This window comes from Piliocolobus tephrosceles, chromosome 8 (assembly GCF_002776525.5).
Source record: "Piliocolobus tephrosceles isolate RC106 chromosome 8, ASM277652v3, whole genome shotgun sequence".
Taxonomy (NCBI): domain Eukaryota; kingdom Metazoa; phylum Chordata; class Mammalia; order Primates; family Cercopithecidae; genus Piliocolobus; species Piliocolobus tephrosceles.
In genome coordinates, this window is record NC_045441.1 from 68621479 (window position 1) to 68752432 (window position 130954).

General features: G+C 34.7%; 1 protein-coding gene across 1 annotated transcript; it reads left to right on the plus strand.

Moving 5' to 3' along the window:
• Positions 1–41638: 41638 nt before the first annotated feature.
• On the plus strand, positions 41639–119195 carry VWDE (von Willebrand factor D and EGF domains). Its single transcript, XM_026448897.1, has 29 exons — positions 41639–41705; positions 51057–51241; positions 55512–55743; positions 67652–67717; positions 70514–70761; positions 71636–71725; positions 73270–73414; positions 75938–76155; positions 76398–76471; positions 77897–78167; positions 80324–80532; positions 80677–81641; positions 83714–83850; positions 90416–90571; positions 90693–90797; positions 92284–92398; positions 94553–94803; positions 95740–95959; positions 100324–100464; positions 105988–106083; positions 106167–106262; positions 107276–107371; positions 107959–108054; positions 109677–109772; positions 112820–112915; positions 113009–113104; positions 113857–113952; positions 116534–116637; positions 118882–119195. Exons 1-29 carry the CDS (start codon positions 41639–41641, stop codon positions 118894–118896), a joined length of 4782 nt encoding a protein of 1593 aa, XP_026304682.1. The 3' UTR covers positions 118897–119195.
• The last annotated feature ends 11759 nt before the right edge of the window (positions 119196–130954 follow it).

The window sequence follows — 130954 nt, forward strand, 5'->3', positions numbered from 1 at the left end:
TCCAGCCTGGTGACAGAGGGAGACACCGTCTCAAAGAAAAAAAAAAAAAAAAAAAAAGAAATATTATCTTTGAGATGTGATATTGGCAAACATCTTATAGTGAATGCAGCTAATAATGGAGTCAATGACTGCGATAGTCACTTCCTAGAGTATTGCACGTGTTTTCTCATGACTCGAAATGAGTTCAGTTTCAAACTGCACTTGTTCTGTTGGAATTGTTAATTGGACATTTTAATCCCTGTAAGTCAATAGTGTTGTAGGTGGGATACTATTCATGCATCTTTTTGCTACTGTAAAAGAGATCCCTCTCTAGAAACTAGCCCTCCAACTTATAAAATCTATGGCAATCAATTTATCATTATTAATCAATAACAAAGTCTGAAATACAGTGTAATTTTTTTTTTAAATGAAAACCAAACAACATTCATTAGCCCATCCTTCCAGCTCTTGTGTTCTTACAGATAGGGATATTAGACAAATGTGGCTTGTTCTTATCTTCCGAGCATCCTCACTTTTGAGATCTGAGTCTCTCCTATGTACAACTATCTACAGCATGAAAAGAAAACCACTATTTAAAAACTGTTTGGATACAATTTTGTCTATCATCTTGTTGTCCTTAATCTGTTTTGAGTTTTGAACTGGTTACTTTTTGTAAATAACAAGATTTTGTGTCCTTTTTGCTGGTTTGTAGTGCTTGATGGTGCTCTTCATGTTTTGCATACCCACTTAGGTATTTAGATTTATGTCTTTTGTCTTTCTGCCATCTCAAATAATGAATAAAAATCCATTTCTTCATTCAACAATATTTACTAAATATGTTGTGCGCTAGGTTTATATTTCCAGAAGGATGTATAATATATATAAAATGAATTTGAAAAAGAAAAAGAAATTTAAGTTCTCCAAGTGTTTAGTATTTGTTTTCAAGAAAGGGCCCATCTTCATGAAGGACAAATGTAAAAGAACATATATGATTTTAATAATTGCTTATGTTAATAAGTAGTTTGAAGATTATTAATGTGCATTGTTTAATCTATTCAATTTAGATAAATTTTAAATGTATTTGATTGTTATTACAGAACAGAGTTTGGCAAAGTAAGGTCCTTGGGCCAATTCTACACTGTCTTTGTTTGTACATCCTGTAGCAACATTGAAAAGGTCCTGAACTATGAGCCATGAATACCAAGTCATAAGTCTCTAGCACCTCAGTTTTCTGTTCAGCCCCCAGCATCTGAAGCCCAGTGCTGGCCCTGCCTCTTCTTCACCATAAATATCCCTCATGAGTACAGATGCAAAAATTCTTAAAATAATTCTATCAAATTAAAACCAGGAATATAACAAAATGATAGAATATTATGACCAAGTGTGGTTTATGCCATGATAGCAAAAATTTTTAATTACAAAATAAATCAATATGACTCAAATGTTTACTAATTAAAAAAGAAACAAAAGTAAATGATCATCTCAATAGACTGAGTAAAAGCTTTTGCAAAATTCAAAATCTGTTTCTGCTAAAACTCATAGCAAACTATGAATAGAATAAAATGTCCTCAACTTGATTATGAACCTCTATGAAAACCCTACAGATAACATGATGGCGAAATATTGAAAGTGTCCCCCTAAGATCAGGATCAAGACAAGGATGGTAACCTTTACCTCTAGTCTTAAGTTAGTGTTCAGAGAGGGAAAAGGATAGGGTAGCAGTTCATTTGTTGTTGCTTCTGCGCCTCCTGTTGCTGTTATTTTTAATATTGGTGTAATGTTATTGCAGAGCCTAGTTACTCATTCAAGTGTGAGAAGAGTTGGGGGGAGTTTATGAAGTAATTGTAAGCAAACACAATTTCTCAAATTCATGTAGTGTATTGTGTTGATGTTAGTGTGGCTAGAATCTTACAACACCAGTAAACTCAATTATTTGTTGTCTGAGTACACACTTAACTTGATAATTTGTGAAACATACTAAGTATCCAGTATATAGTTATAATTTAGATATTATGGCAAGTACAAAAAACTTGACTTGAGCACACAAATAACGTATATGAAATTTTAGCAGACAAATTGATTTTTGCCATGATGATCACCATTTAGTTATTATCATCAAACTTCATTATTATCTTTTGGTATTTACTTTAAGTAAACTCTTTGTTTTCTACTTGACTGCCTATTCTGTAAATTTTGTAGATTTCTTATACTTTTATACTTTTAATCACTTTGCTTTGGGGGCTTAGAACAAAAAGCATTTACATTCTTTATGGAATACAGCTGTGATGGAAAGAAAAGAAAAGCAACAATGTGACTGCTTGTCATTGGTTATACAAAGGTCTATTTCTAGAACTACAAAGATGATTAAGTATATTTGCCAATGGAAATTAGGTCCCTACTACCAATGACTGAGGTGGTTTTGAATCAATGGGAAGCAGAGATTAAGTTTTGGGATAACTACTCTGGGGTAGATACGCCCCTGTAGGGTACCTTCCCTCTCACCTTCTGATGGTGAGAACAGACCTTGGGTACATGAGAGATGACTGATCCTCAGGCATGGACTGGGGCAATTCTACTGCATATCACATTTTTTAGATTGTATATAAATACCTGATTTAAAACATTGCTTTTTTATTATTTTTTGAGATGGAGTCTTGCTATATCTCACAGGTGATCATGAACTCTTAGGCTGAAACTATCCTCCCACCTCAGCCTCCTGAGTAGCTGGGATTATGGACATGAATCACAACACCTGGCAAAACATTGCATTTCTCTTTGAACAAATGAATTGCTATGGGTTCCCAGTACAAACAAAAGCATGGCTCAGCAGGGCATAGTAATACTGCGTTTTCAACAATCAACATCCAAAAGAGCACCTGGATCATAATCATGCTGTGCCTTCATTAAAAGGAATAGGAGATTAGATAATGGGCTGCTGATGCTAGGTCACTTCTTTCTTCATTCCTGCAAAAATAAATGTATGTATCTATCTATACCTATACCTATATCGATGGCTATTTATTTAGCTAGATATATAAATCTCTATCTTTCTATCTATTTTGGAAGTCTGTTATTAAGAATGCTCTTGACTTTTCTCTTTGGCTATATGAAATAGCTTATATTAAACTACAATTTCTTCTCAGAACAACAATAAAAACCAAAATCAATAGCTGTTTGAGGCATCATAGTACAACTAGGCAAACCGGATTTGAAGGACAAAGATTCCAGAGAGAAGAAAAGTGCATTGAAATGAGGCCTGCATTCACAGCAGTAGTTATTTTTCAAGACTTTCTGTATTATGACACTTTAGAGGAGATAATTTATATCTTATCAGAAACTAATTGATGAATACTTTAGGAAAAACCCTTTGGAATGGATGATAAATCCTTCAGGGCTAGCCAGAGAGGGAGGCTTTGTTGTCAAGGGAAGAAGATAAGTTACCAAAAATAATATTTAACCAAACTTTACAATTTTGCTCAGGGGTCACCATATGTAGAGTCCAGTACAAGAATCAGTACATACAGCTTTTTATAAGGAGAAATGCTCTGCCTGTGACACAGTAATTCATAAAGCTTATATGTTATCAGGGTGACAACAAATTTTGTTTGGTAAATAATAATTTTGAAAAAATTACTTTTAAACCGTGTAAGAAGATTTTGGCAAAAAATAGGTACTTTCAGTAAACCTTCAAAATTAGGAAACCCAGATAAAATTTGGATATCATGTTATCATATGATACCTTTAGTGAAAAACAACTTTGGTCTTTGATAATTTAGCTTAATTCTATTGAAAGCTTAAAGCTTAATTCTATTGAAAGCCATTAAAATCCTGCTTAACATGAGATCATTTGTAAAAAGTCCTTGTTTCTTTAATGTGTACATTGTTTTGTTTGTTCCTGTAGTATATTACATTCATTTGTTTTCTCATTTTGAACTGCAGTTTCTTCCTCTTCTACATGAGGCAAACATCAAACATTTTGGGTAAACTGAGATGTGTAATGTTTCACTTGTCAACTGACAAAGACACTCTCCTGTATGACTTTGTGCACTTGGATGCTCAGTGTTAACAATGTGGTGAGCTACAGTCTTATCCTACCGCTCTTTTGAAAGATCTGTATAAATCCATGGGCTTGTTTGTTTATTTGTGTTTATTGCAAAATAATGCCGAAGCACATATTTCTGATTCATGCCATAAAACTGGAGAGGTTTCTTCTTTAGGCCCGTGGAGAAAAGAAAAGCATGTAGTGCCTAGTCATGCTTATCCAATGAAGCTGATTAGGCCTGTACTTTCTTTTCCCACTAGCTCACATTTAAATTTTCATTCCTGTCTAAAATTTAGTAATAGCTCAGTTTATCAAGTGATTACTAAATGCAGGAATGGGGATAGTGGTTTTCTTTCACAATCCCATGTCACCCTCACCATAACCCTAGGACATACATATTTATACCCTTATGTTAGAAATAAGGGAGCAGAGACACAATGGGACCCACAACTAGGACTCTGGAAAGGTCCTCCCAGCCATACAGTCTAAGCTCTGAATTTTCATACAATCAGATCAGACATCTCAAATCAGAAATCATTGTATTATTGAACTATCATTTGGACAGTGAAGTCACAGAACCTATGCCAGACTTGCCGAAGTCATGAAGATTTCTGATCCACCATTCCCTCATCTAGAACCTCTTCAGCAGAAGTTGCTGACTGGCAGTTGTCTTATAGTGCTGTTTCCTTGGCCTTGGAGTGTTTCCTTCCTTGGAGTGTTTTTGTTTTTTAATTTTTAAAAATAGTTATGGCTTTAAAATATAAAACCTATTACAAAAAAAGGAAAAACAAAAGGGGAAAAACAAAAGAAGAAAAACAAAAGAAGAGCCTGTTTTTTGTTTGTTTGTTTATTTTTGTTTTTCAAGAAAAAAAGCAGAATGGAGTTGTTCATGGCAAAAAAATGAATGGAGTTATTTATAGCAAAGTCTCAAGTGATGGCCAAAGGGAATTGGGGACTGCGAGTGAAAGAAAGAAAATAAAATTGCTCCCTCCCCAAAGGCAGCCCCAAATCTGAAGATGGCTAGGTGATTTGGAAACTATCCCCAGGTCACTCTGAGATTTACACAGCCATTGCTGAAGATGATAGATTCAAATGATGGAAGGAGCTTGAGTCACTGGGTCAAACATAAGAGTCTCCTGCACTCTGAACTGCTGGATTATACTGAGACACGCTGCAACACTGGAAATCCATGAAATGTGAAGACATTTCAGGGCTGGCTGATTTCCCCCAAATTCTTACAGTTGAAACCCAAGCAAAGTAACACTTTTGCTGAAGGCTTTAATTCCTCAGTGTCTGACAAAACACGAAGGAAGGAAGGTGATTTCTCCCAGAGGAGGGAAATTGCTATGATCTTAGTAAACAAGATGGATAAGCCATCTACATCTTGTAGAAGGAACTTTCAAATCCAGAGAAGAAAGAGCTTTACCCAGGGACATGGGCACATGAATCTACTACTGTAGGCTGCCCTACAATTATACCTTGAAAAGCTCATGTATGGAGCATGGGCTGTGACATTGTTGATTGGATTCCTTGGGTTCTGTAGGATCAGGTGTAGCCTCTGGTCACAGCTCATGAGCTAATCTGTTCAATCTGTTCTAGCTGTATTCAGCTCTTTCCATCCACACAATGTACTATACAAATAATAACCCTTTCTATTTTGGCAGTAACTGGACCAAAATTCATGAGCACTAGTTTATACCACAAGCTTCTTTTTAATTTCAACTCCACTGATGGTCAGCACTGGTGCCAGGTACTTGGCTTGGGTTGAGGTAGAATGCTCACAATATTCCAGACAGGCAGTTATAGTTCACCAGTTGTTGGTCAGAGGCAGAACTGCAGTGCCCACACAGAGCCATGGAGGACCTACCGTCACCATAACAATGTCCTTCTGGCTAGTCCTGGAGCATCTGCAGTGTTCTGATGATGTTGTCTGGATTAATCTTCCCTTGGAAATCTTGGTATGTGCAACTTTGGATGTTTTCATAGTATATTGCTGATGTACACTGAGGGAATACAAGCTAGCTAAAAGATTTTCTGCCCATGTTGCAGAATACAGTCATGTTAGCTTAAAGATTAGACTGAATATACATGCCTTTGAAGCCCTCAAGTCACCTGCAATGGAGACCAGTCCTCTGAACTTTTGAAATTTTGTGTTTGTCAGCAACTTATTAAGTGCTTTATTAAAGATGTGAACAGGTCCACCTTTTTACTGGAAGATACAGTAGACCTTGACAAAGAACAGGCAGGAAAGGTCTCTAAAATGTCATTTAATAGAGTGATGATGGCTCATTTTCAAGGACAGATATAGTCACTCAAGGAGACATCAAAATTCCACCAGTCCCATGATTGAGGCCAACAATATATGCATCTCCGAAGCTTGTATGTAGAACAACATCAGAGGGGTGTAACTAATAACTTTGATGAAAATGAACAGTTTAAGGAAAGCCTATAAAGGTGCTTATTCCCTGCGTTTGAATAACAAGAAAGAGCGTAAGAACTGAAGGAGCAGAAAGAAATGCTTGCAAACTTTAGCACATAAGAGAACAGGTTGTAAATGATAAATAGAGCTACTTAAAACCTCTGTCTAAACTGTGCCAAAGTGTGAAGAGAAGATTATATGAATGAGACAAAAGGAACCAGACTAAAACAGTAAGTCATAAAATGAAGAACAAGAGTATCAGTCTCAAGTTAATATGAAGAAACTCATCAAAACGAAACAATAAATGTTTCGTTTAAAAGAAACTTGAGAGAAAAAAAAGAATATTTAAAAGGTTATGTGAATAAAATCAAATGTAGGAAGCACTTGTAGTTCAAGTCAAAATTCTCTAAGCAGAGTAAACACAGTGTGACAATGCACAGTTTGAAAACTAGATTCAAAAGCTTTAGCTATAACACCAGACACTGCTTGAACCACATCAAGAACACGAAATGCAACTTTGCAGAAAATCAATAGAGAAGGGAATTAACTGCTTAGAAATAGAAACGCCCCGAGGTATATGTAAATATCTAAACATTGACTTCTGCAGAATGACGGACAAAGACTTGGAGAAACAATTGGAAAACACCATTTCCTTCATCAAAGTTGAAAAAATAGCTCAAGAGTTGATTGGAAACTCTGTCAACTGAGAGAAAGCTCAATGATCTAAGAAAATCAAATGATCACAATAAGTAAAAATGGCTGAGTTAGAGTCTGAAATCCAGCTTTTTGTAGGTGACCTCTTAGAGCCTACTATTCTGTATGCAGCCCAGGGCAGTGGCCCTAGAGGGTCTGGGCATCCCCTGGATCCTCAAAACCCCAAGGCAGTAGGAGGGGTGAGTTGTGAGGGCTCAGGGATACAGAGAGATGTGCAGGTTTGATTTATGTTTAAAGCAGCAAACTTCTGAACATCCACAGGTAGAACAGGACATCTGATGTGTTTCTCTTTAAAATAATTCTGATTCATGTCTTTTAGTTAAATGTGTTACTTGATGGTGCATTTGAAATTTTATATTATTTTAATTCCTAAAATACTTTCCAAAATATAGATAGTTTTAATCTAATTTTTAAATATATAATATTAATTCCTGGAACTTATTAGAATTAAATCATGTAAGTATTGTATTTTAATTTAATTAATAAATTTAATTATTAAATTTATTTAATTTAATAAACCCACTACTGTTTAAACCATAATTGAAGTTTTACATGACCAGGTGGAGACAACTAAAACATTAGAAACAGTTTCTATATGCCATGAATTGCAATAAGCAATCTATTAAAGTAACTTCATATTTACCTCAATATTGATTGGCTTCAAAACAATACACAACACACACAAAAATAACAAACAAACAAAAAAACTATAAATACATCCTCAGTTGAACTTACTAGTATTTTTATTAGATTAGCTCTAAATTCATGGGTAAATTTTGGGGAATAGACATTTTGAAAGCATTTGTTTCTTTGTTTTTTGTTTGTGACCTTTGTAATACTATTTATGATATTGGTTGATATTTAAATGTTTCTAAATTTTGCAGTGACAATATTCTCTTTTGAACTTTGGACTTTATTTTATTTCTTTATTTTTTGGACAGGATCTCACTCTGACGTGCAGGTTGAAGTGCAGTGGCACAATCTCAGCTCACTGCAGCCTTAACTTCCCAGGCTCAAGCCATCCTCCTACCTCACCCTCCTAAATAGCTGGAACTACAGGTGTGCACCGTCACACCTGGCTAATTTTTTGTTTTGTTTTGCTTTTTGAAGAGATGAAGTTTCACTGTGTTGCCTAGGCTGGTCTTGGAACTCCTGGCCTCAAGCAAGCCTCCCATCTCTGCCTCCCAAAGTTTTGGGATTATATGTGTGACCAACCGTGCCTGGCTCAGGCTTAATTTTTGACTTGGAAACATCTTCTGAATTTAAGAATTAAAAAAAATTTCTTTGTGTTATTTTTGTTATTTTACTTTTTTATATTTGAGGTTTTGATCTTGCTCTATTTTGTGTAAGAAATAAATTAGAAATTCAGCATTATTTTCTTCTCAAATGTTTAGCCATTTATCCTAATATAGTTTATGAGATAATTCATATTTCCAATTATTTGAGAAGTTTTATTTCTTGCTTTCCAAATTCCCCTATGTATTTAAGGTTATTTACACCTAATTTTAAAGTAATTATTGCTTTATAACATAATTTGTAAGCTCATGGGAATAGCTGCCCTCCATTATTTTGAAATATTTCTTTCATATTTTTGATATATTTAACCATCTAGCATGTTCAGTACACCCCACCCACACCATAGCAAACTTATTAAGATTTAATTAGCACAAATTTTATAGATTATAGGAAAGTGACTTTAAAATGTTGCTTTATTCCCACAAAACATCATACCTTCATATTTACTTCAACTCTTCTTCATATATTCATGTATACTTAAGCTCTAACTGAACCCTTCAGAATTAGATCATCTAAGTATTTTAATATAATTAATTTTTCCACTGCTACTGAAACCATAATTGAAGTTTTACATGACCAGGTGGTATTACTGAAATAGTGCAATGCTGAGAAAATGTAGTCTGGAATAGACTACACCGTGACTTGAAATAACCAGACTCTTGAAAATGCATTTAACTATAGAAAATTTTCTATGCCTAACAGTGCCTAGAGGCAATTAGAGCCAATTTGGAAAGATCATATGTATTAACTAGATTTTCTCTTTGTTTAGTAAGTATTTGAAAGGAACAATTTAACTGAGAGGACAAAGCAGTTCCGCTTTTTAGCAGGCAGTTTGGCGCCCTCATGCATCTGAAGCCAGGTCTCGCAGCTGGTGCCCCACAGGCAGCTCTGACTGCTGGAGCTCTGGCCTGGACTTTATTCCTAGCTCTCTTTTGAATCTGCTGAATAATTTCGTCCACTGAGGACACGGACCTATCATTCCACATCAGTAAAATTCATAGTTTTGCTAGATTCAATTAAATCAGGCAAGTTTGTGTCGAGTATCAGTGGTGTCTCAGGCACTCAGCCAACCCTGGGGATAACGTTGACTCAGAAACAGTCATCTTCACAGACCTCACAGCTTGGGGATTACACAGGGAAAGGGAGATTTTTAATGCAGTGGGTAAAAGAGCTGTGAGAATGTTAAGGACAGATGCTGTGAGAATCCTTCTTAGTGGGTCAAGAAAATTCTGAGGTAGGAGAAAGCCAGGTAAAGGTGAAGAAGAGAAATACTTGAGACCAGAGATCCAATACTGTGAGGAAATGCAAGAGGGATTGGTCAGTGTCCATAATCTCAAGTTGTTTATTGTGACTGGAGGGCTGTACTGGAGTAGGAGACTTAAAGAGAAATAAGGTTAAAGAGTACCAGTGCTGTAGACTCCTGTAGGTCATCTGTGGAGCCACTGAAAGAGCTTAAAGAGGTGTGAGAGCACAAATGAAGAGAAGAAGGCGAATTAGTGTCCTCATCAACCTGGTGAGATGCAATAGTGATATACGATAATGTATTATCAGAGAAGGCAAACAAGTGAATAGAATGGAGTGATATTAGGGAAAAGGACACATTTCAAAAGCTGAATGGCTACAGGGGTGAAGTAGAGAGGGCAGAAGATGTCTTCCAGGCTCCTGTTTCAGTGGAAATAAAGGAATTATCTCTCAAGTAGGAAATCATGAAGAGAAATGTTGAAGTGGGTGTGTGAATGGTGTAGAGTCCTGATGGAACACATTGGTTTCCTGAGGTTTATGGGGCAGCTGCCCAGTGAGCATTTGGATCTATAGGTCTTGACTCAGGGTAGTGGTTAGCACTGAACAAGCTTTTGCAATCACCCATATATAGACGATTATTAACCACATGTGTTTTTATAAAGTGTCCTTCTCTGTCTTCCATTTCTGAAACCTGTCATAGAGGCAGAGGAAAAGAGATCCTATTGTTGCAACATAAATATTTACTTCCTTCTCCTATCTTTCTTCCCTGAGGCCTAAGGTGACAGGAGAGTGTTTTGGGAAGTGTGATCACCTTCCTTGGCAAATCAGCATCTGAGAATAGAAGGTAAATTATATCATGCGGCAATAATTGGTTACCTGGTGATATGGTTTGGCTCTGTGTCCCCACCCAAATCTCATCTTGAATTGTAATCTCCCCATGTCAAGGGAGGGACCTGGTGGGAGGTTATTGGCTCGTGGAGGCAGTTTTCCCCTTGCTGTTCTCATGATAGTGAGTGCCAAAAGTGTTTGGCAGTTCCCCCCTTCACTCTCTCTCTCTCCTGCCACCATGTAAGACATGCCTTGCTTTCCTTTCACCTTCCACCACGATTGTTAGTTTCCTGAGGCCTCCCCAGCCATGTGGTTCTTTGAGTCATTTAAACTTTTTTTTTTTTTTTTTTTTGAGATGGAGTTTCACCCCTGTTGCTCAGGCTGCAGTGCAATGGTGCGATCTCAGCTTACTGCAACCTCCACCTCCCTGGTCCAAGCAATTCTCCTGCCTCAGCCTCCCAAGTAGCTGAGATTACAGGTGCCTGCCACCGTGTCCCGCTAATTTTTTGTATTTTTGGTAGAGATGGGGTTTATGTTGGCCAGGCTGGTCTTGAACTCCTAACCCCAGGTGATCCACCTGCCTCAGCCTCTCAAAGTGTTGGGATTACAGGCATGAGCCACTGTACCAGCCCCTTTTTTTCTTTATAAAGTACCAGTACCCAGTTTCAGGTAGTTTTTTATAGCAGTGTGAAAACAGACTAATACACATGGGAAATGAGAGGTAGAAATCTTGTGTTCATTTTTGTTATAATTTTAAATTATTCTTGATTATGATATGATACATTAGTGGTATAATAAATAACTTCTTAGAAATTAATTAAGGCATACTTAAGGAAAAGTAGTATAACACATAAGGGGTAGGCAGAGTTTCCCTTGTCAACATAAAGAGCTAAGATACCAAAAATATATTAAACCAACCTCACAGATTTGCTCATGAACTACTAAATATATAGAAACCACATCCAGAACCTATACATAAAATCTTTTATGAGAAAAATCATCTTCAACAGATACACTAATCTCAGAGTGTATCTGTGAGTGGATAACAAAGCCCACTCTATGGAAAATAATTTTGAGATCCAAAGAATATTAGTTTTAAAGTCTATAGGAAGATTTTTTTCAGAAATAGAAATTTTCAGTAGGCCTTGATAAATTAGTAAACCCAGATGGAATATGGATGCCATATTGTTATTTGATAATTTAAGTGGAAAAATACAGTCTCAGATTTGGTGATATGACATTTCATTTTATAAACTAGTTGTTACTTACAGGGTATATCTATATAGGCATACTTGTAATATTGTGGCAAAATGGATTCCTGAGGAAACTACTGTGTTTACATTAAAATAACTTGTTCATTATCAAAACAAGGTCATCTTTAAAAATCCCATATTGCTTTGTACACTTCTTATAGAATATACAAAGAATTGGGAAAAATAGAAGTTCAAATTATTTAAACTGAACTTGTATTTTGCTTTAAATGTTGGTTGAAAACTCTTTATATCAGTTTCTTCTAGATAAAATTGGCACTGAGTTTATACTAAAATGAGAAGGCTGAAAAGTGTGAGGAAGTGTTGTAGGTGAGTCTGAAAACTGAGAAATTAAGGTAGAAAAACATTTCAAAGAGCTCCTAGTTTAATGGATTGTATTCTCTTCTCCTTGCTTAATATTTCTGAAAAGTGAAACCTTATGCAGTTACTATGCATGAAAAGACCAAAATATAAATTAGAACAGGTCATTTTAACATTTTAACTTCTGTGATTAATTATGTCTAGACACAGACCACTTTTCTCATAATTTTAGGAACTTACTGCCACCTATGGATATGATTGGAGTATTACAATTTTCAGTAGTTAATACAGTTCATCAATTTATTATCAATATTGAATATTCAGTTAGGTACTGGGTAATCACATATGAATAGCTTATAGTATATTGGATGAGATAAACAGATAAAATTTCAGCATGATGAAATAAAAACAAATGTATTAAGACAAGAGTAAAGTTTAGATTTCATGACGCAGATGTGTAAAGCAGGAAGTATTAGGAGTGGAGGCTAAAGCTTAGACATAGCCCAGATAATGGCCAGGTGTGTAAATTACAGGTGGTATGCTATGAGTTGAATCTTGGTCATTTTGGGTTCATTTGTTGATGGTATGAATATGAAGCTCAGGAAAAAGGTCAGGACTGGAGGAGACACATATGTATGAGCCGGCAGTTATGAATAATAGATACATTTGAGAGTGAATGGAACATACGATAATATAAAGACAAAGTTTAGGTAAAGGAAAATTAGGAGAAACTAAGGAAACTGAGTTGCACTTCTTAATTATTATAACTATGTCACAGAACTCTTTAAAAAAAGTATTAAAACATATGGTTTCTTGTTTTACAGCAATAGCAAATGCTGATTCTAGAAAAAGCCAACTTAAAAAAAGCACAAAAGCTTTGCATTATTTTTACTTGCCCTTGCCTCCCACCTACCCCGACTCAATAGCAGTTTTGAAGCCAGCAGCCTGCACTCTCAATAAAAGGCCCTGGTTCCTGGTTCTGAAAAGGGCAGAATAATACAACTTATTCTTAAACATAAATATTATTACTTTGTTTGGTAGTTTTGACCTGTCATGTAGCTTTCTGGAGAACAGACTCAAGGTACTCACCTTTGTTTTGTGCAACTCAGAACTCTCTTATTAGGGCAGAAAAATGGCTGAGCAGAGTACATTTCTCAGAAACATTATAAATCAAATGAAAAAACTTCATGCCATCTGGGGTGAGAGAGTTCAGTTGACACAAATAATAGAGACTCTAAAAGCTTGGGGGAAAAATGTGGAAAGAGTTATTTGGAGAAAATTAGGGCATTGAAAAGTGGCAGTATACTGTGGAGTTTATAAAGCCACATACATTCCCAGGGAAAAAGGATACTCAGAAGAGACCTGAGAAGACCTTCACCTCTGGCTGAAATTTAGTCTCAGAGCAAGCAAGAAGTAAAAGATAAGGAAGCATTGTGAAGGCCTGGCCAACCACTGAAGCATTGACCCAACACAGAGCCAATCTATAAAGCCTGAAAGAATTTTTTTCCTTCATTTTCTTTCTTTCTTTTATCTTGTTTTGTCCTTCTTCTTCTTCTTCTTCTTTTTTAATTCTAGGATTTCAGGAAAATGTCTTAAAAACACTAGCTAACCACAGGCAAAAGGAACAGAGATTCCTGAAACCATACATAACAAAGAATATAAACTGTACAAAAACAGTACAGAAAAGTCACTAGATGAATAATCACAACTCTCAGAAAACTACATATCCAACATGAGGAATAGAAAGAAACTGATTTCTATAATTAACACATTGTAATATTCAAAATGTCTAGTTTTCCACAAAACTTTATAAAGAAGACAAAGAAATAAGAATATATGGCCCACTAATTGGAGAAATTAGAAAGAATCTAATTTCTATCCCTGATGAAGCACAGACATTGGACTTACTTGACAAAAACTTTAAATAAACTGTCTTAAGTATGCTAAAATTGCTAAAGAAAACCATATATAAAGAAATCAGGGTTCTGTTCCAAGGTGGCCAAATAGGAACTGCTCCAGTCTGCAGCTCCCAGCATGTTCAACATAGAAGACAGGTGATTTCTGCATTTCCAACTGCATTACCTGGTTCATCTCACTGGGACTGGTTGGACAGTGGGTGCAGCCCACAGAAGGTGAGCCAAAGCAGGGCAGGGTGTCACCTCACCTGGGAATCACAAATGGTAGAGGGATATCCCTTTCCTAGCCAAGAGAGGCCATGGTAGACTGTACCTGGAAAAATGGGACACTTCTGCCCAAATGTTGCACTTTTACCGTGGTCTTAGCAAGCAGCAGACCAGGATTTTCTCTCCCGTGCCTGTCTTACCAAGTCCCACACCCACAGAGCCTTGCTCATTGTTAGCGCAGCAGTCTGAGATCAAACTGCCAGGCTGCAGCCTGGCTGGGGGAGGGCCGTCCGCCATTGCTGAGGCCTGAGTAAGTAAACAAAGGGGCCGGGAAGCTTAAAATGGGCGGAGCCCACCACAATGCAGCAAGGCCTACTGCCTTTTATAGACTCCACAACTATGGGCAGGGCACAACTGAACAAAAGGCAGCAGAAACTTCTGCAGATTTAAATGTCCCTGTTTGACAGCTCTGAAGAGAGTAATTACCTACTCAAGTGGGTCCCTGACCTCTGTGTAGCCTAAGTGGGAGACATCTCCCATTAGGAGCCAACAGACACCTCATACAGGTGGGGGCCCCTCTGGGATGAAGCTTCCAGAGGAAGAATCAGGCAGCAATATTTGCTGTTCTGCAATATTTGCTGTTCTGCAGCCTCCACTGGTGGTACCCAGGCAAACAGGGTCTGGTGTGGACCTCCAGTAAACTCCAACAGACCTGCAGCTAAGGGAATGTGTTAGAAGGAAAACTAACAAACAGAAACGAGTAGCACCAACATCAACAAAAAGGACGTCCACACCAAAACCCCATCTGTAGGTCACCAACATCAAAGACCAAAGGTAGATAAAACTACAAAGATGGGGAGAAACATGAGGAGAAAAGCTGAAAAGTCTAAAAACCAGAGTGCCTCTTCTCCTCCAAAGGATTGCAACTCCTCGCCAGCAACAGAGCAAAGCTGGACGGAGAATGACTTTGACCAGTTGACAGAAGCAGGCTTCAGAAGGTTGGTAATAACAAACTTCTCTGAGCTAAAGGAGCATGTTCTAACCCATCACAATAAAGCTAGAAGCCTTGAGAAAAGGTTAGATGAATGGCTAACTAGAATAAACAGTGTAGAGAAGACCTTAAATGACCTGATGGAGCTGAAAACCATGGCATGAGAATTTCATGATGCATGCACAAGCTTCAATAGCTGATTTGATCAAGTGGAAGAAAGGGTATCTGTGATGGAAGATCAAATTAATGAAATAAAGCGAGAAGACAAGATTAGAGAAAAAAGAGTGAAAAGAAATGAACAAAGCCTCCAAGAAATATGGGACTATGTGAAAAGACTAAATCTATGTTTGATTGGTGTACCTGAAAGTGACTGGGAGAATGGAACCAAGTTGGAAAACACTCTTCAGGATATTATCCAGGAGAACTTCCCCAACCTAGTAAGACAGGATAACATTCAAATTCAGGAAATACAGAGAACACCACAAAGGTACTCCTCGAAAAGAGCAACCCCAAGACACATAATTGTCAGATTCACCAAGCTTGAAATGAAGGAAAAAATGTTAAGGGCAGCCAGAGAGAAAGATCAGGTTACCCACAAAGGGAAGCTCATCAGACTAACAGCGGATCTCTCTGCAAAAACCCTACAAGCCAGAAGACAGTGGGGGCCAATATTCAATCTTCTTAAAGAAAAGAATTTTCAACCCAGAATTTCCTATCCAGCCAAAGTAAGCTTCATAAGTGAAGGAGAAATAAAATCATTTACAGACAAGCAAATGCTAAGAGATTTTGTCACCACCAGGCCTGCCTTACATGAACTCCTGAAGGAAGTACTAAACATGGAAAGAAACAATCAGTACCAGCCACTGCAAAAACATGCCAAATTGTGAAGACCATCGATGCTATGAAGAAACTGCATCAGTCAATGGGCAAAATACCTGGTGAACATCATCATGACAGAATCAGATTCACACATAGCTATATTAACCTTAAATGTAAATGGGCTAAATGGCCTAATTAAAAGACACAGACTGGCAAATTGGATAAAGAATCAAGACCCATCAATGTGCTGTATTCAGGAGACCCAGCTTACATGCAGACACATATAGGCTCAAAATAAAGGGATGGAGGAAGATCTACCAAGTGAATGGAAAGCAAAAAAAAAAAAAAAAAAAAAAGCAGGGGTTGCAATCCTAGTCTCTGATAAAACAGACTTTAAACCAACAAAGATCAAAAGAGACAAAGCAGACCATTATGTAATGGTAAAGGGATCAATTCAACAAGAAGAGCTAACTATCCTAAATACGTATGCACCCAATACTGGAGCACTCAGATTCATAAAGCAAGTCCTTAGAGACCCACAAAGACACTTAGATTCCCACACAATAGTAATGGGAGACTTTAACACCCCACTGTCATTATTAGACGGATCAGTGAGACAGAAGGTTAACGAGGATATCCAGGACTTGAACTCAGCTCTGCACCAAACTGACCCAACAGACATCTACAGAACTCTTCACCCCAAATCAACAAAATGTGCATTCCTCTCAGCACCTCATTGCTCTTATTCTGAAACTGACCACATAATTGGAAGTAAAGTACTCCTCAGCAAATGTAAAAGAACAGAAATCACAACAAACTGTCTCTCAGACTATAGTGCAATCAAAGTAGAACTCAGGATTAAAAAACTCCCTCAAAACTGCATAACTACATGGAAACTGAACAACGTGCTCCTAAATGACTACTGGGTGCATAATGAAATGAAGGCAGAAATAAAGATGTTCTTTGAAACCAATGAGAATAAAGATACAACATACCAGAATCTCTAGGACACTTTTACAGCAGTGTGTAGAGGGAAATTTATAGCACTAAATGCCCACAAAAGAAAGCAGTAAAAAATCTAAAATCGACACCCTAACATCACAATTAAAAGAACCAGAAAAGCAAGAACAAACAAATTCAAAAGCTAGCAGAAGGCAAGAAATAACTAAGATCGGAGTAAAACTGAAGGAGATAGAGACACAAAAAAACCCTTCAAAAATCAATGAATCCAGGAGCTAGTTTTTTGAAAAGATCAACAAAATAGATAGACCACTAGCCAGACTAATAAAGAAGCAGAAGACATAAGAATCAAGTAGACATAATAAAAAATGATAAAGGGGATATCACCACTGATCCCATAGAAATACAAACTACCATCAGAGAATACTATAAACACCTCTACACAAACAAACTAGAAAATCTAGAAGAAATGGATCAATTCCTGGACACATACACCCTCCTAAGACTAAACCAGGAAGAAGTTGAATCTCTGAATAGACCAATAACAGGCTGTGAAATTGAGGCAATAATTAATAGCCTACCAACCACAAAAAGTCCAAGACCAGATAGATTCACAGCTGAATTCTATCAGAGATACAAAGAGGAGCTGGTACCATTCCTTCTGAAACTATTCCAATCAATAGAAAAAGAGGGAATCCTTCCTAACTCATTTTATGAGGCCAGCATCATCCTGATACCAAGCCTGGCAGAGATACAACAACAAAAAAGAGAATTTTAGACCAATATCTCTGATGAACATCGATGCAAAAATCCTCAATAAAATACTGGCAAAGCGAATCCAGCAGCACATCAAAAAGTTTATCTATTATGATCAAGTCGGCTTCATCCCTGGGATGCAAGGCTGGTTCAACATATGCAAATCAGTAAACGTAATCCATCTCATAAACAGAACCAATGACAAAAACCACATGATTATCTCAATAGATGCAGAAAAGGCCTTTGACAAAATTCAACAGTGCTTCATGCTAAAAACTCTCAATGAATTCGGTAATGATGGAACGTATCTCAAAATAATAAGAGCTATTTATGACAAACCCACAGCCAATATCATACTGAATGGGGCAAAAATTGCATGCATTCCCTTTGAAAACCAGCACAAGACAAGGATGCCCTCTGTCACCACTGCTATTCAACATAGTGTTTGAAGTTCTGGCCAGGGCAATCAGGCAGGAGAAAGACTTTCTTCACAGAATTGGAAAAAACTAAAGTTCATATGGAACCAAAAAGGAACCCACATTGCTAAGACAATCCTAAGCCAAAAGAACAAAGCTGGAGGCATCACACTACCTGACTTCAAACTATACTACCAGGTGGTTGGGCTTGGTGGCTCACACCTGTAATCCCAGCACTTTGGGAGGCCGAGGTGGGCAGATCACAAGGTCAGGAGATTGAGACCATCCTGGCTAACATGGTGAAACTCCATCTCTACTAAAAATACAAAAAATTAGCTGGGCATGGTGGCAAGCGCCTGTGGTCCCAGCTACTGGGGAGGCTGAGGCAGGGGAATGGCGTCAACCTGGGAGGCGGAGCTTGCAGTGAGCCACGACCACACCACTGCACTCCAGCCAGGGTGACAGAGCAAGACTCCATCTCAAAAAACAAAAACCAAAAACCAAATAAAAAAACTATACTACAAGGCTACAGTAACCAAAATAGCATGGTACTGGTACCAAAACAGATAAATAGACCAATGGAACAAAACAGAAGCCTCAGAAATAACACCACACATGTACAACCATCTGATCTTTGACAAACCTGACAAAAACAAGAAGTGGGGAAAGGACTCCCTGTTTAATAAATGGTACTGGGTAAACTGGCTAGCCATATGTAGAAAGCTGAAACTAGATTCCTTCCTAACACTTTATACAAAAATTAATTCAAGATAGATGAAAGACTTAAATGTTAGACCTAAAACCACAAAAACCCTAGAAGAAAACCTAGGCAATACCATTCAGGACATAGGCATGGGCAAGGACTTCATGACTAAAATACCAAAAGCAATGGGAACAAAAGCCAGAATAGGCACACAGGATCTAATTAAACCAAAGAGCTTCTGCACGGCAAAAGAAACTACCAGCAGCGTGAATAGGTGAACTACTGAATGGGAGAAAATCTTTGCAATCTATCCATCTCACAAAGGGCTACTCTCCAGAATCTACAAAGAACTCAAACAAATTTACAAGAAACAAACAACTCCATTAAAAAGTGGGTAAATGATATGAACAGACACTTCTCAAAAGAAGACATTTATGCAGGCAACAGACATATGAAAAAATGTTCATCATCACTGGTCATCAGAGAAATGCAAATCAAAACCACAATGAGATACCATCTCACACCAATTAGAATGGCAGTCATTAAAAAGTTAGGAAACAACAGATGCTGGTGAAGTTGTGGAAAAATAGGAACACTTTTACATTGTTGGTGGGAGTGTAAATTAGTTCAACCATTGTGGAAGACAGTGTGGTGATTCCTCAAGGATCTAGAACTAGAAATACCATTTGACTCAGCGATCCCATTACTGGGTGTGTATCCAAAGGATTATAAATCATGCTACTATAAAGACACATGCACACATATGTTTATTGCAGCACTATTCACAATAGCAAAGACTTGGAACCAACCCACGTGTCCATCAATGATAGACCGGATTAAGAAAATGTGGCACATATACACCATGGAATACTATGCAGTCATAAAAAAGAATGAGTTCATGTCCTTTGCAGGGACGTGGATGAAGCTGGAAACCATCATGCTGAGCAAACTATCGCAAGGACAGAAGACCAAACACTGCATGTTCTCACTCATAGGTGGGAATTGAACGATGAGGACGCTTGGACACAGGGCGGGGAATATCACACACCAGGACCTGTTGGGGGCTGGGGGGCTGGGGAAGGGATAGCATTAGGAGAAATACCTAATGTAAATGACTAGTTGATGGGTGCAGCAATCCAACACAGCATATGTATCAAATCTGCATGTTGTGCACATGTACCCTAGAACTTAAATTATAATAAAAAAATTGGAAAAATAATTTATAAGGAAAATGAGAATATTAATAAGGAGACCAAAATTTCTGAAGAAGGACCAAGGAGACATTCTGGGATTAAAATAAAATAACTGAAATAAAAAAATTCAGTACAGAGTTTGAATTACAGATGTCAGTAGGCAGAACAAATAATCAGTAGACTTGAAGATAGGCAAATTAAAATTATATAGTATCAGAAATAGATGTAAAATGAAGAAAAACTGTTGAGCCTAAGATACTTTTGGGATACCATTGAATGCACCAACATAAAAATGATGGGAGTATCAGAAAGAGAGGGGAGAGAAAGAGGCAAAAATAATATTTGAAAAAATATTGGCCAAACTTTCCAAATTTGATGACAGATACAAATCTATACATCCAAGAGGCTCAATCAACTCCAAGAAGATGAACACAGAGATCTAAACTATAGCATATTGTAGTTAAATTGCCCAAAGACACAGGTAAACAATCTTGAAAGCAGCAAGACAGAAGCAATTCATCATGTACAAGGGATCCTCAATAAGGTTAATAGCCAATCTGTCAGCAGAAATTATGGAGGCCATAGGCAATGGCAATGGAATACTTATTCAAAGTGCTGAAAGAAAAAAAAAATTAACCAATGATCCTACATCTGGCAAAATACCTTTCAAAACTGATGGAAAATTCAGTCATTGCCAAATAAACAAAAGTTGGAGTATGTCAGTAGTAGACTTACCCTATAAAAAACACTAAAGGGAGTCCTTTCAGTGGAAATGGAAGAATACCAGACAGTAAAAAAGCAACACAAAGAAATGTAAAACACTAGTAAAAGCAACTATGTAGATAAATACCAAAGATAATGTTTTGTAATTTTGGTTTGTAACTCCCTTCTTTTTGTATGTTTTAAAACGCATAAAATAATAATTATACATTTGCAAATTGGCAGACAATCTATAAAAGTGTAATTGTAACAACTACACAAAAGAGGAGAAATGGACTGTATAAAGGCAGAATTTTGTGTACTATTGAAACTTAGTTGGTATTAATTAAGAATAGATTTTTATAAGTTTAGGAATTTAATTGTAATTTCCAGGGTAGTCACTAAGAAAATAATTTCAAATATATAAAAAATTAGCAAGAAAGTCACAACAGTATGCTAAAAAAAAAAAAAAAAGCAGTTAAATACAAGCAGGTGGTAATGGGGGAATTTAGCATATTAAATAAATGGAAAACAAATAGCAAAATATCAGAATTAAGTTTCTCCTTATCAGTAATTACTTTAAATGTAAAAAGATTAAACTCTGTTATTAAAAGCAGAGATTGATGGAGTGAATTTTAAAATGCAACTAATTTTATGCTATCTACACGTGACTCATTTTTACATTCAAAGAAACAAATAGGCTGAAAGTGAAAGTATGTTAAAAAGATGTTTCATGCAATTAGTAACCAAAAGAGATCTGGAGTGGGTATCCTATTATTACAGGAATACTAAGAAATTATTTTAGGCAGCTAGAAAGGGTAAAAAGACTCCCTGGTAAGATTTTTTCTTTTAATAAAAATATCAGTCCCCAAAACCATTCTTTTCTAACAGAAAGCAGCCTGGAAAAACAGGTAAGTGCAAGTGGCTAAGAGCCAGGTCCATCCAACGTGGTGGTTCCGCTACTTTTTCTTTGTTGTCAAGGGTGCGGACATCATGGTGGCCAGCCAAGTAGAGGCCACGTGTATGGGTATCATGGCGACCAGCCAGGTAGCCATATTTACATATTAAAAGGTTAGAGTGGGAGGGTCAGTTTTTTTGCTGGCTATGTGAATGACACACCTGGTCAAATCAATCCCCTGGGCCCTGTGCAAATCAGACACCACCTTCTCGGGCCTCCCAATAAAACCACCAGCTTTCTGCTGGCAGGCAGGGTTATTCCATTCGGAGCCCTCCTCCCTCTGTACAGGGGAGCTGTTCACTTCTTACTTGCCTATTAAACTTTCTACTCCTTAATCCACTCCACGTGTGTTCATATTGCTAATTTTCTTGGTGTGAAACCAAGGACCCTGAGTGTTTCCCCAGACAATGGAGCCGTATCACTATCAGACAAAATGGTTATAAAACAAAAATATGTTACAAGCTACAAAGAAAGATATTATGTATTGATTAAAATGTCAACTCATCAAGAAGAAATTTGATATTGGAATGTGTTGAAATAGAGTAGTGGTGAGTCACTAAAGTTGGGGAATGAAAAGATGATGAATTCAGCAATATAAGAAACGTCATTCACAATCTATGTAAATAATTCAGAGATATTTCACATTCAAGGATAGGAACCTATGGTCCAGATGCTGAAGTCCTCAACAAATGTAAGTAGGCAGGTCAGTAATGAGAGGGGGTAAAAAGTGTGTTTAGATCTCATTATCATCAGAGTTGGGAATCAGGATATTTTAAAGGAAAAATGGAATAAGAGAGACATTGAAAATTCAAGAGAATGCTGACACTGTAACTTTTCAAACTTGGACTAATGAATGCTTTCCTTAGAACTGCAACACGGAGCGCTTTCCTCATAAGCAGTGTGGCCATACAGAGACAAGACAAGAAGGTAGAGTAAGGATTCAATGAAGAATTTGAGGATAAATGACCTCTATTATAATATAGGGTTACTGAGGACACAGAAAACATTGCTGAGGAAAAAAAAAAGTATTAATTATCAGAAGCAACAAAGAGAAAAATGAAATAAGGTGGGGGCAACTGAAGGATTATTGGTTATGGCTAATATTTTGTTCTTGGGATTAGCTGGCTCCTTAACTTTGTCTTGGATATTGTCAGATGGTATTCAACTTTCATTCCCACTTCCTGTTATTCTCCTTTCTTGTACCACAGCAGCTGAAACAATGAAATGCTTTGCATCTACTACCTGGTCTAGGTAGTATTCCAGGTGCAAATTGGATTCCTACCATTTGACTTACTCATGTGGAATTTGAGAGGCACATGTGAAGCCATGTTCATCTTGTTGCTGCATTTATGTCTCCACACAGAAAATACTATAGAAAAGTAGGTTTTCTGTAGCAGTGCTCCATTCCAGTGCCCCTTCTTCAGTCTCATGTATGTCTAGGGGCATTTTAGTAAGGGTGGTGGCCAGATTCTGTTCCATTTTCCATTCACCAACGTTGCAGCCACTGAGAACTGTGTGAGCCACATTCCTGACAAGGGCAGAGGTAGTAGCTCTCATATCAGGTCAGATCTTTGTGCTCTGAAATGCCTGGGACCCAGACTACATTATGTTTCTTAGCCTTTGCAATAACTTCATGATCATCCGATCATTCTATTAAATCCCTTTCTACTTATAATATCACAGTGTTTGTTTCCTGCAAGAACTTTGACTCACACAGCTTTCTCACTATTTTTGAGTGACTCATACATTATCATCTCTGTCTCAGTTACAGTACTGAACAAATCATGGCCTGCATAAGTATTTAAATAAAATATAAAAAAATTTCAATTTATTTGAAATTTTAATGCAATTAAGAGCGGTAAAAATTTGTGTGTCCAATTTGGCACCTACTCTATTGCTTTTAGAGATTATCATTAGAAATAGGTCATACTGATTTATAAGAACTGATCACTGTTTGAAATTGAGGTTTAAAGAGAACTAGTAAACAGATTTTTTTTTTTTTTTTGCTGCTAGTACTGCCAGGAATCTTCTTGTTCATATCCTGCCTCTATATAGTGTGCTATACATTTGATTTTAAGAAATGAAACCTGAACACAATAATTTATATTCTTTTGAAACCTTTCTTCATTTAATTCAGATAATATCCTCTATCATCTACAAAATCTTTTTATTATAGTGTGTTAGCGACATATGCTTTTTCATGGCAGCCTGGAGTTGAAACTATTATTCAATAGAAACAATTTCTGGTTCTGAAAATATAATGAACAGGAAACTCGGTTCCCTAGTGCAAGACTAGGAATTTTCTTTGGTAGTCAAAGGAGAAGAAAGAGGTCTTTTCAAAGGCTTCATTTTATTTGAAGTCTATCATTAAAGCTGTTGTTCAACATGACAATTTATAAGAACCTGCATGTTTCCTCAACATGACAATTTTGTTTGGTTTCATTTTCTAGTAAATTATGTTTGTCTCTTTGCTTATTTTGAGTTATAATTTCTTCCTCATCCAGGTTGTGTCAGAATATTAAAGGTGAAACTGAGATACACAATGTTTCATGCTTACCTGGCAGAGAGGCACTCCTGTATGATTTGATTTCACATGGAGAGCTACAATCTTGTCCTTGGACACTTCTACAGAAACTCATATTGTTATTTTTTCTTGATTGCAAGCTAAAAAATTTTAGAAACAGTTTTGATTTATGTAAAAATTTTTGGAGATATTTATTCTATAGACTTAGAAAGACAAAATACATATATGTGCATAGTCACACTTACCCATTGAAGCTAATTAGACCTGCGTTTTTCTCCCTACCTCATATCAACATTTAATTCCAAACTAAAATTTAACAGTAGCTCTATTTATCAGGTGATTACCTTATGCCAGGAACTGGGCTAAATGCTTTTCCTTCACTATTCCATTTAATCCTTACCACTGCCCTATGAGGTTTGCATTCATTTCTCTTATGTTACAAGTGAGGAAGCTGAGACATAACAGGGTCCGGAGTTGACATTTCCAGATGAGGTCTGCCCAACGCAAAGTCAGCACCCATAATTGCTACATAATTAGCCCAGTTTTCTTCCAAAATCAAAGACGATGTGCTAGTGACAGTGCATTTGGACAGTGGGGTCAGAGATCAAATCGCAGCCTTACTCAAGAAATGACAGTTTATTTGGAGACCATTATTCTAAGTGAAGTAACTCAGGAATGGAAAACCAAACATTGCATGTTCTCACTCATAAGTGGGAGCTAAGCTATGAGGACACAATGGTATAAGAATGATACAATGTATTTTGGGGACTTGAGGGAAAGGGTGGGAGGGAATGAGAGAAAAAACACTACATACTACACACTGGGTACAGTGTACACTCCTCAGGTGATGGGTGCACCAACATCTCAGAAATCACCACTAGATAATTTATTCATATAACTAAACCCCATCTGTTACTCAAAAACCTATTGAAATAGAAAACAACAATAACAACAGCAGAAATAAATGACAATTTGTATTCCTTCATCTCTTACCAATAACATGAGGACTTTGATCTTGAGCAGAGGTTGCTAATTGGCAGCTGCTCCCTAGAATTGCTTCTTAGGTCTGAACATTTCTTTTTTCTTTGTTTTGAACTAATTCACAATTGGAGTTTTTCACAAATGTGAAACATTAAAATTCAAAAAGAAAAAAATGTTTTGGCATTTATTTAAAAAAGATTATCTGGCAAAATAAACCCAAATTTTGTCAGTACAACAATCGGCAGGTGGTAGCAGCTGTTCCCTTTACATGGCCAATGCATTCTTCATGCCATAGTCCCCACCTCTCCCAGCTGCCTTGCACCAAACCATTGCCACACATTTGTCTCCCAACTTGCCTCTGAGGGCATCTAAATATCCATCCTACCTTCCAGCCATTTTTCAAACTTGTTTCTGCAGAGCTGGCAAAGCCTTGGATACATACGCTTTTCTTTACGTAGGTTATTACTAATCTTAAAATTAATCTAGATGACTTTTCTAGCTGTAAGATAGGTAACTTGGATTCAGATACAGATTTTTTTCTATTTTTATTAGGCAGATTAGAAAATGCAATATTAGTGGCCGGGCATGGTGGCTCAAGCCTGTAATCCTAGCACTTTGGGAGGCCGAGATGGGCGGATCACGAGGTCAGGAGATCGAGACCATCCTGGCTAACACGGTGAAACCCTGTCTCTACTAAAAATGCAAAAACTAGCAGGGCGCCTGTAGTCCCAGCTACTTGGGAGGCTGAGGCAGGAGAATGGTATAAACCGGGAGGCGGAGCTTGCAGTGAGCTGAGATCCGGCCACTGCACTCCAGCCTGGGCGACAGAGCAAGACTCTGCCTCAAAAAAAAAAAAAAAAAAAAAAAAAACGAAAAGAAAATGCAATATTAGGTAGGTTGGAAATGAGTTTCAATTAAAAAAAATCATATATTTGGAAATTAAGGAAGAAAATTTGCTATGGAAGGCAAGTAGATAACAATACATGTAATGTTTTAGGGATCCATGCAGGATCTGCAAACTATGGTCAAATTGACTGCTGTCTGTTTTTGAGAATAGTTTTGTTGTAACAGCCATACCCAGTCATGTATGTATTGGCTATGACTGTGTTTCCTGTACAATGACAGAGTAAAATAGTCCCAACCGAGACTATAGTGTCTACAGAGCTTAAAATATTTACTATCTGGTCCTTTGGAGAAAAAGTTTGCCAAACATAGAGAAAAAGTTGGGCAATACTCATAGATCAATGGTTCTGGCTCTGTTGGGCACTAAGTATTTAGACTTGCTAGGGCTAAATGACGACTAGCATGGTGATTATGATCATTTAGATCTCATATTCTAGTTGGTATATTTGCTCTGTCACAAACAACTGAACAGGATGTTTCAGTCACTGTGCTTGTAAATAATACAGAGACACACAGAAAGTATCTCTGTCAACCATTCAGTATTTGACAGGTATTATGCTAAATATTATACATAAATATATGTTGTATATATTTATAATTGTATTTAATTTTTACACCACACCAATCATAGGTACCAGTATATTTTCATTTTTCAGATATTAATAGCTTTCATATCATGCTTAATGTCACATTTACACCTGGGCATCAATGTAACAAGGTAGGGAGACATGAGAGCATATGATAGAATGGGGGCTCTTACCTAGGCTTTGTGTTCAGGATAGTTTGCTAAAGGTGATGTATTGGCTAAATTATAAGAGGTGAGTATGAGAAAACAGGAGAGAGAGAAACAGACAGAGAGAGAAAAAAACAGAGAATGACAGCGAGAGTGAGAGAGAGAAGAGAGAGTGAGAGAGAGAATTTGTAAAGGCCATATGCCACCTCTAAGTTTCCTGAAAATTTCTTATAATTTCATTTCCTTCAGGCTACAATGAAAATATATACTGAGTTAATGGGTTTTCATTGATAGGTACATGATAGATAATAACAAAAGCTTCAGCCATGTATTCGACAAGTTCCTCATGCTGTACACGCTACAACTTCATGCGTATTGTTTGGTTTAATCCACAACATACATTTATTAGACAAGTACTGTTATTAACTACTTTACACATAAATAAAGAAGTCAAATGTAAATCAAGTATCTTGTCCAGAGTTACCTGGGTGAAAAGTGACAGAGCCAGCTGCCAAAACAAAACAATCTGATTTCAGGACTCATGACTGTAACCACTGCACTGAACTTCCTCACACTGTGTCCTGGGGTCGATGGGGTCCTGGAAGGTGACTTTTCATGTTGAGATTTCAAATCCTCCAAATGTGAGGACATATTGGGTTCAGAGAATCAGTATCTGTCTTAAAGCCTTTCATTGGGTAGAATTTTAATGCCAAATCCCTTCCTGTGCATCACGCAGGGTCAACAGATTCACAATATTAGATTCAAAATATTGTTGCAGAGGTGAGTATGGCCATCAATTAGATAATCTTGAACACTTCTCTATTTTGGTATTAACTGGTTATGAGCCTTACTTTACTAATCAAGAAGTAAATTTTATGAGTTGTTAAATAACTTACCTAAAGTTATCTAGTTTTTAAAGTACTGGATCCCCATCTTGAATTCAGGTTTGCCAGTCCAGTAATTTTTTTTTCATCTCATGAGAATTCACATATATGCATTAAATATTAGGAAATCCAGGAATTTAATTAAATACACTAAAGTCTTTGGTTTTCCATTTAGTGTTATAAGCAGCATGAGAAGTCTGAAAAGAATTGCTAATAGGCAAGTCATTCGTGTAGAATAACAGAAATTTCAGCAATTTTGGCAAGATATTCAGGTGGAATATTTATGATAAGAGTTTTAGAATATTTCAGAGATTAACTTCAAAATACATCATTCAAATTTTACACAAACAGAAATCTTTAAGATATTTTACTTAACTTTATTTCATGTAATATCAAATGGAACCACAGAAGACCCCAGATAGCCAAAGCAATCCTGAACATAAAAGAACAAAGTGGGAGACATCACACTACCTGACTTCAAAAGATACTACAAAGCTATAGTAACAAAAACAATATGATACTGGCATTAAAACAGATACATAAGCCAGTGAAACAGAATGGAGAACCCAGAAAAAAATCCATACATTTACATTACATTCCACTCATTTTTGACAAAGGCGCCAAGAGCATACGTTGGGGAGAGGATAATCTCTTCGATAAATGGTGTTGGGAAAACTGAATAGCCATATGCAGAAGAATGAAACTAGACCCTTATCTCATATAATATACAAAAATGAAATAAAAATGGATTAAATACTTAAATCTAAGACTTGAAACTATAAAACTACTAGCAGAAAACATTGATAAAATACTTAAGGACAATGCTCTGGGTAAATATTTTTTAAGTAAGACCTCAAAAGTCCAGGCAAGCTAAGGAAAGAGAAAAATAGAAGTAAGACCTCAAAAGCCCAGGCAAGCTAAGGAAAAATAGAAAAATAGAAAAAATGCTTGATTGCATCAAGCTAAAAAATCTTCTGCATAGCAAAGGAAACAACAAAGTGAAGAGAAAACCTACAGAATGAGAGAAAATATTTGCAAACTATCCATCTGACAAAAGGTTAATAACCAGAAAATGTAAGTAACTCAACATCAAAAAAATACCAAAGTCTGATTAAAAAATGAGAAAAAAAAAACTGTGAGTAGACATTCTCAAGACATACAGATGGCCCACAGGAATATGAAAAAATGCTCAACAATGCTAATCATCAGAGAAATGTAAATTTTAAAAAATGAGATATCATCTCACCTTGGTAAGAATGGCTATTATCAAAGAGACAAAAAATAAGAAATACTGGCAAGAATGGAGATAAAAGGAGAACTCATATACTGTTGATGGAAATGTAAATTAGTACAATCACTATGGGAAACAGGATACAAATTCCTCAGAAAGCTAAAAGCAGAACTTCCATATGATTCAGCAAGCCCACTACTGGATATACATGCCAAAGAAAGGAAATTTATATATTGAAGAGATATTTTTACTCTCATGTTTATTGTAGCCAAAAATTCACAATAGCCAATATTTGGAATCGACCTAAAGTACACATCACTGGATGAATAAATAAAGAAAATGTGGTATATATACATGATAGAGTACTATTCAGCCAGAAAAAGAATCAAATCTTGTCAGTTGTAGCAACATGGATAGAACTGGAGGTCATTATGTCAAATGAAATAACATAAAGACAACTATCGTATTTTCTCACTAATACCTGAGAGCTAAGAAAGGGGATCTCATGAAGATAGAGGATATTTTGGTGGTTACCAGAGGCTGAGAAAGGTTAGAGGAGGGCAGTGAATAAAGAGGAGTTGATTAAGGGATACAAAAATGCAGGCAGACAGTGTAATCCCAGCTACTCAGGAGACTGAGACAGGATAATTGCTTGAACCTGGGAGGCAGAGGCTGCAGTGAGCTGAGTTTGTGCCACTTCACTTCACCCTGGGTGACAGAGGGAGATTCTGTCTGGGAAAAACAAAAACAAAAACAAAAACGAACCACGCAGGCAGAGAGAAGAGTGTATCTAGTGTTTGACAAATTAAATAGAGTGATTATAGTTAACAATAACCTACTCAAAATAGCTAGTAGAGAATAATACCAGTATATTCCCAGCAAAAAGACAGATATATATTTAAGGTAATGGATACCCTAATTACCCTGATTTATTATACATTATATGACATGTCAAAATATCGTATATGCTCCAAATATATACATTATGTATCAAACAATTAAAAAAACAAAGAAAATAAACATCAAATGGAGTGCATTGATATTTTTGAGGTAATCAGTTTTTTAAAAAAATATTAATATAGCCCAGGTGCAGTGGCTCACGCCTGTAATCCCAGCACTTTGGGAGGCCGAGGCAGGTGGATCACGAGGTCAGGAAATCGAGACCATCCTGGCTAACATGGTGAAACCCCGTCTCTACTAAACATACAAAAAAGTTAGCTGGGCGTGGTGGCGGGCGCCTGTAGTCCCAGCGACTTGGGAGGCTGAGGCAGGAGAATGGCGTGAACTCGGGAGGCGGAGCTTGCAGTGAGCCGCGATATCATGCCACTGGACTCCAGCCTGAGCGACAGAAAGAGACTCCGTCTTAAAAAAACCAAAAAACAAAAACCAAAAAAACTTAATATAACATTGTGGCTAACACAGTTTCAAAATTAAATCACGGGGGAAAAAAACTACCTAATGTTTTAATAAAACCATTTCTGAAGAATTTTATTTTGGAAAAGAATACTTATAAGCTGAGAACAAATGTATGATATGCAAAAAATTTTTCTGTATTAAAACAAGTTTGTTTGCAGTACAGTATGGAAGTTTGTTTTTGTTTTTGTTTTTGTTTTTGTTTTTTTGAGATGGTGTCTTGCTTTGTCACCCAGGCTGGAGTGCAGTGGCGTGATCTGGTCTCACTGCAACCTCCATCACTCCGGTTCAAGTGATTCTCCTGCCTCAGCCTCCCAAGTAGCTGGAACTACAGGCATGTGCCATCATGCCCGGCTAATTTTTGTACTTTTAGTAGAGACAGGGTTTCACCATGTTGGCCAGACTGGTCTCAAGCTGCTGACCTCAAGTGATCCGCCTGCCTAGACCTCCCAAAGTGATGAGATAACAGGCATGAGCCACCACACCTGGCTGGAAGTTTCTTAAACAATCAACCAAAGATTTTTCATATGACACCGCCACTTCACTTCTAGAAATCTACCCAAAATAATAAACATATAGGTTCACACAAAGACTTACATTCATGTCAGCATTATTCATAATGACCAAAAAGTAGAAAGAACCCAACATTTTCACTGACTAATGAATGAATAAACAAAATGTGATCTAACTATACAGCAAAATATTACTTACCAATAAAAAGGAATAAAGCACTAATAAATCATAGACAAACTCAAAAAGTGAACGAAGTCAGACACAAAAGAACATGTATGATTCCATCTATAAGGAATGTCCAAAAAAAGGCCAATATATAGAGAAAGATTATTTGTTGCCTGGGATTGGAGGTTGGAATGGAGAGTAATTACAAGTTGGCATGAGGTTTATTTTTAGTGCTGAAAATGTTCCTTTTTTTTTTTTTTCTTTTGAGACAGGCTCTTGCTTTGTTGCCTGGGCTGGAGTGCAGTGGCACAATTTGGGCTCGCTGTAATCTCAGCCTCCCAAGTAGCTGGGACTACAGACACATGGCACCATGCCTGGCTAATTTTTGTATTTTTTGTAGAAGCAGAGTTTTGTCACGTTGCCCAGGCTGATCTCGAACTCTTGGGCTCAAGTGATCTGCCCACCTCTGTCTCCCAAAGTGCTAGGATTATAGGCGTGAGCCACCAGGCCCAGCCAAAAATGTTCTAAAATTAAACTGCGGTCATGTGTGGTCAGCTGTGTAAGTATACTAAAATTCATTGAGTAATACACCAAAAACAGGTAAATTTTATTTTATGTAAACTACATCTCAACAGAACTTTAAAAAAATGAGATTGTATATTCTAAAATGTCTGGCTCATTTCAAATTGAATTAGGGTGGGTTTTTGGGTCAGCAGGACAAAATTAAATATGCTCATATTTATGAGATTGTTTTGGAACTATATCCATTTCTAGTTGCAAACTATCCATTATATTACAAGTTATAATTATGAGGTTCAAAACCCTTTGTGATTTAGAAAGTGATGATTACATAAATCATATAAACAAAACAGAAATGTCACATAGCTTTACCACCTGCTGCAATGTTTTATTTAAGGCTTGTAGAAGAGTAAATAATATTCAAATAAAGCCATGACACTTACTAGCCAGAAACTTTGATTTCAAAGGCATTTTCTAATATATACTTCAGATGCAAACTGTGTTACTTTCTAGTATATATAGACATGGCTGTTGAAAGCGAAATATACATCTTTTCCATCAACATTCAAAGGAACTTTAGTATTCCAATCTCATTTTAAAATCAGAATGTGGAAAATATTAAGTTGAAATAAGTTAATTTCTTTAAGATAGCCATTTAAAAATTGCTTTTATTAAATAAAAATGTCAAAAACAAAACATCTGAAAAGTAATTTTTTAGTCTTCTGCAAAACATTTGGTATCATCGGGTTTATTTTTCCACATTCAAATACTCCAATTTTATAGTAATAAGAGCCGATTGCAGTAATATAGTACAATTCTCTTATTTTGCTGATGTGAAAACATGCATTAAAGATTTCTATTAATTTTTTTCCTGATAAATAAAACTTATGTTTCTACCTTTTGGGCTAGCTAAATACTAGTACCTTAATGTGTTTGTGGTAGATAGCTGAGGTTTTGAAATCCCAGCTGTGGTAGACCAAATAACAACCTTCTAGCCCCCAATATGTCAAGGTGTAAATTCCAGGAGTTTGTGAATACATTATTTTACATGGTAAAGGAACTTTGCCGATGTGAGATGGGAAGATTATCCTGGGTTATCCAAATGAGCACTGTATAAACCCAAGTTTCCTTATAAGAGAGAGAAAGGAGGATCAGAGTCCAAGAGTGATTTAAGGAATAAAACAGAGGTCAGGGAGGAGAGAAAACACTATGTAGCTGATTTTGAAGATGAAGGAAGGGGCTATGAACTAAGGAAAGCAGGAGGCCTCTAGAAGCTGGAAAAGACAAAGAAAGGAATTTGTTCCCTGGAACCTTCAGAAGAAATGCAGGCATGTTAACACCTTGATTTTAGCCCAGTGAAACTGACTTCAATCATTTATATTCAATATTGTATTGATAGCCAAAACAATTAAGAAAAAGCAATAAACTGCATCCAAATAAAAAAGGAAGAAGTAAAATTATCTGTTTGCAGATGACACATTTTATATAAAAAACCCAAAGCCTCTACTAAACTGTTAGAACTAATAAATGAATTCCATAAAATTGCAAGATATAAAATGAACATACAAAAATCAGTTGTGCTTCTATTCACCAACAAAGTATGAAAAAAAATTTTAAAAGTCCCATTTACAATAGTATCAAAAAATAAAATACTTAGAAATAAATTTAATCAAGGATGTGAAATATTTGTATGCTAGAACTATAAAATATTGATGAAAGAAATTAAAGAAGACAGAAATAAATGTGAAGATATACCATGTTCATGAATTAGAAAAATTAATATTTAAAAAATATCCATAATACCCAAAGCAATCTACAGATTCAATGCAATCCCTATCAAAATTCCAATGGTATTTTTCACACAAATAGAAAAAAAGCAATTCTAAAATTTATATGTAACCACAAAAAACTCCCAATAGCCAAAGGAATCTTGAGCAAGAAGAACAAAACTGGAAGCATCACACTGCTTACTTTCAAAATACATTATAAAGCTATAGTATTCAAAACAGTATGCTATTAGCATAGAAACAGACATATAGACCATTGGAACAGAATAGACCGCCCAGAAATAAATCCATTTACAGTCACTTCATCTTTGACAAAGGTCTCAAGAATACACAACGGGAAGGTATAGTGCCTTAATAAATGATGTTGGGAAAACCGAGTATCAACATGAAGAAGAATGAAATTGGACCCTTATCTCACACTATACACAAAATCAACTCAAAATGAATTAAAGATTTAAGACCTTAAACTAATAGAAGAAAACATAGAGGAAAAGTTTCTTTCTTATTGTATATATTTAAGGAGTACAACACGATGTTTATATATGCACATACATAGTGACATGGTTACTACAATTAAGCAATTTAACACATTCATCATCTCAGAAGGTTACTTTTTTTTGAGACAGAGTCTCGCTCTGTCTCCCAGGCTGGAGTGCAGTGGTACAGTCTCCGCTTACTGCAACCTCTGCCTCCCAGGTTCAAGTGATTCTCCTGCCTCAGCCTCCCTAGTAGCTGGGATTACAGGTGCCTGCCACCATGTCCAGCTAATTTTTGTATTTTTAGTAAAGACGGGGTTTCACCATCTTAGCTAGGATGGTTTTGATCTCCTGACCTCATGATCCGCCCACCTCAGCCTCCCAAAGTGTGGGATTACAGACATGAGCCACCGTGCCCGGCCCAAGGTTAGCTTTTTATTTATTTTATTTTATTTTATTTTATTTTATTTGGCAAGGACATTTAAAATCTGCTCTTTTAACAAAAATCCTGAAGCCATCAGTATTATTAACAACAGTACTTATGTTGTACATTAGATCCATACACTTGTTCATCCTACATATCTGCAACTTTGTATTCTTTGATCTGTACATCTCCTTATGCTCCCCTCTCCTCTGCCTCTAATAACAACTGTTTTTATTCTCTATCTCTTTATTTTTTTAAGATATGACATATAAGTGAGATCATGCAGTATTTTTCTTTTTTGTGTCTGACTTATTTCACTTGGTCTGAGCAACAATTTTTTGCCTATGACTTCAAGAAGTAATTTGCTCATGTTTGCAAAGGCATAAAAAGCAAAAACAGACAAATGAGATTGCATTGAACTAAAAAGCTTCTGTACAGCAAAGGAAACAATTGGCAAAGAATCAACCTAATTTCTTTTTAGAAAATATTTGCAAGCACTCATCTGATAAGGGGTTAATATCTAAAATATATTAAACATAAGGAATTCAATAGCAATACAAGAAATAACCCAATTTAAAAAATGGGCAAAGGATCTGGATAGACATTTCTCAAACGATGACATCCAAATGGCCAATATATATATGAAAAAATGCCCAACATCAGTAATCATGAGGGAAAGGCAAATCCAATTCACAATAAGATTTGCCCTCACATCAGTTAGAAAGACTGTCATCAAAAAGACAAAACATAAAACGTGTTGGCAAGAATGCAGAGAAAAGAAAGCCCTTGTATACTATTGATTGGAATTTAAATCGGTGCAGTCATTATAAAAAACAGCATAGAGATTCCTCAAAAAATTAAAAATAGAAATACCACATGATCCAGCAATCTCACTACTGGGTATATAACCAAAAGAAATGAAATCAGTATCTTAAACAGATCTTTGTACTCCCCTGTTAATTGCAGCATTATTCAGAATAGTGAAGATACAGAATTAACCTGTCTCCATCAACAGAAGAATAAATTTAAAAAATATGATGTGTATATACATATATATTTACATATACATATATATATACAGTGAAATATTATTCAGCCTTAACAAAGAAGGAAATCCTATTATTCGTGACAACATGAATGAACCCAGAAGACATTATGCTAAGTGAAATAAGCCAGGCAGAGAAAAAAATACATTGCATGATCTCACTTATATGTAGAATCTAAAAACATCAGTTAAACTCAGAAGCAGAGTGTAGAATAATCATTGCTAGGGGTTGTTGGGGTGGAGGAAATGCGAATCTGTTAGTCAAAGGGTACAAAGCTTCAGTTACACAGGATAAATAAATTCTGGGGAGCATGGTGACTATAGTTAATATACTATAATATACTAACATACTATATTGTGTACTTACAATTTGCTAAGAAAGTGGATCTTAAGTGTTCCCACCCCATACAAATGTTCACTATGTGAGGTAATGGATATGTTAATTAATTTGATTCTGTAGTCATTTCACAATGTACATGTTTATAGAAATGTCACGTTGTACAAATGGGGAGATATTAGTCAAACAAACAACATAAATATAAACAATTTTTATTCATCAATTACATCTCAATGCTGAGAAAAAATAAAAGTAGGAAATAATAAAACAGAAAATAAATGACAAATAATCAATAAAATAAAGAAAGAAGAAACCCATTTCATACTTCTGACTTCCAGACATATAAGGTAATATGATAAAATAAACAAGTGAAAAATTGTGTTGTTCAAAGCTACAAAATTTGTGGTAATTAGTTAAAATGGCAATCAGAATCTAACATAGTGTTTGAAGGACTGAGAACCACCATCTAAGATAGTAAATGTAGCCTGAATACTTATTTTTTAAGCAAGTCAATTGGGGTGTTTCTGTTGAATTGATATTTAATTTAAAGTACAGTAAAATTAGAGTCAGAGTTTCATTTCTTCTTTTAATGTGGACGTTGTTAGAACTCTATCCTTAAAAATACTAATCTTAGATTCGTTCATGTCAGAGATGCTGCAAGGTGAGTAAAAGAACCATGACCACTATCTGTATGGGCCTTATATTCTAGTAAAAACAACAACAACAACAACAGCAAACAGATAATAAGCAAAGATACAGATTAAATATTTAGTTTAAGTTCTAAAATGGAAACAAATAATGTAACGCTAGAGAATGACCTGGGGTAAGCAGCCAATTTAAACAGGGTGTTTGGGAGGTGAAATTCAGTTGAGACCTGTAGGATAAACAATCAATCCTGCCAGGGGAAACAGTTGCCTTCTTTTAGGAACTTTTAGGAACGTTCACGAGGCTAGTGAGTTGAAGTATAGCACATGTGAGAGCTGAGGACGGAGAGTGGGAGTGGGAGAAAAGCAATGCATTTGAGTTTGAACAGTTAGGCAGGGGCTAGCTGTTGCACAGTCTTCTGGTATTTTTACCCATTATCTTTGGAAGGCCAGTGAAAGGTTTTAGGGCAGGGACATGGTGTGATTTACAACTTGAAAGCTTATCCCGGTATTATATGGCAGAGATGTAGATTGGATGGGGCCTGAGTGAAGTTCAGAGAAAAAATATGGTGTTTTCTGCAGTGATCCAAGTAAATTATGGGGGAGGCTTGACCAGCAGAGTAGCAGAGAAGACACAGAGCAACAGGTGAGTGTGAAATTTCTTTGGACTCCTTATTCATGGACTGAATACAAAGGAGGAGTCATGAATGAGAGAGAAGGGAGGAGCCTCATGCCTTTTTCCTAGCTGGTGATGAGGGATACTCAATAGTGTCATTTTCCCAAACAGGGAAGAATAAAAGAGGAACCAGGTTTAAAGGGGCTTTCTAGGGACAACTAAATAAGTGATTTGCTTTAATTCCTTTCCTTTAAAAATTACATTTTTTCCCCTAATTCTTGATCTGTATAAAGCAGATCATTTTTCAGGTAAAACATTTTTATAATGCAGATTTTAGGGCATCCTCTTTTCAACTATCAACTGTTTTTCTTTATTACTATGTTTAATGAAACAAAATTGGTTCTCTCTTCATACCTATTCAGCTTTTTCTTATTCATTTTCAACTTTTAAAAAGAAGGAAATTTTAAATGCAGAGAAAGGAAAGAAGCTATAAGAGAGGAAGTTCAGCCTATGAATGAGAATTAGAGATGGGGTGCATTTGGCAAATATTACTGGGCTTCAGTATCACTGAATCTTTGTCTTTTTTGTAGCTATTTTCAGTTACAATCTCTGTAACTGTCTACAGTGAAATTATTAATCATTTATAGGTGGTCATGGCTACTTGGAAAGAAAAGCCAATGGTATTCCAGACTTTCTAGCACTGAATCATCTTGTTTCTCTATTATTTTCACATGTTGTTTCTCACCTCACCTTCATTTTGGTCATCCACTTTCATCTTTTTCCTCCCTCAGCTGATCAGTTTTCATTACTTGTCCACACTTACAGTCACGTACAGTTGAGTCCTCAACGTTGTCCACAGGTTATTGAAAACTGTGATGTAAAGTGAAACAACATACAATGAAAACCAGTTTTACTACAGACGAATTAATATCAACATGAGTTAAATTACCATACCATATTTCTGGTTACAGAAACATCTCCAACTTCTAAAAACAGACCAAAATACTTCTAATAATAAACATTGAAATAAACTATACATATATTGAATCAAGATTAATGAAAATGAGATAATTATTTACCTCCTTACTCCAGTTCAGCATCACAGGTGGCCAGATCCTATCCCAGCTGCTTAGGGCATGAGGTGTAAATCAGCTCTCTACGGGAAGCCACCCCACTACAGGGCGCACTCACACACCCAACCACAATCACTCAGACAGGGCCTATGTAGACATGACATGCCAGTTCACCCAACACAGACAGCATTGCATTGAGAAGTGGAGGCAAATGGGAGTACCCAGAAAAGACCCACACAGACATGGAAAGAACGTGCCAATTCTACCTCGACATTGGCCCCTGCTAGAAATCGATTTTTTCCATCAATGTTATAACAAAGTGACGTTAAACATAATGACCAAGGACCTGCTGTATGTTTTAGTCTCTGCTTCTGAGTGTACTTGTATTCAGCTCAAGCAAACCCCAGAAGCAATCCTACCAATTTTACATTTCTGGAAACGGGCTCACTCATTTAGTAAAACATGGGATGAGGAATTCATATGTTACATAAATATGTATTTTCCAGGAAGTTTACTCCAAACTATGCAGACACTGTAATAAAGTAGTGCCGAGAAGTGATGCACCTTTACATAATAAGATATGAAAAAGTATAATTATGTAGAATTTTACCCCTGTTCTAATAACAGTAAACTGTTACATTCAATCATAATAGCTCCTCTGGACCAAACGCTATTCTGAGTGCTCTTTCTCCAGACCCTCTTCCACCCTAACACCCAGACAAAGGCATGCACACACACTTTTGATTCTTCAAATCTATGGGGTACTATTATTGTCATTTATATAAGACAGAAAAAATGAGGTTAAGAGGAGTTGAGTGTGCTGGTCAAGCCTACACTTCTGTTAAATAGGTAGCGGATCTAGAATTACAGCCCAGGTATTTTTAACTTAGGATTTCTGAACTTAATCACTGGGCTTTTCTGCCCCCTGAATTTTTTTTTTTTTTTCACTCAAGCCCATCATTTTGTAAATTAACCTGACAAGAACTGAATTATTTCCTTTTCCTAGAAAATTATCATTTGAAAATTTTTCTCCTGTTAATCTTTTCTTTTAATTTAAGCTATATTATACTTATTAGCACTTGACTTCATTTCATCTTCCCTCTGACATTCTTATTATTTGTCTCAGTTATATTTACTGCATTTTACAAGTGCTGTCACTCTCTATAATTGGGGTACCATGTATCCATTGTTTTTAATTTTAAAAAATATAAATATATAAAAAAGAATCTTATACCAATTTTTGATTAACTTCATGAGACATAGATTAAAACATCATTTTTATTACTTTTTGTTTTTGATACAGTTCTATAACAATTTTTTATTTTTTGAGATGAAGTCTTGCTCTGTCGGCCAGGCTAGAGTGCAGAGGACCTATCTTGGCTCACTGCAACCTCTGCCTCCTGGGCTCAAATGATTTTCCTGCCTCAGTCTCCCAAGTAGGTGGGACTACAGGCAAATGCCACCATGCCTGTCTAATTTTTTGTATTTTTAGTACAGATAGGGTTTCACCATGTTGGCCAGGCTGGTCTTGAACTCCTGACCTCACATGATCCACCCACCTCGGCCTCCCAAAGTGCTGGGATTACGGGCATGATATAACTAACATTTAATCAATACATTCCTGCAGATCCAGGCCAGGTTAGATACATTTTCCACTGAGACTTGAAAAAAAAAATTCTTAAGTTGCTTTTACTTTTTTCCATCTTAACTCACATGGAGGGAAGTTGTGTTTTGGTCCAAGTCTATTGTAAACTCATAAACAATCAAAAACTGAAGAAAAAAATAAGGAACACAATACCTGAAATTGTATTTTGATGGAAGTCAGATTAGTAATGTTGTCCTCCAAGAAAGTATAAAAGTTTACTACATTTATATAGATACTGCTAGAAAATAAATTCACAGAAGACCTGCTATGATTTCATTCTCATCAAATTACTTTGTTCCTGGTGATTTCACATATAGATTGAGAAAACTGACATTTAATTTCTTATCTCTGTTTTATTAGAGTTTTATAAGCAGAAAAAAAAAGACATACTGTACACTAACAAATCTCTGGGTTTTTACTGTGCCTACATTATATTGCCCTTCCATATTTAGGCCTTAAGATAAAAATCACCTGCCTACCCTCCACCAAAAAGTAATATTTTATTTTTAATCCAGAAAATTGGGTGCCCTTTCAGCATTTGAAAGAAGGCTATACACAAGTATTGTGTACCAAAAAGAAATTATTTTCCAATATGGGTTAATATTTTTACTTTGGAGATGACAAGTGTTAAAATTTTAAATGTTAATTTACCTTTCAAATTAAAAATAAAGAATTATATATAATTAAAAAATGCATTCGGACACCTCCTGTTTCCACCACCATGCCTAGGCCAACCTTGAGCCTTCAAATTTGTGGATGGAAACTTGGTGCCCACTTGGACCCCCAAACTACCCTCTTCTGACCAGTGTCCCCTTTCCTCTCAGGTAAAGGCTCTGTGAGAACCAAGTGCAAGGTGATGGATGGGAGACTCAAGGAATGAGGCAGTCAGGGAAAAACTAGGAGAGTGAGGTTTCATTTCCAGACATAAAAAGATGTAGAATCTGTTGAAAAAAGGACCCTGTTCCTCTGCAGAGGCAACAATACTTCTGAAAACCTTAGACCTGGCACGGTGGCTCACGCCTGTAATCCCAGCATTTTGGGAGACTGAGGGGGAAGATTGCTTGACGCCAGGAGTTCAAAGCTCCACCGAGCTGTGATTGTGAGACTGCACTCCAGCCTGGGTGACAGAGTGAGACCCTGTCTCGAACAAAACAAAACAAAACATAAAAACGAGGGTTGGGGGAAGACATTAGAGCTCTCTGATCTAATAACTCCCAGGTCAACCTTGGGAGCCGTGTGGCCACGTGCTAAAGGGTCCTGGGTCATCACTGGACAACTGTAAGAGCTCTGGGAATCACTGGCAAATACGGGTGACAAACCTCATGGTTTGGCTAGTGTCTAAACCCAGTCCTTTCTACTTCTGAAAACCTGTCACAGGGGCAGAAGAAAGGGCATCTACTGTTGCAACGTTAGTGTCTACTCCCTCCTAGTGTCGTTCATCACTGAGATCTAAGGTGACAGGAGCATCTTCAGCGCCTTCGCCTTCGGGTGCAAACCAGCAGCGCCAATTGCGCAGTTAGGAATCCGTCTGAAGATATAATCATGGGAAACTGCCTCTTTCAACGGAACCTTGTGAGGCTTCTTTTATGGGAGGTCCATCTGAGCAGTTTCTAGGATTTCCAAGTTTTCATACAGCCTCTGTTAGAACAGCAAGACGCAGCCCGCCGAGAGCTACATCCTAGTAGCTTGACTCCTGGCTGTGCGACTGCACGGTGACATCCAAGGCGGCGGAGCCACTGCCAGGACTCGCTGGGCTATGGGGACAGGTTGGGCGTGGCCTTCAGGTCCGCCGGCCGCCAAAATGGGAAGGGAGGAGTCCCAGAGGGACTGCGCGAAGGCTCTACCCACGGAAGGACTGGCTGCGCCCCAGAACCAGGACGCGGAGCTTCCTGTTCCAAGCAGGAACAGACTGAGAAAATCCAAGAAAGGAAGCCCGAGGGGCTGCGGTGGCCCCATCCTCCTGTCACCCGCGGCCCGGGCTCAGCGACGCCCTTCGCCCCACCCGCGGAAGCAGCGATGCCTGGCGGAGCCTGGGTGCTGGCGACCGCGCTGATGCTCCTGGCCCCGGAGGAAGGACGGCAAGGTAGGGCTCGCGGCGGTGGGCGCGCAGGGGCGCCGCCTGGGCGGTGGAAGGACTGGGCCAGACTTCTCCCCTGACAGGGGGAGCGTCCCTGTGCGTTTTAAGGCCGCATGCCATGTTTGTTCCTCACCCGCCTCCGCTCTGTCCCTCCTCTGTCCTTGAAGTGGTCAATTTCTAGCCTATTACTCTTCAGCTTTCTTTTGCGCACATGCAGTTTTTGCCTCCCCTTACTCTACGACCCTCGGTTCTGTTTTTGGTTGTTTCCTGTTGATATCCTGCTCTTTGATTTTTAATTTACTGTGAGAAACTTTGGCCGGATCTGCCAGGTATCCTAGCCGCAAGTAGACCTGAATTCTCGAAACAGAGTTGAATTCCAAGCTGCACGAATTCCACCTCTAACCCGACCCTCGGAAATAATTCATTGGTGAACATTTTATCCCTACAATAAATCACCAACTTAAGTTTGGTATATCCGTATTACACTGTATTATGGTTTTTGTATATATATGTTAGAATCAGTTTTGCCACTGCGGAAGACATCTCTGTGGAGCAAATACTCCCCTCCTACTTCTTTAATCCATGATCAAGAACACTTAGTTTAAAATACAGTGAAGTTAAACCAAAACTTTCACTAGCCCTTCCTGCTTGTTTTTTGTGTTCGTACAGATAGGAATATTAACGAAGGGTGACTTGTTCTTATATTGCAAGTTTCCTTACGTTTTTCAGAAATAAGTCTGATATGTGTTCAGCTGTCTGCAGTTTGAAAAAAAATTACCTACATTTTTAACAGTCAAGGGTATAGTTTCGTCTTATCATTTTTTAAATCTTAACCCATTTTGCCGATGTAAGTTTGCTTTGGAAAAGGGTAATACAAACACTATCCCATGCAAAACTTGAAAATAAAATGCTAAAATCAAATGTATTATTTTCTGCAATGATATTTTTTTCTGGTCCTTCTTCAGTTTGCTTACAGATTTACTAAATCTTTATGAATAACTTTTAAAAATACTTGTAAAAACATACTTCTATTCATTACAGTTAGATAAATATTTCCAGGAAAAAAATGATCGATGTTTATAAAGGAAAATGATTTCATGTTTACTATACACCACATAACACCTTTCTGCCTCTGTATAATAGCTTTGTAATCTCTCTACTGAAGGCAAATATTACCCATTACCAGGTTTTAAGTTCATAACATTGGTAACATTTATAAGTTCTTTATGTTTAATAGAGTAAAACTAGAAGATGAGGTGAATGGAAAATACATTTATTGAGACTTCTTTTTTCAAATAGCTTTATTAACATGTTCATATACCATACAAATCACTTACTTAAAGTGTGTGACTCTATGGTTTTTCATTTTCACAGATATGTGTATATTCAGAGTATATTTACAGGTATATGCAACCATGACCACAGTCAATTTTAGAACATTTTTATCAATTCAAGAAGAAATACTGTACCTTTGGTTATCATGCCCTATCATACCCTCTATCACCCTCCCTTCCTCCCCAGCTATAAGGAATTACTAATCTACTTTCTGTCTCATTGCATTTGCCTATTCTGGATATTTTATACAAACTGAATCATATGATAGGTTGTCTTTTGTGACTTGCCTACTTCACCTAGCACAACGTTTTCAATGTTCATTCATCTTGTAGCATGTACCAGTACTTCATTTCTTTTTAAGATAGAATATTGTTCCATTGTGTGGATATACTACATTTGGTATGTACATTCATTAATTGATGAATTAGAAGATGAACATTTGGGTTGTTTCCACCTTTTGGCTATTATAAATAATGCTGCCATAAACACCGAGGTACAAGTTTTGTTTGGATATGTGTTTTCATTTCTCTGAGATATATGCCTAGGAGTGGAAATACCGGGTCATAGGGTAATTCTATGATTAACTACTTAAGGAACAGCCAGGATGTTTTCCAAAGTGGTTGTGCTGTTTTGTGTTTCTGCAACAGTGTATGAAGTTTCTAATTTCTTCATGTTTCCATCAATACTTTTTATTAAGTGACATTTGGATTCTACCCATCCTCATGGTTGTGAAGTGGTATTTCATTGTAGTTTGATTGTCATTTTCCTAATGGCTAATGGTATCAAGCATTTTAATGTCCTTATTAGACATTTAGCTTATCCTCTTCAGAGAAATAATTACTCAGATCCTTTGCCATTTAAAAAAATGGATAGTTGACCTTTTTCTTATTGAGTTGTGTAAGTTATTTGCATATTCCAGATATAATTCTCTTATTGGATATGTGATTTGCAATTATTTTCTCCCATTCTATGGGTCCTGGAAATAATCTCCTGTGGATACCGAGGGAATACTATACTGTAGTTTTTTAAGTTGATTCCTTAGAGTTTTCTATATGGAGAGAGTATTACTTATTCCTTTCCAATCTGGATATCTTTCATTTATTTATCTTGGCTAACACCCCTGGGTAGAATTAGCTATTCTAAAGTACAATGTGGAATTGGTATGGTGAGAGTAGATATCCTTGTCTTGTTCCTGATTTTACAGGAAATCACCCAGTCTTTCTTCATCACATAAAACGTAAGTTGTGGACGTTTTGTATATATCCTTTATCAAGTTGAGGAAACTTCCTTCTATTCCTAGTTTGTTGAGTGTTTTTATCGTGAAGAGGTGTTGAACTTTTTTAAAATGCTTTTTCTGTGTCTATTGAGATGAACATGTGGATTTTAACTTCTATGCTATCTGTATGGTATATTATAACAATTCAATTTTAGATATTAAACCAACCTTGTGTTCCTGGAATAAATCTCACTTGGTCATAATTTTTATGTATGTATATTTTATGTTTCTGGATTCAGTTTGCTGAAGATTTTTTCATCCATATTCCAGAGATATGTTGGTTTGTAGTCATCTTTTCTTGTTATATATTTTTCTGGCTTTGGTGTCAGGGTAACCATAATAATGGGCTATGATACTGGGCTCATACAATGAGGTGGAAAGTGTTCCATCTTCTTCTATTTTTTTTGAAAGTGTTTCAGAGGAATTGGGGGTAATTCTTTTTGAAATGTTTGGTTGAATTTAGCATTATGCCATTTGGGCCAGGTCTTTTCTTTGTGGGTAGTTTTTTGACTGATTTGATCTTTTTACTTGTGATTTTTCTTTTATTTTTCTTCTTGAGTTCTTTTTGTAGTTTGTGTCTTTTTAGGAATTTGCCAATCTCATCTAAGTTATCTAATTATTTCATTCCTGCTTATAGTAATTTGAATCTTTCTCTCTTTTTTTCTCAATAAATCTAGTTAGAGGTCTGTCAGTTTTGTTGATTCTTTCAAAGAACCAGCTTTTGGTTTCACTGATTTTTCTCTATTGTTTTTCTATACTTGGTTTCATCAATTTTCCTTCCAGTCTTTAAAATTTCCTTCCTTCTCCTTCCTTTAGATTTAGTATGCTCTTATTTTTCCAGTGTCTTAAGGTGCAAGGTTAACTTGTTATGTTCATATCTTTTTGTCCTATACTACAGGCGTATTCCTGTCTATACATGTCCTATGCATTACTGTAGCAGCATTCCATACATTTTGGTATGTTGTATCTTCATTTTAACATTTCTTCAAGTATTTTTTAGTTTTCTTTTCCTTTTATTCTTTAACTCAGTGATTATTTTGGTTGTTTAATTTCCACATATTTGTAGTTTCTTAAATTTCATTGTTATTGAGTTCTAATTGAATTCCATTGTGATCAGAGAACATACTTTGTATGAATTTCATCTTTTTGAATTTTGTTTTAATTTTATGTTATTTTATTTTTAGAAGTAGGCTCTTACTATGCTGCCTAGGCTGGATTTGAACTCCTGGACTGAAGCAATTCTCCCACCTCAACCTCCCAAGTAGCTGGGTTTATAGGAATGTACCACCATGCCCAGCTTTCTGTTTAAATTTATCAAGGTTTGTTTTATGGTCTAGCAGATTGTCTATTTTGGTGAATATTCCATGTGTACTTGGGGAAAAATTATATTCTAATATTTTTAGGAATAGTGTTTATAGATGTCTGCTAGGTCAAGTTGGTTTACATTGTTGTTCTGATTTTGATTTATTTATTATGCTGCCTGTTTTTAAAATTGGTATTGAAAGTGGGATATTAAAGACTCCAATTGTTATTGTTAAAATATGGTTTTTTTCCCCTCAGTTTCTGCTGGATTTTGCTTCATATATTTCAGTGCTCTGCTATTAGGTTCAATTATGTTACAATTGCTTTATCTTCCTCATGGATTGACCCTTTTATCATTATAAAGTGTCCCTCATCTCCGGTAAGACTTTTATGTTTTAAGTTCTTCTTTGTTTGATAGTAGTACAACCATACCACCTTTCTTTTGGTTGTACTTGTAGGCTATATTATTTTCTATCCTTTTACTTTCAATCTAATTGTATTCAGAAGAGGCCCTCAGTTTGTCTTTTGATATGTAAAGAAGGCCAATGTAAAGTGATTTAGCAAACTAGCCACTCTCTATTTTCTCTTGCTTTTTAACCATCTGCGTTGTTGAAGAACCTAAAATTCCATTTTTTAAAAAAAATCTCAACTTTTATTTTAGATTCAAGGAGTACGTGTGCAGGTTTGTTACAAAGGTACATCGCACAATGCTGAGGTTTGAGGTACAAATGATATTGTCACCCAGATAGTGAGCATGGTACCCAATAGGTAGTTTTTCAATCCTTACCCTCTTCTTTCCTTCCCCCTTCAGTAGTCCCTGTCCCTAGTGTCTATTTTTCCCATCTTTATGTCTGTGGGTACCCAGTGTTCAGCTTGCCCTTGTAAGTGAGAACATGCAGTATTTGGTTTTCTGTTTCTGCATTAGTTTGTTTAGGATAATGGCCTCTATTTGCATCCATGTTGCTGCCAAGGACATGATTTTGGTCTTTTTTATGGCTGCATGGTGTTGCATGTTGTATATGTATTACTGAAATACCAGGAGTTCAAAAAAAGCCAATCATATCTTTTTCTCCTATACTATAGGCATATTCCTGCACAAAAAGCCAATCACTGAGACAATGAGTGTTGCTAGGGAAGAGGGCTTTAACAGGGTGCTCCAGCTGAGGAGATGGAAGATCAGTCTCAAGTCTATCTCTCTGACTGATTAAAAGTGGGTTTATACAGCAGAGAAGAGCTATAGCTACATGTAGGAATACAGGAATTAGGGAGGAATAAGGGAGATGAGTTGGTCAACAGGAAGCTGATGGTCAGTTAAGCAATCACGATGGGTAGGGTTCTGGAATCTCATTTTCCAGATGTGGTAATCTGGTAAGTTTCAGTTCCTTGATACCATCTGGGAGGCCTGAGGGTTGGTTTCCTGAGAAAGGAACTCAGATAAGACAGTTGTAACTGTCTGAAATTTTAAGACTGGGGGGGTCAATTTCTACGTTTATTCAAAAGAAACCATAAACATCAGTTCTGTGGGACAATTGGACCAGTTTCAGGTATACTACATTTTCTTTATTCAATTCACTGTTGACGGGCACCATGGCTGATTCCATGTCTTTGCTACTGTGAATGTGCTGGGATGAACATACCAGTACATGTGTCTTCTTTTTGGTAGAATAATTTATTTTCCGTGGGTGTATACCCATAATGGGATTGCTGGGTTGAATGATAGTTCTTTTTTCCATTCTTTGAGATTAGTTCTTTTTTCATTTCTTTGATGGCTTATCATAGTGACTGATTTGATTTACATTCCCACCAACAGTGTATAAATGTTCCCTTTCCCCACAGCCTCACTGACATCTGTTGTTTATTGACGTTTTAATAATAGTAATTCTGACTGATATAAGATAATATCTCATTGTGGTTTTGATTTGCGTTTCTTTGATGATTAGTGATATTGAGCATTTTTTCATATGTTTGTTGGCCATTTGTATGGCATCTTTGGAGAAGCATCTTTTCATGTCTTTTGCCCACTTTTCCATGGGGTTGTTTTTTGCTTGTTGAATTATTTAAAATCCTTATAGATTCTGGATATTAGACCTTTTTCAGATGCATGGTTTGTGAATATTTTTTCCCATTCTGAGGGTGTCTGTTTACTCTATTGATAGTGGAGAAACTCTTTAATGAGGTCCAACTTGTTAGTTTTAGGGGTTTTTTTGCAGTTGCTTTTGAGGACTTAGTCATAAGTTCTTTGCCAAGGCCCATGTGCAGAAAGGTATTTCCTAGGGTTTTTTTTTTCTAGGACTTTTTACAGTTTGAGGTCTTATATTTAAATCTTTAATCCATCCTAAGTTAATTTTTGCATATGGTGAAAAGTAGGGGTCCAGTTTCATTATTCTTCCTATGGCTAGCCAGTTATCCAAGGACCATTTATTGAATAGGGAGTGCTTTTTCCATTGCTTATTTTTGTTGACTTTGTCAAAGATCAGATGGCTGTCGGTGTGTGGCTTTATTTGTGGGTTCTCTTTTCTGTTCCATTGGTCTGTGTGTCTGTTTTTGAATGACTGCTGTGATGTTTGGTTACTGTAGCCTTATAATATTGTATGAAGTTGGGTAATGCAATGCCTCAGACTTTATTCTTTTTGCTGAAGATTGCTTTTGCTATTGGGACACTTTTTTTGGGCTCCATATGAATTTTAGAATAGCTTTTTTCTAATTTTGTAAAAAACAACATTGGTAGTTTCATAGAAATAGTCTTGACTCTTTAGATTGTTTAGGGTAGTATGGCCATTTTTATGACATTGATTCTTTTTTTTTTTTTGAGACGGAGTGTCACTCTTGTTGCCCAGGCTGGAGTGCAGTGGTGTGATCTTGGCTAACTGCAACCTCCACCTCCCGGATTCAAGTGATTCTCCTGCCTCAGCCTCCCAAGTAGCTGGAATTACAGGCATGCACCACTATGTCTGGCTAATTTTGTATTTTTGTATTTATATATATAGTGTGTATATATACACACTATATAGATACACTATATATTTTGTGTATATATATATACACACTATATATATATTTTTGTGTATATATATACACATACTATATATATACACAAAATATATATGTATGTATTTTTAGTAGAGATGGCTTTCTCCATGTTGGTCAGGCTGGTTTCCAATTCCTGGCCTCAGGTGATCCACCTGCCTTGGTCTCTTGACCTCCCAAAGTGCAGGAATTACAGATGTGAGCTACTGCATCCGGCAGACATTGGATTCTTCTAAACCATGGGAATGATTTTCCACCAAAATTCTATTTTGAATGTTGGAAACTAGATTATTTTTTATTTCTCATTATGTTTGGGCATCAAACGTGGCTTTTCCCTTTCTCAAATCTTTGAAGAAGTTATAAGATTTTGAAGACTTGAAATTTTCAAAATACTTGAAATTCCTGTAGGAAATCCTGTAGGATAATATACAGAAGATTTTATAACTACAAATTCAGTTATTATGAAGTACCTGTCACCAAGGGTTATGCATGTTTATCTCTTAAAAATAAAATGATTTATTTAGCTTCTTAATATATTGTGTATCAACCAGTTTTGAATTTTGTAGAATTCTAGTCTTGGTCATTACATTAAACTGGAAAATATTACACAATTCTCTAGTGTTGTTGATGTCAAGCAGTGATTTCTTTTATACATATTATATTTTCGGCTTTGTATTAGGAAACAAAGCAGCTAAATCAGAAGAAATGCAAGAACTACAAAGGTGCTGAGTAAGGATGAATACTACACAAAATAAAGATGGAGTTATTGATTTTTTCCCAAGACAAAATTCTATTGTAGAAAAAAGATCAAAGAAAACATTTTAATAGTTTATGCACACCTTACTAGGAATCTCTTTCAAAATCTCTTTTTTAAAAGATTGTAACCTGGTGCAATGTCCTTGTTTTGAAGGGTATTAGAGATATTTCAAAATTAGATGAAATGATAGCACATTCCTTGACTTCTATCTATACATATTTTATAAAATACTTATTTCGTGTTGACATTGGAGCCTTCTGGGAAATTAACAACTATGGAGGATTTATAGACAAAAGAAAGAGGAGCCTTTTGTGTTGACTTCCAATATCTTGTAGTAAAAAAAATTATGTAGAGAGATCATTTGGAATATAATATTTTTGTATAGTTTAATTGCCATAACTACAAACAAAATACAAAGCAGAAACATAATTCTAATTATAATGACTTATTTTTCATAGGCTACACTTGTGAGATCCGCTTGTAAATTAGTATCTCTGATTTTTTGTTCTCCTTATTAAAGTTGAGAAATTGATTTTGTTTTATGAACATTTCTGTAATTTAAAATTATATAATAACTATTTGATAATTTTTTTAGTTAGATAAGCTTTTTCCACAATGAGGTATTTTTAGTAGTGACTGAATTGTTTCTTTCACCTTTCTAATTTCATAGATGCCATCTTTATTACAGGGTTTTCCATCAATAAATATAATATATAGTATTTGAAGATTTTCTATCAACTGTGCCAACAAGATACTCTAGTTTTCAAATACAGACAGTTCCTTGTGGTGCTTATTATTTCAGTAATTTGGGAACACAGGAGCCTTAAACAAGAGTTGCATTTTAGGATAACTGTTTCACTGCCTGCTCTTCTCTCCACTTTTAGTGCTGGAAAGTGGAGCTTTTTGTTTGGCCTCTGTGGATTTCATGGAATAAGTATATTCCAGGCCAAAGACTACTCAGATAAAAGGTTTCCTAAAAAAAACTAAAGAATTCTCCCTTTCGCCATGGGCTTTTCTTGTTTCCCCTTAAACCTGCTCCCCTCCATCCCATTCGTTTTTCTGTGCTTAGCAGGCAAAAAGGTACTTCCAAAATTTTGGAAAACAACTTTAAAAATTTTTAATGTTTTTCTGCATTCAAGAATGCAGGAAACTTTAGTTTGAAAGCACGTTACACATATTGAGTTAGCATTAAAAGATTAGTTCAGTTTGTTGCATTCCAGCATTTGGCAGAAATAGAATTTTTGAGGCATGTGGCTACTTTGGGAGAAACTGGTTGTAGAGAAACAATAGTGATATTCAAATCCAGAGTATACCAGGCCCAAGAGAAATCCTTGTAGGTCCTGTGACTTGACATCCTAACTCAAGAGCAAGCAACTCTATTGGTTGTTTGAATTAAATGAAAATAAAGATTTTAAAGCTTACATGTTTCAAAAGTACATTCTGAAGAGTTTCGTTGATTTGTTTATTGCATTTATGAAACATGCAAATTAGTTAAGTCACTTACGACTTACTAACAGACCCTGACATTTCAGAGGGTCTTTATGTGTAATAATAAGTCAATTTGCTTTATTTTTTGTTATGGAAATCAATTTTAATTGAGGACTGAACTACGTCAACAAACAAAATGCATTACATAAGAACACCTGTCTTTTCATACTAGCTCAGGAGTGCTCTCCTGGGGGACATCAGTTTCTTCAGAGTCCTTATAGAAGTGTCCATTTTGACTCGTGGCACCTCCAGCAGTCAGCTGTTCAAGACCTAATATGTGACCATTCCCTCTCCCCCGGATGGTATAGATTTCTCATCTTTGACAGACCTGCTGAGATGCCAACCAAATGTGTTGAGGTATGTTAACTCCCTAAGTACTACATATGATTTTCCTTATGTGTTTTTCATATGAGATTTGTATATCCTTATAGCCAGCTTATTTCTCATGCTAAAAATATTGTTTTAATTTTGTATAAGATTGAGTTAATCTGAAAGACTATTCCCACATTACCTAGTCTAATAATAATAGTAATAGTTAACGTTATGTTCCGTGCAGTCCAGAAACACTTTTACCAACATTATCTTGTATGAGTTTACAACTCTAGGATACAATATATCATCATTATTTCCATCAAACAGTGCAGAAAACATATATTCTTAGGCATAGTGCTCCTACAGTCACAGCTAGCAGGTCAAAAAGCTGAGTTTTGAATACAGGCAGTTGTTCTCTAGGGCTCAGGTGTATTACCTGCAAACAGTAAAATACTGTTTATCTAAAGTGCTTCAGTTTTGTCAGTTGTTGCCTCTCACTGCCTTTCTTAACTGATGGAGTAAAACTTATAGGCTCGGCACCTCCTATTCTAAGACTAAGAAGAACTCAGTCTGGCAGTGAAATCTCCAGGTATTTCCTGATCACAGTTGGAAGACAGTGTACCTGTAGCACATTCAATACTCTGGAGGCATATGGCCTTATCTCACTTAAGCTCCCTCCTCAAACCCAAAATTTGTGCAGCCAACATCCCCTTTTCTTCTTTATAGTTGTGAACATATAAGCGTATGTCTTTCAAACACATCAGGTTTAAATGGACAAAATTAAAAAGGTTTTATACATGAACTCTCATCGGATGTGTTTTATTTGCAACTTAACTTTTCATAAACTTTACTCTTTTTACAACATGATATGATTTTGATCATAGCATTGTCCTGTATAGCATTGCGTAGTATTGACTTGTCTAGCCCAGGTGACTTCTTTCATTCTTATTTCATTTGACAAATACATTTTCTTCCAAAATGCTTCAAAAAATAAGAGAAGAAAAAACATAAAGTGTGATTTCTTGGGTAATTCCTCAGCTAACTTGTATTACTTATCCAAGCCATTCTGAAATTCTATTGACAATTGTACTTATCGTTAGCATGATTTTCAAATGCAAGTTCCCCTAATTAATTTGTAGTCCCCATTCATCTGATGATACTGTTGTGAAATAGACATTATTTCTACTTATCATACTCTGACTAGTTATCCTTTCAGTTCAACTCTTATTATTGCGACCACGTTTTTATCCACATGATCTAAGGAATGAGACTAAGTCTAAATTTGTCAAAACACTAAGGCCATTAACTCAGCATCCTAGCTTATATGATCAAAGTGGAAGAAGGGTTTTAATCTGACATTTATTTTGCAACTTATAAATTCCCTGCACTTGTGGACATTATTGCATATGTAAACTCACTAGTTCTCTCAGTGATACTTTGAGGTAGCTATTGTTACTTCATTATAAAGATGTGAACACAGACGCTAAGCATGAGTCACATGACCAAAAGTCATGTACCTGATCTTCTCGCTTATCCCAGTCTTTCTCAGCTGACTGGTTTCCCAAGTGAATTCTGCATAAATAGGTGTTCAGTTGTGATAGGTAGCTAATAAAGGCATGATATTATTGAAGACATATGTCTGTATAATGCTTCCCAAATTACATAATTACATCATCACTCACAATTTTACCCTATATAATTATACACTTATTGGGTGTGATTTCATTCTTAAAGTTGACTTTCTTTTAACTTAGAGGTCATCAGCTACTATTGGCCCCTGGAGGGAGATCACATCACATAAGATTATGTCTTAGCAAAAGGCTTGTTTTCCTTATTGTTATTCACATTTTATAAATACTGCAGAAGCAGGCATCATTTTCCTTTTTAAGCACTAATGTAAAAAGATCTCTGGAAAGACATTGAAATTTTAACAATGTTTAATCTTAAAGTGTGGCATTGTGGCTAAGTCTCATTATCCCTTTTTTGTTTATTTGCTCATTAGTTGCTTTTGTGACACTTCATTTGTAAGGAACTAAAAAACAATTAGAATTTAAAAGTAAAGTTTGAGGAAATTGGAGGAACTTCACCACATTTAAAAATATTTGTGTTTTTCTCTTAAGGCTGATTTAGCTACAATTGTTTCTAGAACCTCACACAAATGTAAAAGTGAACCAGTTTCCCTGGCTGTTTTCCTGGAGATCAGTTAAACTGAGCAGGCAGTGCTCCACCAGGAAGGGCTCTCTATCCCCACCCTCTCATTCCCTTTTTGTGCTAAGACTTTAAAGCATTCAACCGGAAACTCAATGATTTTTTTTTCTCTACAGATTAATACATGTCGACTTACATAAATTACTATTTGTAATGTTTTAAATAATGAATGTGCATTACATAAAGCTTAGGAAATAAAGAACAGGAGTGGAACAACATTTCTTCATAATCTATCCACACAGTCATAACTACCGTTATTAACATTTTGCTATTGTTTTATCTTATTTATATTGTTTTGTAATGTTTATGTTATATGTTCAATTGAAAAACATGCTATTCTTTTTCAGTTACAGTTATAGCATTATCACTTTCCTGTTATTATAAATTCATTTTTATAATTTTTGAAAATAATATTATGTCATACATGTATCACATTTATTTAAACCATCACCATATGTGTGGACGTTCAGGATTTTGCCATAATAAGTAATTCTGCAATTAGCAAATGTACATGTAATTATTTTAATTTTAGTGTCTTTAGTAAGATTGATTTTTATAAGTTAAATTAGTAATGGTTAAAGGTTTTTTGAGGCTTTTGATACATATAATTGTTCATTTAAAACATGGTGATATTTTTTAGTTCCAATAGCAGTACATAAAAATACCTTTTGCAATACTGAATATTCTCATGTATGTATTAGGCATTTGTGTTTCTTTTGTGAATTACCTATTTGTACATCTTGTCCATTTGTAGTCTTAGAGTTTTAAATGGATAATATTACAATGTTAAAATAAAATAGCAAATATAGTATGATTATAAATAAACATAACAAAATATAGTACTACTTACATATAATTTTATTATTTAACTTTAATCTTATATTTTTAAAATTATAATTCATTCATATATATCAATATTTCCTTTATGTTTTTCCTTTGCTTTTACACTTGATCTTAGAAATAATAATAAGAATTATAACCTAGCTAACGATTTTTGAGCCATTGCTATGTAGAAGTTGTATTATATACATTACTTTATCCATACCTCACTATGATACTTTGAGGTGGGTACTACTTCCACCTAATATAAAAGAGAAGGATGTTGAGTGCCTTGTCCAAGATCATGCATTTAGTAAGGGTCCTGGTTCTTCCTGAGTCATACATAGTTTCTTCTTATTTTTCCTGGGTTATTTTGCTATTTAATTCTATTTTTCATCTGAAAAATGATTTTGATGACTTCAAGTGAGGTTGAAAGGTTTTATTTATTTATTTATTTATTTATTTATTTATTTATTTATTTATTTTTGAGATGGAGTCTCGCTCTGTCACCCAGGCTGGAGTGCAGTGACGCGATCTTGGCTCACTGTAGACTCCATCTCCCTGGTTTAAGCAATTCCCCTGCCTCAGCCTCCCGAGTAGCTGGGGTTACAGGTGCACTTCACCACACTGGGCTAATTTTTTTGTATTTTTGGTAGAGACAGGGTTTCACCATGTTAGCCAGGATGGTCATGATCTCCTGACCTCAGGCAGTCTGCCCACCTGGACCTCCCAAAGTGCTGGGATTACAGGCGTGAGCCACTGCTCCCTGCCAAACTTTGTTATTTATAAATTACTAAACAATTTTCCATCACCAGATTTTGAGTAATACCTTCCTTCTCGCTGATTTTATTGCCTCCTGAACTATGCATTAACTTCTTAGACATACTATTTCAAGCAATTTTGCAAGAACTTTCCAAGATCAGTTTATCTTTGTGTTATGTGTTAAGATAACTTTAGATTGACTTGTCTTATTTTAGAATTTATCAGCTATTTTAGTAAGGTATCTGAGATTTAATTTCCCTTGTTTATAATACAAATGTAATGCATGGAATAAATTTATTAATATTTACAATGAATTTGTGAATGAGTATACTAACTATGAGATTTCTACCCTTAAATTTAGTATTCCTTAAAACTACTTTTTATTGTATAGAACAAGTGCAAGTTATACTTTTTTTAATGATTAATAATATTTTAAGGGTTGTTTAGAAGAAAATGCAAAGTTGATATATCTACAATGGATGAAAATAAATTGAATTTTCAACTTTTGTTTTCTGTGCTGCAAAAGATGAACCACTGTGGAACTCAGGCCCCCATCTGGCTGTCTCTCAGAGATTCAGAAACACTGCCATCTCCTGGGGAGATCAAGCAATTGACAGCTTGCGCAACATGGCAGTTTTTGTTTAGCACTACAAAAGACTGCTGTCTCTTTCAAATCCCAGTGTCTGTAAGAAACTGTGGGAACTTTTTTGTATACTTACTACAGCCAACTCAGGGATGTATGGGCTATTGTGCGGAAGGTAAGAAAACATCAGTAATTCACATGACTGTTACTCATGGAACCCTGCCATTTGTACCATTCTCTGGATAGGTTGCACGGAGTCAGTGCAAATCTCAGTAAGACTCGTTCTACCATTATTGTTAGATTGAAGCTGAATTTCTGTTTACGTTGGTCAGATTTCTTTAGGATTCTTTGCCAAGATTGCAAAGTACCCCCAAACATTTGATGTGAAAGCATCAAAGCAGACATCTCACATTTTTCCCCCTGGACATAATGATCGAGTGTGTTAAAAATTCTTTGGTTTCCTGAAGTCCATTCCTCTTTTACTTAAAGGATGAAGAAGGGTGAGTAAAAGTTATCATAAAAATATACATTTTATATTATTTCATCTTTCATTCACCAATATTTATTGAATGTTTATCCTGTGCCAGAAATTATTTAAGGCCTCAAGAGTTAGAGTGATGAGCAAGATAAATGAGATCTCTGCCTTTATGAAACTTGTATTCTAGCGGAATGCTTCAGATAATATCTAAAAAGAAACAGAATATTATTTAAAGATTAAAGTAAATATCCCTAAGTCCTTACTATATAAATATATGAGTAGATAATTAAATAGAAGCAAGGAAACAAAGCTTCTTTAAATAATTACAAATATTTGTTGCTACTACTTCACCTAAAAGATTTTGAATAACTTCCCTCATATTGATTGTTGGCTGCATTTGAGTTGTTTCCAAATAATTGGGTATGACAAGGAAAAAAAAATCTACTAGTTTTACAGTGGAGAAACCTGGCAGACATTACATTAATTAAGTGATTGCAGTTAATTTTACTAGTGATAACACATGTTGACGTCACAGGTCTTCTGATAACATGTAATAATAAGAGCACTTCTGTTTTGTAGTACTCTTCCCCCAAAAGCATAATCCTAGTCGAATCATGAGAAAGTTTATATAAACCCAAATTAAATAACACTAAAAAATACCTGAATAGTACTCTTCAAAAATGTCAAAATTATGAAGAACCAGGAAAGAATAGAAAACAGTCACAGATTAGAAAATGATGAATAACTCAATGGGATATCCTGATTGGGAAAATTGAAAAATTCAGATTAGTAAAATCTGACTACAGTTTTCAGTTTATTTGAGAGTGCAGTCCTAAGGTAAACTTCCTAGTTTTGACAAATATATCATGGCTTTGTAATATGTTAACATTTGTGGAAGATGGATAAGTGCAAATTCTGTATTATTTTTGCAATCTTTATGTGAATCTAAAATCATTCTAAACTAAGAGGCTAATATTTGAGAAATTAATATACCACAAATTAAAGAAAAATGGTCAGTACAATAGGAATGAACTGGCACAAGGATGCTGTCTTACAAAGGGTACCCGAGGAGTTCTCTTTGAGTAAGTGACAAATTTGAGTTGAGCACTGAATGAGGAGAATGAGGCAGTCATGAAAATATGTGGGGAAAAAGAGCTCCAGCAGAAGAATAGACAATGCAGATGTCCTTAAATACGTATGAAGAAGGCAGTTCAAGGAGCTGAAGGAGAAACAATGTGGTAGGAACAGAGAAAATGAATAAATCTTGGGGGATGAGGTTAGAGAAGTAAGAAAAGGTCAGCATCTGTAGGGTCTGAAGTTCCTGGTAAGAACTTAGCTTCAGTCTTTAAAAATCCAATAAGATTTAAGGATTTTATTTTTTTAAGATAAAAATCTTATAGGATTTTTAAAGAGATGAATAATATGATCTAAGGAGTGTATTTGAAAGGTCATTATCCCTGCAGGAAGACTCCAGAAGGCTGTTGCATTCATTCAGGAGAGAGATGGTAGTGGCTTAAAGGAGGGAGGAGTGGAAATGACTCGGACTAGTGGCAAAGAAAAGAGGATATTAAGCTAAGATGTCTTTGGAAACAGAGCTCATGCAATGGATATGAGAAAGGTGGAAAGAGAGAAATCAAGGACAATAGCTATGGTTTTTGCTTGAGCAACTAAAGAGGGAGAGACTAGGGTACAAACACATCAGGTTGGGAAGAGAGAGAAATCAAGAATTCTGTTTTGGGCTGTTATCTAAGAAGGGACATGACATAGATATACACTACATCTCAGACTCATAAGCCTGACACTAGTGGTGTTGACTAAGGATGTTGTGACATGAGAGTCCTGGCTGAGAGCTACCATAACACACCATTCTAGAGCTCACCATAGATAGTTGGACCTAATAAATTTTTTTCTTTATCTCTGTGCTCCACTATGACTATGAACTCTTTGAAAACAAAGTGCCCTTTACATCAGGGTCTCATGACCTAGTGTCCTGAACAAAACAGGGATTCAACAAATGCATATTCACTAGTAATGTTTAATGGAACTAGTGGCCCAATTCCTAAGATACAAAAAGCTCTAAACAGAAAGAAACTACAGAGTGGCGATTTTTACTTAGACTGTTTAGACAATGGTGAAGCTGATAAATGAGGGATTTATTCTATAGATAGGTGAGTGTGCTCATGCATAACCAGTTATAGGAGTAAAATGAACCCCAATTTAGTTACCTAGGTTCAGCCATATATAGAACACTGAAAGTTCTGGGAGACACTCTTGTAGAGAGTGTTATCAAAGCAGACGAACACTTGATTCAGCAACAGTGAACATTTTACTACTGAAAGGTTGTTAGACTCCCCAAGCTAGCCAACTCCAAATAACACAATTATAGCATAAAAGTAAAATCACTTAGTTGGTTATTATAGTAGTTAAAAGGAAACATAGTTTTAGGTTTAAATAACTCAATATATTTATAAATGTGTGTGTGTATATATACACATATATATATACATAAATATTTATATAAACACATATATATACATATATATAAAATATCCAATCTCAAAAATTATTTTGCTCATCATAGTTTTGGAATTGAAACCAGTATTAATAGAAAAATTGATTCCTTTAAGTTTCTAGCATTCCTATTCTCAGAAATCTGTCCCTTAATGTCAGCAAAAATAATAATACAATAAGTTTTCTCCTATGGTTAATTATTTCTTTGAGTTGAAAATATTAAAATAAAAAATTTAATATTTTGATGAGTTTGTAATGCAGTCTTTTTTCTTAAAAACAATGACACACACTCCAATTTCACATTCTGTTTTTAACTACTGTTTTATTTCCAAATGACCTCTAAAGTTGATGTAAATATATCGTTATTGGCCATAATCTCTAAGCAAATAATGCATTATTGTCTACTTTACATGATAATAGAAACTAAGAAAGATAATGTTCTCAGCATATAATTTTATTTCACTGTTCTGAAATACATACTACATTTATGGAAAATTGAATTGTTTAGATTTACTTTATCATTAATTGCAAGGCAAGTAGTTCTATCTTTAAAAAAGAAATAAGGCAAAATTATTGTTTATTATTATACTAAGATCGAAATAATAAACTTATAAAATGTATTAATTCAAATAGGTATTTATTGGCACTATTCCACAAGTATAATAATAGCACACTAATTATTTCACACATATAAACTGCTGGAGTCATGCTTATTTTCTATCCCACACAGCGTCTCCTTAGTATAGAGGGGTGACCAAAACAAATGTGGTCCCTGCCCTCCTGGCACAGAGTATTCATGCAATTATAAATTGCAACTGATGAATGAAAAGATTAAAAATTGCTGTAGAAGAGAACATTGAAGGTGAGAGAGGATAAAATATATAATGAAGCGTCAACCAGCGAAACGTCTAACAAAAGGGCACTGATGCTGAGAGCTGGAGGTTAAACTGTCCTTGGTCAGACAGAAAGCAAGGGAAAGAACAGCTCAAACAGCAGCTGCAGCAAGCGACAGGCCCTGAGGCAATAAGAGTATGTTGTACTCAGAAGAGTGAAAGCCGGACAGAAATATTAGATCTCAATGAGTGAGGGAGAACATAACAAGACAGGGGTTTGAAAGGGCAGCAAGGCCTGATCATTTAGGGAGCTCTGCATTTTGTTCTGTGTGATTGAGAAGCCTATGGAGAATTATCCTGAGGGAGTGAGCTGGTAAACCTTCACATTCCGTACACAGCTGCTGTCCAGCTAAAACTGGCAGTCTGTTTACTAAGAAAGGGCAGCATCTGCTCAGTTTAGTACAGCTAGTGCCATTCATTAGGAAGGACAAAATCCAGAGAGATGCATCAATCAATCTCATTGGGTGGCCAAGACAAGAGTTTTTGAAAAACCTTAAGAAATTTTTTTGGCACTCTTGTCATAAAAAATATTTAATTTTTATAAATCTTCCTATAGTGTTACCAAATATTTGTGGAAAATTCTGTGTTTCATGGAAAAACCATTGATTTATCTATATTAGTTTAAGAAACATTGACAACTATTAAAAAAGAAAACAAAACTTTCACACCAAGCAATGCCATAAAATACAAATAATCACTTCATCAGAAATATTTTTTACACTGAATTTAATAACGTAATATTAAAAATTTGTATTTTATGATATCCCTTCCAAATTTAAAATATTTTCTGTTTTGTTAATGTCACTACCATCCACTCAATTTCCTAACCCAGAACACTCTAAAGTACCTTATAATCTCCACATTCAAGTCCTCTAAGTATTTAGGGAGAAGGAATTCTGGGAGACAATTGTTATTTTTTACTCTTAATGTCTGTTAACCAAACATATGCATGAATTATTCTTCCTGATTTGCTGATAGAAGCTTGCCTTGGAATATCATTTAGAACTTAAATTAGACTGCATAGATAGCAAACAAAAATGACAGTCACCTAATCTACTTAAGAGTTTCTTTTTCTTGCTGAACAAATATCTGGAGCAGGTGTTCTCTGCTGATGGCGATTTGGCCACTTTACAATGTCAGGCTGAGGTCTCTGAAAAGTCACTAATCTTTTCCTTCATGGTGACAGAATGAAGCTCCAGTTTTAGCTTCTTTATCTGCATTTAGACAGGATAAAAGAGAAAGTTCAAAAGGTGAAAGAGAGCTTCTGCTAACTGAAATTTACTCCCCTTTAAGGAGCTTATTTGGAAAAAGCCTTCTTATCATAACTACTTTAGAAGAATTCCCAGGATCATCTCTATCTTCGAAGGCAGTCTATTAAATGTCATTTTTTTACTTGGACATATTGCTCTCTACGACCAACAGCCCCTATCTAGCTAGGAGTCAATATATTTAATTTTAAAATCACCAAAACAGCAAATAGTAGAGAGTAAAATTTCACTTTAATATCATAGTCTCATGAAGACGTTTTGATCCTCACAGAATTCATATGTATGTGTATACACACAATAGATCTATCCCTACAGCCTTCTAGAGGTCAAATAAGAAAAAATATTAATTACAATTAATTGTAATCAAAGCCATTCTAAAAAGGTTATATATTTGAAATATTATTTATTTAGAAGACTCTATGAAAATATACATCTTTGTTATATTTTTTTGTATTTCCACTTAGCAAAGTAGTTAGGTCCTTATACTACATGTGAAGTGGCATCGTATCAATTAAAGTTAGCCTGTGTAGACTATGAGAAGTTAAAGATGTATACGATATCCCCTAAAGCTTCCACTAAAATAAAACAAAACATTATAACTAATTAGGTAACAAGGGGTATAAAATGGAATCATAAAATATATTCCATATTTTTCAGTGGAGATAAAAATAAAAAGTGGAACAAAGCACTAATAGAATAAATAGAACACGGATAGCAGCATGGTGGATTTAAACCTCACAATATTGTTAAATAATTGTGGATATTGTAAGGTTTAAGTCCACCATGTGGCTATACATATTTATATATGATTTATATATATATATATATTAGGTTGGTACAAAAGTAATATATATAAATATATATAGTATATATGATATAAACCCCCCAACTGAAAAGCAGAAATTGCCAAATTGGGCAAAAAAGCAAGACCCAACTATAGGCTGCCTAGAAAACTCATTTAAAAAGTAAGGAAAATGTGTTCCAAAGTATAAGGATAGAAGAAGATATACGTAGGTAACATTAATCACAAGATATGTAGAGTGGGTATATTAATATTAAGCATAGTAGACTCAAAAGCAAAACATATTCCTAGGAAAAACAAGGGGTCATTTCCTAATAATAAAATGTTCGGTTCAGTAAAAGAATATGACAGTTTCAAATGATGAAACACCTAATAACAAATTCAAAATACATAAACAAAACTGAGAGACCTGCAAGGAGAAATAGACAAATTTGCGATTATTACTGGAGATCAACACGTCATCTGTCAATAATTGATCAAGCATGTAGACACTAAAACAGCAAAAATGGAGGAGACCATAATACTCTTTCAACCAGTTTGACGTAAATGACATGCAGAAAAGACTTCACAAAATAGCAGCATAAATGTTCAAGTACATAGGAAAATATTACCATGTAAAGCCATATTCTGGGCCCTAAATTAAGAAAATTAGAATATCACAAAAAATCGAAGTTCATTAAAATTAAAACCCACTAAGTGTCTATATTGAACAACAAGAAAAGTCACAAATTGAAGACCCTAGTTTGTACATTAACTGATTAGAAAAAGAAGCACAAATGAGACTCCGAGTAAGCAGATGAAAGGAAACAGAGTAAAAATAAATGCGATAGAATATACAAAAACAACAGAGAAAATTCAATAGAATAAAAAACTGGTTATTTCAGAGATTCGATAAAATGAATAATTCTCTAGCCAGTCCGATCAGTAAAAAAGAAAAAAAAAAAAGACAGACATTACCAATATCAAGAATAAGAGCAGTGATACAACCACAGATTCTGTATGTAATAAAAAAATAGTTATTATAAACAACTCTATGCCAATAGAGTTGAAAACCGATGACATAGACAAATTTCTTAAAATATACAGACTACACATATTCATATAACAAAACTTGCACTTATAACTTCTAATTATATAAAAATAAAATAAAATACACAGTCAACCAACGTTCACTCAAAAATAAACAGATAACTTCAGTGGCCCTGTATCTATTAAAGGAATTATATTTCTAGTTAAAAATCTATCTCACAATGAAAACCGCATGCCCAGATGGCTTCAGTTGGGAATTTTTCCAAACATTTAATGTAGAAATAATACCAATTTTACACAAACTCTTCTAAACTTCTGTCGGGCCGGCATTACTCTTAACACTATAACTAGACATAGACATTAAAAGAAAACTATATAACAATATCCCTCATGAATAATAAATGTAGATGACATGATCACCTATTTTGCAAACCTAATGGAATCTATAAAATAGCTACTGGAGCTATTAAGTGGGCTTAGCAATGTTGAATGAGAAAAAGATCAACGTTTAAAAATCATTTGTATTTTTTCATACTAGCAATTAACAATCAGAAATTGTATCTAAAAATACCAATTATAGCACCAAAAATATAAGACACTCAGTAATAAGTATGGCAAAGGATGTGTAAGACCTTTACAGTGAAAACTACAAAACTTTGTTGAGAAAAATTATATAAACCTAAGAAAATGGACAGATAAACCTTGTTCGTGGTCAAAAGACATGATATTAAGATATCACTTCTCCTCCAATTGACTATAGTTCCAAAATTGTCCTAACGAATATCACAACAAGCTTTCATGTAGAAATTTACAAACTCATTCTAAAACTCATATAAAAATACGAAGAACTTATAATACCTAAAACTATTTTGATAAAGAAAACAGTTGGAGAATTTATATTATCTGACTTCAAACTTACCCTAAAGTTACAATAATGTAGATAATGTGGTAACTGCATGAGGATAGATAAATAAGTCAATGGAAAAGAATAGAGAGCCCAGGAAAACACCGACACACACAGTAAACTTATCTTAAACACAAGAATAGATCCAATTTTATAGAAAAAAGAGTTGTGTTTTTAGTAAATTGAATATTCATATGCAAAAATAACTTTGATTCATATCATCAAAACACAGTAAAAAGAAAAACCCACCTCACAATCATCAAAGACTCAAATCTCAATTATAAAAGCTAAAAATACAAAGCTTGAGAGAATACTTTCACTTTCAGGTGAAAATATTTGTGATCTTAGATTAGACAAATATTTTTAAAATATAATATTAAAATTGTGATCCATTAGAAAATATAAACTGGACTCGATCAAAATTGTGAATTTCTACTCTTCTGCTCATTGAAAGACACTGAAGGAAAATGAAGAGAGAAGCCATAGCTTGGGAAAAAATATTTGCAATTCATATATCTGATGAAGAATTGGATCCAAAATATATGAGTAACTCTCAAAACCCAATAATAAGAAAACAATTTTGTAATAAGATTTGAGCAGACACTTCTCCAAAGAGGACATAATAATGGAAAATGGGCACATAAAAATGTGCTTAACATCATTGGTCATTAGTTAAACGGATTTATATCCACAATGAAATACCATTATATTATATATACAATTTAAAAAGATTGACCATACTACAGATGGCAAGGCCACGGAGCAACCAGAATTGCTGTATTCTGCTACTGGGAGTGTAAAATGGTACATTCAAACATTAGGAAATAATTTGGCAATTTCTTAAAAGAGTAAACATATACTTCCATATGACACAGCCATTCCATTCTTACATATTTGCCAAGAGTAATGAATGCAAATGTTTTTAAATAGTTTTCTATATGAATGTTCAAAGCAGCTATATTCAAAATAGCGAAAAACCTGGAAAAAACCCACAAATATCCATCAACGGGTTAATGGATAATCAAATTATGGTAAGCCTGTACAATGAAATACTACTTTTTCAATAAAAGGGAAAGAACTATATTTGTAGGATGGCTTCACGGTAAGAAAAAAAGAAGAAACTATTGAACAGTCAAAAACATAGATGAATCTCAAACATATATGAGGAATGCAATTTTCTAGACATAAAGTCCATAGTGTACAATTATATTTATATAAAGTTCTAGAAAATATAATCTAAACTGTATAATAGAGCAGATAAGTTGCTGTCTACGAATGTGGAGGAGTGGCAGGCAGAAGGATTACAAAAGGACAGAGAAACTTTTGGAGGTGATGAAAATACTGTTATCTTGATTATTGTTAGATTTTAGTGGGTGTATTCATATGTCAAAACGTCATTAATTACACTTTAAATACATTCAATCAATTATACCTCGATAACGCTATTAAAAAAGAGAGAAAGAAAGTCCCAAAGTTAAGCAAGCCACGTAGCCATCATGTCAGAGTAGAGCAAGAGCAAAGACCCCTAGGAAAGAGTTTTTCTGGCATGTTGGAAGGATGTAGATGAGACCATTGTGTCAGAATAGGATGCATGCAATAAATATCCCTATTTTATGGACAAAAAGAATTGCTCAGAGAAAACAGGCACTTGTCCAACATCACAGGTGGTGACTAGTAAAGCTAGGTTGATCTCAGGACGCTTGCATGCTCAACGAGGATATTCTACAACCTGTTATTGATGTCTCATCATTGCAGTTTTCTGCTCCGTCCTCTTCTCCATATCTTATATTTGTTTCTCCCTCTGCTTGGACTTCTTACAAATCTTTACTGCTTCATGATGCAGGTCAGGCATCTCTTTTCTTTATAGTGTTCGTTGTGCTAACCCAAGTTGGTTGTGCAGCCCAACAGTGTTCCACTACTGTGCATAGGATATCAAATGTTGCGCATTTTACATGCTTTGAAACTAGATTTCCACTTGTTTGCTTCCTTTCTTGACAACTATTACTTTATTATAGTTTAATTATTGGCATATGGTTGAATCAGGAAGAAACAGAAGGTTTTAAGCAGAATGGTTTATTTTCTTCCTTGCTAATGTTTCTAGAGATTCTCAATTGTCTAATCCTAATACTAAATATTTCAGCCAAGGTGCTGGCTGTATTCTATGAAAGCAATCTGGGAAAAGCAAATAGAAGAAAGAAGAAAAGATAATAAACCCCCCAAACACAGATGTGGCACAGTTCTTGGGAGTCCTTGGGCAAGAAAATAGTGTATTTTGGACCCATGTTTTATAGGAATACTGCATTCTTTTATATATACATGTACATGTCTAGTAGTTAAGGTAACTTCAAATCTGTTTGGCTTGCACATAACAAAAAAACAACTGAAAATAATGTAAAAGATAATCACATCTAAGGGTTTTAGGATATGTCATTGGATCTGAAGAAGAGTTACGGAGGAAAGTCTCAGAAAGTGTGAGAAATAGATCAGCTTTCAGATATTAGCAACAGTAGTAGTCTAGACATTCATATAGAGCTCCGTCATTAACTTGACTCTGCTTCCAGCTCCTTGTCTTTTAGTTTAAATACTAAATTCTTTCAAGAAGCAATCTGATGAGCCTACCTTTGTTTAGGTAGTTGCTCTTGTATCAATTAACTGTATTCAGTACATTGGGTTGTAAGTATTACCACCTCTGTCCTTGGCTCATTGGTGGTGTAATCCTGTAAATGAGTATAGGGGAATCAATTACCAAGGAACTGGCATAAAACCAACTGTTGTATACGTTTCTGGAGATTGTAGTGTGTTTCACTATTATTTTACATTTCACATATACCCTATAAATCCCCCACATGCATAGTCCTCCATCCCCATTGTCGACGTCCCCCACCAGAGTGCTACATTTGTTATAATTGATGACCTACATTGACACACCATTATCACCTAGTCTATAGTTTACATTAAGGTTCACTCTTGGTGTTGTAAATTCTACGGGTTTGGGCTGGGTGCAGTGGCTCACACCTGTAATCCCAGCACTTTGGGAGGTCGAGGTGGGTGGATCATGAGGTCAGGAGAGCAAGACTATCCTAGCTAACAAGGTGAAACCTCATCTCTACTAAAAATACAAAAAAAAAAAAAAAAAAAAAAAAAAATTAGCCGGGTGTGGTGGTGGGCGCCTGTAGTCCCAGCTACTCGGGAGGCTGAGGCAGGAGAATGGCGTGAACCCGGGAGGCAGAGCTTGCAGTGAGCCGAGATGGCGCCACTGCATTCCAGCCTGGGTGATAGAGCGAGACTCCATCTCAAAAACAAAAAAAAAACAAACAAAAATTCTATGGGTTTGGACAAATTTCTCATAACATGTATCCACTATTATAGTGACATACAGACTATATGTCAGTATGTTTAGGTAGTTTCACTACCCTAAAAATTCCCTATGCTCTGCCTGTTCATCCTTCCCTCTGCTCAACCCCAGACAACCAGGTCTCTTTCTACTGTCTCCATAGTGTGGTCTTTTCCTGGATTTCAAATAGTTGGAATCACTTAGTAGGTAGCCTTTTCAGATTGGCTTCTTTCACTTAATATTCATTTAAGTTTCCTACATGTCTTTTTGTGGCTTGATAGCTCAATTCTTTGTAAGGCTGAATAATAGTCCATGCTGTCTATATGTACAACAGCATATCCATCTACCTACTGAAGAACATCATGGTTGCTTCCAAGTTTGGGCAATTATGAATAAAGTTGCTATAAACTTCCATATGCAGGTTTTTGTATAGAAATAAGTTTTCAGCTCCTTTGGGTAAACATAGAGGAGCATGATTTCTGTGTCGTATGCTAAAAATATGTTTAGTTTTGTAAGAAACCACTAAACTGTTCTCCAAAATAGCTGTACCATTTTGCGTTCTCACCAGCACATGCTGCTCCACATCTTCGCCAGCATTTGATATTGTCAGTGTTTCATTATTTAAAAATGCAGATTTATACTTAGAAAATAAGATATTAAAGCTTTGATTGTTTTGAGATATGATTCCTTATCTTTCATTTGATTTCACCCTTAAAAGGAAAAAATGTGTTATGAAATAAGAGAAGAATTAAGAAAATCTTAGTCTGTATTATAACAACCTCCAATAAATTGTCATCTTGGATATATGTAGATTTATATCTTCATGCCCAGCTGAATAATTATACAAACCTTAACCTTTGGCAGCTATTTCTGATGCACAATTACACCCATGTGGCTCTGATGAAACTGAAATAGGAGGTGATTGTGTTCGTAAGTATCATATTTTGCTTTTTAATAATGTTTTTAGAAACTAGACTATTTCAACATATAATTATATTCTGCAGCTTTGGATGTTGAATTATACTGATATTTGACATAACCAAAGTCTGGTAGCTATCAAAAATAAAAATAACTTTATTGTGCCTTTAAGAAATAGTCCTCGAGTTGGCAGAGGTACCAAGAGTTAGGCAAATGTGTGTGTATTAGTAGAATCTTTCATAAGAAAATTTGGCAGTTCATACCAACATTCTTAAAACTCCCTATGTGTTTGTACCTAATAATTCTACTTTCAAAAATATGTCTTAGAGAACTATTTAGGGAAGTGTGCGAGCACAATATTTGTAACAGAATTTGTCTAATAATGTTTTTAAAAGCCTGCAACATCCAGTAACTGCTGATTGGCTGATTGATTCAATATTTCTGATACATAAACACTGACAAAATATTTTGCAAACACCATTAAAATATAGAAGTATATTATACAACAGCACCCTTTTTTTTTTTTAAGGGAACGATTGTATTTGTGTCAAATAAATCTTGAAAGATAAACATCAGTGATGTTAATAGTGATCAAAATTTTTCTCTTCCTTTCAATGTATATCTTTTATTTTCTATTTTTTAAATGTTTTAAAGGTTTTTCAGGTATTAAGAAATCCTCTTACTATAATATGCCTTAAGATAAATTAAGTAGATTATCTAAGTGATAAAATGTATGTCATCTACCTACATTATGGGCAGAAATTAAAATTATTTATTGAAATATTAACCTTTTATGGGATTATTAGCCTTATCATATTTTCTGTTAGCCAAATATGATATCTGAAATTCATGAGAGACTGTTGATATATAATTAATTTAATTAACAGAGGTGTTTTATATGGTGGAACAAGCCATAAATACATTAAATAAATCAGGATAGATCATATGATGTTCAAATATCAGGCCTAGAAATGATTATACTTGTTATTTTAAAAAGAGTTTTATAATAATCCTCAAAATTTATCACTCTGAATTGATTTTTTATGCTCTATTTCACGCTCTATTCCAAATGGTTTTTCTAGCCCCTTTTTTCTGTATATTTTGACAACCTATTATTGTATGTGAAGGTCAGTTTAATTAAGCCCTGTGATTTGAGTTCATAAAGTAATAAAACAATATTCATAATAGCAGCATTAAATATAAAATGCAATTATTTGACTACTCTGCATAATAGATGTAAATTCTCTTTACAATATATATGTATTATAGCAAAATCACATTTTTCTCTTGAATAAATAATAAATTTCACCTACTTATTATGCTCTTTGGAACATTTATGCAATTAATTAAAAAAACTCTGCTATATAAATTGTACACAGTTGGAGGAAGTAACACTAAATAAAAGTATTGAGTCGAAAGTCAATAGATAAAGCTTCATGATAAAATGGAAAATGTATTAATATATTTAATACATACTAATATTAGAATTGACAAAGGAATACTAATTTTTATTTTCTAAGCAGAAATAATTTATCTGTTGTTTCTAAACCTTTTTCTTTAAATATAACAAATTTTCTTTGATCTATATGGTTGAAAGTAATGATCAATCTGCCCAAATAGTTCTCTATTTAAAGTGTTGATTCAAACATTTTAATTGTCATGAATTATTTTTTTCAGTCATTTGTCTTCTCGTATTCTTAATAATCATTTCCATAGAGAGCTTTTCCCTGTTTTAAAATAAATGTCCTTTTCCTAGTATATTTAAGGATAGCTTTTTACTCAGCTATATGATATTTAAAGATCAAATATATATTCAAAAGTAATTTGTTATTTCCTTCAAGTTTGAATATACTGCTTTGGTCTGATGTTTAGAATGTTTAGTAAAATATTCATTTACTAGATAAATTTGAAAATAATTCGTCATTGGGACTATAACAAAATAACACTGTAAAATATCTAAAAGTACATTTTCTCCACAGAAAAGATTTTAAGGCCTTTCCAGAATTTTCCAAAATCTACATGGCAAGGCTGAAAGATTGTTTTGTGATTGTCCTAAAATTAGCATATTTATAAAATAGAAAAATTATACATTTTAGAACATTTTAAAATCTTCTTTTACAAATTTACCACTCAGATATTTTTCTCCTTTCTAAAACAGAACAAAACTAAACTAAAAACTTATCCAGAAAACTTTCAGATCCGCAGATTTGATTTTGCAAATGCCCAGAGTTCAAAACCATATAAAATCTTCCTGTGAGTTCCTAGAGGAAACTTCAAATTTCTTTAACCTCAGAAAAATGAAAGCATTAAGATATTTCACCAAGATAGTATAATCACCTCTGCAGTGAACAACTCTTTCAGCCCAGAGTAATGATGAGTTGAGTTATAAGAGAAAACTGTAAGAGTAAAAGAGAAAGTCATTTTATTTTACATTCTTGTGACTATTTCTCATTATAACAAGGAATTATAATGTACTGAACCTTAATTTTGTTGTTCCATCTGTTAGAAAAGATAATTGCTTCAAATAACACAAATTTCTTTTCAAGAGCTAGACTTTTCAAAGGCAGGTATTCAACCTGCATTAATATAAGCTTGAGCTCCTAAGTTGCTTGGCTATCAATACTTGTGTGATTATGGGTCAGACTATGAATGTATTACTTTGTGGATTGTTAGAAATAATCATTTTTCTAAATTTAGTTTGCTTTTTCGTAAGATAAATCCCAGAGTTACAGTCTTTGAGTGCTTTTTCCATAAGCCAGTCTCCATTGTCTAAGATTCCCAGTTACAAGTTATGCATTTTCTCCCCAGGTCAGCTGACTGTCTCATTGCCACCTCCACCTGCAGGAAGGCCAGAGGTTCTGGTGGAGTTGATTGAGTCCAGGCTTTTCTGTAGGTGTTCTTTTGATGTTCCCCCTACAAACAACTCAGTGGGATTTCACATAGCTTGGTCTAGGCTTTCTTCTCAAGAAGTCAAAGAAGAGCTGAAACAAGAGACCACAGTTCAGGCATGCTCTCTTTTAGAACTTGATGGCATAAATCTCAGACTTGGAGACAGGGTATGTTAAAAAACAGTTGGATTTTATTTTCATGAATATACTGATTTTCAAACACAATTTTTAAACATCATATCCTAAAAATAGATTTTGTCCCCAGAGTATAAAGCACTAACTTTTTTTTTTGTTTTTTTTTCCTTGCAATTGTACTAATTCTAATGTCAACTGGATGAGTCAGTGATCTTAGTGACTATATATGAATATATCATTTTAGTAATTTGCTGATTATTATTGATTAATCCTTATACATATATGTCTCTCTCAGGTTTTAAAATTATATACATTTATTCTAGAAAAAATGTTTTAATTTTTTTAAATGATGATATCACTTTTTAAGTACTTTGCTTTTTTATTGAGACGGAGTCTCGCTCTGTCACCAGACTGGAGTGCAGTGGCGTGATCTCGATTTGGTGCAACCTCTGCCTCCCGGGTTCAAGCGATTCTCCTGCCTCAGCCTTCCGAGTAGCTGGGACTACAGGCGTGTGCCACAATGCCCGGCTAATTTTTGTATTTTTAGTAGAGATGAGGTTTCATTATGTTGGTCAGATGGTCTTGCTCTCTTGACCTCGTGATCTGCACGCCTCGGTCTCCCAACGTGCTGGGATTACAGGCATGAGCCACTGTGCCCGCCCTTAAGTACTTTTTAAAACATCCTAAATAAAAAGCCTACTATACTTTTTGTTGAGATTTGAATAAGTAATATTTTGTAATGATCGGATTTTTCTCAAATATCAAGTAAGCTTTTAAATTATTTAATTCTTTTATTATCTCTATATACTATCTATGACGAATTAAAATTAGGATTTTAAAAATGATAATTTACACGTTTTCTCCAAAATTGAACTGCTAAGTGATTATTTTTTAATTATATCCCTAGATATTCTGTAGCGCTTCTGTCTTTTTCTTGGAGAATCCACATGTACAAAGTATAGCCATAGAAAGCCAAGAATTTTTTGCAGGCATTAAGGTACGTAGCAGTAAGGATGCATCAGAAAGATTATTCCTCTGGAACTATGTTTCCCAAACTGTAATCTGTCCATGCTAGTTTCTGTACCTCATCACAGACTGAATCAGAATGTTGAGACCCATGAGTCCCTGTATTTGAAGAAAAGCCCCAATAATTCTAATGCACAACAAAGTTTGAGGGGTCCTGTTAACTAAAGTTGAGATGTACTTTCAATTTTTAAAGAAATATCTCAAATTAGAGTAAAGCAAAAGGTCTAGTCTTCTAATTCATTCCATCATGTAACTAAAGTTAGCCTAGTGATATTTAGTTATCATGCATTTTGGAAGACAGATCCCAGGCCAAGTAGCAGAGTCTCTGACTGGAGTAGAATTGACCCAGAGCTATGAGTTTTATGGACTGCAAAGATTGAGCTAACTAAACAGAGGAGATTTGGTTGTTACTGGTAGCACCAGAACCAAGAACTGAAGAGCTATTCTAACAGATGAGCAGAGGTGACAGGGAATTAATAAGCAGTGGAAGATGTGTGGGCAATATCAAAAGGCAGGCAAGCACTGTGAACCTGGAAGGTCTCACACACAGGACTCAAGTTTGACCTAGATTCATTTCTAGTTCAATGACAAGATGAGGTAAATGATAAGATTGTGACAATAGGACTCAGGACAAGAATAAACCCTGTTTATGAATAAAGTCCATGTACACACAGTAGGAACTAGGAAAAGAAGTGAGAAGAGTGGACCACATTGTCAGAATTGCATAACTACAGTGTGAGGGGAAGCAGAGGTCAAGCCTTGGGAATACAGGAACGTTTTAGTTTACATTGGTTAGCATTCAGCAGACAGTGTCAGGGGTCAAAGGTCAGCACCCCCACCCTTGTACCGTTTCTGATTAGGCTAACAGGGAGAATATTCAGTTCTGTTTTGAGAGCTAGCCAAGACTCCAGACTGCACGAAAATATTCCTGCCTCAAAAAAGGATTGGCCTGTGAATGAGAATAGGGCCAATCCTGGGTTGCAGCAGTTCTCAGGAAGTCCAACTCTGGAAATCAGATGCTGAGAAATAGGCTAAGTGTTGAGATATTTCTAGTGACAACAATAATTTGATTTATGTATTAAAAGTACTTAAGTTTCTAATTGAGATAGTGAGTATTAATCCTTAAGGAAAACAGAGTCTTCTGTTGGTGTGTCAGTAAACATTAGCAATAAAATAGAAGAAAACAGAAATATTTCTTTCCTCTTCACTTTCCAGTGCTCACCACAGAACCAGAATCATTGAAGCAGGCTTGGATATGATTTGCCAAATGTGTTGGGGAACCAAAGTGAGTCAAACTCAGAGTAGTGCAGCAGCTCCATGTATTCCTGTGTGTGCTGCTTGTATTTTCGTAGGTTTGATTTTAATGGTCTCGCTTAGTTAAAATATTCTAGGGCTTAAGTTATTACCAGCTCATTTAGCAAAATATGTGCTGTTGAGAAAAATGCCCTTTCAAAATTGTGCCTTAGAAATAAATTGTATTTTAACATAATTTTTCTACATATTTTCTCATACCAGCTACAGCCTGAATTGAGCACCATATCAGAGGATGGGAAAGAATACTACCTAAGGATAGAAAGCACAATTCCTATTATTTGTTCTGAATTTAGTGAGCTTGATCAAGAATGCAAAATCTCATTAAAACTGCAAACTATTGATCAAGGTAATATACTAACTTTATTTAATCTTATTATTAGATTGCAAACAATAATGCTTTTTTTCCTGTAGGAAAAGTCACTGGAGTGTACTCATATAATAAATCATGTTGCATGTTGACCTCAAATTTTAGCCCAATCATATTACTAATACTGGGCCAAATTGATGATTGCCGAAGCAATTCACATTTCTTCTTGGCTGAAAGCATACATTAAAAAAAAAAGAAAAAGAATCGCAAATAATCTCCTCTTCATTATCATCTTTCTCCTCTCGCTCCTCTTTTTTTCTCCTATTTTTTTCTCAGTCTCCTGTTTATTCTTCTCTTTGCTTTGTTTACAGAAATGGAGGGAAAACTGCTCTTTAAGATTTTTCAAATAATCCTCAATGAGGGACATTTGATAAGTTACGTTAAAAGTTAAGCTTATGAAATATAGATCTCATAATGCATCCTTCAGGCTTCTCTCCCTAATGTACATTTATGTTTGGGATCTCGTGTCTTAAAATTCTTCTATTTCAATTACTAAATATATGGATGTTGTGATACATGGCCACGTATGTGTCGATGGGTAGAGTGAGGAAATCCTCCCACATAACAAGATAGAATATGCGAGGACAAACCATGCATAGCCATGATTGGCTTATGTTCTTTTTCCCACTGAGCCTCTGATGTAGAGATCAAAGCAAGTTGCAGATACATAAATTAAAATGTAACCTTTAAGAGACATTACAATTTCATCAGCATACCACATACATTTTCACCATAGAACATACATTATCTTTAGTAAATATACCAAACACAAGGTATCTATAGACCTGCATGTCTATATTATAAATAATTAAATCAGAGAAACAAGAGGATTAAAAAACTCCAGGAGAGAGAGAGAGAATCATTTGGAATGATGCACTCAAGAAAAGAGATGGCTAAAGAGATAGAGGAATTAAGAGCGGTCATCTTAGGATTGTTGACAGTAAACAGGCTCAGATAATACCCACCTACTCACTCAGGTTTCAGAAGCACCAGGAGCAACACTATATTTTTAATTACAGCCCAGACATATTAAGTTATACCCTCTCTCTTGGACTATTTGACACAATTCTACTTCAAGTTAGCTCTGAAAAGCATATTATGCAAATATTACTACAGTTTATGGAGAGAACAGAAAGAGGATGATGTTAATTGATATTTTCCAAAATCATGTCAGTCAAAGATTTCCTTCAGTTACAGGTATACTTTAAAATATATTTTCATGCTTTCAATTCTTTCAACAAGGCATGCATTGCTAAAATAATATAATAATAGCCTAAATATATTTCTACATTTTAGAAGTTTGCGTGCATGTTCTTTTTCTCTGAGAATTAAAAATGGCTTTTGTTTTCTGAAGAAAAAATTCTGGATTTCATTCTGGATACTCCTCATTTTGTTCTCTTTAAGTACAGTAGCATTAAATCTTTACTTTCACAGGGAACCAGTTGGTGTCTGAGTGTATTTCTAAACAGACTATGCTGCTATTCACAGGCTTAAAGAGAACAACCTCTCATGTATTGACTTGGGGAATTGATGTTATGGGCTATATCTAAGCTAGAAATATTCTGTATTCACCTTAGAGAGTTGGTTAAGAGTTTGAATGTTTCTGTTATTTTTTATGTGCATGGGGAAAGTATATATTTCTAAAAAATAGTTCAGTGTGCTTATATCTGATTAATATAATTTCATACCTTAAAAGTCTGTATGGAAGAAAAGAAGATAGAACATTTTTTAACAACTTTTTTCTTTTTTGATTCTTAGGAGGACTTTGGAATCATTAATTGGATATGATAGTATAATTCCTCTATGGCCAATTTTGGGGGCAAATCTGTTCTTTTTGTTTAGTTATACAAATTCCTGCAGTTCTTTTCTCTTTTTTTGCTGCAATTTCCTTTCCAAATTATCTTTTATCAAAGTGAGGGAGCATCTCAAGCTTGTGAATATATTGGGACATTTGGGAGGTGAAAGAAGACAGCTTGTTATCATTATGAGATCATCTTCATTTGTTTTGATTTTTCTATTTTTTGAGATGATAAGCCCTTTATCAATAATTAAAAGCCATTGCTACTATTCAACAATGGATGGAACATGAATACATATGCTAAGAAATATTGCAGAAGTATCTGGGCCCAAGGTGCAAATCTTAGACAGAAAAAATCATATTAGTATATATAATATTGTAATATATGTAATATGTAAAAGAATAAACGTTATTTATTCTTTTTGAATTTCCTTCAGTTGCATACAGGTTTATAACCTAATTGAAAATCATAATATGTATTTATGTGTACATATGTATACATTATAGTTGATTAATTCTTTGTAAAAATCAGGTAGGTTCAATAGCTTTGGCCTAATTTAGAAAAAATTTGGAATATGCTTTAAGAAAGAGAAAATAATTTGAGAATAATCTTTCAATTCAATGTTTCATGTTAATTAATTTATTACATGCTTTGGTTAGTATACTCTCTTGGAAATTTTTAAACCTATTTTTTCATTATATAGGTAGAGAGCACCTAGGCTTAAATTTGGCACTGTCTTCCTGTCATGTGGACCTTCACCAGACATCTTCCTGTGCTACTGGAACCTGTAGCCACACTTTTGTGTACTACACTGCTGTCACAGATTTTTCTCGAGATGGAGATAGAGTTACAAACATTGTAGTGCAACCAATAGTTAATGAGGATTTCCTGTGGAACAACTACATTCCAGACAGCATCCAGGTTTACAAATTACAAAACTATTATTGCAATTGAAGCTTTAAGAAGAAATGTGCATTTTATCATTATGTCTTATAAACTTTTTATGTAAAACATTTTTTGGTAAATTAGTTTTTAAATGATTCAATTTTAATAATTTTGATAAAAACAATACTTAAAAATTTGTTGAGATTGCTAAGCAATTTTTTATGTATCACTAAATATAATTAATGATAATATTTACCAAAAATATCTTTGCTTTTAAGATCAAAGTAAAGGATGTCCTAACTGCTTACTGCTATTCATTTACTGACCCACATATAATTACATTTGATGGCAGGTAATTTCCTGAAATTTTCTTCTTTTAGTAGTTTTGTTTGCTTTGATTTTGTTGTTTTATTTTAAACAGCACATTGTTTTATAATTTTTTAGTTCTAGTCACTGAAATTAGACAGAAAGGCATTACTGACTTGTTTCAAGATACTAGTTTATGTAGATTTTTTTGCCTTAAAATCTAATTCTTAGTAAAAGACATCCATTACTTGCAAGGCTGAACTTGTAAAAGTAAATATTATTACAAATGCAGAGAATCTTTTTTGCTAGACGCTTTTTAAATTTTTAATAATGATTAAATTATTTGCTCTAAAGATGTTTAGAACATTTCCATATGATATTAAAACAATGTTTAAGTTTAGGCAAAATGATTAAACATATTAGAATTATTTTTAAAACTAATTACTCCTAAGCCTTGACAAGAATATTCAGGAAAAAAACTATTATAACTATTATAGATACCTGGATATTTGCCTCTGGAATTTAAAGTAAAATGGGCAAAAGACCAAAAAGTAATCTAAACTATTTTGTTACTAATATCTGCATAGAAATATTTAAACTCAGTTATATTCTTCTGGGAGATTCATGATTCTGAGATGTCTGTAAGGAAAATGATAAGTATGTCTTAATGTTGCATCAATATTTTTTTCATGATGCAAGATGGTTTGTGGTTTGCCTAAATGTAATATGATAATTGTCAGTAAAATTATTCAATATGTAGAAACTATTCTATAAAAAATTCGTACTCCAATGGTGTCAACAGGTGTTAAGAACCTGAAGGAACTGATCTCACAGGCAAGAATCTTTTATGGCTGTAAGTAAAGGCTTAGACATTTAAAAATCTCAAGAAAGTGTAGTAGTGATGAATTTATTCTGACAATTCAACAAGATTAATTATGCACCAAGTAGGTGAAAAGCCAAGGTCTAAGACTGGGATTATTGAACAAAACGAACATTCTCTATCCTCATGCAGCTGGCCTTTGCAAAGGTGAAGAGAGATAGAAACACATTTAATAAGTAAAATACAAAGTGTGTCTGAGGAAGATACTTGCTGTGAAGAAAACGAAATTGGGTGGAAAGGGAAGGCTGAAAAGAGAGGTTGCAATTTATATTACAATAGAGTGGTTATGAAAAGCCATTTGGTGAGGGTGACATTTAACAAGTACTCAAAGATAAGGGAGATAGCCACGTGGGTACACATATGGCGAGAAGACCATTGAGCCAGCCTGCCCTGCTCAAGGAGAGCAGCTTGACTGGAGTGGTGAAAGGGAAGAAAGGAGTAGTGGGAGAGATTGAGGCATTTATAGCTACTTCGTTTCCTTCAGTGCACCCAACAAAATGCTCATGATACATAAAGCTATTGCAAATCAATAACATACTACTGTGATATTTTACATGATTTTTTAACGCAATTGCCTTTTGTTAATGATAGGGTATATGATAATTTCAAGACTGGAACATTTGTGCTTTATAAGAGTATGTCACGTGATTTTGAAGTCCATGTACGTCAGTGGGACTGCAGAAGTCTTCACTATCCAGTGTCATGTAATTGTGGGTTTGTTGCCCACGAAGGAGGAGATATAGTCACTTTTGACATGTGCAGTGGTCAGCTACGTGAATCACAACCATATTTATTTGTAAAAAGCCGAGATGTAACCAGGAATATCAAGATAAGTGAATCTTACTTAGGAAGAAAAGTCACAGTATGTATGATTCTTTAGCATTAAAAGTATTTTTCCTTTCTCTCCTTTCAGATAAACATCTCTATTAAATTAGGAGCTACCATTTTTCAACATTAGTTTGTTTAACAAAATAGCATTTATATTAACCATCATCTTAGAGGGAATACTTGGTTTTTTCACTTACCACACACAAATAGACACAACATAGTTAAAACCATGTAAAATTTAAACTGCCATATTTAAGATTTTAGTATGACAACTTGGTGGATTATTCAATAAAATTATTTTTGACAATGTGTAATAAGTAGTATATTAGAGATGACAGACATAATTAAGAATGAATATTTAGGAATAATTAACCAGTTTTTGAAATGAATATTGTGTGGTACCACCTAAGGAATGGGCTGGTAGATAAGTGTAATAGAATATGAAGTCAGGAAACAAACCTAAGCTTATATATTCACTAATATTTTTAATTCTTTTTCCTTTACTCCTGGCAAGCTAATATTTTTTTAAAGATTATACTTCATATCTGTGAGTAAACTATTTGTATTTTCAGGTCATAGCCACCTTCCACTCATCTTTCAAACAAGTAATTCCAAGTCAGTGAAATTTAAATTTAAATAAAAGTATTAAAAATTTAAGTTTATGTTTGTATAATATTTACTGAAGTGAAAAATCATTTTTGAAAATACATTCTGTATTTGAATTCCATCACTGAAAACCAAAATGCAAATCAAAAATTGGGAAAATAATTGCTACATATAAAACATAGGTCAGATAGAAAAAACTCATGCATCACTAATGTATAATCAGCATTCCGATTAAAATGAGCAAATATAAAAAAACTTTTCACAAAAGAAATAAAACTGATATGTTCAAAAGTACGAAAACCAATAAAAATACGAAAAAGTTAACCTTATTAGTAGTCAAATAGATGAATAAATAAATAAATATGGAACATCTCTCATACAATATCAAGAAGAGTAGAGATAGTACATTTAGTAACAGTCTTTCCAGGGAACATATATATCATGTATAACCTGCACCTATGTGTGCTATTCTGCCAAGAAATTTTACTCCTGGAAATTTATTGTAAAAAAATAGTTAAGGATGTACATACCCCCAGTGATGTTTATTGTATCTTTCCTTATAAGAGGAAAAAGTTATGGTTAAGTAGTGATCAGTAAACAGGTTTAACTAAAACTCTAAATATAGTGATGTCATACAGTAGAACACTTTGTAGTCATGAAAATGACGGAGTAGGTGAGTGGGTTTATTGACAGGCAAAGATATGCCCAAAATATAAAAGAGGCTTTTGAAGAATTTGCACCAAAATCTTAATATTAGCTACCTTAAGTTGGTTTGGAATGTAAAATTTGTTTGTTTTTTAAATAATTTAATGTAACTAGCACAGACCATTTTTGTAAAAAGAGAAAAAAGAGCTATTTTTAAATTTTAAGAAAATTAAAAGGGGAAAAATAACCAGAAGAGCACACACAGGGGTGTATCTTCAGTGATTTTAGAAGAGATAGCTTCTCCACGTATACAGTACATCAAAGTGGCCGGTCTGGAAGAGGTGATATTCCTGTGATGGGAGAGGTAGTTCACAGTTAGATTTCACAGGCTACTAGGGTCATTCAGCAAACTCTCCTTGCTCAGATTGCCAACTCCTCAAACTACCTTCTAGTTATAATTTAGCTTCTGATTCTGTTTGTCTACTGGCAGCTAGAGAATGCTAATTAGCTGTAGGAACACGTACTCCCCTAAAATTATAGTCATCTGTGTAAATTAATTACTTGTCAATCTAATTCTGTATTAAATAATTATTATCAGAAACATTACTTGGTAAACATCTTCCTCAATATTTGTAATGTATTAATTGTATAAATTATCTCATTTTAGTTTAAATTATTTAAAGAAATAAGTTGCAAGCAATATATTTCAATAAAAAGATCAGTATGGTCCTCAAATTTCAGGTCAGTAATATGCAAAAACCCCTATTTTGACTTAGAATGTTAAGAGGAAAGTTGTAGTCAAGAAAATCAGTATTTTATTCTCTTTTTATATTGAGGGAATAACTATTTCTTACTTTTTAAATAATAGATTTTTCTTAATCCAGATTCAATATTGCTTCAACATCTTTTACTTCGGTATTGTTTATTTCTGTTTTTGAGATCCGGTTTGCTTCTGGGGCTTTCATCCGTGCTGATGTTGGTGAATGGGGCATGAGTCTAACGATCAGAGCCCCTGGTGTAGATTACAGAAACACTCTGGGACTTTGTGGAACTTTTGATGAAAATCCAGAGAATGATTTCCATGACAAAAATGGGATCCAAATTGATCAAAATTTTAACAATTACGTTGCTTTTATTAATGAATGGAGGTAAGACACTATTTTTTCACTTGCGATTGTATTAATATTAGACTTAAAACGGGTGGTGGCTCAACACTCTGCTTTTTTGCAACATATATTAGGAAAAAATGTCTATGTAGAAATTACTATTCTTTCCTATTTTCCATCTGGAAGGATTTTACCAGGAAAAAGCATGTTTGACACACTGCCAATTTCTTTGACGTCACCTGGAAAGCCATCCTATTGTAGCTGTTCAGTGGACACTGCAGCGTATTTGTCTTCCATTGATCTGGGCAGTGTTTCTCAATCAGAAATTGTCTCGGGTTGCAAAGATCTCAGTCATGTCACCTTACCTTCTTTGATACCAGAACTAGATGTCACTTCTGAATATATTAATTCAGACACTCTTGTCAGAGAGATAAACAAGCATACATCTCAAGAAGAATATAATCTAAATTTCTTTCCACAAGACAACAACCACATAAACCTGACTAAACTAGGCTTAAATACACAAAAACATCCTGGAAATGAGAAAGAAGATGCACTAAAATATGTGGACACTAAGAAATATACACAAGGCCAGGAAAGCCCCAGCCAAGAAATGAGGTACAATCGACAAAACAGACGGAAACGGCAAAACATTTATGAGTTCCTTCCTTTGTTTGCTTTCCCGAGTCTCAGCCAAACGGATCTGGAGGAACTTACTTATTTTTTCCCAGAGGACCATGCTGAGGATGTACAGCAAGAATTTGTCCCCTCTTGGCCCACACCCTCTGGCCTCACGGAGTACAGCACCTTGACCCTCTGTCAGCAGACTCTAGCCAACTCCAGCATAGGAAGGCTCTGTCTTGCTTTTCTTGGCAAGAGAATAGACAGTGTTATAGATATGTGTGTGAAGGATGTTCTGTTAAAAGATGATCTTAGCTGGGCAGAAGCAGGTGTGGCCCTTTTAGAAAACGAATGTGAAAAGAGGATTGTGGAGGAGGGGAAATATAACACAGAAGAGTATGGAACATCAATTGAAGACATTCTTTTAGTATTAAAATGTCCCAATTTATGCAGCGGCAATGGGCAGTGTATGGAATGGGGGTGTGCATGTTCCCCAAGCTTTACTTCCTATGATTGCAGTGATTCCTATGGTAAGTCAATACTCTCAAAGTTTGATACTGCATATGATATTTCAGTATAAAAATGTATTTGATCTTTATTTCACCCTCAGTATCCTAACAGTGTTTATTCAGATTTTATAGATAAAACCTCCAAATCATATTAATTAATACACTACTAATTTTCCAACAGCATCTCATCTTATTTGGAGTAAAAGCCAAAGTAACTTATAACAGCCTAGAAGGCACAGTGTGATCTGGCACTCAGTGTCTCTCTAAACTCATCCCCTACTACTGTCACCCTGTCGTTCCACTCCAGCCCCTTTGGTCTCTAAGCTGTCCCTTGAAAATGCCAAGTTCATTTAACCTCAGGGCCTTTACACACAACTGGGCCCTCTACCTTATAGAGAATCATTATCTTCCCAGAACTCAAGTTTAGTATTTTTAAAGCACTGTGTTTATATTGTTTTGCTAATTATACTAATTTGCTTAAAACTATTTTTCTCTAACACATCTATCTATACAGTACAAAGTATTTTGTCTTAATATTTTAGGCAAAGAAACTAAAAAAACTAATATTTTAGACAAAGCTTTGTTTCTTTTAATAAGTAAACCAGTAACTCCTGATTTCCCTCCCATTATTACCATCTTGCTGTTTTCCACCTACAGCCTTTTCCTTCTTAGTAAATGCAAACTTCGTTCCTATTTACTCACTTGCAGTCATTTTTGCCTTTTTCCTTCATGCCTCAAGTTTAATTCATTAGCAGCAAATCCAGCTCCAGCTTCAAAGCATTTCATTTCTTTCCCTGCTACAACCATAGTCCAAGCCACCATTCTTTCCCCCTCGGATTATCATGGATTCTCCCAAAACTAATTTTCTGTACAGCAGCAACTAAAGTGACCCCACTGAAATGTGAGTGAGATCATGTTGCTCCTGTGTTTATATAGCCCGAATGGCTCTCCATCTCCTTCAGAGTAAAGTCCACAATCCCTCCCATGGCGTAGAAGACCCTAGGTAGTCTGAGGTTCCTCTCTCACTGAATTCATCTAGCATTCCTCCCCCAGCTCACTGCTCTTCAGCCACACAGGCAGCTTTGCTCCTCCTCAAAGGAGCCAGGCCTGCTCCCACCTCAGGGTCTTTGCACTCACTGCTCCCTCTCACCGGAGGATTCTACCACCACAGATGTTTACGATTTACGTTCTTTACTTCTCTGTTCAAATGTCATATTATCAAAAAATCCTCTGTGGTCATTCAAAACAGATTTGTTTTTTTTACATAATTCCATGGTCTTAATCTCCCTTAATATAGTTAATATAATTATTTTTCTATATTCCTGAAAACAATTATGTAATATAATTTATATGTATCTTTTTATTAGTTTTTTTTATCCTCCCATCTCCATCTAGAATGTAAATTACATGAAGGCAGAAACTTTTGTTTTGTTCATTACTACATCCCCAGTACCTAGAATAATAACAGATAAATAAAAATTACTAAACATTTGTTGAATTTGTGAAAGTATGGACTGAAGTAACCCAGGCTTTAAAAAAAAATTTCATCAAGATTTTTAGGGTTCTGAATACACATGATTTTCTACCCTACCACTAGTAGAGTTGTATTCACTTAGGTTTTCCCGGTACATAGGCAAAGGGTTTAATAACTTTTATGCACTGCATTTATCCATTTTGACAACCAGACGTTACTGACACAGATGACATTTTGAAATTTTAATACATTGCATTACTAACTACTATATTTTATTACGGAAGTATTTTTTTCTATAACCCAGCTATGTGGCACAAGCCAAAATGGCAAAACCAAAATGTACTTTATTATAGTGGTAATTTCTTAATATTTGTCCTTAATTGATATAAAATAATATTAAACATTAGTGAAACCTGTGTTTTTAGGACTGGTAGTGTCTATAATATTATTATTGGTTTAATGGTAGATACCTCTTCTAATACCAGATTACTCTTAACATTTAATGGCTTAATTAGTGTTGTAAGTAGCATTTTAGGTATACTTTAATTTGGTGCTTGGAAATAATTCTTTTTCTGAAATTGAAGAAATTATGTAGTATTTGTTATATTTTTTTCCAAAGATAAAGCTCCTGAAATTACAGAGCTTGGGAATGCTGGATTCTGTGATGTTCGAAAATCTAATTGTATGATGGTGAGAGTTTTTGGCAAAGGCTTCAAAGAATTACCTTCAATTAAATGTGAAGTTACTAAGCTACAGGTATGTTAATTATAGAGCTGAGAAACAATAAAGTGTATGAGATAATCAGAATAATATTATCTTGGATTAATTTGGTCTATCAATTAGCAACATAAATCCAAACGATGTTACATCTAGAGAACTGAACAGGAAAATGATTAAGTTACATAATGTTGACGCTTCTTTGTTAACTTTATTAAAATATCTTATAAACTTTTTATTGAAGTATCAGCACACTATTTTCATTTATATTAAAAAGCTAAAAGAATATCAAGCTTGATTTATGTAAGCCTCTGTATTCCTTGACATGTAAAAACATGAAGAGACATTGTTTTTAGCCAAGACGTCTTACATAAACTGGATATGAACGTTTCCCTTTTACAAACCAAAAAATGAGGACTAATTGCATTTATTCTTTATATTTTCCTTACTATGGATTTTAGACAGAAAATACCCACCTCTAAAAAATTAGTATTTATCTTTCTGAAGGCCACAGAAGCAGACATGATCAGTATGAACATTAGTATATCAAATTATACTTTATTTTTGATGATTATTTAAATGGTCTTCCTTGTCTTTGTTCAAATGGAAATTTTATTTTAAGGATAATTCTATTAATTTCAAAAGTATATGTGGACAAGCTGAAAACTTAAGACAGCAAAACACATTATGACATTCTTACTTTTTCTCTAAATTGATGAAGCCAAATATGACTCTGAGATTGAGAATTTACAGGAGGAAATAGGTTTGTATGTATCTTTATCAAGTAATTAAACACAAGTATGCTAACTTCAGGATTTGATGGGTAGAGCCTTTCTAAATAAGCCATGAAATATTTTAATCCCAATGAAGTAATAAGACAAAAAAGTACATGTGAGTAATTTTAATATCACTTAAGTGACTAGACATTATATTAGTCTTGGCAAAATAAATCATATGACATCACATGAAGATTAAGTGATTTGCCAGGAAAGAACTTTGTAGATTTATATTCTCTTGGAAAGCACATTTTGTACTTACCTTCAGATGCATTGTTTGTTGTGATTTACTCTCATACTACCTCCCACTTCCTCTGAACTTCTGATAATACAGAGTAAAATCTGGAATCCTCTAACACTCTATACAGAACTGTATTAGTCCATTTTCACAGTACTGTAAAGATACTACCTGAGACTGGATAATTTATAAAGAAAACAGGTTTAATTGGCTCACAGTTCCACATGGCTGGAAAGACCCCAAGAAACATAAAATCATGGCAGAAGGCAGAGGCAGGCACCTTCTTCACAAGGCGGCAGGTGAGAGGGAGTTAAGAGGGAAGCTGCCACTTTTTTTTTTTTTTTTTTTTTTTTTTTTTTTATTATACTTTAAGTTCTAGGGTACATGTGCATAACGTGCAGGTTACATATGTATACATGTGCCATGTTGGTGTGCTGCACCCATCAACTCGTCAGCACCCATCAATTCATCATTTATATCAGGTATAACTCCCCAATGCAATCCCTCCCCCCTCCCCCCTCCCCATGATAGGCCCCAGTGTGTGATGTTCCCCTTCCCGAGTCCAAGTGAGCTCATTGTTCAGTTCCCACCTATGAGTGAGAACATGCAGTGTTTGGTTTTCTCTTCTTGTGATAATTTGCTAAGAATGATGGTTTCCAGCTGCATCCATGTCTCTACAAAGGACGCAAACTCATCCTTTTTTATGGCTGCATAGTATTCCATGGTGTATATGTGCCACATTTTCTTAATCCAGTCTGTCACTGAGATACCATCTCACACCAGTTAGAATGGCAATCATTAAAAAATCAGGAAACAATAGGTGTTGGAGAGGATGTGGAGAAATAGGAACACTTTTACACTGTTGGTGGGATTGTAAACTAGTTCAACCATTATGGAAAACAGTATGGCGATTCCTCAAGGATCTAGAACTAGATGTACCATATGACCCAGCCATCCCACTACTGGGTATATACCCAAAGGATTATAAATTATGCTACTACAAAGACACATGCACACGTATGTTTATTGCGGCACTATTCACAATAGCAAAGTCTTGGAATCAACCCAAATGTCCATCAGTGGAAGCTGCCACTTTTAAACCATCAAGATCTCATGAGAATTTCCTTACTCTCAGGAGAGCAGCATGGGAGAAACTGCCCTCATGATCCAGTCAACTCCCACTATGTCCCTCCCTCCATCCTTGGGGATTACAATTCGAGATGAGATTTGGATGGAGACACAGAGCCAAACCGAATCAAGAACTATGGAAAGAAAGATGTTCACTTGCCCAAACTAAAATTAGAATGCATATCTGCCTATTTTACATTATGCTGAAGTTAAGTCTGTCTCTCCTAGCCCCAGTCTTGCCCAGTGCTGGGTTTTAAAGTCTTTTCTATCCTTTCATTCATACCTCCAGTCAAGCCTGTTTAATGTGCCACTATTTTAGGATCCCCAACCCTACCAACATGGGCCCTGCTCAAAGCCTTGCATTCACTTTGTATGGAATGTGCTTGCGCTGCCACTAAGCTAATGTCTTCTCCTAGCTCCCCTGTTACATGTTCAGTCAACATGAATTGATACCTGCTCACTTTTTTAGTTCAAATTTCAGTTCCCTTCGAAGATTGGGTTCCTCTTGAAAATCTAGCATTTTGGAAACCAGATCATGCAAAATCCTTAATGATTTCCCATTTTATGAAGTAATTTTTAAAAACTTTTATTTTGGAATAACTTAAGACTCACAGAAAAATTGTAAAAATAATGCAGTTTCCAATAATTCTTCACCCAGTTTCTCCTAAAGTTAATATCTTATATATAAACCATATCCATAAAACAATTGTTCAAACCAGAAAGTTCACCTGGACACAATATTATTAATGAGTTTACAGACCTTGTTCAGTTCTGCCAGTTGTCCTACTAAAAATAGTTCTTTTTCTGATTCAGGATCCAATCTAACATTTTATATTGCTTTTTGTCATGTGTCTTCAGTCTCTTTCACATTGTGACAGTGCTCCATCTTTCTTTATCTTTTGCACACTTGGTTCTTTTGAATATTATGACCGTGCTCCATCTTTCTTCATCTTTTGCACACTTGGTTCTTTCGAAGAGCACTGGAATTTTGTGGAATGTTCCTTTTTTATGGTTAGACTGAAGTCATGCCATGTTGTACAATTCTTAGTGCATCCTTTCATGATGTGATGTATCTGATCACGGGCAATGTAAATATTGATCACTTACTTAAGGGTTTTTTGCCATGTGTCTTACCTGTAAGCTTTCTGTTTTTCCCATTGTAACTAATAAACGTGTTGTGGGGAGACACTTTTAGATTATGGAAATATAGGATAGCTCCTCAAACTTTATTTTTCTTAATTTTAGCATCCAACTGTAATTTTTGCTTATTGTGGTATTTACCAGTGGTGATTTTCTGTTTCATCATGTCTTCTACACATATTATTTGGAATTCTACTGAAAAGAAGAGCTGTTCTTTGTTTCGAATTTATTTATTCATTTATTTACTCATGCCAGCACAGACTAATGGAAACTTATTTCATGAATTATAACTCAATGCTATCATTCTTTATTTGACTGTTTAAATTATTCCAGTTTTGACCATTGGGAGCTACTACTAGTTTGTTCTCATGTCCTTTTAACTTGCTCCCATAAGTTTTTGAACAATTTTTCATGTTCTGGCATCATATGATATTCCAGACTCATATTTTTCCTACCCCAACTCTAGAATCAACCATTTCTCTAAAGACTGTAGTTCCATTTATCAAAGAGGGTCATTTAAAATCCAAGACTTGGGTGCAAGGTGTGCTTCTTGTTACAGGGTAGTTACTGCTTCTTGGCCCTTTTAAAGGATACAGTTAGAAAATCTATGTATGGACACTTATACACACACGTAACTACCTATCTGTCTGTTTATCTATTTATCTATCATCTCTGTGAGTTGATACTGATACTCCTGATTTCAATGCAGTGCCATAAGGTCATTCTAGCCTTCTCCTTTCTTTATTTATAACCCTTTTCTTTACAAGTGAAAACTGGCTCTCATCATCCACAATATATTTACCCGGTTTCTCAATCTAAGTGTATATGTAAGTCATTTTCAGAAATTCTAACCCCTTCCTCTGTGAAAAACAAATTCATGAAACAAAGTCACAATATAAAGGCAAATACTAGTTTCCAAAGTGAGTTAGATTAACTATTTTCCACTCTATTTAGAGTGGTTATCTGTTTTATTTATAAAACAATTAAGTTTTAAAAATATTTGTCTTTCATTTTGAGTTTCTTCCACACTCTGGTTGATTTTAGTATTTAATTATTTGGAGGGAATATGAAATATTATCATAGTTCCAAGAGTTGAAGCTATACAAAGGCATACACATAGAATTGTTACTTTCTTGTCATCCCTGTCACCTGCTTTCCATCACTCCTTCTTTTCATTAAAGTATGCTTCTACTGTCATTATTTTCTGGTTAATCCTTACTATATTTCTTTGGTACAAAAAATGGACAGATAACTCTTTTTTATATATAAAGTGTAACATGTTTTACATGCTTTTTTCTACTTTTGTATTAGTAGTTTTAGGCAAGTTTTTAGCTAGAGATTCAACCACTTAAGCATTTCTTTCACTTCCTCTCCTAAAGCAGTCAAGACTCTACAAAATCCTATGTTAAAGTTGCTAATTTATAGAATTAAATACAAGATGTTATCCAAGAAATGGATGACACATTATGATTTAGCTCTTGTTGACATTTGTAGGCTTGAACTTCTTGTTTATGCTACTCCGTACATCCCTGTCTTTTTCATACACTATTCTCTCCATTCATGTAAATTGCACTCTCTCCACCTCTGCTCCCAGTGTCCAAATAACAGTCTCCTTTTTTATTTTCAGGAAGAGAAGTATTTGCTTTTTTGAAGCCTTCTTTGACTCTGCTGGTTAGTTAGACTTAATAACTCCATTTGTATTATGTCCTATTTGAGTCTCTTTTAATGCAGTCATAAAATTGTATGTTGTCTGTCATTTTCTTTGTGATCTTTTTTGCACTGAGATATTTTCAGCACATGATATATACTCACAAAATGTTGATGAATGAAAAGGAAATAGAACACCGTATATTCCTCATTTTGGTTAGGCCCCTCAAAACAGAAAGTTGGAAATAATCTCTATATTGCCAGTCATTGGCTGCAGTCTTCTTTCCACACAAGAAACCAAGACCCTACAATCACCTAAGTGTAGATAATCATGACTATTCTGAGAAATCATTGCCATTCTTTCTCTACAAGAGGGAAACCACTGATAGATCTGCTAGGCTAGACTCTGCACACTCCCTTAAATATGAAGATTTGCAACTCACTCTTTCAATCATCAAATCTTCAAAAGTGTAATTTCTATTAGCGGCAGATTAGAGTGATCATGTTTTCCTTTCCTTTTCCTGCTGACCCACGATATTGAAGCATCAGCATGCTCTATGACGAATTCTGAGTGGTTGAAAACATTTTACAGTAATAAATTTCAAAGAAAATCTAAATCTAAATTTTGACAGCAAAATACAGCTTTTGGTTTCCTACGCAGTTACCAGTACCTGGAACATTATTCTGGCTTCTCCTCTTTTGGCACCAATGCATTTTCAATACTGAAAAATAATACTAAAAGTATAGCTTAAGCATGATATTTCACTGAGTTCACTGAGTTTTAAGTAGGGTGAACTAGATAGAGTTTATTTAGTTTCAAATTACTAATAACCTAACGAGCAAAAATATTTATTATGAGGATGGTATATTTCTTAGCGAATCAAGAACAAGAAAGTAGCTGAATTCTCAAGAAAAATCTTGAACACCATGAAGACTCAGTATGTGTGCATTTGTGTGTGTGTGTGTGTGTGTGTGTGTGTGTGTCTCAATTCAGCTTTTGTTTGTGGGCTTCATTTTCCCATTTCACTATATACTGGCTTTCTCTCCATAGTGGAAAAATGGCCACCAACCACTCCATAGTTTTGTGTCCTGCAACTCAAGCCATCAGAGGCCAACCGACATGACATCGCCATTGGCACAAAGTTAAAATATCATGAGTAGCTGAAATATTGGCCTAGCTTAAGTCTGCCCCTGCACCAGTCAGGCATAATCAGGGAGATTGGTCATATAGGAATATGAGAGACCCTGGGAGCTGTGTAGGGGGCAGAAAGGACAGTTTCAAGTAGATGAGGTGGTGGAAGCTTTTGCAGGAGAAATGAAGGAATTTCTGGGCAGAAAATCAATCCACTGTGTGTCGTCTATGTATCAAGTGTTTCCTCTTGCTACAAAAGTCATTACATAGTGATCCATTGTAGGTGACCAATATCGGTAACTTCTTTGATTTGAACTGCCAAGAAATGCGTGATTCATTGGGAGCAATTTGCATCATATTATCATATATACGTTTTGCATTATTCTGAATAAAACTCACTCCCAATATGACTTTAGTTTCCCTGTTATGTATTACATTATACTAGGCATATATCTTAAATTTATGTTTTGATTATATGTAATTTACTAACAAAATATTTCCATAATTTAACAGAAGTTAATTGCTTTCTCACTATGTCTTCAGTATAATAGCAGTGAATGGATGCCTGGAGAACCCATCTATACACAGACTGTTTTCCAAAATAGCAGAACTGTTGATTGTCAGCTGCCCACTGATGTTCAGCAGTTTGATACCATGGATCTGGTGGGTGGGAAACCAATTGGGAAGTGGCAGTTGAAGGTAAAAAATAAAAAAGACATCTTCATATTTATAAACAAAGTAAATACTTATATATAACATTTCATAATGAATTTAGAACATTTAGAACAAATCATCTCATTATGGAACTATTATGTTACAGCTATCTAATGATGGTTATAAATTCAGTAATCCCAAAATAATGGTCATATATGATGGTGCTTGTCAAATTTGTGGTCTCTATAAAAGTGACTCATGTACTATAAAGGTATGTATTTTTTTCATTTATTTTCACATTTAAATCATAGGTATTTTCTTTTCCTATGCTCTTGGCACATCAATTGTAGTTTTTTCACTTTCATACCAGAAAAACTAATAGAGAAAAGCCTTCCTCAAGTTTATATAAGGGTAACTGAAATTGTTACTCTGCCTGCTAGGAAGAGGTTCCTACCTTTAATATTTTGAAATGTCAGATTACTTCTAAAAACTTGTAAGAGGAAGTCCCGACTAAATTATTTACTACTTCACTCGTACCTACATTGTTTTTTCAGTAGTAATAATGACTTTCCAATAAGAGATCTCATGTTGTTACCTAGTCTTCTTTGCATCAAATGATGTACATTTGGTTAAAATTTGTAAAATGTATAAAGTTAATATTTTTATGGGGAGTATTTCCTGGCAACTAAGTTTATTGGAGCATGTAAATACCTGCCACTTGATGGATTACAGAACAGCAGCGCAGCCTGAGCTGATTTGCAATCGCAACTTCTTTTCGATCTATATCCAGCCTACTGTATTTATCAGAAGGGCTGTCTCACATGTGAACTGCTGACTCAACAGACTCCATGGGTAAAATATCTCTTGACTCTTCAAAACTGAGGTGCATCCAAATAATATTTATGTACATGAAAATTTTAAAGTATTATTTTTTCTAAGTTTAAAATGTATTTTCTTGAGATTAGTCATCAGACCAAATCTCTGGTTTTGAGAAATTGTTTGATTTTTATTTTTTCCCAAATATTTCATTCCCGTATATCCATAAGTACTTTGAAAATATTATTATTCAAGATTGTTTTCTCCTCCTGGAGCTATTTTGCTCTAACTTTTGTGCAATTTTCCAAGTGATATTAAAGGAGATTTTGTAAAATGAGCTAAGTTTATATCTCCTGAATAAAATTTAGTCTTCTCCCCAAGAATACTTGCTACATTTAATGCTCTTTCTGTGCTTATCAGCATCTCTTTCACATGTTTGGTGTAATGATATCCATTATCAAGTGTGGATAATTATGCCAAGGATCCGGTCTAGTTGACTGTGTTCACAGACCATAGTGGGCTGCTAGGGAAATGGAAGATAACTATAATCTAATGTGATTTTATAAATTGTGGAGAAAAAAAAAAGAAGTTGCTTTTATTTCTTTATGAATAAAGTACTCCCAGAATGAGTTCAGTGGTGAAAAATACCAAAAGAGAGATTTTCTCCCATGTTATTTATAAATTATAAGCTATAACTTTGTAAAGGTAAAAGTTATATATACTTTTATTACCTCCAAATTGATCAGTTTTATAGACATTTACATATTCAGGTAATTTGTTTTCTTATATTCACTTATGATTATGAAGTATCAACATAGATGTATGTGCTTTCTTTGGAATCATCAGTACATGTACTGCCATCCTTCCTTGTACAGTTTTTTCTATATGCTAACTATAGGTGTAATTTATTGATGTTTTCTTTTTTAAAAATTTTCCATTAGGAAAATGTTTGCATTATTGATGGACTCTGCTATGTTGAAGGAGACAAAAATTCAACCAGCCCGTGTTTGATTTGTAGACCCCAAATTTCAAGATTTACTTGGTCATTTTTAGAAAGTAAGTTATTCTTTATTAATCCAAATATTTCCTATACGAGACATTTTAAAAGTAGTTTTCAGCCAGAAGTTACATAAATGTGTTTAAAATGAATGACCTCTGTGTTTAATTTAGCATCTCTCCTAACTGCAAAATTTACTTTGAGGATATAGGATATTTATTTTAATATTTGATTAGGAAAGCATACGTGATTTACTAATGGAAGAAATGGGAATTATTAACTCAGGTACACACAATTTCCTATGCTTAGCTTTACCTCTGTTCCGTTTTGTGATGTTATTAACCATTTAAGCTCAAAGGCCATGGATTCAGCACCTGTTAAACAAGGTATCTGGACTCAGTAATCTATAAAGTGCCTTCCAGCACTACTGTTGTGTGATGTGATAAGTATAATATTGGGTACAGATAATTTTGAGATACTTTGTTTCAAATAATACTCCAAATTGTAGTTACATACCATATAACTTCCTCACTTTCATAAATAGAGTTATGTTGATTCCATATAGGTGTCTAAGTTCTCTTTCTTCATGGGGAGATCAGACATTATTAGAGACAATAGGACACAATTATTTCCTGGCCTCATGTAATTTTATTTAAGGGAGTCATACAACTTTATATTTATACTATGCTTTGTAATATCATTATAATTGTATGCACATATTCATTACTGTGTTTCATTACATTTACTAGATGATTCACTGTTTAGGTTTAAGACTCATGGAATGCTGTGGAAAGACAATGGGAATTTACATTTACTAGATGATTCACTGTTTAGGTTTAAGACTCATGGAATGCTGTGGAAAGACAATGGAAATTTGAGGAAAAATATAGTACAAGAGATGAAAAATACAATACAACTTCTGAACTGGTGTCTCTGTTTTTTCAATGGCTATTGTTTGACTGATAGATTCATTATAGTCTCATAGTGTTCAAAGTCATAAAGGGCCATGAAAATATCATGTCTTTTAAATCTCTCATACTGAGGATGAGGAAATTAAAATCAATAAATTAGGCTGCTTGTGTAAGGATATGCAGAGACAGAACAGGAGCCAGAGCTACAATCTCGAGGCATTAGTGCTTTGTGGATTCAAGCAGAGTGTTTGTGAACAATAGAATGTAATGGGGCTATTTGTTCCAACTGTTAAGTCAGTAGGCTGAAAAGGTAGACATTTTTTAATATAACACAATATAAAAAGAGGTTTTCAGTTGTTTCATGAGTGTAAAGGGAATTCTGCCTGTCCTCTAAAATAGCCACTTTTTTTTTTTTTTTTTTTTTTTTTTTTTTTGAGACAGAATCTCATTCTGTCTCCCAGGCTGGAGCACAGTGGCAAAATCTCAGCTCACTGCAACCTCCACGTCCCGGGTTCAAGCAATTATTCTGCCTCAGTCTCTGGAGTGGCTGGGATTACAGGTACCCACCACCATGCCTACTAATTTTTATTTCTAGTAGAGGCAGGATTTCACCATGTTGGTCAGGCTGGTCTGGAACTCCTGATTTCAGGTGATCCACCTGCCTTGGCCTCCCAAAGTGCTGGGATTACAGGTGTGAGCCACCATGCCCATCCTGAAATAGCTTCTTTTTTTAGTGTGTGCACTCAGCCACTGGAAGAATATCTGAGGAGCAGAAGATGAGTATGACTAATGGCTTCCACATATTATAGCTGGGGAGGCAAGTACAGCAAGAAACGTTCAGAGGAGCCAAAGAAACGGAGCAGTCATGGGCAGTGACGGAGAAATAGAGAAAGGGAGTAGAGGGAGAAAGTGAGGCTGAAAGAAACAGAGTGCAAAGGATCCGCAGTCAGAGAGAGAGAGAGAGTAGTGAGGCAGTCAACACCAAGAAGTAAGTTGAGACAGAAGAGGCGCAGCATCCAGTGTGGACAGTGCATGTGTATTTATGTATTCTGTGCTATATCCAAAGTGCTTTCATACTTTCATAATAATGCCTGAGGTCTTGCACCTGTCAATTACTTTCAGATGTCTAAGAATGGAATTGAACTTACTCAGAATGTTAAAAAAAAAAAAAATGAAAACAGCTAATAGACCTTTTAGCAGAGTTCAGTCTTTATCAAAATGCATAACTCTGTGGGAGCTCTCAGAAGTACACTTCATTCCTTTTTCTCACGGGTATAAAGTTAAGTGTTTTCTCTATTACAGACAACCAACCCCCGGTGATTCAAGTATTGCAAGACAAATTACAGACATTTTATGGTGAAAACTTTGAGTATCAGTTCGTGGCCTTTGATCCGGAAGGTTCTGACATCCACTTTACGTTGGACTCTGGTCCTGAAGGAGCAAGTGTTTCCTCTGCAGGGCTTTTTATGTGGAAAACAGAGTTACTAACTCCACAACAATTTACTCTACGCCTTAAGGATGACTGCGATGCTGAAACTAGAGTCACGATTGAGGTAATCTTTATAATTACGTAAGTGTCACTGGATTCTTTTGCAATTTTAGCAACTTTATTTGAATTTAAAATACAAGCCATATTCCTAGTTGTAAAGAGCAACAGAGTTATTAAACATTGTATGGAAAATTAAACTGCCAAAACTTTTTATTATTGTTTGTAAGAATTTAAAACCTTAGAGAGAGTCTCAAGCCCAGAAGCACAGATATAAATTAATAATTTCTTTACTGTTTTACTTTGTACTTCCCTGTAACAAGGATAAACTCCTTCAGCTCCACCTTCATGAAAGATGTGTGATTAATCTAAGATTGATAATTATACCCTCTTCCATCAAGTGAAAGGGCCTGAGATGTTGAATTAGAAATCAAGATTATAAATATGACTTGAGATAACTAATTGGCAACTATAATTCCTTTCTTTATTGACTTTTCTTTTCATTATGTCAGTCATGAGCACTTAATACTTCCAAACCCTTTATGTGTCCATTGTTCTTTTGAAACTTGGAACACACTTTTACACTGAAGTAATATTGTGAAGAGCAGCTGTGTTCTATGCCATATTAACCCAGTAATTCAGAAGATCATTTGCTCTCTAGGTTTGTGAATAACCCAGGTGATTAACTGCTGTCCACTTTAGTGATTTTTTTTACGTTGTTCTACTTGCATGACAGAAATTGATCATCTTGTAACTTTTTTTAAGACAAGTTATCCTTAGTATTATATTGTGGTTTTGCACCTGGGAGTGGGCATAATTGCTTTATTAAACTATTTTTAATACAATTTTATATTACATTTGTGTGTATGTGTGTATATATATCAAATATAAGTGATTTGGTCATACTTGTACATAAACACACATGCCTGTCATGATTTCCGGGGCATAAACTGAAGATAATTTTATTGAAAAATAAGACATTTCCTTTTTTTTTCTTTTCTAGGTGACTGTGAAGTCTTGTGATTGCTTGAATGGTGGATCATGTGTGTCTGATAGGAACTTTCCTCCAGGGAGTGGAGTGTACCTGTGTGTCTGCTTGCCTGGCTTCCATGGTAGCCTTTGCGAAGTCAACACTAGTGGATGCCAATCCAACCCTTGTGGTCTTGGCAGCTGTATTAGTGGTTTTCACAATTATTCCTGTGATTGTCCACCTGAGCTCAAAGGTAAGATTTTGCTCCTCATAACAAATGAGAAAGAAAAGCTCATTGAAACACACATCTACAGATTACTCAAGCAAATGTGTGGTCCTAAAGATTTCAGTCCACATCTTTACAATTTTAATAAAAGTTATTACAAATGTAATTACTATCCATATCCCTTGTTCTTATAAATTGTAAATTCCATACACTATTATAATTTTGCTCATTTTTGTAACTGTTATAGCAATGTAGGAACCTGTTCTGCAGGTTTCTAAACATTCCTGCCTATATTTGGTAGGGAGAAGTGTATTAAAATGTATTACTATTAAGATATAATATGGAAAAATAAAGGAGTTATGCCAGAGAAAATACAAAAGTTATCACTTAAGAGAGATTTTACCGATAATTCATTGACTTAGAAATATCATGGTAAAAAGTTGAAATCAAATGAAATGTTAGCATATTTACTAACTCATTAATTGTCCTAAAATGTGTGATTACAGAAATATATGACTGCCAACCTTTAATTTTCCATGGCTTCTTAAAAACTCATATGAATACTTTCTTTACATTTAATAGATATAAATATTAAGTAAGTAAATATATAGTTAATGAGCTGATATTTTTCTTGAAGACACCTATTTTAACAATACAGTAGAACTGAGCAGAAGATTTATGTGTCTTCTAATTTTCTTCACCACCTTTTTTTTTTTTTTTGAGATGGAGTCTTGCTCTGTCGCCCAGGCTGGAGTGCAGTGGCATGGTCTCAACTCACTGCAAGCTCTGCCTCCCGGGTTCACGCCATTCTCCTGCCTCAGCCTCCTGAGTACCTGGGACTACAGGCACCTGCCACCATGCCTGACTAATTTTTTGTATTTTTACTAGAGATGGGCTTTCACCATGTAGGCAGGATGGTCTCGATCTCCTGACCTCGTGATCTGCCCGTCTCAGCCTCCCAAAGTGCTGGGATTACAGGTGTGAGCTGCCACGCCCCACCTCTTCAGCATTTTAAAACAAAAATTTTATCATTTGGAACTATGAATATAGATCTCTTTTCTACTCCACTGTAGACTATATTTGAAAGAATTCAAATGTTGATTGCCTCAAAAATTTTAGTATAATAAGGGCTACCATCCATATATGACTGAATTTATTCATTCAGATGAGTTGTTAAGCATTTCAGAGTACCACATCAACTAAAAAACTTTTACTAAGGACACACTGACTTTCCTAACATAAACAATTTTTGTAACTAAACAATTTGTCCTTAAAGCTAAACAACCATCCTAAATAACTTTTAAAAATTACTGACTTTTTAAACAAAGTTCAAATTATTGTTGTAATATGAAACTTTTTGCCTCAAATATTAATGGAAATCTTAACTCATCTTATTTACAAAAAAAAATCGTATGTACTTGAAAGGTCTAGTTTAATATTAAATTGAATATAATTAGTGACTTTATATTTGATTATACAGTAAGTTTTTAAAATAGCATACTTCTATCCTCATAATGCATAGCAGCTCTTTTGGGGTTAGAAGGACAGACATGAAAAGTAGATGTTATATAATAAGCCAATTGGACATACAATGTTTTTCAAATTAAATAATTTGAGCTCTTGACCTATATTTTGTACAGGCAAAAACTGCCAGGAAGATGTTGATGAGTGTGACTCCAAGCCTTGCTTTGAGGGAGTAGAATGCCTGAATACCTTTCGTTCCTATCATTGTGGTTCATGTCCAAAAGGATTTTATGGGGATGGAAAAATATGCCATGGTAAAAGTTCCTATTTTCTGCTATAAGATTTCTTTTTTTGCTGTATTTATTTTTTAATAGCATAGTTTCTGTTTTTGACTCATGTATTTATTCAGTGTAAATGCATTAAGTGTCATGCATTGAACTAGATACAAAAGTTGCAAAAATATGTAAGACATGGCCTCTGATTTAATAAGTAAAGTGTAACAGCAGGGAATATGACTAGTAATTACACAGTACAATAAAGTGTTCTGTGTCTTTTGATAGAAATCACAAAAGAGCTAGTAGGAATATTATAAAGGGAATCTTATCTACCTGGAGAAATAGTGAAAACTTTTAAAAAAGGAAGTGACTAGACTATACTAGACACATGAGAACTGAATCTGACAGATCAAGAGAGAAAAAGGCATTCCAGCCAAAAGCAACAGCAGGAGCAAAGGGACAGAAGCAGGTAACATCACAGCACTCTTTGGGCAACCATTGTGAATAGTTCAGTGTGCCTGGAATATAGGAAGAAAGGGGGGCTGCTGCAAGAGTTAGAGCTAGAGAGGTAAGCAGTAGCAAGACCACATAAAAACCATGGAGACTCCCTTAAAATTTTGAGGTAGGAGAGAAACACAATACAGTTTACCATGTGAGATAGTTTAAGAAGTAGTGTGTAGGATGGACCCCTTGTGGGTAAGGAACTGTGTAAATCTGAAGGTGGGAAGAAGAGTTAAGAAAATATTTCAAATATATAGGAAAAAGATGAAGATACACTAACCTAAGATGAGGTAATGATGAAAGGGATACTAAAGAAGCAAGTTGATTGTACTTAGTCGGTGACGGATTAGTATGATGAGAGAAAGAGATTCATTAAGTTTTAAGTGTTTGATTTTAGTGAATGGGTGTGTACAATTTGCATTTGCATTGCTATGGATGAAACTGCGTCCCCCCAAAATTTATGTGTTGAAGCCCTAACTCCCAGTGTGGCTATATTTGGAGAAAGGAAGGAATTAAGGTTAAATGTGGTTATAAGGGTGAAGCCCTGATCCCATAGAATTAGTATCCTTATATGAAGAGACACCAGAGAGCTTGTGATATATGGACAGATCCAGAAAGCAGCCATCTTCAAGCCAGGAAGAGAGTCTTCACCAAAAACTCAACCAGCCAGTCTGATCACTTTGATCTTAGATCATTGAACCTCCAGAATGGCAAGATAATTTCTGTTGTTTAAGCCTCCCAGTCTGTGGTATTTTGTTATGGCAGCTCAGTCTGACTAAGACACGCAAGCAATGTATTGGAAGAACAAGTTGTTTTGGAGGGGAATTATAATGAATTCAGTTTGGATGCACAGAAACTAGGGTTACTATGGAATATCCATGTGTGCTCAGAAAGGAGGATTAAGTTGAAAATATGCTTCTTAGAATCATCAGCTATGTCATAGAATTATTCAGGGAAAACCCTTAGATTTAGAGGAAAGTGGACAAAAAAAAATTGGTAGACATCAACATTTTAAAAGATTAAAAGAGAAAAAACTAAGTTACAGAAGACAGTGTTGAAGATCCATACCTTGGGTTTAATTAAGTGAATGGGACGCTCTTTGATGACCTTATGTACTAAGGAAGCAGCAGCATCTTGTGCTTCAAAATGGGCTGAGCCTGCCTAGCCCCACAGATATGAACAACACAGTATAGGATGGTAAGGGGAATTCTCTACTTCTGTTTCTCACATTTACTCCTGAATATCCCATCCCTAATATTCACATCTTCCACTCTAATAAGTGATCTAGCAGTATTCTTTCCCAGACAAGCCCATTTCTTCAATAAAAACTTCATTCAGTGGCATTTAAGAGAAAAACAAGTTGAACCAACTCCCCTTACACGTGAGTGACTAAATATGTTTCTTAACATTGTCAGTGTCATTTGTATATTGTAGGAAGGGGCTTATTAATACAAAAGGATTTTTAGTTGTTGGTTGTGTTTTCTTAGTTTTATAATAGGCACCAGAGTCAATGAATATCAACGTGAATATAGCACAGTTATTCTTGAGGTTATTGCTAACTAGTGGGGCACATAAGAATCAATAGCGTGAAGGGCAAAGTTCTGTGGGAGAACCCAAATGGGCAAAATTGATTGACTGGGTGAATGCAACTGAAGGAAAGTACATTAGCTTGGGCTGCCATAACAGACTTGGGGGCTTAAACAACAGAAATTTATTTTCTCACATTTCTGAATGTTGAAAGTTCAAGATTAAGGTGCGAGTAGGGTTGATGTGTGGTGAGATATCTCTGGTTTGCAGACTGGCTACATTCTTACCAGGTCTTTCCTGCATGTGTGGTATCTCTTCCTCTTTTTGTAAGGACGCCAGGATTAGGGTGCCACTCTTAAGATCTCATTTAATCTTTTACCCCCTTAAAGACCCTGTCTCCAAACACGTTCACATTTAGGAGTAGGGATTTAACGTATGAATTTTGGGGGGACACAATTCAGTCCATACCAGAAAAGTGGGCAGAAGAGATGACATTTAAGCTAGTTATTTAATCTAATTTGCAGAGTTCCATCCAAGTGGCATTCGTATTGTATGTTCTTATTTGTGGTGCTTTGGTTGTATAATAGTTTAAGTCTCATCTGTTTTTCTTGTTCTCATTTACAGTTGAAACACAGTTTTTAAATAAATTTACCACACACGCTGTGGTTCTCACAAGATCTGATAAAAGTATAAATAAGGAAGAGGATGATAAAGATGCCCAAGGGAGGAAGAGGCATGTTAAGCCAACAAACAGAAATGCCCTTAGTAAGTAATGGTCTTAGTTAAAATCTAATGACAAGTAATTCCTCTTGTTTGTTTTCTAGAAGATCAACATATTTATTCCTCAGGTATTTTTATTTTTAGAAAGATCACCTAAAGGTTATATAATGCAGTTTAAAATTTATTCTTTCTCTTGCTAATCTATTCAGTCATCTGGGTTATATTTTAGAAAAAAATGCATTTATGTCCTCTAATGGACAAAGCATCATTTAAAGTGATTTCAGAGAAGCTAATAGTTGGAAGTGACTATTTCAAACTTATATTTTATAAATCCTTAGAAATTGGTCATCCAGTATCTGCTCAAACCCTAAAAGTGATAAGAAGTTCACTATTTCACAAGGCCTTACTTGTGTCATAGTGCTTTCTTAATAGCCCTCATTTGGTTCAATCATTCTGTGATTGTCTTCATAAAGTTCTTGTATATTGCACATTGACTTTCTTTACACCTTAGCTTTCTGTATTATCAAATGTTATTGTGAATGGACTATCTCTCAAGATATTTTTGATTCCTGGAACCTAGGAAATGTGTCTTGATTTTCATATTATTCCTGTGTTGTCACGTTACTGAATACTCTGATGTACACTGTGGTTTATAGTGGATTATCTTTCTTGATTTTATTGACAGACAATAATTGTTTTTTGCAAATAGGGAGTTTTGTCTGCTATTCTTATTTACTTTCTAGTCTCAATAGTGAGATTTAATTTATACTTATAATGTGCCAGCACTAGGCAGACATTTTTTGTATCTTACCTCATTAAATCCTCATAATAGCTATTTACAGTAACTGTTATTACTTCTGTTTTACAGATGATTAAACAGAAACATAGAAGGGTTAAGTAATGTGTTCAAATTATGGAGTTTTAAACTACAGAAGAGAATTGAGCCTGAGCAATCTAACTGAAGAGACCAGGGTCTCAAACTTACACTCTCATTGCAGTGTAGTGTACCTCTAGTACAAAGCCTGTAAGGAAGGGAGGGCTTTGTTAATGGTATGGGAATTCTTCTCTTGTTTCACTATTGACTATGATATCACTGTAGTTTCTGCTAGATACCCTTTGTCCAGTTAATGAATTTTCCTTTTATTAGTTGCTTTTCCAGAATTCCTAGTTTTAAATCAGGAGTGGGTTTTAAATATTATCAAATGCTTTTTCAGCATCATTTATTACTTGCTATAATTGCAGTTAACAAAGTTTCCTTAGACTAATTTTCTCACAATATTTAAAACCAATAATTAATACGTATTACATTTCAACATCATTATGTATTTTCCATATTGTCTTTATGCAATTATATCATATAATTATGTTAATAGATTCAAGTGTAATCCTGATATATTTTCTCATAAATGTACTGCTACTTTGATCTGCTAATATTTCATTTAAATTTTTTATATAATGTCACAAATATATTGACTATATGATTATGCCACTTTAATAAAGTGTTTATAAAACTTTTCATCTCTTTTTGTGCATTGCAGCAGTTTTGAAAACACTGTTTCCTTAATTATTTGGTAAAATTTTTTCATTAGATTATCTGTCCTAGCATCATTTTGGGTAGTAAGTTTAGATTGTTTTTCTATTTCCATCAATGTTTGTACCTCCTCTTTAGTCAATTTATTCACTTATATTTTGCCAGAAAATCATTTGTCACATTTAGATTTCAAATTCTTGTATACAATTACATGTAGTATTCTTATATAATTAAAATTGTCTTCTTATATGTAGCTTTTTCACTTTCCTCATCTCCAAAGTTGTTTAGTTACATTTTTTCACTGTTACGGTTTTTGATTTTTCCTAGACAGAAGTTGCCAAACGTTATCTATTTAATTGGGATTAATTTTTTCAAATAATCATTTAGATTTGTCTTTCTGCTGATTGCTATCCTTTTACTCTCCTTTTTTATTGATTTGTAGGGTTACTTCATATATTCTGGCCACCTCATATATTCAGATCCCATACATAATCTGTACTTGAAATTATTGTGTTTATCTCTGTGGTTTGCCTTTATCTGTGTTCTGTTTTTCATGAAAGCATTAAATTTTATGTAATCAAGTAAATATATTTTTAAATATTTTATTTATAGCTTTTTAAATAGATACAAGTCTAATCCTGATATATTTTTCCATAAATGTACTGCTACTTTTGATTTGCTGGTATTTCATTTAAATTTTTTATATGATGTCACAAATATATTAAGGATCTCTCAAAGTTTAAGTTATAAATATGAACTCTTAAATTATCTTTTAGAGCATTTATTATTTTATATTTTACATTTAGTTTTTAATTCATTTGAAATTTGTTACTTTATGATATGAAGTAGAGGTCCAATACTTTTTTTTTCTTCCAGGCGAATAACAATTATGTAGTACCATTTATAAAATAAGCCACATTGAATTTAAATATCATATTTTTATTTAAAGTCCCTTATATGTTGAGATGTATTTCTGAGTTTTCTATTATGTTGTTTTCTAATAGTCTTTTTCTATGCCAATAATACATTGTTTTGATTAGTGTGGCTTTATACTATGTTTTAATATCTGTAAGGCCAATATCTTCCTATGATTCTTGTATTCTGTAATTTTTTTTCTATCTCTGATATGTACCTTCATAAGAACATCAAATCATTACATTTCAAAAGAAAAAATGTGCTTTACTAACAGGCATTTGCTAACATATGCTCTTTTCTTACTTTCTTCAATGATAATTTTTGCAATCTGGAGTTTCAATTCTTCTCTGCTTCTTTGTCCAATTCTCACAATAGACAGACAATAAAAGCTCACCTAAGGACAAGGTTTACATGAAGCAATTTGGTTCTAGAAGGAGTCCCTTCTGTGTACAGAGGCTGAGGGAAGGGGACACTGACTTGGCCCAGTCATTTAAAGCAGGTCTTCTGGGGAGTGCTAGTCCAGGACCTCTTCTGTATTTTTTTTTTTCTTTTTGACACTTAATTGTGCTTACCTTATTGCCCTTGTTTATTTTGGGGGCTATATTTGGTGCACTCCTGTTTCTATTAGTCTGAACCTACATACTTTTTATGTTTCAGGAAGTCCTCACATTTTTCAAAAATCTTTCATTGCACTTGTTGCCAACTATGTTAAGGATTATTTTTGTTGTTTTTGGTTCATTTTCTTCTATCTTTTTCTGGTTTTGATTTGATTTGGCTTGGCTTTCTCTGTTTTTATATTTTAACACTTTTGAGAATTGCTTTGCATGAAAACAGTGCAAAATCAAACCCTAAATTTGCAGTAGAAAGTTTAACTAGAAAAACATATCTAATCACTGCTTAAAATGTGTCCTTACTCTAAAACTCATTAGATTTTTCCATACCAAATAAGTAAAAATGCATTATAAGGAAATGAAGTATTTTGGCAGGGAGAAATAAACAATAACCCCCCCCCCCCCAAAAAAAAGGACCTGTAAAAATGTTTTAATTTCTAGTTGAGCAATCAAGAAAGACGGGGGCATAAAATCTCATTTTATCACATTGGGAACATTATCAGAACCGTGGTTCTTTGCCTCTCATATATAATAGCATTTATATAAATTTCCATTTTTTACTTATACATTTACACCTGTCTTATTTACAGGCAAAATTACTTACTATTCTGTGTTTCTGTAGGTTTCATTTTATTTTTGTCACTCCTGTAGTAGTTCTCAATGATTGTTTCATAGTGAATTCTAAATTGCTCAGGGATAGGGGCTGTACTTTCCTTTGTTTTGAGGCTCATGTGTATGAGGTGATCAACAGGTGTTTGTTAGCCATTTCAAAATCTTAATAAAATAAATTATCGTACTTTGACTTTTATACTATTTAACATTCTGGGTTATTTTGTGTACCCCAAAAGATTATAAGCTCCTTGAAGACAGAAACAGTGTCATGATTTCTTATTAGTACACAGCTCCTACTACAGTGTTCAACAGTGTAGATACTAAATGAATGAATGAATTAATTAATGTAAAATATTTCATGTAGCAAAGACTATTTATAAATGCTATTGACTCACATTTTTTAATTTTTTGGTTGTGTAGGTATAAATTTTCAGCCACCATCAACAGAATATTCACTAATTGGTACAAGATTTACTCCCACTCCCGCTACTATCAAGAAGTTATTGAGCACGACTAACAACATCTCCCGCTCATCACTAAAATTAATTACAGCCCAAATGGATAATTCAGTAAAGGCCATTTCCCATCAGATATCAGATTTTGAGCATGTGGATCGTAGTCTTAGTACAAATCTCAGTCTGGGTGAGTTGGAAGTTTCTATGAAGAAAAGCAGCTTTTTAAGCATGAACTCAAACAGCACCCATGGCAAAGCGAAGGACGATATCCAGAACAACATCCAAACAGAGATGGGAGGGTATAACTCTCAAATTAGCAGGTCTTCCCAAGATTACACACAGTATGAAGATGAGTTTGTGTCATCTATTACAAAGGCAATCACTATTTTGCCAGAAAAGTTTGGATCAACCAAAATATCACCTTGTGCTGACTCGCCTTGTTTTTTTGGTGTTTCCTGTGTGCCAAGCTCAGATGGTCTCTTCAAATGTGGACGCTGCCCGTTTGGGTATTATGGAGATGGTGTCAATTGCAGAGGTAGTATGAAACTCTTTAGAAGATGCAAAGAAAAGTATCTAATTCAAGTTTAAGTTATTACAAAGATATGCTTTTCTGTTTACTAATTTCTATTTATTCCGCTTTGTTCATTTGTTTCCATTTATTTTATTTATTAATCATTTATACTGTATTCTTACCACATTTTGAAAGAACAAAGCTGGGTTTTCTGAGTTATTTATTAAAATCATGTTAATATTATAGAGTATTACAACTATATAATATATATTACAAATATATTGGAGTACTTTCTGTGTTCCAGGGTCTGTGGAAACATTTTGTATCAACTGTGTCATGTAATCCACATGAACCCACATATTGGGTATTATTTTTCCCATTACACAGATGAGGAAACAGAGCTTTGGAGTGCCCACTGAATTTCCCAGCATTAATCAGCTAAGCAGATAAAAGATGTCAATATAGATCTGATTAACACTGTGATCTGTGTTCTTTTCAGCTCACAGTGGGCATTTAGCACTTCAAATTCTAATTCTGGTATATTTGCTTATTTGCATGAACTAGTTTTCTCTGTAATCTTTCCAGCTCTTTTGAGATTACAGCAAGTCATATATCACTTTAATTTTAAAGACATTGTTTCTATCTTCTCGCAATTATTAACATTGCTTTCTCTGATGAAAATCAACTTTTTGGGTTTGACAACATAAAAGCTGTCGTGTGTTATTGTTTTTCTTTGTGTTTTGGCTTGTTTGAGACTAAACTTAAGCAAGAGAGTTATTGTGTTCTTGTGTTCTTGTGTTCTCAGTATTATCTAGAGGGACTATTAGTTAACTATTCAAATTTCAGAGACTTTTGCTTCTATTATAACTAAGTCTGTGGCAATATGTATGTCCTGTTTTAGTAATCAACCTTTTCTTCTTTGATTTTTTTTAGCCATTTGTAGACATCCATGCGGAAAAAGTAGGGAGTGTGTTGCCCCAAACATCTGCAAATGTAAACCTGGTTACATTGGTTCTAACTGCCAAACTGGTAGGTAACATCATTCATTAGTTTGCATGATAAATTTTATTTGGTAATTGATATGTCTAAAACCTGGGCTTTATTTTATACAGCTCTTTGTAACCCTGATTGCAAAAATCATGGAAAATGTATTAAGCCTAACATTTGTCAGTGTCTTCCAGGACATGGTGGAGCAACCTGTGATGAAGGTGATAATTCAAATTAAAAATCAAATAGAAGCCTAAAATATAGCATAATTTTCTTTAAAAATCATTTTACAAGACAATTCAGTTTTACTGTGTATATACTAAAATATTCTTATCAAAGCTGGTATAGGACTCTACATTTTAAAATACTTATTAAACATAATTTATTCAAAGATTCTAAAGAATTAAATTTCTTAAATCAGAGATTGAAGGAGCAATAGCTTATTTGTGATTGGGAAAATTATCCTCTGAAACGATTTGAGGTTTAGTTATAAGGTACTATATATCTACAAATATTTTAGCTTCAAGCAAAAGACAGCTATTGAGTGACCTACCAAATATGGTTCAAAGAAAGTGTTAAATGCCAAACAACTAGAAAATGTAAAGTAGTAAGAAGAAATCTAAAATGTGAATTTTTAAAAATGCATCTATAATCATATAATTGCATTGCTTTGGTTTAAATCTTAAGTGGAAAATGTATGAAATAGCATTCCTAAAGTGGATGATACTTTAAAGAAATAAGTTGTTTATTTTAAAATAATATGTGAAAAGATAGTTTGGTAGATGGTGCATATAATTATGAAGAAGCTGAGAGCCATGTTAAATGTTTTTATGGCAAGGCAAGCTACAAATTAACAAATTAAAGTAAATTTAGGGTGAAATAACAGAAACAGTCAATATAAATAGCATACGAAAATAACTATAGAACTATAGGAAAGCTCTATTTGTAAGGCAGGAATACGTAAGTTCTCTCACTTTTCAGAAGAAGGCTAAGGTCCTGTATTTCCTTCCAGTTAACACAAAGTTTTATTAATCAAAGCATGCTGCTGATTTGTAAGTGTTTCCAGTGTGAATTAATATGGCCAGTCCCACAGAACTAAATTTTGTAGTAAAAGAGGACTTAATGTATTATAAATTGCTCTTACAACAAGATTTTATTGTGACAGTGCTTTATAAATATAAACTGACTTTTTAAAAATTAAGAACTGACTTAATAACATAATCTGTTTCTGCAGAACATTGTTACCCACCTTGTCAACATGGTGGCACATGCTTGGCTGGAAATCTCTGCACTTGTCCTTATGGTTTTGTAGGACCGAGGTGTGAAACAAGTAAGCAAAACTCTCCTGCTGTCTGATATAATGAAACTGCTTCTTTGAATAGTGGGTGGCCTTAATGCTACATGAAATGAACCCAAATTCTAAGTAAAGAACACACATTGATGATTGATGACAACAGTTACCATCCTGTATAGCACTGGGATCAACCACAGTGGCCATTACTAAGATAAATAAGTTTGTTTTGGGAAGTAACGTCACTCTGATGCTCTTCATGACCTTTCTTTGAGAAAACAGGAACTCAAATTTGTTAAATTGCATGTAAATTTCCTTTTAAATTTATGTCTATGATTGCTTTCGTCAATAACGAATACTTTTCCCAAATAGCCAAGTCTTGTTTACCACTTGGCTCAATGGTTTTCTATTTTTTCCATCTCTATTAACCAAAAATGAAATAAAATAAAGTAACTGAATGTTAGAATCAGAAAGCATTTTAAACCCAAATATAAATTATATTTTATCTTTCTCTGTGATCTTATTAATTAGCAGATGTGATTGGCAGTTAAGAGCTAGCTAGATAAAAACCAACAATATGACTACTCCAAGACTAATCTTTCTTTTCTTTTATTCTGTGATCTCAGTGGTTTGTAACAGGCACTGTGAAAATGGAGGCCAGTGTCTTACACCAGATATTTGCCAGTGCAAACCTGGCTGGTATGGACCCACCTGTAGTACAGGTAAAATGGGAAATATTTTCAATGAACATGTCAATTAAAAGTTAAAATATGCCAGTGTCCTGAAGACGTGCACCTAAGAAACGTAAAACTGACCTGACAAGACAAAAATGAAGTTGCTATTTCAGACAGATTTTTAAAACTCTTTCATCTTCATTCCCTTTGTTTTTGTGTTGAACCATATGGTGTCTTACAGCTTTACTGTTATCTTATCCAACCAATACTGTTTTTGCTTTTATATTTCCCTCATTCATCTACCTTGTGGTGAAGAGAAACATGTTGAACCATCTAGGTCTCTTTTAAGTTTTTCATCACAATACAAACATCCTATTTCATTAAATATCTAAGCAATTCTGAATTAAGTGCATACCTTTTATGTTATTCTATTTATGTATCACAGTATCAGACTTGTTTTTTTTTTTTTTTTTTTTTTTTTTTGAGACAGAGTCTTGCTCTGTCACCCAGGCTGGAGTGCAGTGGCGTGATCTTGTCTCACTGTAACCTCTGCCTCCCAGGTTCAAGCGGTTCTCCTGCCTCAACCTCCTGAGTAGCTGGTATTACAGGAGTGTGCCACCACGCCTAGCTAATTTTCATAATTTTAGTAGAGATGGGATTTCACCATGTTGGTCAGGCTGGTCTCAAACTCCTGACTTTGTGATCCACCCACCTCAGCCTCCCAAAGTACTGGGATTATAGGCGTGAGCCACTGTGCCCAGCCTAAGCTTGTTTCTTTGGCAGCAACGTTTGCAATTACCTATGTTTGATCTAATTCATTATAATCTAATGACTTTTTCTCAATGAAAGTGTAATTCAATGTTTATAGCTGGCCAATTATCTGTGAAGCATGATGCAAATGGAAACAAGCATCCATTTGATTTTTGCCCTGATTTCAAGTCACATATTGTTAGTGACAGAGACATGGGATACAATTATGCAAAAAAACTATGATACAAGTTGAGTTATGATAAGTAATGTTATTGAAACACAGTTCCTTAGAAGCAGAGAAGGAAGAAATTAATTTTGGCAAGTGGAGTGAGGAAGAAAATAGTATTTATAGTAGATGTTGGTGAATGGGTAGGATCTAGTGTGAAAAATAAAATTGGGGATGTCTTTCAAAGCAAAACAAAGAATGTTTTTGAGTGTGCTAGGACTTGAGTGCCGTGTCCCCATTTTAATTGGGAAGGCGATAAAGAGGTGTGCATGGCTACATGTATTTGAGCAGATTACAAACCATCCTGTTAACACTGTTGAATTGTCATCTCTTAACTTGCAATCATTTCTTCTAGCTTACTGATGGCATTCTGAATTCTAATCATAGCCTCTACATTCTTGATAGAGCAGGAGCACTGTCATCTTGGACAAACACCGACACTTTAAATTCCAGCTCCCTTTTGAGCTTTTCTAAGCTTAGTGTTATTTGTAAACTTAATGAACATACTTTCAAAGCGATTATCCAGTAATTTCATTCCTCTTATGTTTGGCAAAGTCTAATTAATTATACATTATGGGTTTTACTTGTAGTAAAAATAAAATATTTCATTATGCACCATTTTGTATTTCTGTGCAGCTTTCATTTTTTAAATAATAAAACTTTTATGGTCTCTTTTCTTCCTGCTGTTTATTAGCTTTGTGTGACCCTGTTTGCCTCAATGGTGGTTCGTGTAATAAGCCAAACACTTGCCTCTGTCCAAATGGATTCTTTGGTGAACAATGTCAGAATGGTAATTAATCTTTCTTTGTATGTAAAAAGGGCAAATGGAAAGTTAGACATCAACAGAGCTCTGAGTAAACATGAGACAAGTTTCAAAGGGAAAGATGAAATTTTCCCCCAGAATTCTTGTAATGTTTCAAGTATGCCCACCAAATTACTAGCTTACAAAAATATATCAAAGTTATTATGTAAAATGGTTATATTTACTCAATATATTGAAGCTCATACCTTGGCACCTCTCTGTGCAGTTTTGTAGGACCAAGGTGTGAAACAAATAAGCAAAGTTCTCTTGTAGTCTATTATAATGAAATTGTGTCATTTCTGTGACACAGCAAAAATGTTTGATTTATGGTCAATCTACTGTCCACTATTATCCCATAATCTCTTTTCACCTTAGTTTCATTAAACATTTATGAAGAATCATCTATGCACAGCACTATGCAAGAAGATACAGAGACATAAAAATGCATTGTTTTTCTCTTTCACGACTTATTATTTTAACACTTTCCCTCATATAGTTAATGTTACAGGTTATTTTCAGAATAATGGGGATGTTTTCAGGGTATGAATTAATGTCAACCAATAATATGTAACGTGTATTTTCTGCATCTTCATATTTTTGTGTTTATAAAAAATGAAGAGTAGATTTTTAATATAGAACATGTCAGAGTATTTCTATAATTTAATTCCTAAAATTCAGATTTTCCTTGCCACAATGTACTTTGATTTGCAATTCTATTTATTTTATTTTGGATGTTGGCTAGGATTCTTAGGATGGAAATACAGCAGAAAAGAAGCCATCACGCTAACACAGGATATACGGGCGTAGCAAATGAGTTCCTGTAATTCATATTCCTTTGAAGAAGCAGTTGGAGAAACAGAAAGAAGTGAAGATTAAGTTAAGAGAAATCTTGAAAACTAGAAGGCTATGGCTAAATCCATGCTAAAGAGTTATATATGTAGTTTTGAATGGAGAATGTAAGGAAAGAAATGAAAACGTTACATCTTCCATGCTACTTGAAGTAGATGTAAGATATAGTAAGAAAAGTTGTCTAAAATGTATATACCAGTTGTATAAGTGGATAAAAGAAGAAATCTCTCAATTGTTAAACTGAATTAAAAATTATCTGTTGAACATATTCCATGATGTAAGGGCCAGAAAACAGATTATCATTGTGGGAAGAGAGTAGGTTTTACAATTATCTTGCCTCCACAACTTTCTTGCTGGTATGGAAATTTACTTAAAGGCTCCATGCCTCAGACTTCCTGGCTTTCAAGTATGATCTAGACAGTTGCTATGACATGTAATTATTATTAGATCTCATCTTCTTGTGAGCCTAAATGGTGGGAAGGGAAGATGGCACACACATTGAAAGTGATTGAATAAAATTAGGTGGAATATAAAGTCATATGAAAAACATATACTGTGTGCACTATAGAATTTTTAAAAAGGAAGATAGAAATTGAGCTAGAAACATCACAAAACAGTTAAACTACTAAACTAGTAAGCAAGGCTTAGGATGTATGGCCAGAGAGATGTTTAAATACACCTTCCAATTTGCTTCACCTCTTGGATTTCACATGGCGAGTGAATCCAATTACTTAGCCCACTTTAGGGTTTGGTGACAGAATGAGGCCTATAGATCTCATAAATATATGTGGAGGGTGGATTTTCTCATAAATCTCCTTTTCCTAATGTGGGATTATGGGTAGACACAGCGAAGCTTAAATGGTATGCCCTTTGTATATATTATTTTAATTATATATGCTTTTTTGCATAAATAATTTATTTCTACACTCAAGTTTTTGTGGATAATTAATTATAGCAAGATTACCCATCATAAACAATTTGCGGAGCTTTTTTAACTTTTAAATTCCTAACCACAGGCATTTCCTATGGAGTTTTCATAGTAGAAAGAATATATGTTTTCTAATAAATAATAATCTTAAATTGTGTGAAGGATAGGCTGCGGAAAATGTGAAGAACATTTCTCCACCAGTAAAAAGTATCAATAAAATGTCAGAGAAATAACAGTAGACTCAAACATGAGCCAAAAAAAAAGTTCAACTTAAAACACTGGAAACTGTTTGCTAAAAACTTGCATTTATATTGTTACTATGAAGTTCTATATTATTTCCATTCAAAAATCTATTTGAAAACAGTAGAATTTTTCTTACAGTTTTTGAAAATAAAGAAAGCAACTATTAATTCAAACTGGGAGTCAGTCCACACTAGTCTTATTAATACCAGTTAATATGAAATTTATTTTTAAAATACAAACTAACATTTATTTACTTATTATTTAGGAAGAAATTAAATTTTAGATTTTCTAGACAGGTTTTCCTGTGTATTACTTAAAAGAAATGCCTGCATTTAATTTTCATACCTGGAAGAAACATGAAGTAATCATAACCCTCTCATAAAATTAATACATATTAACCTCTGCATTTCATAAAACAGAATTGAACACATAGGAGCTACCAGTAAGATATATTCAAAATTATCTAACAAATGTTCTGAATAAAGCCAAGGATTTATTGTTAAAAAGACTTTTACCAAGCATTCACAGGAATAAGTCACATATAAAGCTCTGCCTTCATAATCTCAGTAAGTACTCAAAAGTTAGTTTAAAAGTGCTTTCTAAGTGTGTGGAAAAGTGTTGGAATTTGTCTATTTTCCGCAAGAACAGGCACATTCTTATTTTGAGCTAAGTTTTGACTTATTTTCTGGGTTTTATCTAGATCATTCCATGCTTTACTTTGTTGTATAGTGAAACATAAGTTAAAGTTTATAATATATTCATTGTCATATGAAAGAATCAATTTGTTATGAACACTTAACCAATATATTTCAAACTGTGCTAACCCAATAGCAGCTTATAGATATAAGCATTGCATTTCGTGATTTAGAAAGGACAGGTTTAATGAGTGATCTTTTATTTTAATAGCACATTTCTCTGCCTTATGGCCACATTGATGAAAAGCACATGATGCAATGTATCATATGTAATAATGGAATATGTAATATTCACAGATTGCTGCCATGTGTTCTTTTAGCTTTCTGTCACCCTCCCTGTAAGAATGGTGGCCACTGCATGAGAAATAATGTGTGCATCTGTCGTAAAGGATACACTGGTAGGAGATGCCAAAAAAGTAAGACATCACTAAATATATTTGTCAAGTACAGGTAAAGCAAAGACAAAACTATTGAATTTAAGGACTGACTTTTCATGCTTTTACCCTAAGGCATCTGTGATCCTATGTGCATGAATGGAGGAAAATGTGTGGGACCGAACACCTGCTCTTGTCCTTCTGGTTGGAGTGGGAAACGATGCAACACACGTAAGAGGAATGCTCTTAAAACGCTGAAACTTTCATCCTTCATGGGAATGTAAAATAGAAGTTAAAACAAAGAGCATTTTTTTTCACCTTTGCTTTCTTGGTCTTTTTAAAATTTTTGCATATTAATTCCTGCTTTAGGAGATACCTTTTTGAAACAAAGAGTTTTTACTCTTCTGAACTCATTCTTTCAGGTTAGCAGAAGAGGATATATTGTATTTTTCAGTTTTTCTACTGCACTTGCCAAGATAAATAACAAGTCCTTAAGTCCTGAAGTCGGGGTCAGGGAAAGGTTTTAAAAAATTACTGACTTCTTGGCCCCACCTCAAACCATCCAGTTCTGAGTTTTCCAAGAGGAGGTAACAGTGCCACTCAGACTGTTAGCTCCTGAGGGTGGCTGTCTTTATCCAAATGTTTCATTTTTTTCTTCCTATAAATTATTTTAAATTAGCCACTACTAGAGTGTTTTGATCAAAATGAAAAAATGAGAATCAATATAGATGTCCAGCAATTGGAGAAAAGTTAAATCACGACACATTCAAACAGTGGAACATTTTGCAATTGTTAAGGTCACATTTTCCAAGAATATGTAGTGACATTCAGAAGTGTTCTTGATAAAATATTAGAGAAAAAATTCTTTAATCACTTACCTGTAACTATTTCTTTTTTATTCCTCTAATGAAAAGTTTCGTGGGTTATGGATAGGATTTGACTAGTAATTTAAAATTTTAACTTGTTTATATTTTGATTGGCAGCTATCTGCTTGCAGAAATGTAAAAACGGTGGTGAATGCATTGCTCCCAGCATATGCCATTGTCCTTCCTCCTGGGAAGGAGTGCAGTGTCAAATACGTAAGCCCACAGGATGTTTTTCCTACTGTATGTTCTGAATTGGAATCTGTTATAATAATTAAAGTATAGCCATAGGACAAATCCGTAGGGGGAAAAAAACTCCAACATGCTGATCCTTTTTAAAAAATGATTTTAGAAATAAAACAAAAACTTACTAAATTTTATATCCATTTAAAAGAAGAAAGTGTAGTATAACATATTAATAGTTCATGTGGCAGAGATAATTTCAAACTGTGGTCTGTCCGTTACCAATAAAGTTTCCCCAGGTGGGTCAAAGAAGGCGTTGATATATAGAAGTTTAAATATTATTTCATATTATAAGATAAATACATATTTATCATGGATACCTTAGAAAATATGGAAATGTATTAAAAATTAATCACTCTAGGCCAGGCGCGGTGGCTCATGCCTGTAATCCCAACACTTTGGGAGGCCGAGGCAGGCAGATCACGAGGTCAGGAGATTGAGACCATCCTGGCTAACACGGTGAAACCCCATCTCTACTAAAAATACAAAAAAATTAGCCAGGCATGGTGGCAGGCGCCTGTAGTCCCAGCTACTCGGGAGGCTGAGGCAGGAGAATGGCATGAACCCAGGAGGCGGAGCTGGCAGTGAGCTGAGATTGCGCCACTGCACTCCAGCCTGGGCAACAGAGCGAGACTCTGTCTCAAAAATAAATAAATTAATAAATAATAATTTTTAAAAAATCACTCTAAATTTCACCATCCAGAATTACTTTCGGTTTCTTTTTTAGAGTTTTAGCATATTTCCATCCAATATTAGTCATGAATTTCTACATAGATGAAATCTTAAGACATAGAGGAAGATCAAATTTTATGCAATTTTGAGATTTTCTGTGGAAACTTGCAATAACATGTTAAAATATTACCAATTAACTTAATGGGAAAAACTTGAAATTCCCCAAAATATTTCCAAATGGTTAATAATTATATAATTTAAAAATTGATGGCCAAGTGTATTGTAAACTGAAATTACACAGTTTTATTATGATATGCCTTTTTCCTAGAAATAACGTACCCTCCATTTCAGTGTCTTCTGAACCACACCCTTGTTTCCATGCACCAGAAATTTTGCATGTAATTTTTGTGACTCTTAGACCCTATTTTATTAGTAATTGCTATTGTGATTTATACATTTCTTATCCTAGAAAAATATATCAAAGTACTATTAAGTGCTGGTATTTACAAAAGAAATGTATGCTCAAATATTGATAATTCCAATTGGAATTTAGATGTGATAAAATGCTAGGAAAAAAGAGTTAGCAACCTTGACTTGGGCTGCTTGTTCTGGAGTAAGCTCTATATGGACCATAAGAGAGAAGGATGAGAAGATGTTAAAAGCACATTAATGAGGAAATACGCTTCAGTGGTTGCAGATTGAGATTGTCTGAGCACAGCCTGAAGCTGTGCACCCTGTTTCTGCATCCTGCAGCATTTTTATGTGAATTTAAAAGTCATCCTACTTCAAATTCTTTATTTCAAACTATTGAGAAACTGTCTTAATATATTGATATTTCTTAAACAAAATATGTTATTACCATCTGTTGGAAAATTGTTGTAATAAAAATTCAAATCTATGATATCTATCATGTGAATGCTGTTTTCTTAGCTGTGGAGCCCTCATGGATTATACAACCTGCCCAATTGTATACAGCAGCCCTGATGAAAAGATACCCTGTCAATGTTGCATTTATCTTAAAGGACACATTATTCTTGAATGTGTAAGCTTGAAGTATGTAATATTGAAGCAGTATTTCTCCTATAAAAATAACTATTATTTATAATTTTATGGTATGCTCGTTTTCACTCAATATTACTTGAAAGAATTTGTGTCGTTTAAAAACAAAATTTAAAGCAATATATTAAGTTCCATAATTTAAATACTACAAAAATTCCTTTTGCCTCCCCCCTAATGTTTAACATTTTAGTTATTTACAAGTTATTATTAAGTATTATAAGTATTTTCTTTCTACCGGTAGATGATAACTAGATTGAGATATTGAGATAATTGAGATAGATGTAGGTATTTTTAATTGCCTTGGGAAAGACTTCAAGGAAGAAATGTATGATATAGACAGTATGAGTATCTTTCAGAAATTTTCAGTCGAGTTATTTCACATTAAACTTCCAATGATAGTATAAAAATTGTCAAATTTTCCATACACTACCGGGTACTGGATTGTCTGTTTTAAATTTTTGCTTAATGTTAAAAAACAAATTATAGATGCTATCTTCTGTTAATGACTTGAGCTCCTCTAGAAAAAAAAAAGATATATTTCAAATATTTTAAAATGTAGTCAACGAAATTTTTGTTTCTTTTAATAATATCTTTATAGAATTCCAAAAGTGTTGTTTGAGTTTTGGGTGCTTTGTTTTTGATGTGTACGTGTGCTCTGAAAGATGGGAGTGCATAGAACAGATCCATTCATTGATGGTTCATTAATAGATTCTTATGATTCCATTAGTGTCCAATCACCATATAGCCTCAGACCACTAGGATAGAATATGTCACAAGCATTTCATGTTAAAAGATGATCATTCTAAAAATTTGTGTATTGCAGCAATTTGCAATCCAAAATGTCTTTATGGGGGCAGATGCATATTTCCCAATGTGTGTTCCTGCCGCACTGAATACTCTGGAGTCACATGTGAGAAGAAAATACAGGTATTTCAAAGTTTAAAGAAAAAATAAATTTTAGACATTGACATTTGCATATCTCTTTCTACTTAGAAATTGCTACTAATCAATGTTTTATTTTCTCTTATTTCCAAAATAAAAAATAAAAGCATTTATTTGCCTCTAAAATTAAAAATTATATCATTTTTGTGTTATGGTAGAGTTATTATATAAAACTTTGATGTGCTTTTAAGGAATTTCAATGTATAGATACAACTGTCCAATGTAATGCAGTATTTCATGACACTGTAGTTGAGACAGCAAATATTCCACAAAATAGATTCAAGACACTTAATTGTAGAGCCATTGCTATAAAACATATATTTAAAAAGTTTCTGCGATCCTATTTCTTCACAGAGGATTAAACTGCATTTTGTTTGGTCTCTAATCTTAGATTTCCAAATATCAACAGCCGAAATATTATTTCAGTCCTAATTCCTATACACAAAAGGGTAGCTCTAATAATCTCTCTCCCTCTCATACAAACACACAGACACACAAATGCAGCAAACCTCTCAAAAATGTCTTAAAGTTAATCTGTAGGAGTTGTAATTCAAAAAGTCATTATATGCTATTTAGTACTTCAAAATGCCCCAGGGTCATGAATATAAAAGTATGCTGGAGTACTAGAATTTGACAACTGATTAGAAATTTTCTTCTTGAAGCTTGATATGGATCAATCTGGCTTGGAGACAATATGGATATATGTATAGTTTTCTCCGAGCACTGGTGTCATCCTGTAGGATTGGCTCCCATTATGAAAGTAACCAGATCATAACAGGGCTATGGTCTGAAAACTGGAAAGCAAAAGTTATTGAGTACTTATTTGATTAAATATTGTTTGAGAAAAATAAAAATAAAAGCCTCAGCTTCCTTGGGTTTGAAGGCAGCCTAATTATATTATTTGATTTGATCTGATGTGAGATTTTTATGGCACAGAAAACCCTAGGAACTCTAAAGCTTTTTAACTCCACTTTGACAGTACTAAACTAGTGGCTGCTCTATATTCTGTTTTATGTATGTATTTGCCATCTGCATCCTTCCTTATATGATCAATAGCGAATCATCTTTATCCCCATTAATGTTGCTTCTGAGAATACATTTGAAATCACACTAAGGGGAAAAAATGCCAGAAGGCCATGGGGAAGGAAAAGGGGAGAAAAGGCTAAGCATGAGCAGGTTTCTACTGTAACCTGCTCTCCCAAGCTTCTAACTTCAATCTCACTCTGGCTTTATTCTGTTGATCACTGGTGTCATTCTTTTTTTTCACTTGCTCTCAATATTTCTTTGGCTCCCACACATAGGTTAAAACATAAATTTCTCTTTAGTGGGGAAAAAAGCAACCACCATCCACGGGTATCCACAGAACCTCCAACTCCATCCTTTGCTCCCGTCTTCCCTACCTTCCCCAAAGGAGGGTTCCGGCTGGCTAACTACCTCCTGGCTCTTCCTCAGGCAACCTGAGATAGTGGATTAAAAAAAAGAAACAGAGCTTACTGATTGGATTGCTAGAATTTCAATGAAAAAGAATTACTGGCTAGAGACAAGAAACACAGAGAAAGGGAAAATAAGCAAAGGAAGAAAAAGGTGCTAAAGAGGGTGGGTTGATAAAAGGCTTTGGGAAGCATCATAACCTCCTGCTTGTGGCTCAGTGCACTCACTCTGACCCTACCACTTAATTTGCTCTGTGATTTCAGTCAAGTTTAATCCCCTGAGTATCAGTTTTCTCATCTGCAGTATGGCATTAATAGTAGCACCTAATCATAGGCTTATTGTAAGGATTAAATATGTTAATATATGTGAAATACTTAGAATGGCGCCTGGGACATAACAAGCACTATGTAAGAGTTTGTAACTAATTACATCGAATAGAGGAATAGAAAGAAGTGGAGAAGGAAAAGGATGGGCAATGCATTATGAGTATCAGTGGTTTTTTCCCGAGGGATATTAAAACATTAATTCATTTTATTGGGCATGGATGTTTCTAAAGTGTAACATTTTGCCAAGGTGGAGTCACCTAGTATGCAAGCTCCATTTGATTATGACTGCTTGGACCTTAAATATAATCTTGATTAGATTTCAATTTTATGAAAACAGTATTGAGCCTAGTGGCAAACAGAACCAAAAGAGCTTTATGTATCATGTCAGAGGGAAGGAGGCAACAAATAATGAGTACAGGTTAAATGATTTTATACTATTCATTGAAACACAATTTCCTTCTTCCTACTACAGATAAGACACCATTGAGTAGCATCAAGTATATGAATTACAAGCCTGTATCTTAAGAATGGAAATGTTTTGTTCAGAAAAAGTTGGAGATAACTTGAAGTTTATTTGAACATCATTCAAAAAATATCTTAAAGACTGAAGAAACTAATAAAATACATAATGATCTCAGTTGTAATCATTAGAGAAAAGCAAAGAAGAAATCCAGGTAATCTAAATTTGATGTTGAGATGGGATAGGATATTTACATATTGAGATGATGTATCTGATATTCCATCCATTCACAATATTTAATAAACTGAGTATTTTCTCAGCCCTAACTGTGACTATGTCTGCATCATTAGTAGTCAGTCAACCTAATGGAAACCACTTGATATCATCCTGATAGATGATGTTTAATTCAGAACAAGGGGCTCACAGGACTATTTGAAGGATGGGGAATGAGGGTTGGGAACTAGAGATTAGGAAAGCCACCGCTGATCAGAGTGGGTAATAATGAAGATGTTAGCCCAAAGCTCCAAGCAGGTTCTTTTCAGAGACTTTCCTGAAGCTGCTACAATACTTGAGAATCTTTAAAAACTACCACCAACTGTCTTAGGCAAAGTGGATTATTCTCAAATTTTTGCTAGAAAGCCACTGTGAATTTCATCTTTCCAATCATCAAGTTGCAAACACCTCTGAAAAGACTAACGACTTCCTCTTCATTTCCATCTTCCTACTCTCCAGCAAATTTTTCTCATTGGCAAACTCTGACCCAGAACCACACAGATAAATGGATTCTGAAAAATGTAATTCCCAGCCTTACAAAAAAGTGGCAGTGGTGTCCTGGGCCCGAAAGTGAGAAAACAAGACACCAGACATGCTAAAAGGTCTGCATCTGATTGTTCTTTCATCTTTCAATTTTTTTCTGTACCATGATCCATTTTGGTATATGAATCAAGAGAGATGATCACAAAACCAAATCCTTCTACAGATGTCACAAGAAAAGTGTATGTGGATGCTTAATAAAAGCAAAGTTAAATTACAATACATGAATAGTTGGGGAAGTGGGTAACAACAACAGGGAATACACATATAATTAAAGGATTTGCCTCAGAGATGCAAATAATTGCAAGTTACCTGGGGTTATAAAGTTTCCTTTTTCCTGCTATCTCATATTTTACCTCAAACATTTCATTTGACTTTCAGAAAACATGTTATTTTAATTTGAACATGACCATCTTAAATCATATACATTTACAAAGGCTCATTTTTCTTTTCTTTTAAGTAGAAAGTTTAAGCATTCCTAAGCCATATCTAACCTGTAAGATAAAGTAAGACATGATCAGAATAAAAGTATTGCTACATTTGCTAAGGACCCTTTAAGTATTAACATCCAATGTCAGAATTAAAGAGTTTTTAATTTATCATTTTGTATTTACTAAAAGGCAATTTTAATAGATTGCTTAGGGGACCATAATATAAACCAAAAATAAAATTCAAAGCCTCCCAACCAGTGGAAAGAACTCTTCTTAAGTTGGAATTCCAAAGTAAACCTGAAACATTGGTTCAGGACGTCATGGGAATGGATGGTCAGAGGTGCCTCATTATACCCTCATTCCTTTGGAATTCAGGCACAACCCGCCAGCGTTAACATCAAAACAGAGACCTTAAAAATAACAAAGCAGACTTTTTGTAGCAATAAGATACCAACATGACAGATAACAGGCCCTGAAATAAAGTATTTTACCCTAAAATGTATTTTTTGACATATTTTGAAATGTCCCTGAAAAGCTATCTCTTTTGGGGAAAATCTACATTCTATAGAGAATCCCACCCCTCTCTGAGTTTTTTTCTTGATCCAGGAGAGAATAAACTAAGAGCTTGACACCTTTTTAAGCCTGATTACCATTTGCAATCTCATCTCTCTGAAGCCTCCTACTTGGAAGCCTCATCTGTATAATAAGAACCCCTTGGTCTCCACAACCCCTTATTTTAACCCAGACACCCCCTTCTGTTGATTCTGGGTCTTTAGATAAACTCTTTCAACCAATTGTCAATCAGAAAATTCTTGAATCCACCCATTATGTCTCCCTAAAATATATAAAACCCAGCTGTAGCTTGACCTCCTTGGGCACATGTTCTCAGCATCTCCTGGGGCCATGTCACAGGCCATGATGACTCATATTTTGCTCTGAATAAATCTCTTCAAATAATTTACACAGTTTGATTCTTTTCATCAACAATAACATACTTCACTATGTTTTATATTACCAGAAATTCAGAAATACAAATGCAAAGTAAATGTTAACACTTAGTGTGTACTTAAATTCTTCAGCTTTTGTGAAAATAAGAGTATGGTACTAATATTCTTCAGCTTTTGTGAAAATAGGAGTATTGTAGATAAAAGTGAATGCTTTTTAAATTTAGTAATTGGAATTAAAATACTATGAAAATAGATACATTTTTATATCAGTTTGACAACTTTGCTCAGGATATAATTGTATGAGTAGAAAACAAATTCAGTTTCTTCCTAGTATACTCTCACAACATAACAATCAACACAGAAGGCTTCTGTGACCGCTGGTCAGCAAGAAGTTTGTGGGGGAGTTCTCCCCAATAATTAACCAATTCTGCATCAGACACCAGCTGGATGTCCTCTTAATTCAATGCAATTCTGACGCTATCTACCTGTAGTAGCATCAGATGCCACAGGTTGAGGGCTCCGTCCCCAATTCCTCAGACTTCCTACCTTCAGATGCCAGTCACATGCCCGAGGTTGTTTTACCTGTGCTTCTGACTGCCAGCTATAAATTAGAGTTCCCACAATCTCCTCCTCTCAGGTTTGATTAGTTTGCTAGAATGGCTCACAGAACACAGTGAAACACATTTACTGCTTTATTATAAAGGATGTTACAAAGGACACAGGTGAAGAGATGTGTTGGGCAAAGCATGTAGGAAGGGGTGCAGAGCTTCCACGCCCTCTCTGGGCTCCTCCAGGAACCTCTGTGTATTCAGCTATCTGAAAGCTCATCTGAACTTTGTCCTTGGACTTTTATGGTGACTTCATTACATAGGCATGAGTGATTGAATCATTGTCCATTGGTGATTGACTTAACCTTCAGCCTATCTCCCCTCCCTGGAGGGCTGGGCTGAAATGCCTAAAGGTGTCTTGGTCTTTCCTATGACCAGCCTCATATGACCTGGCTATCCAGGAGTCCCCAGCTATCAGTCAACTCATTAGCATACAAAAAGACACTTATCACTTTGGAGAATATAAGGATTTTAGGAGCTGTATATCAGGAATGGGATGAAGATCAAATATATATTTCACAATGTCACAACCACATAGCAATTTTATCAATAGTCTTATTAAATTGATTTTCAAGGTAAACTTTTTATGGTTTAAAAGTTATATTTGCTTGAAGACTTATTCTGAGATACCTAAACTAATGCAGTCATGCACCACATAATGAACGACATTTCAGCTAATCACAGAATGTATATGTGATGGTGGTCCCCTGAGACTATATTACCATATTTTTCTGTACCTTTTCTATGCTTAGATCTACAAATACTTACCATTGTGCTACAATTACCTACAGTATTCAAATACAATAACATGTTGTAAAGATTTGTAGCCTAGGAGCAGTAGGCTATCCCATAGAGCGTATGTGTAGTAGGCTATACCACCTAAGTTTGTGTAAGTACATTCTACAGTGTTAGTATAAAGACAGAATTACCTAATCATGCATTTCTCAGAACATATACCCTTGATTAAGTGATGCATGAATGTACATTAAATTTTTCATAAACATTGTTTAGATCTACATCAAGAATCTCAATAAAATTAAAATATTAATCAATACACCATCCATTTATAATAGATTTAATGGACCTGCATATGTTAATAATGAAGAAATGCTGTGGTTTACAAATTTTATGTAAAATCATCCTTATGAAAGCTAATGACTCATGGAAATGAAAGTAATGTTTAGAATATAATGCGAGTTTAGAAAAGCAAGAAATTTGATAAATTTATGGCAAGAGATTTAATTTTTGGCTTATATCTTGATGATATTTTGCATCAATTAATTTCAACGTATTTTATTCACAGTCTATTTGGAAAATACTTTGAAAATAGTGAGTGTTTAAAAATTAAGCAAAAGTAATTGAAAATACGTAACTTTCAATATTTATCTTATAATTTTATTTATTTATTAGGAATAAGGTCTTGCTATGTTGCCCAGGCTAGAGTATAGTGTTTATTCATGCTGAATTCTTATAAAGAATTCAGACTATAGACTTTGCTTAGTTAATATGTTTGACTGTTTTGTGCTTATTCTTGCTAACATTGAAATGAAATACATGATAAAATTTAAAATTTCAGGTTAAAACTGTTTGGGGATATTTGGAACCCGTAATGACAATATAGATATATTGTATATATTTTTTCAATTTTATAAAAAATCCATCACAATTATGTAATTTTTGATGGACTTACATGCTGAGGTTTAAACCAAGCATATTTATATTCATCAAATTAATATAGTATTTTGCCTTTATACCACTTAATAATTTGTTTATGACTTATAATATGCATGCCAGTTACTTCTAAAATGAGCTGCAGTGGCCTAAATATTAAACAACATGTTAAATAGGGGGAGAAATACAATACAGAAAACCTGAAAGAAGATATACTGTACTGCATATCTAAAATGTTATTAACTATAAATAAGAAGTATAATAAACAACATTATAAGATTCTGTTTTTTTAAAAAGAGGAGAATGGCTATTTGTTCACAGAAAGCAAAGTAGGGAATCTAAGTGGAGCTTGTTAATCGATGTTTATATAGTGGATATTGGGTAGCACTGCCGCTGATGCTTCCTCAATCACCGTTTGCAAAAGATACTGAAAATATCAACTCAATTCTTGTTTGTAGAAAAAAAAGTCTGGCAAAATTCCTAAAGATTGCATAAGTCAGGTGGTTGCAGTTTTCTGTACCTGTAATCTCAGCTACTTGGGAGGCTGAGGCAAGAGGATCACTTGAGTCTGTGAATACTGTGAATCGCTACTGCATTCTAGCCCGGGCAACGTGGACCCCATCTCTTAAAAAAATTGCTTAAGTCTTAATACATTTTTCTTCTCTGATGAAGTAGATATTTGTAAACAGCAGTAAAGCAAGTGTGCTAAAATCACTAATATTTAATGTTGAATAAGAAGACTTATTCCCAGGTGACTTATATTTTTCACCTAACTCAGTCCTTAATTTCAGAAAACAGGCTGCACAAACTGACCTGTTGACAATTCTTGTCAAGTTTATTTCCTCCAGTTTTCAATTTGCCTCACAAGGACCTTATCACATAACACTTAAGCCTTTGATGATGTTGAAAACTATGGGCAGCATCCTTGACACTCTGTTTCCTTTAAACGGTCATTCTTGTAATGGCCAGGACAAGTTTGCAGCAGACAGATATGTTGGATTGCTACCTATCCCTGGCAATGAAGAGTAGGAAACTACCCTCAGTTTTCCTAATTTTCTATCTTTTTCCTAATAGCCCCACTTTAATGGAAACTGCCTTCCCTTTTCCAGGTGGGAGCCATCGAGTTAAGGTTTTTTTTTTTTTTTTCTTTGATTCAACTCAATAAACATGGTAGTTGATTAAAACGATACAGCATTCAAGACAAGAAGTGAGGCTGAGTTTCACGGGAGCCAGGAAGCAATCAAAAGACTCATTCTTTTCTCTTCTGGAGCTGCATGGATTGTCTCTTGTTGGCTTCCCTGTAAATCTTTAATTCTCTTTGCCCATTGCTGTTCTTTATTGATTTTCCTCAGGATTCAATGTGGCCACCAGATCAATGTGATGATCTTTCTGTTCCAATTACTGCCACCTATTGACTAGAAAATATGTCATTTAGTTCAAAAGTCTTGAATGAGAAAAATCTCAGAGAAATTGGTAGCACTGGATGGGCGTGAACCAGTGACCATCCCTAGGTAATCAGCCCAGATCAGGGCCAGCAGAGTCATGGAAGATGGAATTGGTTGTTTGCTAAGTTGTGGGGAAGTTCATTGTATTAGTTCATTTTCACACTGCTGATAAAGACACACCTGTGACTGGGCAATTTACAAAAGAAAGAGGTTTAATGGACTCAGTTCCACGTGGCTGAGTAGCTCTCACAATCATGACAGAAGGTGTTTCACATGGTGGGAGACAAGAGCGTGAGAGCCAAGTGAAAGGGGTTTCCCCTTATAAAACCACCAGATCTCTTGAGATTTATTCACTACCACGAGAACAGTATGGGGAAACAGTCCCCATGATTCAGTTATCTCCCACTGGGTCCCTCCCACAACATAAAGGAATTATGGGAGCTATAATTCAAAATGAGATTTGGGTGGGGACACAGCCAAACCATGTCATTCATGTTCTGAACTGGGCATGCAACAGTTGTAAATTCAGAAAGTTCTCAGAGCTTGGTTGTCAAAGATTTTCAATTTTTGCTTTATTTTATTTATCGAAGGCAGGTAAATAAAACTACTGTGGACAAATATTTCTGTCAAAAGACTGCTAGGTATGATAACCTCTTCACTCAGCATCCACTTTATTTTCTTAATTATTCAATAGCACACCATAAAAATCAGAAATGCTTTCCTGAGTGGAAGTAGACCAATTATGTGATTATCAATTAAATAAATTAAGTGGGGATAATTAGAAGAAAGAAAACCAAAATGTATTGAGCACGATGCTAGGGATTTTAATTAATATTAATCTTTCAGACACTCAAGTTTTTGAGAGAAAATATTTCTCTCTATTTTACAAATGACAACACCAAAGCCTAGAGAACTCCAATTATTTCTTAAATACCCTGCTGCTTACACTTTGCCGTGATTGTATTTGAATGCATATCTGACACCAAGTCCTATTAACTACATAATATCATCTATTTTTAGGAAAAGCCAAGAATGTTTAATGACTCAAGATCACTTGATAATTTATTAAAGATATTTCCACTTTTCAATTCACAATATGGATTGATAAAAATATGACTGTTAAAATGAGGTATTTAATTTATTAATTTATTGGACAAAAATATTTTGAAAAAATACACTTCAAGAAGAATTTGCGAATTACCAGTTCGTTTTGTTCTAGCTGTGGATATACATTTGTCTGTGGAGAGGTGTCTGCTAAGAGCACCATGTAGAAACAGAACTGGAGGCAGAAGAGCAGCAGGACACATTGCTCTGAGGCTTCAGAGTCAGGTGCACCTGGACTTTAATTCAATCCCAAATCTTGGCTCTACCTCACCACAGTTGTGGACTTGCACAGAGAAATTTACCACCTTCTATACATGAATTCCCTAATTTGTAAAATAGGGATAAAAATATTTATGTCATAAGAATACTGTGTAATTTTAAGTTTAAAATGAGATTATTATTGATATGCTGTGGCTCTGTGTGTGTCCCTACCCAAATCTCATCTCAAATTATAATCCCCATGTGTCGAGGGAGGGACTTGGTAGGAGGTGCTTGGATCATGAAGGTGGTTTCCCCCATGATGTTCTCGTGATAGTGAGTGAGTTCTCACGAGATCTAATGGTTTAAAAGTGTGGTACTTCCCCCCACCCCACCCTCTCCTGCTGCCTTGTGAAGAACGTGCTTGCTTTTCCTCCGCCTTTCATCATGATTGTAAGTTTCCTGAGGCCTCCCAGCCATATGGAACTGTGAGTCAATTAAACCTCTTTTCTTTATAAATTAGCATTTCAGGTAGTTCTTTAGAGTGGTGTGAAAATGGACTAATACAATTGTAAATAATTTTTCACAATGGTTGTTATCTAAATCCCTAACACATGCGTTTTATTATTTTTTGTTGTTGCTGAGTCAGTCATACCAGCTGAAGAAATGACAGGAAGACTCCTCTGTTTGGATTTTAGAGTTTTCCAATGATTACTATATATTGGTAATTTTGTTCACTGATTAACTTTAAAAAGCACTAATTAAACAAGATGTGAGATTAAAAACAAAATAAAATATGCAAATATAAACTTTAAATCAACTCTGGCATATAAGTAGTAAGAACCAGACTAAGAAGGCTAAAGACAGCTGGCATATAATGACTAAAATTGAGAGTTGAATGTGTACCAACCTGTGTTCTGAGTAGTTTATCAGGGTTAAGTTGATTACCCTCCATATTCACCTGTGTAGTTTTTTAGCCTCTAGCAATCAGCCTCCAGAAAAAACCCTTTTGACCTTAGTGGGCCCTAGGCACTTTTGTCTTTACAGATCCCTTTTTCCATTTAAAAATATCAAAAAGTATATTTTATAACTGGGCTGATTTAAAGATGAATATGTTAATATCATATATTAAAATAGTTTCTTTGACCTAAAAGTTTTTTAATACTGATTTTAAAAGACAGGAAACATTTTGTGGGTCTCTAAAAATACCGTGGGCCATAGCTGATGTACCTGCCTCACTGACCAAAATGGGGCTCTTCCTGGCAAGAGTATTGTAGGCTTAAGCATACCAGTTCAGAGACTACAGTACTTTATCAACGGCCACCGCAGATACTTTGAGAGAATAAAAGAAAGGGAGGACAAAGCAGGTAGCATTCCAATTTGTTTTTTTATTGTAAGGACAGACTTACACACCATTGTTGAAAGAATTTTAACCTGTTTTAAACTTCCGTAAAATTGTTTCTACTGCCAGGTGAAATTAGCTTATTTTGCCTGCAGATGGTGCTACATCCTCAGTTCCTAGGTAACTCATTTTGATAAGAGAACGTATTAAATATTTAAGGCAAACGTGACATTTTTCAAAAATAAAATTCTTCATAATTAACATGACATCAGTTTTTCCTATGAGCCTAGAGTCTTAATTATACCTGATAATCTCCAATAATTATAGCCACTTGTCTGAGAGCAGTTAAAAATTCTCATTGTGCTTGTAAAAGATACTACTTTGCTTTGAAGATTCAGTGACTTTCTGAATTCGTCTGAGATTAAAATTTTTCTGAGTAGTATTAGGTTGGGCAGAAAACATTTTTTACTTCCTGTATACACTGAACATGGAAAAGTCAAACTGTGAAGATAGCTAGCACTTTCAAATATTTTAAGATTATACCTTTCCACTGTTGCTGAGAAATAATAAGTCAATATGTAGCACACCCTGACAGAAAATAAAGTCTTTTTAAGGAATGATGTTTTCTTAAATATGCTTCTTCTTGACACCATAATTTTGTCTGAAGTAAGTGGGTTTCTCTCAACTATGTATCTGTACATGACTATATCTAGTCTTTGATTTGAGGCACTATGAGCTTGAGAACAATAATAAAACTTAACCGACATACACATTATAGTGAGAATTATCCAAATTTATTTTCTAATTTCATAGATAGAAGATATATAGGTGATGATAGATTAGATACACAGGAGATGATAGATCAGACAAATAGGTATAGATGCAATGTATATAAAGTAGATTCTATTATCAAACTTTATTCTTCCTCACCAACGAATTGGTTATAATCCTTGTTAACATGGTCAAGTGATATTGTTAGGGTTTAGTTTGGTTTCTTCTTCTAAGATCTCAAGATAATCATCTGTACTTTCTTTACTGTTTTGTTTTAATGCTACCTGAGCTAAGAGGTTCCTTTCTTAGTTGAGGACTCCGATTACTAAATGAAGGGAAATTGTTAGGGCTTGCTTATTTCATGGCCTAAAGTTGTATCTTTAGGCACCAAGACCTGTCAATTATTTTTTGTGGACAACTTTGATGCTTCCTCCTATGTTAGTTAATGGAAATGGTGACTGCGTGATACTTCATGCCCCTAATCTGTCTGCCTATTACATCAGCATTCTCTGATGATGCATTCTTATTGCTGGCTAATGTTTTCTGAGGACTGTAGGAGGGTGAGGATATTATTTTTCAACCCTCTTCTTGTGAAAATAGTCAATTATTTCTTGGGTTTTGACCTGAGATCTATCTCCCCATATCAAGGAGTCAAGCCATTTCCAATTTAATGCCATAAAATACTCCGGCTGCAGCATTACAGATGGAATAAATTAAACATTACAGACAAATATATTTTGACCACTCATTTCTAATAGTAGCCTGCATAGAAGACTTGAAGGAGACCGGCTGGTTCAATCCAAGAAAATATCACAAGTCAACAATAGAGTTTGGTGTAACATGTGGGTATTTTCACGAAGAAACTTAAATAAATTACATGCAAATATTTTGAAAAATATACTTTTGTTTTATTTTTATTTCCATAAAAAATAACTAGAGGAAATGGAATTTTGTATTACCAGAACAAAACCTAATTTGCTCACTTTGAGGGTCGTCACTGGGCTGTCTGCCTTGCTCTGTGTGTAGAGCAAGGGTGGGATTTTTCTAGATTCAACAGGGGCAATGGACTAGAGAGGACAGAAGGTATTTTCCAGTTAATGATCAAGTCCTGATGCATAATATGCTCAAAAAAGCTTCCAATCTTAGATTTGCACTAGAAAGGAAGAGGGTGCCAAGGAATTTGTTTTTTTCTTCTCAGATGAGAGAACAGAGATCTCAGAGTAATGCCTGTCAGCACTGCTTGGGTGACTTACCTTCCAACCACTGTCAGACAATTAAGAGAAAATTTATATATCTCATTGTTTTGAGCACTATTATTGTCTTCCAAGTGGGTAACTATTGAGTTTCCACCAAAATGCCAAAATTCATTTCTAACCTTTGTGGGCAAGCAGATTACAGGCTCTGCCAGTACCTATTAGTAAGCAGCAGTAAGACAACTTGCTGGAAAAAGAATGTTAGATTTCCCCACCATCAGGGAACACTAAAATGATGAGCATGGTTGAAAAATAAATGAGTAACCAGTTTTTAGCTTCTAATAGAACTCATGCTGAAAATACACATGTAAGATTTTAACTAATTAGGCCTCAAGCTCTTTTTAAAAGCCACATTGCAATTAATTAAAATGACTGCTACTCATTTTTTTTAAAAAAAGGTAAATTTTTTATTATACCTACCAAACTGTCAGAGAAAGGAAACATGCTTAAACTCCCATATTACAGTTTTTGTGCTGAAATAGATAAACTACAAGATCAACTTTCTTTTTTCTCAAATTTATGTTTTCATTGACATAAAAGTATATGTATTTACCATGTACAACACGATTTGTAGAATACATACAGTGTGAAATGTTTAAATCTCGCTGGTGAATGCATTATTTCATATAGTTGTATTTATGGTGAGAACACATAACATCCACCTTCTTAGCGTTTTTCTTATTTTTCAGCTGCTTATTTGAGTTGAAGTTGTCCTGAATACTTCAGCTAATATTTAACAATAATTTAATTATTTACTTAATTAGATTAACAAATATAAATTAAAATCAAGATGTGTAACCTTTCATTGAGGACCAAACTTAAGAGTTATTTCCCCTTTAAGAGCACTGCTATAAAAGGAGACCAATCAGTGGAAATTTAGAAATAGCCATTTAAGAGAGACAATGCTTAATTAGAGCAAAATTGTATCACCAAAAACATTTATTGTAGCATGGTTTTTAATACTAAAATGTAAAAATTAATAAATAAAATTATAGAATGTGATAAATTATAACAATTATAAAATAATTAAATATTAAGTGACTATTAATAGGAAAATAGTTACATCATTATATTTCAAGTCATGAGATTTCTATATAGCCAATAAAGCAATCATTAATGTAGAGTTGTATCTTATATTGTATGAAAATGACTTTGTTAGAGGCAAAGATGAGAGAAATATTTAAGACAATAAATATAGTATACTCCAATTTAAAAATGCATATGTTTGCATATGATGGGGATCAGAAAAGAGTATCTTAAAATGAAGGCCTCCACGGCAGCCTCAGAGCAGTTTTTTGTTTTTTGTTTTTTTTTTTTTTTTTTATTATACTTTAAGTTCTAGGGTACATGTGCATAACGTGCAGGTTTGTTACATATGTATACATGTGCCATGTTGGTGTGCTGCACCCATCAACTCGTCAGCACCCATCAATACATCATTTACATCAGGTATAACTCCCAATGCAATCCCTCCCCCCTCCCCCCTCCCCATGATAGGCCCC

Excerpts from the sequence above, each read along its gene's own strand:
- VWDE (XM_026448897.1), top strand. The coding sequence starts at position 41,639 with ATGCCTGGCGGAGCCTGGGTGCTGGCGACCGCGCTGATGCTCCTGGCC. Across the intron at positions 67,718-70,513 it reads AATAGGAGGTGATTGTGTTC|GTCAGCTGACTGTCTCATTG; the intron begins GTAAGTATCATA and ends TTTTCTCCCCAG. Across the intron at positions 90,572-90,692 it reads TTGGGAAGTGGCAGTTGAAG|CTATCTAATGATGGTTATAA; the intron begins GTAAAAAATAAA and ends ATTATGTTACAG.